The following is a 144,179-nucleotide window of genomic DNA, read 5'->3' on the forward strand; positions in this document are numbered from 1 at the left end:
AAAAGAGCACCGAAAGCTCTGATACCACTTGTTTGATCTCAGTTAGCCCTTACTAACACAGATCTCAGATCTGAGTTGTATATAATTAACTTCTAATATGGATCTAGTTCTTAATTGTCATTAATCTATAGTTAATACGTTATCTGTATATATATGTATTACTTGTATGTATGTGAATAATATTAATATGAAGATTGAGAGAGAGTTGGACAAAGGTTCGTTACGTTAATCTCAAAACTTAACTTAAAAAGTGACAGAGGTCACTATATATAGAAGATAGACCTAGTTTCGTTAACATCCCCTAATAAACTAGGGTCTACTTCGTTACAGACATTTAATGAAATAATCTTAACGAATCACCCCCTGATTCGTTAAACATCCTTAACGAATCAGGAGGGATATAACTTAGATCTAGTTCGCTAAACATCCTTAGCGAACTAGCCATTACATTTAACGAACTACAAGATAAAATAATTGTTTATTACATTAAACAAAACGAAAAATATGTTAACGATAAATACTAAGACTCGAGACGCAAAACCGTGCACTAACAAGGTAAAGTGGGACTCACGAAGAGGCCCCGAATACACTTGGGAACTTGAATCCGAAATAAAGAAGAAATACCCCCACTTGTTCTAAGAGGCAATCTCGAGGACGAGATTTATTTCAAGGTGGGGAGGATGTAACATCATAAAAATTTTGAGTTTAAAATACCAAGTTCCAAAAGATGAAGGACCAAAAATGTCAAAATCTTAACCTTGAGGTTAAAAATGAAATTTATGGTTTCCTGACCCATCGCGATACGCGATGGATCAAAAGAAAAACCCATCGCGTGTCGCGATGGGTTGTCTGACAAACAAGGCACGTGGCGTGCCACGTGTCAACACGTGGCACAACGTCCGCCACGTGTCAACACGTGGCACAACGCCTGCCACGTGGAAGGTCTATATGGTGACTGCGCAAGGCTACGTCGCGATATGCAACGGGCCAGCCAAGGAGACCATCGCGTATCGCGATGCCTCTCCTGACTTTGCCTATAAATAGCAAGTCCGGGTTCAACCCATTCTCACACCAAAATCAGCACTTCTCTCTCTCTCTCTCTAACTTCTATCTAGAACCCAATAATCATACCCTCGAATCACCTCGAAATCCGTATGGACTTCATCACCAAATTGCCAAGGACACCTGGGGGTTACGACACGATCTGGGTTATTGTGGATCGGCTAACTAAGTCAGCGCACTTCCTGCCGATCAAGGAAACCGATAAGATGGAAAAGTTAGCCCGATTGTATATTCGAGAAGTAGTTTCAAAACATGGAGTCCCAGTGTCCATCATTTCTGATAGAGATAGTCAGTTCACATCAAGGTTTTGGAGATCATTACAAGGAGCTCTAGGTACTCGCCTTGATATGAGTACAGCTTATCATCCTCAAACGGATGGGCAAAGCGAGCGAACAATCCAGACATTGGAAGATATGCTACGCGCGTGCGCGATCGATTTCGGAGGTAGCTGGGATACTCATCTCCCATTGGTTGAATTTTCTTACAACAACAGCTATCACACAAGCCTCAAGGCTGTGCCGTTTGAAGTTTTGTATGGGCGCAAGTGTAGATCCCCACTGTGCTGGGCTGAAGTGGGTGACAAGCAAATGACTGGTCCAGAATTGATCCAAGAAACAACAGACAAGATTTTTCAGATACGGGATCGCCTTAAGACAGCGCGCGACAGACAGAAGAGCTACGCAGATGTGCGAAGGAAACCGTTGGAGTTTCAAGTAGGGGATAGAGTACTTTTGAAAGTCTCTCCATGGAAAGGAGTCCCCCGTTTCGGCAAGCGAGGAAAGTTGAATCCGCGCTACATTGGACCATTTGAGATCCTGGAAAGGATCGGTCCGGTTGCTTATAAACTCCGTTTACCCGCCGAACTCAGTGGAGTTCATGATACGTTTCATGTGTCCAACCTCAAAAAGTGCTTATCTGACGAAACGTTGATTTTGCCGTTGGAAGAGATTCACATCGACAAACAGCTGCACTTCGTAGAAGAACCTATAGCAGTAACCGGTTGGAAAGAACAAAAGTTGCGCAGAAGCAAAATCAAGTTAGTAAAGGTTCAATGGAAATCAAGGCGTGGGCCTGAATTCACTTGGGAAAGAGAAGATCAAATACGCAAGAAATACCCACACCTCTTTCAGAGCATGGCTTCTGCCAGCAACATCTCCTAAATTTCGGGACGAAATTTGCTTAACAGGGAGAGAATGTGACACCCGGTAAATTCCCAATCCCTTAAACCAAGTAATCAACCTAAATATTAGGTAATTGTTATATGCGCCCTGCGCGAGAGCGCCATATTAGAATCAGCGCGTGCATTTGTTATGTGCGCCCTGCGCGAGCGCGCCATGTTAATCAGCGCGGGCATATTATGTGCGCCCTGCGCGAGCGCTTTGGCTTTATGTTTTCATGTACCTTAACGTTATGTTGTCTAATGGGTTGACCATCCCGCATGATGCTAAGGCGGGTGCATCCTAAATCGTTTATGCGCGTGCGGAAGGGAACTAACCTCCCCGCATGGCGGGAACATTGAGAGCTAGTTTGTCTGAAGCTCCAAGATGGAATTGACTTCAACATAACTGATCACTATGTTGAAATACCAAGACCACCTGGAGAATCTACAAATGAAACTCAATGTCCTAACTGCGAGAAGGTTACGCACCTACCCGCAGCAAAGAAATGTCCTTCACGCAGAAAGCTATGCGCACAAAGTGATACGCACAGAACACTTAGTCTATTCTCCAGACGTAAGGAGATTACTCCCGCCCAAAAGGAAACAGTAGCGTGTTTCAGAGATTTTCCACTTTTTACTGTACACGGACAAAAGTACCTGAAAAAGCACACTGTAACATGAAAAGTCAACTGTCAGCCACCCTATTCTCACCAACTCCAGACCTGCATGTCCTGACCAAATCAAATCAAAATCTTTTATCCACTACTCCACTTTTAAATAAATAATAATAATTTCCATACCTTATCATCATTACACCTAGATATGAAAAGATTACAATCCCCTAAAGCAAGGGATTGTGTTCCCTTGAGTTTGCCTATAAATATGTAACCTAAACTATCACCCAAAACACACTTCAAACTTCTCTCTTAAGAACTGCAACTTGCACTAATCATCTCCCAAGCATCCGTTGTTTTCGTTTCCGATCCTGTTACCAGGTAAGCCAAGAATATAACCTTGAGATCTGCTTTCCAACCCTTATATTCTCCTAATTCTTGATCTTAATATATATACTTCTTGTTATTTAATCGCATTCTAGACCTTCAATTCCGAGGCCAACACCAAGAAAACCCGAATCTCGATTAATCCCTTAACAAGAACCACAGGTGAGTCTCACAGCCCCTATTCTCGCTGTTTTCACTGTTTTTAAACTGTTTTCGGGGCGAGGGACACGTACTTAAATAATGTTTTATCATGGTATACTTACAAGCTATGCAAGCGATTATGTGTTTAAATTATATTTCATAATGAGCAATGCGAACGGTTATCTAAGGTTTTCGATGTATGTGCGCTAGAACTCGAGTAAGTGATCACTTTACCATTGGAACTCTAAGGGTAGGGACTGCTGGTTTGATCCACCCACTCGTAGGGGTCGCACCTCTTTGCATGGACGAGTGCCTAGTATGGTCATGGGGCAGTACTATGGGTTTGAGCCCGCTCGTAGGGGTCGCGCCTCTTTGCATGGACGAGCGCCTTGTTTTCCGGCACAACGTCTGCGCGTAACCCGCGGGACGGTATTATTCGCTCATAGCGGCAGCGCCACTTACACAGACGAGCACGGTTTTTCAGATGTGTCCGCGCGTAACCCGCGGGACGGTATTACTTGTTTCGCTCGTAGTGGCAGCGCCACTTACACAGACGAGCACAGTTCCCAGAAATGTTCGCGCGTAACCCGCGGGACGATTTTATCAGAATGTGTTGATAGAACTATGTTTTACCAAGCATGTGTTTTAATGATGCTATCAGAATTATGTTTCAGAATGATTTTTATCAAGATTATGATGCAATACGATTTATCAAGTTACTAAAACTTGTGAACTCACTCAGTTTATACTGATTCAATGTTTTTACGTGTCTTTCAGGAGATAACTAGGTAGCGCATGGAGTCACACTTAGAGCACCTCACGCTGAACATCTAAAACTAGCTTTTTGGAAGATTTTAGTTCTATCCCTTCGATGCGCGTGGTTGTTCCCGCCGCGCAAGGGGATACGGCGTGGAAATCTTCAACAGTTTTTATACTTGGATGTTTTTATGTAATTTTTTAAACAATGTAATGTATTTGTATTAAACATTTCATGCGCAATGAAAATCTTACTTTGAATGTTTGCAATGGCCCGTGCTTAATTATCAATCCCCACTCGCGCGCGCCCGGCTGTTTCCGCCGCTCAGGGCCGGGTGTGACAGATTGGTATCAGAGCACTGGTTATAGCGAACTAGGAAAAGAAGTTTTAACCTAGACTATAACCGTTGGGGAATCGCATGAAATATTTTTCAAAGAAAATATTTTCAAAAGAAACTATACACACACTTAGGAACACGGGTCACACAGTGTCTAGTGAATAAAGATAAAGAACATTATGTGCTCAGAGTAAATGCGCTAAGTTTAATATATTTTCACTCTTTTAAAGCGAGAATGCCTCCAACTAAAGCCAAGGGAATTACCATGACACCCGAGGAACTCGCGGAAATAATCGCGCAAGCGATCGCGACACATGAGGCCAGCAAGGCCGAATCAAGTCAGGGTCGTCAGAATGAGACCCCAGAACCCGAATCAGGAGCCTTGGACAAAGGATGCTCCTACAAGACATTCATGGCCTGTAAGCCTTGGCCATTCAAGGGTACCGAAGGGGCCATTGGGCTCTACAACTGGATTGACAAGATGGAGACAGTTCTCTCCATTAGCGGATGTAGTGAGAACCAGAAGATCCTTTACGCGACCTGCATGTTCCAAGAAGCAGCTTCATCTTGGTGGAAGCTTCAAGTGAAGACCTTGGGGCGAGAAGTTGCTCTTCACAAAACCTGGGAGGAGCTGAAGGAGATGATGATGAGAAAGTTCTGCTCTCGCGCAGAAATCCAGAGTCTGCAGCAGGAATTTTGGAACCACACCATGGTAGGAACGGATATCGACGCCTACAACAACCGGTTCAACGAGCTTTGCCAGTTGGTGCCAGACATGGCAAACACGGAGGAAAAGAAGATCGAGAGGTATATCTTTGGGTTACCTCCTGTTGTTAAGGTTCCGCTCAACGCCGCAGCGCCTCCAACCATTGATGAGGCGGTAGCGCGGGCCATCACCCTTACAAGGGATACGGTCCGTGCGGGTATGTTAACTACGCGCGGAATCGAGCAGCGAACCTCTGATCTCAAGAGGAAGTGGAACTCTCACCACCGAGGGTCCGACTCCAAGCAACCACCGTTCAAGAAGCAGGAGAGCGTAAGGGCTTACGCGATCCAAGCCGCGGAGCCATCAAGGAAAGGATACAGCGGGCCTCGCCCATGGTGCAACAAATGCAAGTATCACCACGAGGGTGAATGCGCAAGAATCGAATGTGCCAAATGTGGCAGACCAGGGCACAAGACGATGAATTGCCGTGTCAGAGAAGCTGGAGCGAGCGACAACTGCTACGCATGCGGGAAGCTAGGGCATTTTAGTCGGGATTGCCCGCAAAAGGGAAACCAAGCTCGCGGGAGAGCTTTTGTGATCGGCGCGGGCGAAGCTAAAGAAGAGCCGAATGTGGTAACCGGTACGTTTTTGCTTAACGGCCATTTTGCATCTGTTTTATTTGATACTGGCGCTGACCTAAGTTTTATATCCGCTGAGTTTAAAAACTCCCTAGGCCTAGCAAGCAGTAGGCTAGACACGCCTTATACTATAGAACTAGCCAATGGTAGGCAGTTATGCGCGAACGAAAGAACTGAACAATGTGTAATAGTCATGGGAGGTCACGGGTTCAATATTAATTTGTTGCCAATAGACTTGGGAAGTTTTGACATTGTGGTAGGTATGGATTGGTTAGTCGAGAACCACGCGGAAGTTATTTGCCATGAGAAGCAGGTTCGGGTCCCACTGTTGAACGGAGAAACCTTGGTGATTCAAGGGGAAAGAAGGGGAGTTGCGACGAAACTAATTTCGTGCCTAAAAGCGCGCAAGTGCCTAAGGAAAGGGTGCTACGCCTTCCTGGCGCATGTAGTAGAGAAGAAAGGAGATGAGCGAAGAATTGAAGACTTACCAGTAGTGCGCGAATTTCCCGAAGTTTTCCCTGAAGATTTGCCCGGATTACCGCCGCCGCGACAAGTCGAATTTCGTATTGATTTAGTCCCAGGAGCTGCGCCAGTAGCTCGAGCGCCTTATCGATTAGCTCCATCTGAGATGCAAGAGCTATCCAATCAGTTACAGGAACTATTGGATAAGGGTTTCATACGCCCAAGCTTTTCACCTTGGGGAGCTCCAGTACTGTTTGTTAAGAAGAAGGATGGTTCTTTCCGGATGTGTATTGACTATAGGGAGCTGAACAAGCTGACAGTCAAGAATCGGTACCCCTTACCGAGGATTGACGACTTATTTGACCAGTTGCAGGGATCCAGTTATTATTCGAAGATAGATCTACGGTCAGGATACCACCAACTTAGGGTCCATGAGGAAGATGTGCCGAAAACAGCCTTCCGAACTAGATACGGCCATTATGAGTTCTTAGTGATGCCTTTCGGACTAACTAATGCGCCGGCTGTGTTCATGGATCTGATGAACCGCGTGTGCAAACCATACTTGGACAAGTTTGTGATTGTGTTTATAGATGATATTCTGATTTACTCTCGGACCAAGGCCGAGCATGAGCAACACCTGAGATTGATTTTGGAATTGTTGAGGAAAGAAAAGTTGTATGCGAAGTTTTCCAAGTGCGAGTTTTGGCTTAGAGAAGTTCATTTTCTCGGTCACGTTGTAAACGAGAAAGGAATACACGTTGATCCTTCCAAAGTCAAGGCCATCGAAAACTGGGAAGCGCCAAAAACCCCAACTGAGGTGAGGCAATTCCTAGGACTAGCTGGCTACTATCGACGCTTCATTGAGAACTTCTCCAAGATAGCTCTACCACTGACCGCGCTAACTCAGAAAGACAAGAAGTTTGTTTGGGGCGAAAATCAGGAAGCGGCATTTCAAATGTTAAAACAGAAATTATGTAGTGCGCCAATTTTGTCTTTACCCGAGGGGACGGATGACATCGTCGTTTACTGCGACGCTTCACATCAGGGACTCGGATGTGTCCTTATGCAGCGAGACAAAGTCATAGCGTATGCCTCGCGCCAACTCAAGACCAATGAAAAGAACTACACAACGCATGATCTGGAACTTGGAGCGGTTGTCTTCGCGCTAAAGATTTGGCGCCATTACCTCTATGGTACAAAGTGTATAATCTTTACGGATCACAAGAGCCTTCAACATATATTTGATCAAAAGGATTTAAACATGAGGCAACGAAGATGGGTGGAGTTGTTGAATGATTATGATTGTGAAATTAAGTACCACCCTGGAAAGGCGAATGTGGTAGCAGACGCGCTAAGTAGGAAGGAGCGAATAAAAACGCTACGAGTCAAGGCTCTAAGGTTGACCATTCGCGCAGATCTCTCTACCCGCATCCGAGACGCTCAGCAAGAAGCCTTGAAACCAGAGTTTGTTAAAAACGAATCCCTTAGGGGTATGATTAAGGATTTGGAGCTCAAAGAGAACGACACTCGGTATTTTGCTAACCGCATATGGGTCCCTCTCAAGGGAGGATTGCGCGAGCAAGTATTAAACGAAGCTCACAAGACGCGGTATTCCGTACATCCTGGCGCAGACAAGATGTACCAAGATGTTAAAGCGCTGTATTGGTGGCCCAATCTTAAAGGCGCCATCGCAACGTATGTCAGTAAGTGCCTGACGTGTTCGAAGGTAAAGGCTGAATACCAGAAACCATCAGGGTTGCTTCAACAGCCAGAAATTCCCATGTGGAAGTGGGAACAAATCTCTATGGACTTCATCACCAAATTGCCAAGGACACCTGGGGGTTACGACACGATCTGGGTTATTATGGATCGGCTAACTAAGTCAGCGCACTTCCTGCCGATCAAGGAAACCGATAAGATGGAAAAGTTAGCCCGATTGTATATTCGAGAAGTAGTTTCAAAACATGGAGTCCCAGTGTCCATCATTTCTGATAGAGATAGTCGGTTCACATCAAGGTTTTGGAGATCATTACAAGGAGCTCTAGGTACTCGCCTTGATATGAGTACAGCTTATCATCCTCAAACGGATGGGCAAAGCGAGCGAACAATCCAGACATTGGAAGATATGCTACGCGCGTGCGCGATCGATTTCGGAGGTAGCTGGGATACTCATCTCCCATTGGTTGAATTTTCTTACAACAACAGCTATCACACAAGCCTCAAGGCTGCGCCGTTTGAAGCTTTGTATGGGCGCAAGTGTAGATCCCCACTGTGCTGGGCTGAAGTGGGTGATAAGCAAATGACTGGTCCAGAATTGATCCAAGAAACAACAGACAAGATTTTTCAGATACGGGATCGCCTTAAGACAGCGCGCGACAGACAGAAGAGCTACGCAGATGTGCGAAGGAAACCGTTGGAGTTTCAAGTAGGGGATAGAGTACTTTTGAAAGTCTCTCCATGGAAAGGAGTCCCCCGTTTCGGCAAGCGAGGAAAGTTGAATCCGCGCTACATTGGACCATTTGAGATCCTGGAAAGGATCGGTCCGGTTGCTTATAAACTCCGTTTACCCGCCGAACTCAGTGGAGTTCATGATACGTTTCATGTGTCCAACCTCAAAAAGTGCTTATCTGACGAAACGTTGATTTTGCCGTTGGAAGAGATTCACATCGACAAACAGCTGCACTTCGTAGAAGAACCTATAGCAGTAACCGGTTGGAAAGAACAAAAGTTGCGCAGAAGCAAAATCAAGTTAGTAAAGGTTCAATGGAAATCAAGGCGTGGGCCTGAATTCACTTGGGAAAGAGAAGATCAAATATGCAAGAAATACCCACACCTCTTTCAGAGCATGGCTTCTGCCAGCAACATCTCCTAAATTTCGGGACGAAATTTGCTTAACAGGGAGAGAATGTGACACCCGGTAAATTCCCAATCCCTTAAACCAAGTAATCAACCTAAATATTAGGTAATTGTTATATGCGCCCTGCGCGAGAGCGCCATATTAGAATCAGCGCGTGCATTTGTTATGTGCGCCCTGCGCGAGCGCGCCATGTTAATCAGCGCGGGCATATTATGTGCGCCCTGCGCGAGCGCTTTGGCTTTATGTTTTCATGTACCTTAACGTTATGTTGTCTAATGGGTTGACCATCCCGCATGATGCTAAGGCGGGTGCATCCTAAATCGTTTATGCGCGTGCGGAAGGGAACTAACCTCCCCGCATGGCGGGAACATTGAGAGCTAGTTTGTCTGAAGCTCCAAGATGGAATTGACTTCAACATAACTGATCACTATGTTGAAATACCAAGACCACCTGGAGAATCTACAAATGAAACTCAATGTCCTAACTGCGAGAAGGTTACGCACCTACCCGCAGCAAAGAAATGTCCTTCACGCAGAAAGCTATGCGCACAAAGTGATACGCACAGAACACTTAGTCTATTCTCCAGACGTAAGGAGATTACTCCCGCCCAAAAGGAAACAGTAGCGTGTTTCAGAGATTTTCCACTTTTTACTGTACACGGACAAAAGTACCTGAAAAAGCACACTGTAACATGAAAAGTCAACTGTCCCTATTCTCACCAACTCCAGACCTGCATGTCCTGACCAAATCAAATCAAAATCTTTTATCCACTACTCCACTTTTAAATAAATAATAATAATTTCCATACCTTATCATCATTACACCTAGATATGAAAAGATTACAATCCCCTAAAGCAAGGGATTGTGTTCCCTTGAGTTTGCCTATAAATATGTAACCTAAACTATCACCCAAAACACACTTCAAACTTCTCTCTTAAGAACTGCAACTTGCACTAATCATCTCCCAAGCATCCGTTGTTTTCGTTTCCGATCCTGTTACCAGGTAAGCCAAGAATATAACCTTGAGATCTGCTTTCCAACCCTTATATTCTCCTAATTCTTGATCTTAATATATATACTTCTTGTTATTTAATCGCATTCTAGACCTTCAATTCCGAGGCCAACACCAAGAAAACCCGAATCTCGATTAATCCCTTAACAAGAACCACAGGTGAGTCTCACAGCCCCTATTCTCGCTGTTTTCACTGTTTTTAAACTGTTTTCGGGGCGAGGGACACGTACTTAAATAATGTTTTATCATGGTATACTTACAAGCTATGCAAGCGATTATGTGTTTAAATTATATTTCATAATGAGCAATGCGAACGGTTATCTAAGGTTTTCGATGTATGTGCGCTAGAACTCGAGTAAGTGATCACTTTACCATTGGAACTCTAAGGGTAGGGACTGCTGGTTTGATCCACCCACTCGTAGGGGTCGCACCTCTTTGCATGGACGAGTGCCTAGTATGGTCATGGGGCAGTACTATGGGTTTGAGCCCGCTCGTAGGGGTCGCGCCTCTTTGCATGGACGAGCGCCTTGTTTTCCGGCACAACGTCTGCGCGTAACCCGCGGGACGGTATTATTCGCTCGTAGTGGCAGCGCCACTTACACAGACGAGCACGGTTTTTCAGATGTGTCCGCGCGTAACCCGCGGGACGGTATTACTTGTTTCGCTCGTAGTGGCAGCGCCACTTACACAGACGAGCACAGTTCCCAGAAATGTTCGCGCGTAACCCGCGGGACGATTTTATCAGAATGTGTTGATAGAACTATGTTTTACCAAGCATGTGTTTTAATGATGCTATCAGAATTATGTTTCAGAATGATTTTTATCAAGATTATGATGCAATACGATTTATCAAGTTACTAAAACTTGTGAACTCACTCAGTTTATACTGATTCAATGTTTTTACGTGTCTTTCAGGAGATAACTAGGTAGCGCACGGAGTCACACTTAGAGCACCTCACGCTGAACATCTAAAACTAGCTTTTTGGAAGATTTTAGTTCTATCCCTTCGATGCGCGTGGTTGTTCCCGCCGCGCAAGGGGATACGGCGTGGAAATCTTCAACAGTTTTTATACTTGGATGTTTTTATGTAATTTTTTAAACAATGTAATGTATTTGTATTAAACATTTCATGCGCAATGAAAATCTTACTTTGAATGTTTGCAATGGCCCGTGCTTAATTATCAATCCCCACTCGCGCGCGCCCGGCTGTTTCCGCCGCTCAGGGCCGGGTGTGACACCTGTTTACGGACAAAATAGATCCAAACCAATTTCGATCCAAACTCAATCCGAACTTCAATTCCAGTCAACCACAGCTCACAATTACCTTATCAAATCTATCCAATCCTTCCATAATCAAACCAAATCAGCCTTAATTCGATTCAAAGTCAAACCGAACATAAAATTAACACAAAATAACAATTAAACGTCAATTATAACGAATTAACTATCAAATTCAAGAGCAAAAGAACACCGAAAGCTCTGATACCACTTGTTTGATCTCAGTTAGCCCTTACTAACACAGATCTCAGATCTGAGTTGTATATAATTAACTTCTAATATGGATCTAGTTCTTAATTGTCATTAATCTATAGTTAATACGTTATCTGTATATATATGTATTACTTGTATGTATGTGAATAATATTAATATGAAGATTGAGAGAGAGTTGGACAATGGTTCGTTACGTTAATCTCAAAACTTAACTTAAAAAGTGACAGAGGTCACTATATATAGAAGATAGACCTAGTTTCGTTAACATCCCCTAATAAACTAGGGTCTACTTCGTTACAGACATTTAATGAAATAATCTTAACGAATCACCCCCTGATTCGTTAAACATCCTTAACGAATCAGGAGGGATATAACTTAGATCTAGTTCGCTAAACATCCTTAGCGAACTAGCCATTACATTTAACGAACTACAAGATAAAATAATTGTTTATTACATTAAACAAAACGAAAAATATGTTAACGATAAATACTAAGACTCGAGACGCAAAACCGTGCACTAACAAGGTAAAGTGGGACTCACGAAGAGGCCCCGAATACACTTGGGAACTTGAATCCGAAATAAAGAAGAAATACCCCCACTTGTTCTAAGAGGCAATCTCGAGGACGAGATTTATTTCAAGGTGGGGAGGATGTAACATCATAAAAATTTTGAGTTTAAAATACCAAGTTCCAAAAGATGAAGGACCAAAAATGTCAAAATCTTAACCTTGGGGTTAAAAATGAAATTTATGGTTTCCTGACCCATCGCGATACGCGATGGATCAAAAGAAAAACCCATCGCGTGTCGCGATGGGTTGTCTGACAAACAAGGCACGTGGCGTGCCACGTGTCAACACGTGGCACAACGTCCGCCACGTGTCAACACGTGGCACAACGCCTGCCACGTGGAAGGTCTATATGGTGACTGCGCAAGGCTACGTCGCGATATGCAACGGGCCAGCCAAGGAGACCATCGCGTATCGCGATGCCTCTCCTGACTTTGCCTATAAATAGCAAGTCCGGGTTCAACCCATTCTCACACCAAAATCAGCACTTCTCTCTCTCTCTCTAACTTCTATCTAGAACCCAATAATCATACCCTCGAATCACCTCGAAATCCGTACCCTCGATTCCTCGTAAACTGTGCCAATTTACCAACGTTCCTCGATTTTCATGCCATATTCCAAACGACGTTCCAACAAAGAAGGTGGTACCATTCCGATGTCCCGACGACCCGCCTCGTAAAGCGTGCCGACGTGAGAAGAAGTGTCGGTGCCTCGTTTTGCGTGCCAAAGTGAAGTGTTGATCAAGAAAGAGTTAAAAAAGGGTAAAAGACGTCGAAGTGCTGCCGATCGTCTACAGTTATTATAAGCCGACAAAGGTATGCATAATGGCAAATGAAATAATATTAAAATATTATAAAGGCTTAGATCTTAAGTCGAGGTTACACTCGATACCTCGTTGAATAAAAGAAAATATAACAAAGAAAAGATAAGAATTATGAATATATATATATATATATATATATATATATATATATATATATATATATATATATATATATATATATATATATATATATATATATATATATATATATATCAATGTGATTATATTATATGATGATTCTTTGTTATAGAATATTATTTAAGAGATAATAATTATTCTTAAATAATAAAGAAAAGAAAAGAATACCTTTCTTATAGAAGAAGAAACGTAGGGTTTAAAATAAATAAACTAAAGGTTTATACTATAGATATAAGTTAAATGAAAGAATTTTTATAGAAGAAAAGAAGCCGATCCAAATCAAAAAGGTGAATACGCCCCAAACTTTACAAACTTGTTTTAAAACGAGTCAAACATGTTTAAGTGAAAAGGTTTACATGAGACTACATGTCTCTAAAATATTTATAAACAAGAGTATAAGCCTAGCCCTCAGGATGTAGTATACATTTGTCTGGATCCTTACATATGTGGTGGGCACACCACACCTGGTTATATTGATGCTTGCCTGCGGGTAGTTAATGACCATGTGTATACATACGGGTGCATAACTATGTCAAACGCTGCGGTGTTTGCTGGGGTATTTAGTGTAGATACTCGAGTTTATAATTGTGTTGTTTTAACTTGGTTATTCCTAAGACACAATGGGCCGAGACCTACGTAGTCTCGAGGGGTGATCAAGTAAAAGAAAATATTTTTAGCGTCAACATATTCACCAGCGTACGTTGCTAACGTATTTTCTAACATTTTGCAGGTGATCAAGATTAGGGCTTGGGATGGCGAAGTGCTCAAGATATCTGATAGCTCGGATCTTTTTGTTAATCTTAATATAACATAAAATGGTGGTTTGTAATTAAAACAAGTAATCCTTAAAACATTAAACGGGAACTTTTAAAATCCCGTCTTTTATGAATGTAAATATTATATTTTAAATCCACATGTTTCTAAATACTTCCGTTTTAAAACGAAACTCTGATATATTTACAAATTTGGTACCAACATATGTGTCATACGCCTAGGCCGCGGTTGGGGTGTGACAGCGGCGTTTAGGGGCAACGACGACGATGTTCGTGATGCGGTTTTCGGATAGTTTTTTATATTCGGTTTTATTTGTACGAACTCGTTGTATGGTATGAACTACTTGTTTTGGTGATATATGTATTTATTGTTTTGGATAGTTTTTTAAATTATATTAATAATACAAAAAAAAAATCTTAAAAAAAATTATTATATAAAAAGAAGAAAAATAAGTAAGAAAAATATTAAAAATAAGAGAAAAAAATGAGGGTTTTGATATAAAAAAAATCCTATACGAGACATATTAATCTATACGCTGCGTATAAGGGGTTTGTTTAGCAAACACCCGGTGTTTCTAGAAAACCCTTGTAAATAGTATACAATACTGGTCTCATATACTCTACACGTACCTTAGGCTGCCTGTAGTGGGCGAGAATGGCCGGCGATTTTTGGGCGAAGTGGGATACAACACCCCCCCTGGTGAAATGTGGGGCGATAGGGGGGGCATTCTATTTGTCACCGTTTGTACGTTGAAAATAATAATAAAATAATGTTTTGACCGTTGGGAACAGTCATAATTAAAAAATATATATTTTAAACAATATATATATATACATATACCCTTCTTCTCCAAACCATATACATTTCATACAACTATACATAACCAAATTCTTCAAAAAATACAACCAACATAAATCCTAGAAACAACCCGAACCAACCGAAACACCCATTCCCTTCTTTCAGTCAACTCCACGGTTCGCAAAACCAATAGAACGTGAACATGCAATGGAACCCGAACACCCTATAGGTTCCCAGCCGGATCTACACAGGAGTATCTCGTAACACGAGGGTGCGGAATCCCCTACGTATACGATACGAGTGCTAACACGAGGAACACGTAAATCACACGCAAACACACAAACACAAGGAATACTTTTTATATTGCGATGTCGATAAACAAAGACACCAAAAACACGTAACACTCCGAGTCACAAACTCAGCCGTCAAGTCCCAAAACTGGTAGCCGAAGTTAGGTTATGAAGCACGACAACTTCACCTAACATACTAGGCGAAGTTGTCCTAACTTCGCTACTAAACAAGTTCGCTTAAACAAAACACAAACTAAACAAGTTCAACAAGATAAGAACAATGTAACGATTACAGACACAAATAAACACGAGATAAATGAACTACTGGCATCATGCACCAACAGACTCCCCCTTGGTAGTAGCTTCATATCTCTAACATCTTTCTCGTGTCCCGTAATCCAAAAAGTATGCACCGTCCGTCTTCAAGCATGAACTCCCTGTCTCACACAGACAGAGACCACCCTCTGGTACTTCTTTGCTTCGTCTTTCCACGCCGGTATATAAAAAATATTCTTGTCATTGAGTACCTGCAAGTCAGCTTGAGACAAATTAACCAAATGCATTGGATCACACACTCTCAAGATCTCCTGTTCGACTTCATCTTCCATCACAGCTTCAGCAGTTTGACAATCAACATACCACCACTTGAGATCCTTCAACACATCTTGCGGCATAAGCTTCATAGGAACCTCTTTCAAACACCGAATTGGCTTGTACTTCATCACCATCCAGGGCTTGCCATCAGCCCGCATACCACGTTCCTTATCTTCTATCAGCTTCCCCTTTTGAGGCTTCAGAAGCTCAAACTTTTTTTCTTTCACACTTTCCTTCCACCCGATCTTTCCAACCCATCTTGCAATATCATCATCACTTCTATTTATCAATCTCAACCGAGCCAAATCTTCCACTTCACACTCAGGCAAAGTGTTAAGCGATCTCAATGCCTTAGCAAAATATTGAACCCCATCATATCGCTTTATCACAAACAACTTTAACTGTTCATCATACAACCAGCAAATAATACCTTTCTTCGATTCAGCATAACCCTTGATATTGTAACTTTTCTTGAACATTGTGGGTACCACTGGTTTCTTTGTCTTTACAAACCATTGAGCACAACCTTCTTTCCATCTTGGCTGCTCTTCCCATTCAGAATAACCCGACACATTTTCATCTTGAACCACATTTTCTTGATCAACACTTGGAATATCATGCTCAACACTATCATCAATTATCTCACCTTCCTCTAACCCACTATCAATCTATATCTGTTCACCAATTTTCTCAATCTCACTAACAGTCAGCACATCGTCACCCAACTCATCCTCATCATCAACAACCACTGTCTCATCACCTGCACTGCCCGATGGACCAGCAGACTCCCCCTGAGATATGGAAGCTCCAAGAGTTTGTTCAGTTCTTGGCAGCTCACCATCTGCATCTTTCGATGCATTGGGATCATCATCTATGTCCTGTCTTTTCTTCGTTCTTAACTCATCACCCTTGCAACTCGACTCCCCCTGAGATGCTAAGAACTGTTTTAGCTGATCAAATAACTTACCATGCTCAACAAGAAGTGCAGTCTGAAGTTGATCCTCTGCCACCAATCGATTAATAGCTTGAGTTTGAATAACATTCACTCTTGACTGTGTAACAACCACCCTTTCAAGAGCCGCAATCCTCTCAGAATCAGAAAAATTAGGACTAAAATCAAAGTTCATGTGAGAAGTATCCTGAGCGTACGGTGGTGGAATTTCCAAGCTTACAGGAATATCAGATGTCGGCTGTACAGTAGCTGTGGGTGAAATTGAAACAGACGACCCGACAGTAGCTACCAATGTGGACTCAACAAACCTAGCGACCACTTCTGATGGAGTAATAGTAGGGGGTGGCAAAGAAACAATCTCCGGTGCTGACAATTGGACCGTAGATGGAGCTATACCATATGGTGTGGACACGGCCATCAATGGTACACTCGAGGTCACTGGCAAAGGGTCAGACGACGACGTTGGTAACATAGACATACCCGATAACGACGATGGGGAAAAATGGACCACACTTGAACTTTCACCAAATTTTTCCTTCTTTGATCTTCGTACCAACTGATACATCTCTTCCTCATAATCTGATTCACTATCATCTGAGTCTTTCTTTCATTTACCTTGGATTCTTTCTTGTATGGCAAGAACTCGTTGTGCTTCAACAACGTCATCAGTGGAGGAATCAGATATAGTTCCCTATGAATCCTCCACAGAGCCAACATACGGGCCCACGGATGGACCGACCATAGAAACATGTATACCATAAACATCAACCACTGAGGCTTGAACTTCAGCAGCAGGATCAACCCTTCCCACATCAAAGAAACCTTTCCCTCCAAAGGCAACCTCCAGATCAACTTGTTTTTCGGGAGCTGCAACAGGGTCAACAAGAGGTGCTTGTTGTACCACGGGTGGTGGTTGAACCACAGGAGGTGGTTGAGGGATATCAACATGTTGCGGTGCTGGATCATTAAATTCATCTTCTGGAGGAGCAACATAGCAGGATTCACTAAATACCCTAACAGTGATGTGTGCCTTAGCCTAAGTTCGGGCTTGCTTCGTGCACTGGATGACCTACATTGTGCAAAAAATCCTCTTGCTTATACTTTCGACATAGGAAATAGGACGACGTTGTGGCAGATTGGGAGCAACATGATTGAGAATCATCTGTAAGAATCTTGGGTACATCAAGAACCGTTCCCGTGCCAATGCTCGTCGCTGACGATCGATCTCATAAAATACCATCTGACTGAAACTATAAGGCTTGTTGTAAGTCAGTGCAGCCATTGCAGATTGCATTGTCGCATCCATACCATCTGAACCAGCCTTGCGACCAGACATGCACACAATCATCACGTGCATCAAGAAACGCTAATGGTCCAATAGAAACCCCTTTCTCCTTTGAGAATCGTCCAACGGACCTGAATAACCCATATGAAGAAACGCTCCAGTCATGAAAGAAGCTGAAAGCTCAGTAGGATCCTGAGTGGTTTCAACCCCGAACTGTAAAGCTTCCCTGATCTGATTAGCCGAGAACCATACCACTTGATTGTTCAAAGTAGCACGCATTAATGGAGGTTCAACTCGACAGTCATATTCAACTGTCCTCCAGAAGTCTTCAATGTTCGGTAGAGATATTGGTAGAGTAGTTGTAATGGCATGAAAGATACGTGAGCAAATGAGTAACGAGATGATCTCACGAAAGTCATCAGCTCCACGACTATCCGGATCCAAAGTGTCACACCCCCATCTAGGGCCTAGGAGTGCGACCCATAAGTTGGTATCTTGTTTGTAAATAATTCAGAGTTGCGTAATTTTGCGGAAGACTTATAAAACTTTAAGGATCGAAAATGTAATTTATATATATAATCGATAGATGGGAATTATAAAATACCCGTTTAAAGTTGTTAACAAAAGATTACTTGTTTTATGTTTACAAACCATCATTTTAAACTTATACAAAAGAAATCCAAGCCATCGGATATTAGTACTTTGTCATTTCCAAGCTCTAACTTTGTTCACCTGCAAAATGTAAGAAAATACGTCAACAACTAATGCTGGTTAACACGCTGACGCAAAAATATTTCTTTTTACTTTGTTACCCCTCGAGACTACTCCTGCCTCTGCCCAACGTGGCTTAGGAATAACAAAGTCAAATAACACATTATAAATATGAGCCTCTACTCTAGGTCACCTCAGCAAACACCGCAGCGTTCGACTTAGTTAAGTACCCGTAAATATACACATAAGGTCGTACTCCCTGCAGGAGAGCGTCCACGACCAAGGCTTGTGCGATCATGCCCATTCATCGCATAGTACCACCTATGTAAGGATCCAGACATACGTATACCACAGCCTGAGGGCTAGGTTTATACCCTTATTCATAACGATTTTTAGGAACACATAGTTCCTTGTAAACAATTTCAGATAACAAGTTTGACTCATTTTAAATATGTAAAAGTTTGGGGGCGTATTCACCTTGTCTCTTTAGGATCGGCTTCACTCACTGTCCAAGGGTCTTTCCCTTTCTTTATCTCGCACCTATAGTACGAGTATAAATATTTGTTAGTCGGATACACGATCCGGCTTAAGACCTTTAGTCTTATATCTCAATCCTCGATTGAACCTTTAGTTCAATTCTTATTTACTTGAAAACCTTTAGTTTAAAAGTAAGTTATAAACCTTTAGTTTATATTCAAAACCCGACGTTTCTTCTTCTCCAAGAAACGTAATCATTTTCTTTTATTATTTAAGAATACTCATTATTCATTAAATAATATTTTCATAAAAAGATTATATATACATATATACTTACACACACATATATATATGTAATCACAATATTCAATACACAATCTTTTATTCATTTCTTTGTTATGTTTATATTTCTTTTCTTTTATCGAGGTATCGAGTATAACCTCGACTTAAGGCTCAAGCCTTTAATATAATATTGAATTATATTGAATTTGTTATTACGCCTAACATTAGTGGCGTATAGAAACCCTAGGTGTTGAACTCGGTCTGCCCAAGAGACATATTATAATTGATGTGGCTAGTACGTTATGATCCAAGTCGGGTCATACCCAATAACAAGCTAGACAAACACCGATAATATTCGTTTACATATGATGTGATCATAACAAATGAATATTAACACTTGAGTTATTTGGAAAGAGGTTTCTAAATAAAATGTACTTGTGTAATAAACAAATCATATGGATGATTTATGTTTTATGAGAGAACATTACATAGTGTTATTTAAGTTGGTTGAATAACAATATGTGAATAATAATAACCAAGCATGTATCTTAACATATAATAAGTTTTATAAGTTATAAGTTATAAACTTATAAATATATATATATATATATAAAACTTTATAAAAAAAAGGAAAAGGAATAATACTCTTTCAAATGTAATATTATTATATGTTTGAGTGGAAACATGCAAGGTGAGTGGAGACATGCAATGGTTATTATTGGTGGAGAGAAAGATGCCTTTGAATAAAACCAAGTCTTTCTCTTTCATTCTTTCATAACACACATAATTTCCAAGTAAACTTTTCTCTCTTCCTCTCTTGGGTATTTTCATCCAACATAAGAAAAGAAGAAGAAAATGTGCAAATCCTAGCTAGAAGTGGTGTGTTGTTGAAGCTTGGGGTATGCTAGCTTGAGGAGCTTCCATATTCAAGTTCTTACCTTTTAATCATCATCTCTTTCACCCGGTTTTGTCATATTGAAAGGTAGTAGTAACATGCATGGACTTATAGTGACATGTATGTATTTGATAGTGTGTAATTCGTATTTGGATCCGGATTTGGGTTTTGCATGTTTAAAATTGGTTTTATACATATCATATTAACAAGATTTAAAACTTTTATATCCGCTGCGTTTTTGGTAAAATAGGGATTTTATCACTTTGATAATCTTGTTAAAACCCAACAATGGCATCAAGAGCCGCTTATACGAATGCATGCTTCATGAGACCCAAAATTTTTCGGGTTTATGGTGGGTTTCACCATTTGGCCGAAACTTTTTGGGGTTTTGGTTACTCCATGGTTTTTCAAGGTTATACTTTACATGCTTGTGGTAATCTTGAAAAACCAAGTCATTTGGATGATTGTTTAGTTTGTTTGGACGAAACCCGAAACTTTCGGTTTGCTTAAGCTTTGGCCGAAAGTTTTGAGGCAAAAAGGGGAACCATTTTGGTCTTGTATTATTGCATATTTGGATGTGTAATAGATGTTCATAACCTAGCCATGGCCTTGTGTTTGGTTGAATGATTGTGTTGGTTGTTTATTCATTCGATTTGGTTGTAATATTTATTTGGGTTTGTAATCTATTTATTCATTCATTTGGTTTGTAATAATAAGTAGATTAGATGTATTTCTTTTACTAGAAAAATGTATTAGGATATATTTTATAAAAGAAGATGCATGGATGGAAGCCCAAATAAAATGATGGAGACCACAACACCGGGGTAAACACTTGGAGCATATGGATGCGGAATCAAGTGGGAGTTCACCGGCACAAGTGCATGTTCTTTTGGGTCCCTTAGGGGAGACTTTTTGACACACTTGTCTTCGGTCAACAAGTGTGGTCAACATTAGGAGGCTATGGTTATGAACTTGTGGTTGTGTATATTTTATGCTTGCATGGTTGATTTACTTATGTTTGTATTATTTGCAATATGGTTTGCTTAAAATCAACTAGCATAAAATTGGTTCCTTAGAAATCGTTAGGTAATAAAAAAATTGGTTTTATTAATAACTAATGATTTCATAATAAAATGGGTTTTATTAATAGGAACTTTGAAAATGGGTTTTTCAATTAAGTACCATACATTTGAATGTATGCAAATGAAAGGTACAATAAATAGTTTTCCAATCTAGAATTTAGAAAACTTAAATCCCTTTTAAAACAAGTTAAACACCATCTTTTTATACGACACTTAAGTCACTTGTAGACTTGAAAGTGAGTTAGGATCACCTAAGCACTTTTAAGAAAACTTGTGATCTTAAGGTGATTTTACAAGTACTTTTGGCATTAGGATCACCTAACCACTTGTGTGAGTAAACTCACACGTGTGTATAAGTAGGACGACTTGATTTGAAACCATGACTATAGGATCACCTTAACATGGCGTTCAAAGGTGTTGATGGGATTAAACATACCAACTAAACATATGATGTTTAACCGATCCCATAAAACTAGAAGTTGCAAAGGGTTGCAATCGTCAAACGTTGACTACCTTGTTAATTTGAATAGTAGGATAAAGGTCACCTAACTATTATTTGAATGAAACGTTGGGTTCTAGATTTTAATCAATAATTGTCTTGGAGACATTAAAGGGTATTAAAGATTAAAATTTTATTAATATCGAAAACACTAATTTGAACTTTGTTAAAATTTCTTTTAGATGGCCGCAAACAACGCACCAAACGCTATTATCCCACACGTGCATAACTTATCACTAAGATCCATTTTGGATAAGGATCGTCTAAACTATAACAACTTCATGGATTGGTATCGAAACTTGAGAATTGTTCTCAAGCAAGAAAAGAAGTCTTATATTTTAGATGATCCTATTCCCGATGAACCAAATGTTGACGATTTAGATGCCTACGCGAATTGGTTAAAATACACCGAGGATTCGGTGCAAGTTTCTTGCCTCATGTTGGGAACAATGATTCCCGAGATCCAAAAGGATTTCGAGAATCATGGGGCGTATGACATGATTACCCAGCTTAAGGAAATGTTCCTTACTCAAGCTCGGGTTGAGCGATTCGAAACGGTTCGAGCGCTTCATGCATGTCATATGGAAGAAACCCAATCTGTTTCATCTTATGTACTTAAGATGAAGAGCCACATTGATCGGCTTGAACGGCTTAACTGTCCCGTCTCAAAAGAGTTAGCCACGGATTTTATCCTAAATGGCTTAACTTAAAGGTATGAGACATTCGTCATGAACTACAACATGAACGGATGGGACAAAAGCATTGGTGAGCTTCACGCAATGGTTAAGACAGCCGAAGCCGGCATGGGTAAAAAGGTTTTACCCGTTCTTGCGATCAATGAGGGTGGCTCAAAGAAAAGGCATCACCCGGAACCAAAGGCAAGGGTTGCCGTTGGCAAGGGGAAAGTCAAGAAGGGGTTCAAGGGAAAGGCAAAGGCGGAACCAAAACCAAAGAAGCTAAAGGTTAGCGCTGAGGATCCGTGCTTTGGTTGTGGTGAGATAGGTCATTGGATGAGAAACTGTCCGACCTATCTCAAGGAGTTGAAAGCTAAGAGGGATGCGGGGCAAACCTCAGGTACAACTTTCATGATTCACATTGATCTTAATATTATTTCTTCTAACACATGGGTATTGGATACCGGATGTGGAACTCATATATGCAATTCATTGCAGGGGTTCAAAAGAAGAAATGAAGTGAAGAAAGGAGATATAAGTCTTGTCATGGGCAATGGAGCAAAGGTTGACGTCCAAGCCCGAGGAGATTATGTTTTAAAGCTTCCAAATGGTTTGGAAATTATTTTGAAAAACATTTTATATTCCCCTAGTTTGACTAGGAATATTATCTCTGTTTCTGTATTAAGACAATCTGGTTATGACTTTAAGTTTGTTGATAATGGTATTTATGTTTTCATGGATAATATTTTTTATTTTAAAGCGATGCCGTTTAATGGCATTTATGAATTAATTCATGATGACTCATACATTGATAACTCGTTGTACCAAGCTAACACCAAAAGACTCAAAATGGATTTGAGTAATACTTTTCTTTGGCATTGTCGTCTTGGTCACATAAACAAGAATCGTATTCATACACTTCGAAAGAATGGTCTTTTGAAATCAAATGTTGATTCATTTGATGAATGTGATTCTTTTTTATTGGGAAAGATGACCAAAGAGCCCTTTAATGGAATAAATGAGAGGGCGAAAAACTTATTAGGTATCATACATTCGGATGTATGTGGAACTTTTAGGACAATGACAAGAAATGGTGAAAGATACTTCATTACCTTTACCGATGATTATAGTCGCTATGGGTATGTGTTCTTGTTAAGACACAAAAATGAGGCCTTTGAAATGTTCAAAGTCTTCCAAAATGAAGTACAAAATCAACTCAACAAAACAATCAAAGTACTACGTTCTGATAGAGGAGGTGAATACCTCAATGATGCGTTTCTAGAACATCTTAGGAGTTGTGGGATTGTCTCACAACTTACTCCACCTGGAACACCACAACATAATGGTGTGTCCGAGAGGAGGAATCAAACTTTATTGGACATGGTTCGATCCATGATGGCTAGAAGCTCATTACCTCTATCATTTTGGGGTTTCGCTATGATCTCCGCTGCCCGTATTTTAAATATGGCACCAACCAAGAAAGTGGATAGGACACCTTTTGAAATATGGCATGGAAAGGCTCCAAAATTTTCATATTTAAAGGTATGGGGTTGTGAGGCTTATGTTAAGATCTACACCCCTGACAAACTTGAATGTCGATCCACTAAGTGTATATTTGTAGGATATCCCACGGATTCGATGGGATATTATTTCTACAATCCAAGCGAGCATAAAGTGTTTATAGCTCGAAAGGCTAAGTTCTTGGAAAGAAGGTTCCTTATGGAAGGAACTGATAGAACTGTAGAACTCGAAGAGGATCGAGAACTACAAGCCGATACACGTTTGGTTGACGCTAGCAATCAACAAGAGGTTGTTGAGGATGATCAAATGGTTGATCAAAACACACAAAACATTCGCAAATCTGGTAGAGTTAGCACCCCACCTGAGAGATATGGATTTTTCATGGATGGATGCTACGTGGTAGATTTGGATGAACCCACCACATACCGAGATGCAATGTCGCAATCTGATTGTGAAAAATGGCTAGAAGCCATGAATGTTGAGATGCAATCCATGCATGACAATCAAGTATGGGACTTGGTTGCTCCACCTCTAAATTCCAAACTCGTTGGAAGTAAGTGGGTTTTCAAGAAGAAAACTGATATGCATGGAAACTTGGATACTTATAAAGCTAGACTTGTAGCAAAGGGTTTCACTCAAACTCAAGGGGTTGATTATAATGAAACTTTCTCGCCCGTAGCGATGCTAAAGTCTATTAGGATATTGTTTGCCATAGCCGCATATTATGACTATGAGATATGGCAAATGGATGTCAAAACTGCTTTTCTAAATGGGCATCTTAATGAAGATGTTTATATGGTTCAGCCTGAAGGTTTTGTCGATCCACAACATCCTAACAAAGTATGCAAGTTGAAGAAATCAATCTATGGATTGAAACAAGCATCTAGAAGTTGGAATCACCTTTTTGATGATGAAGTTAAGAAATTTGGATTCATCAAAAACGCTGATGAAGCTTGTGTGTATAAGAAAGCTAGTGGGAGCATCATAACCTTTCTGGTATTATATGTCGATGACATATTACTGTTTGGAAATGACATTCCAACCTTGTAAGGTGTAAAAGCCTGGCTTGGAAGCTGTTTTTCCATTAAGGATCTTGGTGAAGCCGCCTATATTCTGGGAATAAGGATCTATAGGGATAGATCAAGGCGGTTGATAGGTTTGAATCAAAGTGCATACATAGACAAGATCTTGAAAAGGTTCAAGATGGAAAACTCTAAGAAAGGTTTGGTACCTATTCAAAGAGGAACGATGTTGAGTGCTTCTCAATGTCCAAGCTCAAAGGATGAGCAAGACAAAATGAGTGGTATCTCATATGCATCTGCTATAGGATCCATCATGTATGCCATGATTTGCACTAGACCGGATGTGTCATGCGCCTTGAGCATGACAAGTCGATACCAACAAAATCCGGGAACAAGCCATTGGATGGCTGTTAAGAGCATATTGAAATACCTTAGAAGGACTAAGGATATGTTTCTAATATATGGCTCTGGTGAGGAGGAACTCCTTGTAAAGGGTTACACTAATGCGAGTTTCCAAACTGATCGAGATGATTCTCGATCACAATCGGGATGTGTTTTCGTTCTCAATGGTGGTGCTATCTCATGGAAGAGTGCAAAACAAGATGTGGTAGCCTTATCCACCACTGAATCTGAATACATCGCCGCCTCCCTGGCAGCTCAAGAAGCTGCATGGATTAGAAAGTTCATTGCCGATCTAGGAGTGGTTCGTACCATTTAGGACCCTCTAGAGATCTTTTGTGACAACGAGGGTGCGATTGCTCAAATCAAAGAACCTCGTGCTCATCAAAAGACGAGGCACATTGAGCGGAGATTCAACTACATAAGGGATGAAGTTGAAAAAGGAAATATATGTATTCGCAAAGTTCACACTGATCAAAACATTGCGGACCCACTCACGAAACTCCTTAAAAGGCCGAAGCATGAGAGTCATACTTGCGCCTTAGGACTTCGATATTCTAGTGATTGGATTTGATCAAAATTTGTATTTGGATATTGGAACAATTTTATTTTAACTCAATCATGTGGTCATGTTCTTAAGTTATGTTCCATTTTAGTATGTTTAAATCCGTGAATAATTTGTATTATTCTAAACGTCCGTAGTCGTTCATAGTTGTGGGAACAAATGTGAAAGTAAGACTATTATGAACTTGGATTGGTAGATATTCATGAGGTATGAATATAGCAAAGGGTTGCTGCCAAGGTTCATAGATATTTATGGGATAAATATTGGACTGACCCGCCCTCAATTTTACTGCATGGAATCCTTGGGATTTGTGATCATAAGTAAATTGAGTAAAGGCGAACTTCATAGTATCCTCCGACCTGAGATACATATTGGGTCTTGATATTCATCGACTATTATGCTTTGACTTAGTTCTTCGCTGCTCTGAAATATGTCAGTACATAAGGCTAAGCTCAAGTATAGTACAAGGTGATAGTGAGAGACGTATGTAGTCAATATGGGATTTGTCCCTCTTATTCGTGAGAGTTAAATGTCTAAGGCCTGACAAGTTAAATCAACAGAGAATGATCACTCTGTGTCTCTGGATTTAACATGACATTTGTGGCAAAAGGATAAATGATAGTTTCACCTAAATCATTTTCAAGTATGGGACTTGAAAGGGATGATGTTATTGAATGGCACTTCGTCATGCGTATTAGGGGTAATAAACCGTAGTTAGGCGGTATTTGCTACTTGCATCAATCTTCTATGTATCTTGTGCAAGTGGGAGATTGTTGACCTCGGTCTGCCCAAGAGACATATTATAATTGATGTGACTAGTACGTTATGATCCAAACAAAACTTCTTTTTATCAAACATTAATTTATAAAATTACAATTCAAGGAGAATTTGTGCATCATGAGAGGTACATTATGCAGTTAAAGTTGTAACCCACTAACCGCTTCTCCTTCCAAATGCTTTCTTCCACACATCTGTCTAGCCTTCCACGTATGCTCTGTTCCAGATTGGGTTTTCTTTATTGTTTTCTATTATGGTTTTCACATTCAGCCACCGTCATAAAACATCAATGGAGATATCATCTTCATCTATAATCTTCTCCCCTTTGTCAATCGCTCAAAGGATGGTCATTATACCCAAGATATCGACTCCGTATAACGATATTATGACTTCATCAACGTCGACCACGATACGCCGCACCTATATTCTGCCACCACGGAGACCATAGAAGCTGAAAATAGGTATCATGTGCTCATTATGTAAGGTTCGTACACTCAGTTGTATCAAGTTTGTATTTAATGGATTTGATTTTTTTTGTTTATTTGAATTATTGTTTCGTAATTGAATTGCTATTAATGTAAGTGATATGATGGAATTTGTAAATATTTCTCCTTTTCTGGTCAGAGTTAGCATGGGATTATTTATGGAGTGGAGGTGTTTCTATCATAACCAGATAACACCTTCATCCAGTCTCCGAATTCACAAAGCTCCAATAAGTGCAACCACCTGTCAATGTCTAAGTTTGAAATTAGGGCTATTTTTTAGGTTTCTGTTTGCCACATGTTTAGTGTAATGTAATGTTAACCGGTCCACGCCATAAGATTACTTCTTGATAATTGCATTGGTTATTTAATGTAAGTGGTTTTCCCTTTTCTCATTCTGACTCAAGTATGGACAATTATGGATTTGAGTACTCTGAGAAGGAATCTAAAGAAGAATATGTTGACATTGAAACAATTCGAAAGGTACATACTAATAAAATTTGTGATTTTCAACTTTGTTCCGTGCTTTGCAATAGCCTTTTGCTGATATGAATGGGGCTCTCTTTGATGCGTACTCCCAAACTGAAAAACAGTTATATTTAATAAGATCTGCATACTCTAACGAATTTTAAAATCCCCAAATTGAAATTATAAATCATGTAGCCTTCAATAAAATACTTGACTTTTCACTCAATTTGCATCCAAAGAAAACACTTAAACAAACAAGATTTTTTACTTTACAATAGAAGTATGATCTGTTACATTAGACTACATTACTTCTTGGAAGCATAACAGCAGTTCAAAATAGCTTTCTTATGAAAACATACAACTAGATAGACATTATTCTTCATTTTTTTGCTGCACATTTTTATCTGCATTTTTTTGCTGCACATTTTTATCTGATTCGTTAATTTGACTGTTTATATTTGTCTTCTTTGTTTTGGCTAAGACCTGATGTTGAGGTTAGATACCTTCTGTTCTTTATTTCTTTATTTGGTCTATAGCATTCTAGATTTGTTCTTATGTTAACATTTGTTTTAGCTATGGGCTATGAACTTTACATACTTGAATAGCTATCAGGTCGATATGGGTGTGGTTGGTTTAAGAGTAAAACTGAACCGAATCAATTTGTTTGCATATTAAGAACTGGTTGATGCAATTTGACCCGTATGTTATCTCATAATTGATCAAAGCGTTTTTTTGTCGGGTCATAAATTTAATCGAATGTGACGTGTTCTGTTTTTGTAATGGGTGAAAATGGTTTTGGTTTTGGTTTAGATGAACAACTTGGTGTTTTTATGAGATAAAAACGGATGTAGTCGGTTCACGAATAAAACTGAACCTGAATCAACCCATTTGCATTTTCGGAACGAATCAACGTTTTTGTTTTAACGTATACGAATTTTTTGTTCTCTACCGGGTCGAAAGGGGCTTTGTTGGCCCAGATATAAAACTAAATCAAAATACCCAAACGACCCATTTGCTGTTTTACATGGAGTTACAAAGTTTTTAAATTTATTGTTGCGAATAACCTTTTATTACTTCCATAAAAGACAATAATAAAATTGGACCATTTGCATTTTTATGACTAATATACCCAAAATGTGTTTATTATGACCGATGTACCCAAAACGTGTTGGACTTATTATGACCGATATACCCAAAACATGAACCAACTACACACGGTATTCATAATAATGCAAAAATCTCTATTACATGACATGTAGAGTGAAGAGTGATTGAAAAATAACTTATTGGTACTACGTTCTCTATTATTCATGACCTTTTTCCTATAAATGAACTGGACTAACATGAACAACGGCATGTTCCTTTCATTCATTTAACTTTTAAAGAACAAGAACACGAACATGAACACGTACAATAGGTTTAAACATGTTTGTAATTAATATATATGAATTAATATTTTATTGGTGCATCCATCGCATGGCCTTGTTCATTCATCTTGGTATGTATTTGTTAAACTTGTGATGCGAATAATTTTAATAACAATGAACTTAATGCTTATACATGGATGGTTTATTTGTAGGTAGTCCGTGAGGATTGAGGACGTACGCATGATGACTCGGGATTTTATGGTGCTAGTTTTCTTTTATTGATTTTAAAATTTTTTTTGTTGAATGTTACAAGAGTTTATGTTGGATAATGCTATAACTTATTTATGTTTTGTTTTTTTCTTATAATGAAGTTTTATTTCTTTCAATATTTAGATGTCCATAACCGTATAGTAAAATTATGTGTGTGGACGTTTAAAAAATGGATGTATAATATTATTTGTTAGGACTTCTAATTTTTGTCCTATACGTTAGAACATTGTAAAAGTATCATAATATGGTTTTTAGGACGTTTAAGTTGTTTATAGATATATTATGCGACCATAAAATTTAGTTTCATAATCTTGTTTGGGATATTAGGACCCTTTTCTTGGTACTATAATGTTCCATCATCAGGGTCCTATAAATTAATTTTAAGGACGCTTGTATGTCTATCAAAAGTTTACAATTAGGTAAGCACATATCAACACATAGTAAAAGTGTCCTAATATGTTCGTATTGGGACGCTTTTTGAGTTGTTAATGGATATATTATGCGACCATAAAATTGGTTTCATAATCTTATTTGGGATATCAGGACGCTTTTTGAGTTCCGAGACTTATTACGACCCCCTTACATGAAACGCTTTTCTCGTTGGTCCTATTAAATGAAATTTCCTATAAAATAGCATTTTAGAACGCTTTTGTGCGTACTAAAAAGCACTTTTTGTTGTAGTGCATGTAAGGTGATTGAGAGCATTCTCAACCCATTCTCTAAAATTGTTAAACCTATATAATTTATGGTAAATATTAATAAAACCATCAAAATCACCTCTCCAATCCATTCCCTATTATATGGATGAGTTATATGACAACTAAAGTAAAACCCTAAATATAGGGACTCAATTTTGATACATACCATATAATATATCACATATCCTCCAATCACCATTCACTATATAACAAGACAAAAGAGAAAAAAGTAATAAAGAATTAATTTATGGATATGAATGGGGAATAGAATGTGAAAGAATTTTAAAAAATGATAGATAAATTTGTGAAATTGTGTTTTTTTAGCTAAATTATAGGGAAAAATATATGGAATGGACTGTGGATGCTCTGAGTGTCACTTAGACTACTCCTATTGACAATCTTATAATAAGATTGGTGGAGCCAAAGTTTTAAAAAAAAAATAAGAAAATAAAACAATCTAGATTGGCAATTTGGGTCGGTGGAGCAAACCCAAATTGCAATCCAAACTAACCCCCAATAACTTAATTATTCAATTAACTTTTAATATTCGAACTAAAAATAATAATTAAATACACGATATTTCTAAAAAAATATTATGAACATTTCGACATATTTTTTTTTTTAAACGGACTCCTTAAAAAAATACTTATTTTAAGTTGGGATGGGTTATGTGTGTTAAAAAATGAGTATGGTTGGGTGTGTAGATGAAAAAAAAAAGATATTATTATTTTAATAAAGATTGGGTTGTGAGAGATTGTGAATGAGTATAGTGTTAATGGGGTGGGTTATTATATAATAATTAATTATCGTACATTAGGTACGCGAGCTTTATAAACGTCGTTTTAATTTTTACGCGGTGGCATAATCGTAAATAACCTAAATCTAATTTTACGATCTAATTCATCAATCGATTCATTGAACGTCCATCCTTATCAATATAATTCAATAGTTGATCCATATCAAACTAATCTACAGATTGACATCAAACTAAATTGAGTTATCTAAACCTAAAATGTTCTTTACCTGCAAATAAACTTCAAACACATTCGGTCAATTTTTTTACAATTAAACAAACGATTGTTGTTTGTTCTTCAATTTATCGCCTAATCATACAAATTTGAGCCTTCAATTTTACAGTTGCAACTTATTTTGGATGTTAAACAAAACTGAAGACACTGTACATTTAAAAGTTCTGACAAAAAACGAACACCTTTAAAAGTTCAAGTTTAGAAGTTCAATACCAAAACTTTAGAAGTTTTAACAAAAGGTTTAGAAGTTCAAGCTAAATTCCCACCCTTAAAACGTTCAGGCAAAAAAACTTTAAACGTTCAAGCCAAATTCCCATCCTTAAACGTTCAGCCTTAAACCTTTAAACATTCAGGCTTAAAACTTTAAACGTTCAGTTAAAACCCATCACTCAAAACTCAAAATTTATCAATTGAAACTTCAAATTGATGATTAATTGGAACAATTTCAAGTTTAATTGATCAATTAGTTTAGCAATTTCAATTTCAATTTCAATTTGTCAATTTTATCAACTGACCTGTGAACAAGTCATGACGAAGGAAGACGGTGTACGGTGGACAAAATCGTTGGATGGTGACAGATTGCTGAACGGTCATTAATGTGAAGGTGGACGGAATCGATGAGAGCAGCGGTGGATGAAGACCGGCCCCTGATCGGAGAACCCTAGATCTCTAATTGTAATCAAACGTTCCATAGCCTCGCATACGTAGTGTACGATAAAGTATTATTGTATTAGATTCTTTATCTTGTGTTAATACTATACACAGATCAAACCCATGAAAAGTTCTATAATTAATCCGATGCCTGGTCAGATTCTCAAATACTTACGTATTGGACTCAAATGTTTCTAAGTTTCGTTATTTCTCTACATGGATTACTTTTTTGATTTTTCAACATCTCTGACTGCAATCTTATCAACGAATTAATTTGAAAAAAAAAATCAATCAGTATAATGTTTGAAGTAGACTTCTTGAATATCAAAAGTGTTAATTGATGATGCATTTTGATATTAGCCGAGATCCCTACTTTATTAAGGAGCTGGCGAGGCGGAGAGCATCTCATGCGGTTGAAATATCATAGATAATATCACACATCACCACTGTAGCTGACCACCCATCAAACATCACCACTGTAGCCGACCACCTCGATCACCACCCATCACCACCGTCGCTATCCTTTCACCACTGTAGCCGACCACCTCGAACCACCCATCACCACCAACCATCACCCTCGCCCATCATCACCATTTCCCGACCCACACCACCACCGACCACCATTACCTCCCGTGCCCCATAACCACTGTCACTAACTACTAGTTTTTTTTTTATTTTATTCCATCCTTTTATTACCACTGTATTGGATTTCTAGTTTTGGTTTCTATTAAAATTATCTATTTTGGTGGTTAATACGTGGTGCACGCCAGGTGTTTGACGAAATTACGACTTACGTTCGGATAAGTTAATGGTTGTTTACTTGCATTTGGGTGCTTAAGGGGGTATTTTGAGTTGGAGTTCTACCCAATTTGCTTTTTTTTGGAGTTATACATTCCTCCTCTTATGCCTTAACGGTTGTTGTGGGGTGCTATATGGGGGGTGAGCAACTCGTAGTTGCTCCCCTCCTTCGAGTGTGAGGGTTTTGGACTTTGATTCTTGCTCTAACTCATCTCGAGTCGGGATCTTTAGGGGTCCGTTGTCTTTTGTGATTTGTTTATTTTCTGTTCACGGGTGTACATGGCTACCATAAAAAGAATTCGAAATGTAAATACAGGAGGGCTTGGTCCTATCTCCACTTACGGTTTAAGGCCATGCCCGTTTAAGCATTTCCAAGAGTGTAAGGATGGTAGACCTGGGTCCTCGGGGTTTTTCCGCCTACTTGAGCACATGCAAAGTACCCATTTCAAAACGGATACTCGGAAGAACCTTTTAAAAGATGCTATCTCCAAGTATTTGGACCTTTTTATAGATGTTGGGGAAGCCCTTCGGGCGAGGGATAAATGGTTATGTGGGAGGTGCATGACGTTGCATGCCCTTAGCAGGGGGTGCAAGCATGCTGATGGTGTCTATTCTTTTTCTGTGGATTCCGGAGATGCTGGAGAATTCATCGTTGGGATCCAGAAACCTAATCGTGTGTCTGTGGATAGGGACCCAGGTCCATCTGCAGGAGTGGTTGGGGATGTATCCCTTTTGGAACGGGTTTTCTCCCTTCCCATTCAAACGGTTAAGAGCATCCCCCAAGTTGTCGTTTGGCCTTTTCTCAGACTTTGGCATGCTATTTATGCAAGGTAGTGGATTCACCAGGCTCGATTGAGAATTAGGTCAAATTACTATTGTTTCCGCGTGGTACTTTAAGGGTGGTGAAACCTTCCACTAGGCAGGAACACAGGTCAGGGAATCGAAAGTCTTTGCAATGTAGTAGCATTCAGCAAGCACTTGCGGTGTGAAAAGATGGATCTGGTTTTGCTTACTCGGTTCTTTCTCTCTTTGATAACGTGGGGGGGAGCACTTTTTCTAAAAGAGAGGTGGGAGGGGAGGAGGGTTCTGAAAACAACCTCAATATTAAACAATGTCGGAAAGTCAGGGATGGTCATTTCACAGCTGCAGTCAAGGTATTATGCTCAAGTGGGGTTGCCCCTCTCGGAGATTCAACCATGAAAGCCCTCGTTGATAAACACCCAGTGGTGCCGCATCCGTCCTTGCCTTCTAGCTCTGTCGCCCTGCCTACTCTCTCTGTGGATGGGGACTGTGTGCTTAGATGTATCCGATCATTTCCTAAAGGGACCTCATGCGGAAGAGACGGGATGCGGGCGCAACACTTGTTGGACGCTCTTAGTGGTGAGGGATCAGTGACCTCCATGGGTCTGCTCTCAGCCATCACTGAAGTCGTCAACTTATGGCTAGGAGGTTTTGTGCCCTAAGGTGCTCGTTGAGTTTATTGCTTCGGCCCCCCTTACCCCTTTATTAAAGCCGGATAATGGAATTCGGCCCATTGTTGTGGGGGCTATCTGGCGTAGGTTGGTTTCTAAAGTGGCTATGAAGATGGTTGGGAAGGAAATGACTCAGTATTTAGGGGACTTTCAGTTTGGGGTAGGGACCCCTAATGGGGCAGAGGCGGTGCTTCACAGTGCTGAACCGGTTTCTTAACTCCTTTCACGCGGACGGTTATTTAGCTATGCTTACCGTGGCCTTCTCCAACGCCTTCAATATGGTCGACTGCACAGCCCTTCTCCGGGAGGTTCATCATCATTGCCCGTCTATCTATCTATGGGTCCAGTTCTTTTATGCCCAGCCGGCTAGGTTGTACGTTGGTGATGACTGTATAGGGGCTACTACTGGGGTTCAGCAGGGAGACCCCCTTGGGCCCCTCCTCTTTGCCTTAGCATTACACCCTCTTGTTCTCCGGGTACAAAATGACTGTTACCTCCCATTTCATGCTTGGTACTTGGATGATGGGACTATTATTGGTGGTGCCAACGAAGTTGCTAAAGCCCTAGACATTATTAGCTCGGAAGGGCCATCATTGGGGCTGCAACTTAATATTAAGAAAACCGAGGTTTTTTGGCCAGCGTGTAATGGGGTGAAAGTCAAAGATGGGCTTTCCCCTAGTGGGATTGGTAGACCAGAGAGAGAGGTAAAGCTCCTTGGAGGGGCTGTTAGTCGAGATCCCTACTTTATTAAGGAGTTGGCGAGGCGGAGAGCATCTCGTGCGGTTGATCTTATGAAACTCTTACATTGCCTTAGGGATCCCCAGATCGAACTCCTCCTTCTTAGGTCTTGCATGGGGGTTGCTAAGTTCCTTTTTGGGTTACGAACATGCCACCCCCATATGATGGATGATGTGGTATCCTGTTTTGATAAGGGGCTTCGAGAAGCCATCAAAGACATAGTTGTATGTGGAGGCCCGTTCTTTGGTGATCTTCAGTGGTGACTTGCATCTTTACCGATGCGCTTGGGGGGTTTAGGCCTTCTTTCGGCTCATGATGTTGGGGTTTACGCTTTTGTAGCGTCGAGGGCTCAGTCTTGGAAGCTACAGAATCACACCTTAAGGAATAGTGGAGTTTTCGACCTGGACTCAGACTACGTGCAGGCCCTGGAACGCCTAAATGGCGCTCTCCCAGACTTTGACATTGGCGGTTTCTCTAATAAGGACACCGCCCCAAAAGCCTCAAAAAACTTTGGCGAATGCCCTTTTTGGCAAAATTGCTCAAAGCCTAGGATAAGTTTTTGGATTGTCCCCCCCCCCTCCCCGACAGAAGGTGGTTATTGAATGCTTACAAGGTCCTCATGCCCAAGATTTTTTTGACCGTTATCCCGATTGATGGCTTGGGCCAAAGCATGTATGCGGTTGAGTATAGGGCCATTCTTAAGTACCGTTTGATGGTCCCAATATACCCAGAAGACGAAACATGTCCGATCTGCCGTAAGGCTTGCCTGGATAAATTCGGAGAGCATGCGGTTAAATGCAAGGAGATGCCTGGGTTCAAATACCGACATGATTGGGCGCGGGACGTTCTTTGGGACATCTTAAGGCGATATGGGATATCAGCTAAAAAGGAAGCCCCCGTAAACTTCCTTACAATCCCCACGGAAGAGAGATCCACTCTACGACCGGCAGATTTGCTCGTCTTTGGTTGGGCCGGGGGAAAACACGCTTGTGTTGACCTCACAGGGGGTATCTCCCTTAGCTAGTTTGAGGGATAATGGGTTTGTAGCTGGGCAAGCAATGAAAAGGGCTGAAACGAAGAATGTGGAGAAACATGCTAAAGCATGCGAAGAGAACCAACATGTTTTTGTCCCTCTGGCTTTTGATACCTTTGGCTCCTTGGCACCGGAAGCTATCCGTTTCCTAACCAGGGTCCAACGGGTTGTGCATAGCAATGTGTGGACTCCAAAGGGGCAGGAGTATGTCTCTTTAGCAGATTAGGGTTTGCAATTCTCTAATAAGGACACCGCCCCACAAAAGCCTCAAAAAACTTTGGCGAATGCCCTTTTTGGCAAAATCGCTCAAAGCCTAGGATAAGTTTTTGGATTGTCCCCCCCCCCCCCCCCCCTCCCCGACAGAAGGTGGTTATTGAATGCTTACAAGGTCCTCATGCCCAAGATTTTCTGACCGTTATCCCGATTGATGGCTTGGGCCAAAGCATGTCTGCGGTTGAGTATAGGGCCATTCTTATGTACCGTTTGATGGTCCCAATATACCCAGAAGACGAAACATGTCCGATCTGCCGTAAGGCTTGCCTGGATAAATTCGGAGAGCATGCGGTTAAATGCAAGGAGATGCCTGGGTTCAAATACCGACATGATTGGGCGCGGGACGTTCTTTGGGACATCTTAAGGCGATATGGGATATCAGCTAAAAAGGAAGCCCCCGTAAACTTCCTTACAATCCCCACGGAAGAGAGATCCACTCTACGACCGGCAGATTTGCTCGTCTTTGGTTGGGCCGGGGGAAAACACGCTTGTGTTGACCTCACAGGGGGTATCTCCCTTAGCTAGTTTGAGGGATAATGGGTTTGTAGCTGGGCAAGCAATGAAAAGGGCTGAAACGAAGAATGTGGAGAAATATGCTAAAGCCTGCGAAGAGAACCAACATGTTTTTGTCCCTCTGGCTTTTGATACCTTTGGCTCCTTGGCACCGGAAGCTATCCGTTTCCTAACCAGGGTCCAACGGGTTGTGTATAGCAATGTGTGGACTCCAAAGGGGCAGGTGTATGTCTCTTTAGCAGGTTAGGGTTTGCAATTCAGAAAGGGGTGGCGGCGCAGTTTGTTGCCCGCCTACCTGCTATGTTGATGTAATATCTATGTTTCTATGGTTGAAATTTAAAAAAAAAAAAAATAATTTTGATATTCATCTAAATAAAGTACTTTAGTATGTTTACTTGTTAAATCATTTACATCACATATATACTTTTTCAAGTGTATATCAATATAGATATTACTTTAACTTACATGTATGAGCCGTGTTATGATCAATAAAACGACATGTAAAAACGATAGACCCCTCACGAGTATTGTTGATAAACACATTCACGTAGTTACATTAATGGAACAGTCATAGTGAGGGATGAGAAAACTATCACAAGAGTCAGTCTATTGATTATATAGAACGAACTAAGTGCAAGGGGTTGTAGTAAATGTGAAGTAGTTTGTGAGAGTTGAATGCTCTCACCTATACTTGGAGAGAATATTTATAGTGAAAGAGTACTTTTGGCTTATTCTACCATAAATGCTATGTAAGATGTATTTTATGTGTCACCCGACGCGACGATCTTGGGTACCAAACATATGAAGTATTACCCAACGGTTATGACATTGACCACATCTCCATGTGTCGATGGTTACTATTCACTAGCATGAGACCATCCTTTATGGTGGGAGGCATCGAAGCCCCAACTAATAATGTCCCACAGTGGTTTAATGCCCATTGACGCATATATATATATATATATATATATATATATATATATATATATATATGATTAAGTTCATGAGAGAAATGAGATTATTAGGAGAAGTTAGAAAAGTTATCTCAACCAATTAAAATTTTCCTTTTACTTTTTTCTTTTAATTAATTACAAGGGTACAATGGTAAATATTCATATTTCTATATTTGGAAAAGAATTAACTCATATTAATTAAAACCTAATAAACTACACTAATCATAATAATGACCTACACATTATTATTATTATTATTATTATTATTATTATTAATATATACAGATCATACTATTAACCTATATCGATCATAATAATAACCTACAGATTATTCATATTAACCTACACAGACCATACTATTAACCTACACTGATCAAATTATTAACCTACACATTATCATATTAACCTGCATATTATTCACATATTAGTCAAACGTGATTTTATAGGTAACAAAACTCTATTTACAACACATATACATACACAACTAAAAATTTTCCTACACGGATTGATTGTAAAATACTTGAAATAATAATCCTTGTAAAAAGATGAAATTTGTAACTACGCAATCTTATATTCCACCTACACACAGTTAGTCATACATAGGATTGTATATTTTTTATACATAAAATATGAACTTTTATTATTATTTATGTAATTAAGCTAAATTTGGGAAAATGTTATATTAATAAATTAATCTAGTTAAGTTTGTTTAATTAAATTTTGGTAAGTTAGGTAACAAATATTGACCACTATGTCCTTCATCATTAAAACTTTCCATATCAGTTCCCAATTTATTACATAATTGCCATTATAAATCTTGACCATTGATTTGACCAAATCAATGGTTCAAGATCACTTCTCGCACTTCTCACAATAATCTCATTTCTCTTCTGAACCATCTCCTATATATAGACACTCGCGCACACACACACACATATATATGTGTGTGAGAGGTTGAGAGAGCAAAGGCACCCAACGTTGTGAAGATCCTACCCACCACGCCAGACCTTCTGCGCCCCCTCCCGGCGGTGTTTGGCGCCACCGCGCCCCTCCATCGCGCCCATAGCGGAGGGTCTGATTGGTCATGATGTCTAATGCCAAACAACTGTTCATTGCGGAATTAGGTTTGGGTTTAATCTAAATGAGTTTTGATTAATTTGTGGTCAAATTTGTTAAGAAGCTAAGCTAAATAGGTTATGTTAAGGTGAAACATGGCAGGTTCATAGGCTCACCATTTTAAGCTAGTTGTTTGTAACATTTTTGCATTTTAACGCAGACTGTTATTTTTTCTTTATCTTTTTCCAACTATCAACATGTAATTGATGGTTTTAATGTCTTAAAATAAATGAATTGCTAGTTGTAGAATGTTATTTTCGTCATATTTAAACCTAAAAAAGAAATAAAAACAAATAAGAACAAGGGTTCTACCCATTTTGTTCCCTTTTGGCGAAGTAATTAATCTAAGGTTAAGATAAATAATGGTTTGATCCAGATTTTTCTTTCAGTTAAGTGCCATGGACTGAGAGGGATATTTTATTCATTGTCTACTTTTTTCTTTAAGGTTTATTGGATTTTAATAATATCCGCTAAATGCTATTGGTCGTTAATATTATCAACTGAGTTTATCACCACCGAGGGTCCATTTTCTTTAAGGTTTTTCGGAAAAAAGTTAACACCATTAAGTTTTTTTTAATGAGGGGGCACTGGTAGCCATTTTTTTTAAATTTGGGACCATCGGTGGTGATAAACTCAGCTGAGATTATTATTGGCCAATAACCTTTAGTTGAGATTATTAAAATCTAATAAGTCTTTCTTTAATAATATTTTTCGTAACACAACCATAAGGAATAGAGAATATATGAGAAATCTATATCAAAGAAAGGCCTAAATGTGTGGAATAGTTGTATCCATTGCTATTTGATCTATTTTGGTTAGTAAGATCGGTAAATTAGGTGAAAGTACACAAAGAAAGAGAGGGATTCAAACATTTTATAAATATCATGTTTTGTTAAATATTATTATTAATACAAGCTATTTAATATAAACTAGCATGACGCGAGGGTCACTGTATAGTATATTCGATACTGTATAGTATATTAGACAGAGTAAGGCGAGTCAATTAGACAAACAATATACTCTAGGATTGGATTCCAACCGTAGGTTCCCAATTTTTAAAGAATTCCCGCCAAGATGATGGATCCTGCTGTAGGTGCCTTTACATGAGCTTCGGGTAACCAAATATGAACTGGTACCATAGGCACTTTGACGACGAAAGAGGCGAAAAGAGCAATCCATAGAAAGATTTGGCACTGCTCACTAAATTCCGTGGTTAATAAAATATGAAAATCGGTGGTTCTTGTTTGGAAAAGAATCAATAGAATAGCTAATAGCATAAAAACAGATCCAAGTAAAGTATAAAGGAAAAGCTGATATGCTACCTTGATATTTCTTTGTCCCGAACCCCATACCCCTATAATAATGGTAGAGTAAGGGGTGGCCCCAAAGCGGAAATGACCGGTGGTGATTGGTCGAAGCTCCGGTAGGTAGCCACTCCCTTATCAGGGTACCGTACGTGAGATTTCCGCATACAACACACCATGCCCACAACATAACCATTATCACAACCATAAATGAATATCTTGACGCATTAAAGATAAAAAAACAAAGAATAAATTATCAAATAAAAAATGAAAAAAATACTTTGCACACATGTATATAAAAAGTTCCAACTTCCATACATGTGAATGATAAATTAATATACTATCCTAATTAATTAATTCAAGCTTTGTAAGCTGAATGAGCAATAGTGTAGCCGTGCAGGTGGTACTCACAAAAGCTACCTCCAATCACATAGATGATGAGCTTCTTCATGAAGGAAATTATAGCAACCGAAACACCTGCACAATTTAAAAATTAAAAGAAAGCAAACAATGAACTGATGCAGAGCTAACAAATTAAACAACCCCTAATGATCCGTACGACAACCATATTTAAATTAAAAGACTAATGATATTTTTGGCTATTATATTAAAACTAAAACTAACATGTTAAAGATAAATACCTCACATTTACATAAGTCACATCCAATTGCAACAAACGAAGTTATAGCAAAGCAAACACCTGCACAGTTTGACCAGTTTGACAGACAAATAAAACAAACAATGCAGAGCCAACAAATTCGTAAACTGTAATAGCAATTTACATTAAAAGTAGGCCCTCATTATATGTTGTACTATCATAAACAGAATAGAACCACATTCAGTACAAACCACATCGAAAGTCGTGGCCAGCCACAAACCCATTTGAAAACAAAAAAACATATATCAAAACGTCTTTTTTTAAGTCCAATGATTCTAAATTAGAAAGAAAAAAAGTAACCCAAAACTATCAATGTGAATACAATAAAATTGTCAAATAAGTAGATGAAAGATTCAAACAAAAACTGATAAAAGAAACATCAGTCATCACCAAATGATCTAGAACGTAAAGTACTTACTAAATTAAAATGAAATAAAAGACGAAAAGAAAATCAAACCAACTGATGCAGATGAAACAAAGAGGCTCAGATACACGGTTCGTCACTGCCATTGTCAACAAACTACAGCTCAGCGAACCTATGGCTGGAACCGAGTTTGCCATGCCAAGTTGCTGGCCACCATCATCACCAAATAAAAGAGACAAATAAACATAATCTGTTATCACCACAAATAGTAAGTTATAAGGCATCATTTATATGTACCAATGCCCATTAGTTGCTAAGCAAGTTCCTGCTGTTTGGCTGCCATAATGACCCAATAATCTGATTTTGAAAACAATCATAACAATTAAGATAAGAAATGGAACCCTTATAACTAACAGAGCTGAAGATAGAGTTGAAATATAGTACAGAAACCTTTTCATGATAGTTGTTTTATGTTTCTTTTAAGATTATGATCATATTGCTACTGAAGCTTATACGCAAATACATGCATTGAGTGACCTGACGGGTGTTCCACGGGACAACCCTTAAGTGGTTTAAGTCCGTTAATATTCATGTGTTTAATTGGTTTATTTTGTTGAATTGGATAACTACGTTTACTCGTGTAATGGCAGGTATGAAAAGCTAGATGATGGAATTACGAGAACTTGGGCGAAAACGGTGATGAAAACGGACTTAGAACGAGAAAGTTATGACGAAAACAAGAAATTGGTGGTGAAGACCACCGTAGCTTACGGTACCCACCGTAAGCTACGGTGGAGCTGAAGAATATTAGCTGCCGTAAGGCAGTTTGTTGACACCGTAGGCTTTTTAAAGCCACCGTAAGCTACGGTGGCCACCGTAGCTTACGGTGGACGCGTGGTGCAAATTGTAACTACCATTTTTAATTGTTTCTTATGGACGGCTTTTGGATCTTTATGAGGAACTTATCATCTAGAGACAAAGGGGAGGCGATTTTGGGAGATAATCCATCAATTGTGAGTGTGGTAATCATTAGATACTTGACTTTAATTCTTATGCAAACTATAATCGAAGGGATGACAAACCGAATCATGCTCGGCTAAACTCTTTCGTGTTTTCCTTCGGATTGTAAGGTTTGCTATGTTTGTTTGGTTGATTGTTTATGAAATTTCTGAGATTTTAGTTTGATCATATTGATTAAATTATTATGGTGTTGACGTATTGATTGATAGCTTATTAGTTTATCGATTTTTTTGTTCTGAACCGTCAGTTCTTGGTTCTTTAAGTAATCGAGATTTATTGGGAGGGATTTAGGGTTGGATAAACTAATTGGTTTTTGAGTGATTACCTTGCGTTTTATAATCCAAGTACTTGATCTTCAATTACCGCAATCGTTTACATAAATACGAACTTTATCTATTGTTCATCTCAGTTAAACATTAACCGTAACATTCATGGAAACCTGAAACCGAGGGAGGACATATTTTCTCATATTAATTTAAAACTTGTTAAATTGCTTTCAGTTCTTTTCGTTAATCAAAACAACCAAATATTTGAATTTACTTTTGCATTTAGCTTAATTTAGATAAATTACATAACTACTTGGTAACACAATTTTCACAAACTCCCTGTGTTCGATACTCGCTTACCGCTATATAATAGTTGTATTCAGTTTATTTTTGACTGAGTCATCGACATCACGTCATGACCGATAATTTTTTTTCCATGGGGTCGGAAGTTTTTGAATGTTGGTAGTTTATCGCAAACATCCACCATTTCTTTGTTCAATCTCGATCACCAAGATGGAGCTTCGCCTATAGTTTAACAACTCCCTGCAACCACCCACCCACCCACTGGTTCTTTGTTCAATCTCGATCACCAAGATCGAGCTTCACATATGGTTTCACAACCCCCCGCAAGTCAAAAGGTGTAACCATAAAAGGCTCAGAACCATATCATGGCTGCAACAAAAGACGTCGCACCAGTAATCGAATCATGACTACAACACATGTACAAATTCAACTAATGTGAATTAGTTGGTGGTATCCTAAGCAAATAACAATGGTTATCCTAAAATGTAACTTAAATGTTGTGGCTTAGTTGGTAAGTAATATCAACAATAGTACTTTATTCAATCTCATCAACCAAACATTGAAAAATAATTAAAACAAAGTATCAGATCTCATTTGAGTTGAACTTACTTTAAATTTAAACAACTAAATCATGCCTATTTTGACCATAAAACCCTAAACCCCAAATCATCCCTACAACATTAACAAATTAAACATGAAATAGTACCTGGATTCGGGAAGAAAGACAAGTATGATGGTGGTGGCGCAGAAAGATGAAATCACCAAGTTGTCTAAGACGACACAACCCATAAATCACCATCTTGATTCACCATTTCACAAATCCTAAAATTAGAAGACAAAAAAATAACTTCAGATATCCATCTCCGGCATGGCTGCAACCCTGGCTGCCACGCCAAATAGCGAACAATCATCAAAGCCTATACCAAAGGTTTACAAAAATCAGTTACTAAAATCTCGTTGTTACACAACATATTTTTAAGAACTCGGACTTTTCAAATTAAATGTTTTTACTAAATATCCGACCCATTTCGATGCTCGGGAGATTTTATCGCATATCGAGTAAATTTGTTATTTTAATGTTATTTTAAATTACTTATGCATTATTTATTTTTAAACTTTATTAGTTTGGCAAAAACTACCCAAAACCAAACTTTAACCTATTTATGTTTCCACCTTTAATCTCTAGGGGCTTATATAAAATTATTATATGTTTATTTATTATTATTATCTGATCCAATTACCCGTATCCATTTAACAATCCGCAACCCGTTTATCAAGCTTGCACCTCAATTATCGGCCTTAACTTGGAAATTTATTTGTGTGATGTGATACTCTTACCTCATTCGGCTTCACCGACTCGTTTGATTAGGAAATTAGATCACCTATTATACGTATTACAATTATGAACGATTAGACTTGACTTTTTAATCAATACCCATTATATCGATAAATCTAAATCAATTAAACCCTCCTGCTAAACCCTCTGGACGTCGCGAACAAATCCCCCAAGTCTAATCTGATTATTAAGTTCTGCAAGGTATCTGCTCTTCATCGTGTTGCCGCATCTGCGTGGTCTTTAATCACCATCAATCTATAGAGGGGTAAGTTACTTGATGTGTCGTTTTTAGTCGCCTGTGATCCAAGTTCCAAAAAACCTATGAATGATTGATCAATCAACAACTGGTTTGATCAATTAAGCAATCTAGGGTTCATGGTTTTCTGGTTCGCGTCTGGTATTGTATATAGATTTTCAGTTATGTTCTTTAACCACTTAACACCTAGCTCGGTTGGCTAGGCTGGTGGTGTTATTGGTTCAGACCGCTAGGGGGGGGGGGGGGCGCAGGTTCGAACCCCCAGTCCGCGTTCTTTGTTATATTTTTTATATTTATTCATTTAGAACCTATGTATTAATATAAATAGCCAAATAGATTAATATTATAAATACAATAAAATCATAATCAATTTATGTTTTGTTAAAAGCTGACACTTTAACTTGTCACGTTTTCAAACTTGGTTAAAACTATATATATGTATAAATTTATATGATACCACGTAAATTAATACTCTGGATTTAATATATATTTGAAAGACAAATTTTTGTACTTATATATCTTACCAAATTAAGTAATTTTAAAAGATGTGTTTTACTCATATACGAAATATTTTCATAGTAAAATATTATATTAAATATTATAATATACTTTATATATAATTTAATAAACTAATAATTTTACATATAATATTTTTTAATATAATTATATTAATTATAATTAAAAAGGGGTATAATATTAACTTAAGTGTCGAGCTTTCTTAATCAATCTAGTTCAATAACTTAGCGTATTCGTATTCTATCTTCCTTTATAAGCTTTATCGTCAACGCGTGATTTCCGCGAATCGACATTCTTATTGTTATCTATTTCCCTTGTTCGTCTATTGAGGTGAATACCACATTCCTCTATTTTAAACTCATTTTATACCGTTTTGGGGACATATGCGTTTTAATATTTATTTCCCTACTATTTAATACACAAACTGCAACTGTTGTCACTTGTGCTTAACGATTTGTACCTTACTTGTTATGTGCTTATTTGCTTTACTTGAACCGCATTCGGAGAGGTCCAACATAATCTCAGAATAGTATGATCGTACGACAGTCGTTTTAGCTTTGTGCTTTTCGACAGCTCATTCTTTACTCATTGGTTGAATTGCTTAACTCATTTGACTTTGTTGCGCATTTATTATCTATTATATTTATACACCAAAACTGGTGTGTTGCTCACTCAAACTTCTGTTGACAAATCTACTTTATTTTTAACGCATATGCAGGTTATCGTGTGATGTGAAGTTAGTTCCAGTTTTGGAAGATCACTTAGGAATAAAGATAGAGAATATAAACAAGACTTTTGTTACTTTTATGACTTATGATTGTTGGTGAATTATTTGATTATTTATGTTTGTATTGAATACTTTGTTTTATTTGAATATAATAGATATTGAAATTTCCAATATTGCATGATAGTACCTTAAGAGCTGTGGGCAATCAGTTCACGCCCTGACATTTCCACCGTAGGTTGGGGTGTGACAGATTGGTATCAGAGCCGAAGGTTTAAGATAGGTCGTTAGTGGTGCCATAGTACATGCTTAGGATCCTTATACGTGCTTATCTGTTTGCCTTATGTGTTCATTAATTGTTTATAGCTTTCTTAGATAGTTAATTACTTATTATTTATTATTGTATTGTTTGCGCACACACACACACTACTCTGAGGCTATACCTCAACATTCAAATAAAACTTTTCGAAATTAGATTGCCTTTTTATTTTTGGGAAATTCCTTAAGAATTCCTTACTTTTGTTTTTACTCCTTCATCTTAAGGCTAGGTAGCATGACAAGTTCCTCTCGGCCAAAGAGGAACACAACTGTCATACGACCGACACCTTAGGTTGATTTTAAATCGAATTCACGGTGATTCGTGGCTAAACTCGGTTTTTCCGATTATTTTGTTTCGTTATTTAATTAGTTGGGTGAAAAATCCATGGTATCCATGGGCACTCCTACTATCCATTCCTTATCATGTTTTGAATGTTACTTTGTTGGAGTTCATTATACGTGGTGATTCACGGGATGCTCCAACCACTCATATTTTTCTGTCTTTTGTCCGTTATTTAGTTTGGTCGGTTAAAACGCCATGTAACGCTCTCGGGATGACATACTATACTGTATTGTTAATTCGTTAATTAGTTGAGACAATCAAAATGCCACGTAACGCTCGTGGGCTGTCTAACTCAGTTGTTTTTATTCGTTAGTTTTGTTGGGCCATACAAATTGACATGGAAAGCTCATGGGAGGCTAACATCCACATATATATTTCGTTAGTTTATTGTAAAGTTAACTTAATACAAATCTAAAATTTAAACTAACTTATCTCCTTGTTTAGTCATCACACATTAATCATATTGACTACATCATCTAATAATTATTTACGCAATGTACCTCCCATCTTATAATCTTTTACTTTTAATCCTTATGACGCAAATCCCCTTAATTCTTAAAGCAACGTTGTTATAAGTTATCTAAATAATTAAACATTTTATTATTGTAATGTTTTCCTCAACTTATCCTTCATCTTATAAATCTTTATTTTTGGTACTCGTAGAATGTCTCATCTAAGAAACCACCGTCTTCCGCGACATCAATTGTCTGAATCTCATAACCACCGTATGGATGCCTGCATCGCCAAAGAGATAGATGATGCGATCCCTAGGATAGTGACGCAAATTTAAAGCATCAAAGCTACCGATTCACCTTTTCCTAATAATTCCCTTGATGGTGACTACGAATCATCTACCTCAACTCATCCCCACAACAAGAAATGTAAGAACCTTGCTGTAACAAAACATACCCACCCGCAAGTCTCCTCAAACAAGAAACCACACCTCGGACCTTTTCCGTCATGCTCCATTTGTAACCATCATCACCCGGTTAAATCCCTATATCATTGTTCCACCCAATGTAACCGTTATAACCATTTTGCTAACACATGTCGTGTCCCGCATAATGCACAAGCCATCCCGTAACAACCAACCCCTCATGCTCAACCTGATGTTCCTAATACCTGTGCTTGCTACCATTGTAAGGACCCAAATCATCCCCGTAATGCGTGCCCTTAACTTAACCAAGCTCATCAAGCCCAATCTACGACTATACCGTACTACTTGACCCATGCTCACCAGGCTCAAACCCATCAACCTCATGTCCCTCAAGCTCCTCCCATCAATCAAGGTCAACCTTACTTAACCCAACACTACCAAACCCCGCAACCACAAGCTCAAGTTTACCAGACATATTTCCACCAAACAACCTTCTTGCAGACTGTTCAAGCTCACGTTATTCAAGCTACCCCAGATCAATCTACCTCGACAGCTCCAACTCACACGAATGCAACTCCTCATGGTGCTCCAGGTCACGTCAATTAAGCTACGCTGAGACCCCGAAGACTTTTGCCGTTTTATTTATCTATCTTACCTTATTTTCTCTTTTTCTTAATTACATTTTGTAACGCCTCTTTATGGCTTTGATTCTTTCCCATTCGAACTATTTACCTTCTATCTAATAAATAAAGTCCATTTTGTTTAAATAGATTTTTCATTAAAGCCTACTCCTATCTTATTTCCTTACCTTAATTAACCTTAACCTTTAATAAGTGATTTGTTTTTCTTTTCCAACTTTAAATACTTATATTTATACATTTAAAAGTTGTTTTAGAAATTTCCTTGCTTTAGCCACTACAACTTATGAAGTTATTTTATACATTGGTAATTTTCTAGTGTTGTAATTTAAAATCCTTAAAAACCGTGTTTCTTAAAAATCAAGTTTTGTAACCCACACAATGGGACAAGTTATGTGGACCATCCGACGATCAAATTAATTATGGATGCATACGTAATTACCAAAGTCCTCGCATGGAAATCATGAAATGTACAATTGTGTGCTATAATATAGAATCGAAAGTGGTTGGGACAATGGTACACGTGTAAATATGATAAGGACATGGTGGATACGCCGCTGGTACATTCTATATATAAGTTGTAGCATACCAAAATTTCAAGAAATGTTATTTACGTCGGAAGGATTAATTGAGTTAGTAGAATAATAATAATAAGATAATAATGATAAAAGATGATAGGCCTTTATAGATGGAATTAATTATGGACTAAAAAGGAAAGATGGGGTTAATGTCTATGGGCTTAAGGGAGTATAAATACCCCTAATTCGGCAGCGATCATCTCTACACCATAGCCTCCCTACACACTCTAAAACACATACATACACCTCTCCTAGTTCAGCAGCGATCAAGAAGAGAAGATCCAAGATCAAAACCAAGCTAGATGTTGATAAATCTTGACTATACGAGCAAGATACAAGATCCTTGTTGAATATCAAAGCTAACCATAGCCTAAAAACGCATAAAGGTATGTTCTTTACATATAAAGGTTATGTTTTTATGAACGGTTTGCCCTAAAACTTAGCCCTAGAGTAGATCGGGTCTAGAGGAACCATAAAGTTGCAAACTTGATGTTTAAAATGGACTTAACGAACTCATGGCTATATACGGTTCATAAAAGAAACCTTAGAACTAACGCAAGAATGTTTAGATGATAAAGGTTCAAGCTTTACGTATGGACGGGCTTGGTCTTAGCCGAAAACGGTTATGGAAACGTTTATGGGATAATATAATACGAAAATAGGGGTATAAAGGTTAAAATATAATGAAATAATGATAAAAAGGAACACATGTCAGCAGGTCATTCGAATACATTCCATATATTCGAATACATTGGTCATGTTTGAATACAATGGGCATGTTAGAATACATTGAGAAATTCGAATACAATGGACATGTTAGAATACATTGCGAAATTCGAATACAATGGACATGATTCGAATACAATGGACAAATTCAACTAATGTGAATTAGTTGGTGGTATCCTAAGCAAATAACAATGGTTATCCTAAAATGTAACTTAAATGTTGTGGCTTAGTTGGTAAGTAATATCAACAATAGTACTTTATTCTATCTCATCAACCAAACATTGAAAAATAATTAAAACAAAGTATCAGATCTCATTTGAGTTGAACTTACTTTAAATTTAAACAACTAAATCATGCCTATTTTGACCATAAAACCCTAAACCCCAAATCATCCCTACAACATTAACAAATTAAACATGAAATAGTACCTGGATTCGGGAAGAAAGACAAGTATGATGGTGGTGGCGCAGAAAGATGAAATCACCAAGTTGTCTAAGACGACACAACCCATAAATCACCATCTTGATTCACCATTTCACAAATCCTAAAATTAGAAGACAAAAAAATAACTTCAGATATCCATCTCTGGCATGGCTGCAACCCTGGCTGCCACGCCAAATAGCGAACAATCATCAAAGCCTATACCAAAGGTTTACAAAAATCAGTTACTAAAATCTCGTTGTTACACAACATATTTTTAAGAACTCGGACTTTTCAAATTAAATGTTTTTACTAAATATCCGACCCATTTCGATGCTCGGGAGATTTTATCGCGTATCGAGTAAATTTGTTATTTTAATGTTATTTTAAATTACTTATGCATTATTTATTTTTAAACTTTATTAGTTTGGCAAAAACTACCCAAAACCAAACTTTAACCTATTTATGTTTCCACCTTTAATCTCTAGGGGCTTATATAAAATTATTATATGTTTATTTATTATTATTATCTGATCCAATTACCCGTATCCATTTAACAATCCGCAACCCGTTTATCAAGCTTGCACCTCAATTATCGGCCTTAACTTGGAAATTTATTTGTGTGATGTGATACTCTTACCTCATTCGGCTTCACCGACTCGTTTGATTAGGAAATTAGATCACCTATTATACGTATTACAATTATGAACGATTAGACTTGACTTTTTAATCAATACCCATTATATCGATAAATCTAAATCAATTAAACCCTCCTGCTAAACCCTCTGGACGTCGCGAACAAATCCCCCAAGTCTAATCTGATTATTAAGTTCTGCAAGGTATCTGCTCTTCATCGTGTTGCCGCATCTGCGTGGTCTTTAATCACCATCAATCTATAGAGGGGTAAGTTACTTGATGTGTCGTTTTTAGTCGCCTGTGATCCAAGTTCCAAAAAACCTATGAATGATTGATCAATCAACAACTGGTTTGATCAATTAAGCAATCTAGGGTTCATGGTTTTCTGGTTCGCGTCTGGTATTGTATATAGATTTTCAGTTATGTTCTTTAACCACTTAACACCTAGCTCGGTTGGCTAGGCTGGTGGTGTTATTGGTTCAGACCGCTAGGGGGGGGGGGGGGGGGCGCAGGTTCGAACCCCCAGTCCGCGTTCTTTGTTATATTTTTTATATTTATTCATTTAGAACCTATGTATTAATATAAATAGCCAAATAGATTAATATTATAAATACAATAAAATCATAATCAATTTATGTTTTGTTAAAAGCTGACACTTTAACTTGTCACGTTTTCAAACTTGGTTAAAACTATATATATGTATAAATTTATATGATACCACGTAAATTAATACTCTGGATTTAATATATATTTGAAAGACAAATTTTTGTACTTATATATCTTACCAAATTAAGTAATTTTAAAAGATGTGTTTTACTCATATACGAAATATTTTCATAGTAAAATATTATATTAAATATTATAATATACTTTATATATAATTTAATAAACTAATAATTTTACATATAATATTTTTTAATATAATTATATTAATTATAATTAAAAAGGGGTATAATATTAACTTAAGTGTCGAGCTTTCTTAATCAATCTAGTTCAATAACTTAGCGTATTCGTATTCTATCTTCCTTTATAAGCTTTATCGTCAACGCGTGATTTCCGCGAATCGACATTCTTATTGTTATCTATTTCCCTTGTTCGTCTATTGAGGTGAATACCACATTCCTCTATTTTAAACTCATTTTATACCGTTTTGGGGACATATGCGTTTTAATATTTATTTCCCTACTATTTAATACACAAACTGCAACTGTTGTCACTTGTGCTTAACGATTTGTACCTTACTTGTTATGTGCTTATTTGCTTTACTTGAACCGCATTCGGAGAGGTCCAACATAATCTCAGAATAGTATGATCGTACGACAGTCGTTTTAGCTTTGTGCTTTTCGACAGCTCATTCTTTACTCATTGGTTGAATTGCTTAACTCATTTGACTTTGTTGCGCATTTATTATCTATTATATTTATACACCAAAACTGGTGTGTTGCTCACTCAAACTTCTGTTGACAAATCTACTTTATTTTTAACGCATATGCAGGTTATCGTGTGATGTGAAGTTAGTTCCAGTTTTGGAAGATCACTTAGGAATAAAGATAGAGAATATAAACAAGACTTTTGTTACTTTTATGACTTATGATTGTTGGTGAATTATTTGATTATTTATGTTTGTATTGAATACTTTGTTTTATTTGAATATAATAGATATTGAAATTTCCAATATTGCATGATAGTACCTTAAGAGCTGTGGGCAATCAGTTCACGCCCTGACATTTCCACCGTAGGTTGGGGTGTGACAGATTGGTATCAGAGCCGAAGGTTTAAGATAGGTCGTTAGTGGTGCCATAGTACATGCTTAGGATCCTTATACGTGCTTATCTGTTTGCCTTATGTGTTCATTAATTGTTTATAGCTTTCTTAGATAGTTAATTACTTATTATTTATTATTGTATTGTTTGCGCACACACACACACTACTCTGAGGCTATACCTCAACATTCAAATAAAACTTTTCGAAATTAGATTGCCTTTTTATTTTTGGGAAATTCCTTAAGAATTCCTTACTTTTGTTTTTACTCCTTCATCTTAAGGCTAGGTAGCATGACAAGTTCCTCTCGGCCAAAGAGGAACACAACTGTCATACGACCGACACCTTAGGTTGATTTTAAATCGAATTCACGGTGATTCGTGGCTAAACTCGGTTTTTCCGATTATTTTGTTTCGTTATTTAATTAGTTGGGTGAAAAATCCATGGTATCCATGGGCACTCCTACTATCCATTCCTTATCATGTTTTGAATGTTACTTTGTTGGAGTTCATTATACGTGGTGATTCACGGGATGCTCCAACCACTCATATTTTTCTGTCTTTTGTCCGTTATTTAGTTTGGTCGGTTAAAACGCCATGTAACGCTCTCGGGATGACATACTATACTGTATTGTTAATTCGTTAATTAGTTGAGACAATCAAAATTCCACGTAACGCTCGTGGGCTGTCTAACTCAGTTGTTTTTATTCGTTAGTTTTGTTGGGCCATACAAATTGACATGGAAAGCTCATGGGAGGCTAACATCCACATATATATTTCGTTAGTTTATTGTAAAGTTAACTTAATACAAATCTAAAATTTAAACTAACTTATCTCCTTGTTTAGTCATCACACATTAATCATATTGACTACATCATCTAATAATTATTTACGCAATGTACCTCCCATCTTATAATCTTTTACTTTTAATCCTTATGACGCAAATCCCCTTAATTCTTAAAGCAACGTTGTTATAAGTTATCTAAATAATTAAACATTTTATTATTGTAATGTTTTCCTCAACTTATCCTTCATCTTATAAATCTTTATTTTTGGTACTCGTAGAATGTCTCATCTAAGAAACCACCGTCTTCCGCGACATCAATTGTCTGAATCTCATAACCACCGTATGGATGCCTGCATCGCCAAAGAGATAGATGATGCGATCCCTAGGATAGTGACGCAAATTTAAAGCATCAAAGCTACCGATTCACCTTTTCCTAATAATTCCCTTGATGGTGACTACGAATCATCTACCTCAACTCATCCCCACAACAAGAAATGTAAGAACCTTGCTGTAACAAAACATACCCACCCGCAAGTCTCCTCAAACAAGAAACCACACCTCGGACCTTTTCCGTCATGCTCCATTTGTAACCATCATCACCCGGTTAAATCCCTATATCATTGTTCCACCCAATGTAACCGTTATAACCATTTTGCTAACACATGTCGTGTCCCGCATAATGCACAAGCCATCCCGTAACAACCAACCCCTCATGCTCAACCTGATGTTCCTAATACCTGTGCTTGCTACCATTGTAAGGACCCAAATCATCCCCGTAATGCGTGCCCTTAACTTAACCAAGCTCATCAAGCCCAATCTACGACTATACCGTACTACTTGACCCATGCTCACCAGGCTCAAACCCATCAACCTCATGTCCCTCAAGCTCCTCCCATCAATCAAGGTCAACCTTACTTAACCCAACACTACCAAACCCCGCAACCACAAGCTCAAGTTTACCAGACATATTTCCACCAAACAACCTTCTTGCAGACTGTTCAAGCTCACGTTATTCAAGCTACCCCAGATCAATCTACCTCGACAGCTCCAACTCACACGAATGCAACTCCTCATGGTGCTCCAGGTCACGTCAATTAAGCTACGCTGAGACCCCGAAGACTTTTGCCGTTTTATTTATCTATCTTACCTTATTTTCTCTTTTTCTTAATTACATTTTGTAACGCCTCTTTATGGCTTTGATTCTTTCCCATTCGAACTATTTACCTTCTATCTAATAAATAAAGTCCATTTTGTTTAAATAGATTTTTCATTAAAGCCTACTCCTATCTTATTTCCTTACCTTAATTAACCTTAACCTTTAATAAGTGATTTGTTTTTCTTTTCCAACTTTAAATACTTATATTTATACATTTAAAAGTTGTTTTAGAAATTTCCTTGCTTTAGCCACTACAACTTATGAAGTTATTTTATACATTGGTAATTTTCTAGTGTTGTAATTTAAAATCCTTAAAAACCGTGTTTCTTAAAAATCAAGTTTTGTAACCCACACAATGGGACAAGTTATGTGGACCATCCGACGATCAAATTAATTATGGATGCATACGTAATTACCAAAGTCCTCGCATGGAAATCATGAAATGTACAATTGTGTGCTATAATATAGAATCGAAAGTGGTTGGGACAACGGTACACGTGTAAATATGATAAGGACATGGTGGATACGCCGCTGGTACATTCTATATATAAGTTGTAGCATACCAAAATTTCAAGAAATGTTATTTACGTCGGAAGGATTAATTGAGTTAGTAGAATAATAATAATAAGATAATAATGATAAAAGATGATAGGCCTTTATAGATGGAATTAATTATGGACTAAAAAGGAAAGATGGGGCTAATGTCTATGGGCTTAAGGGAGTATAAATACCCCAAATTCGGCAGAGATCATCTCTACACCATAGCCTCCCTACACACTCTAAAACACATACATACACCTCTCCTAGTTCAGCAGCGATCAAGAAGAGAAGATCCAAGATCAAAACCAAGCTAGATGTTGATAAATCTTGACTATACGAGCAAGATACAAGATCCTTGTTGAATATCAAAGCTAACCATAGCCTAAAAACGCATAAAGGTATGTTCTTTACATATAAAGGTTATGTTTTTATGAACGGTTTGCCCTAAAACTTAGCCCTAGAGTAGATCGGGTCTAGAGGAACCATAAAGTTGCAAACTTGATGTTTAAAATGGACTTAACGAACTCATGGCTATATACGGTTCATAAAAGAAACCTTAGAACTAACGCAAGAATGTTTAGATGATAAAGGTTCAAGCTTTACGTATGGACGGGCTTGGTCTTAGCCGAAAACGGTTATGGAAACGTTTATGGGATAATATAATACGAAAATAGGGGTATAAAGGTTAAAATATAATGAAATAATGATAAAAAGGAACACATGTCAGCAGGTCATTCGAATACATTCCATATATTCGAATACATTGGTCATGTTTGAATACAATGGGCATGTTAGAATACATTGAGAAATTCGAATACAATGGACATGTTAGAATACATTGCGAAATTCTAATACAATGGACATGTTAGAATACATTGAGAAATTCGAATACAATAGACATGTTAGAATACTTTGAGAAATTCGAATACAATGGACATGTTAGAACACATTGGGAAATTCGAATACAATATGCCCATTAGAATACAATATGATCATTAGAATACAATGTGATAATTCGAACACAATATGATCATTAGAATACAATATGATCATTAGAATACAATATGATCATTAGAATACAATATGTTCATTAGAATACAATATGATCATTCGAATACAATATGATAATTCAAATACAATATAATCATTAGAATACAATATGGTCATTAGAATACAAATGTATTCTAATCATATACCATTCGAATACTAAGGTATTCTAATACAAGTTGAATGCTAACACAAATGTATTCTAATCATATGCCATTAGAATACAAATATTTTCTAATCACATGCCATTAGAATACAAATGTATGCTAACACAAATGTATTCTAATAACATGCCATTGGAATACAAATGTAATCTAATCACATGCCATTAGAATACAAATGTATGCTAACACAAATGTATTCTAATACCATTCGAATACAAGATATTCAAATACAATGCTATTAAAATAGACCAGATTTAACCAATTCTAGTGCAACCTAAAGAAAGAGTATAGGATTAGGAAATTGATACGTGTAATTGATATACAGTTAGCCATGCTCAATTGAAGAAATGAATCACTATTAACTCATGAAGAAACCGGAGACAGGTGAGTTTCTAGCCCCACTTCCTTGTTATGTTTTCGGGGTTGTGTACATACTCAATGTGAATGTTAATACACTTACCTTAAGTGGTAAGAGTATGTCATAATGATTGATGTGATAGTTATATTATAATGAAAGTATGAAATGGAATGTGCGTAGAAAGAAGAGACCAGAGTAGGTGTATGAACGGTAAATAGTAAGTTAGGATGGCAAATCCCTCTAAACTAATATTGGACCTAGTCTCGATATGCGATAGCGTAAATAAGGACTGTGAACCTTATTAGTGTTCCTTATACGGATATTATATCATTAAGTACACGTTCCTTCTATGGAGTACCTTCTATGGACAATATATATTGTTCCTTATATGGATCAGGTATAGGTCTCCTTCTATGGATAATATGTAGTGGCTCTTCTATGGAAAGTATATAGGGTCCCTTTTATGGGTGATGTTTAAGGATCCTTCTATGGATAATATTTAGAGATCCTTCTATGGATAGTTTATATAAATCCTTCTATGGATGACACAAGTCGTTACCTCTATCGATAATAGTAATTGTTCTTCTAATAGGTATTATGCTATGGTCCTATTACGGATAATTATAAAGTGTCAAGAATGAAGTTCAGTTAAGTATGAATATGTATCTTCGGATACGTATATGTGAATGTATGAGAATGTATTGTAAGTTGCCTGATAACTAGAACTCACTCAGCGTAGCTGACTTTTAGTATACACGCAGGTAAATATGTTTGGAATTTTTACATATATCCCCTTACTAAAGCCATCAATTACATATTTCCCCAACTATAAAAACCAAATTACATATTTCCCCTTTTCACGTTAATTTACCTATTTACCCTTCTTCAATTTTCAATGCCTACGTGATAACCAATTGAAAAAAGTCAAAAAGTCAGATGCCTGCTTCTTTTCTCCATCGTTCCGGCTTCTTTCTTCACACCTATCAACGATTGACGCCGCCTCTTCTGTTTTCACATTAATGGCTGCCTCTTCGACGCGGACGGGATCGACGCTGGCTTCTCTTCTCAAAGCCTGGTATGTTTTGTTATTTGGGGTTTTGTATGCTCTTTGTGGTTCGATTCTGGCATGAGTTTGGAATTAATTCTTTCATGATATGCTATTATGTAACAGTTAGTGTTAGCATACAATGTTATTGAGCAAAAAAACAAGAGACCAAATCTAAATTTTAATATGTTTCAGAATTGTAAATAACATTAAACTCTTGAAGAAATGAATTTTGAAAATGTTCGAGAAGCTATTCTATTAAAGAATCTGTAATATATTCAATTTGGGTGTAGGTATGGAATGAAGAACAGAGAACAAAGAGTGAAAGAATAAGCCCCTTTGAAAGAGGTTTCATCCCCATTCGCTTAACCAGTAGCTCTGTTCCCTTTAACAAAAGGGTGGCCGTTTTTAAGTTTCATTTCATAGATTTATTTTCAGTTGTTTATAAAAATAATGAATACGGGTAAAATTGTTATTTAATAAATCAATTTTAATGAAATGGGTAAATATGTAATATGTATGTGTTAAAGAGGGGAAATATGCAATTCTGTTTTTTAAGTTGGGGAAATATGTAATAAATGATGTTAGAGAGGGGAAATATGTAAATGCCCCAATATGTTTAATGAGCTTGCAAGAGGATGACACATGACATGGATTAAACGGCTGACATCTGAAGATGGAGGAAATGATGTTTTAAATATGATGTTTATTTTATGTTTTAAAGAAAAGTCTGAATGTTTGTAACGAATGATTAAGTTAACGTTTCCGCGAAATGTTTTAATTAACTATGATTTGTAGAACTGCATTTATGAGTAAATCCGACATTAAAGTAGGGCTACCGGGGCCTTACATAAGTGTCCCTATCGGATTATCATTTGGAGCGTTGTTTTGACTATTCAAGGTTCTATGCTATGATAAATTTCTAAAAGTTATATTTAAGATTTTATTTTTCCTCAAAAATTTATTGGTGTTTTTATAGTTTCTTTAATTTCGGGACGAAATTCCCTAAAGTAGGGGAGACTGTAACAACTCGGACTTTTCAAATTAAATGTTTTTACTATATATCCGACCCATTTCGATGCTCGGGAGATTTTATCATTTATTATCTTAATGTTATTTTAAATTACTTATGCATTATTTATTTTTAAACTTTCTTAATTTGGCAAAAACTACCCTAAAACAAACTTTAACCTATTTATGTTTCCACCTTCAATCTCCAGAGGCTTAAATGAAATCATTATATATTTATTTATTATTATTAAATCCAATTATCCGTATCCATTTGACAATCGCAACCCGTTTATCAAGCTTTCACCTCAATTATCGATCTTAACTTGGGAATTGATTTGTGTGTTGTGATACTCTTACCTTATTCGGCTTCAACGACTTGTTTGATTAGTAAATTAGATCACCAATTATACGTATTACTATTATGAACGATCGGACTTGACTTGTTAATCAATACCCATTATATCGATAAATCTAATTCAATTAAACCCCTATGAATGATTGAGCAATCAACAACTGGTTTGATCGATTAAGCAATCTAGGATTCATAGTTTTCTGGTTCGCGTTTGGTATTGTATATAGATTTTCAGTTCAGTTCTTTAACCACTTAACACCCTAGCTCGGTTGGCTAGGGTGGTGGTGTTGTTGCTTTAGACCGCTGGGGGCGCAGGTTCGAACCCCCCAGACCGCGTTCTTTGTTATATTTTTGATATTTATTCATTTAGAACCTATGTATTAATATAAATAGCCAAATAAATTAATATTATAAATACTATAAAATCATAATCAATTTATATTTTGTTAAAAGCCGACACTTTACCTTGTCACGTTTTCATACTTTGGTTAAAAATATATATATATATATATATATATATATATATATATATATATATATGTATAAGTTTATATGATATCACGTAAATTAATACTCTGGATTTAATATATATTTGAAAGACAAAATTTTGTACTTATATATCTTACCAAATTAAGTAATTTTAAAAGATATGTTTTACTCATATATGAAATATTTTCATAGTAAAATATTATATTAAATATTATAATATACTTTATATATAATTTAATAAACTAATAATTTTATATATAATATTTTTTAATATAATTATATTAATTATAATTAAAAAGGGGTATAATATTAACTTAAGTGTCGAGCTTTCTTAATCAATCTAGTTCATTAATTTAGTGTATCCGAATTTGATCTTCCTTTATAGGTATTAACGTCAACGCGTGATTTCCGCGAATCGACATTCTTATTGTTATCTATTTCCCTTGTTCTTCTATTGAGGTGAATACCACATTCCTCTATTGTAAACTCATTTTATACCGTTTTGGGGACATATGCGTTTTAATATTTATTTCCCTACTATTTAATACACAAACTGCAATTATTGTCACTTGTGCTTAACGATTTGTACCTTACTTGTTATGTGCTTATTTGCTTTACGTGAACCGCATTCGGAGAGGTCCAACATAATCTCAGAATAGCATGATCATACGACAGTCGTTTTAGCTTTGTGCTTTTCGACAGCTCATTATTTACTTATTGGTTGAATTGCTTAACTTATTTGACTTTGTTGCGCATTTATTATCTATTATATTTATACACCAAAACTGGTGTGTTGCTCACTCAACCTTGTGTTGACAAATCTACTTTATTTTTAATGCATATGTAGGTTATCGTGTGATGTGAAATTAGTTCAAGTTTTGGAAGATCACTTAGGAATAAAGATAGAGAATATAAACAAGACTTTTGTTTCTTTTATGACTTACGATTGTTGGTGAATTATTTGATTATGTATGTTTGTATTGAATACTTTGTTTTATTTGAATTAAATGTAATAGATATTGAAATTTCCAATATTGCATGATATTACCTTAAGAGCTGTGGGCAATCAGTTCACGCCCCGACATTTCCGTCGTAGGTTGGGGTGTAACAATATTTAGTAATAATCAAGTGTATTTACTCAACACTCAGTTCTCCGCCATGGCTGCAACATAGGTTGTCGTGCCTAATAGCGAGGTGTCATCAAAGTGTAAATTGGATGTTTAAGCGGAACGACATATGGAAGGGGCCACATCCGGCCACCGAATCCCGCCGTTAAATCGGATCACCACTGGCAAGTCCCTGTAATTGACACCGACAAACACTAAAGGGCCACTGCCGCAACCTAGGGTTTTTAAAAGGAAGCTGGCAACAGAAGCTCAGCCACTACCCCAGTACCAAGAAATATGATAATAAGATCATACGAACATCAAAGCAGAAGGTACAACAATCCAAAGCACAAAAATAATGAACAATGTTTATGTGTGCGTTAAGCATCACTGTCACACCACGAATCCACCACCGGCCACAGTGCTCAGCGCTGTCATGGCTGCAACTGAGGTTGTGAAGAGGTAGGTCCCAGCAGAGCCCAGTTGGACCCGCAAGACTCACCTTGAAGAGGGACGTCTGCGCAAAGACCAACTGGTTCCGCAGGACCCACCATGCTCAGAGAGATGAAGACCTTACGCGCATACGCCAGCTGTTCACGCAGGAAAAGCCTCCCAATGGTGAAGTACCCCGCATGTTCCCGCAGCTGCGGATACAAGCCATCAGCGGAGGCTACCCGCACTAATAGTAAGGCTACACGCACAAGGCACTAACTCTCAATAATTCAGTAATGTCACCTGAAGAAGGAATGAGCAAGCCGGGAATACTCCCGCCCAAATGAGCCAGTCCGTACGCTTCTGGAGGATCTTTTGTACTATACCTGCCAAGGTATGGACAAAATAGACAAGATCTGACCAAAGCAGCCCATCACAGGGTGACAGCTCACTGACAACAGTACGACGAGGAGCACGCTCTAGTACTTAATGTCACTATCAGCCGCTGCCTACTCACCAACCCTTGTCGTGGCACGTACATAGCCTGCAGTTGGTGGAAAAGGAATAGTACACAGCCGGCCATGTCACTATCAGCCGCTGCCTACCCACCAACCACCAGCACGGCACGTGCGTAGCCTACAGTTGGTAGAAAAGGAATATTATACAGCTGGCTGTACCTGCTTGGAAACCTACCTTCGGCTATAAATACTCCAACACCTTGGAACGGTATTATATCTTATCTTATACCATCACATATCTTATCTGCTCTAGCTATTTCTCTTAATATACACTTATATTCAGAGCAATCTAGTCTGATTCTCACGCCGGAGGGTGGTCACAAGGAGGTACCCCCCCTTCTCAGTGACGAGCTCACGGTGTCTGTTTTGCAGGTCATCAGAAGAATAACCATCTTTGCCGGACCTAACCCTCGTGGGAAACATCTACTTAACCCCCAGATTACCCGTAGTCTGCCGGGGTCACTTAGTGTTTCTTCATTGGCGCCATCCGTGCATAAAAGCTAGAACTAATTCTTTTTCAGTTTTTTCAAAACTTCTGGAAAGATGGTTAAGGTTACTCCGGTGCCAAGGCCAGCGAGTGACCAAGAAACCCCGGTAACCACAACCCCAGCTACTGGGGGGAACACCGGCGAGTACACATTTTTTACGAACACTACCCCGGTTACCCAAGCCGGGGCAAGTGCAGTAAACAATCCGGGACAAGCCGGTTACACAAATTTTACGAACACTACCCCGGTTACCCAAGAAGGGGCAAGTGCAGTAAACAATCTTTCACTGGGATTCACCGATGCCTAGTTGGTGAAACAACAGACGAGGCTCCCCCGCCAAACACTCGATCAAGTTAAAGCGTGGGCAGAAGCACGTCAGAAAGAATTCCAAGCGGAGTTGGATGAACGTTTACGTTCACTCCAACAGGCTAATGACGAGTTCAGAAACACTCGACAACAGCTCAACATGAGTAATGAGTGCGAGTATGATGAAGATTGGGAAGAATCTGACAGTGACGCAAACCCGCGCCATAGGGCGAAAGGGAAGCGTAAACAAGCAGATTTCCACAGAAATTTTGGAGAAACCTTAAAATCAAAAAACGCGGGTGGAAACCCACGTGACTTCTCTAAAACCTTCAGACCAACTGTTGCAAATGCGGGAACGTCCAAGTTTGCAAGGGACATTGCGGAAGCAATTGCCCCGAAAAGTGCCAAACAAATGTCCAACATAGGCACATGATGGTATATCTGACCCAGACGATCATTTGAACAGATTCATAGCGGGGGCAACCGTCAGCAATTGGACGGAACCCACGTGGTGTTACATGTTCCAAATGACGCTTGTTGGGGCAGCCAGGGCATGGTTTGACCGTCTACCGGTCCACCACATCTACGATTGGGCAGACTTCCAGCAGAAGTTCAGCCAACACTTCAGTCAACAAAGAGTATACCGAAGAGCAATGGACGATCCTCAACTGCATCCGAGAGGAAGATGAGTCTTTACTAGACTTCATCACGCGCTTCAATTCAAAGAAGCTAAGTCTAGGCACTATTAGCGAAGATCTTGTTCGCGCTGCTTTCATCCAGGGCGCGGAAGACCCAGAGCTCATCCGCACCTTGACGGGTAAAGATGGCATGCCATCCACGTGGGATGCCATCATGACAGCAGCTAAACGCTTCGCGGAAACGGAAAAGCAACTGGGTAGAGATCTTTCCCAGAGCACAATCCTCTACACCCAGAGGACGAGAGAAAATAACGTCCATACCGCCCGACAAAACAAAAAGAGGAAGCTTGGTATTTGGCAGTCAAGGGTAAACTTTGACACCTCATCCAGCTCTCGCCCTCTCTTAGGCGGAAAGGACAACATGCAGTCGAACCGGAATCCCAGATGGACGCCACTCACCAAAAGCGTCACCGAAATATTTGCCACCGAGAGGCTCCCATGGCCAGAGGCTCCAATAATCCGACAGCGTCCAAACGCTGATCAAAGCAAATCCTGTGACTTCCACAGGACAAAAGGCCACACCACGGAGGAATGCGTAGCCTTGAAGGACGTCGTCGAAGCATTCGTCAGAAATGGGAAACTCACTCACCTCGTGGCGTAATGGACGCTAAGCAGGCTAATGCGTGTAGAACCCCAGTTGGGGAAAACACGGATGAAACTGCAGCTTCAATGTTGGAGACTACATACTGCGTAAACAACGAGATTCCGAACCAGGTGCATATCGGCTCGAAAGGCTCGATGACACCCCCATCCCAAGAACATGGAAGGGAGCTCAATTACACAGGTTGCATGTAGATCAATTCCAAACTTGTAAAGAAAAGACCCAGGGCCACTTCTAATGGAAATGATTCTCCTTATCACATTGACGCTGAGGGTCTTACATTTATACTTATGAACTTTCCAGACGGATATGCCGGTATTCACCGCATAAATATGGAAAAAAATAAGTCGTTGCGTGTGGAAGGCGGCAAAACCCGCATAAACACAAAAAACGGCAAATATTTCTAAGGAAAAGATGAGGAAAACCTTCACGCAGGTCAGTTATAGGTAAAGTTTGGTCATCCCACTAAATGAAAGTGACGGTCCTACCCGCACAATCATGATAGAGGAAACTGAACATTAACCTATTGACAACCGCGCGTCGAAAGGTTAACTTATTCAAAACACTGATATGCCGGTATTCACCGCATAAATAAGTGGGGAAGTCGTTGCGTGTGGAAGGCGGCAAAACCCGCATAAACACAAAAAACGGTGAAAATTTCTAAAATGATGAGGAACACCTTCACGCAGGTCAGTTATGGGTGAAGTTTGGTCATCCTAAGTGAAAGTGACGGTCCTACCCGCACAATAATGATGGAGGAAACTGAACATTAACCTATTGACAACCGCGCGTCGAAATGTTAACTTATTCAAAACACTTAGAAAATTTCTAAGGAAAAGATGAGGAAAACCTTCACGCAGGTCAGATATAGGTAAAGTTTAGCCATCCTACTAAGTGAAAGTGACGGTCTTACCCGCACAATCACGAAAGAGGAAGCAAAACTTTAACCTATCATCTACCACGATGAAAGGTTAACTTATCCAAACACTTGGAAAATTGCTAAGTTAAACTAAAGTATGCATGAGCGAATCATATATTGTTTATGAGGCAAAACAAGTGCCAAATAAAACAATAATATGCATGAGCAAGTCATATAACGTTTATAAAGCAAGTCAAAAAGATTCAAAGATTCAAAAATAAGAGGGAATATACCCCCTTACCTTGGTAACCAAGAAACCGTAAGACAAGTGCGGGTACAGTGTCAAGGCGAAACCCTTCACATACTTAGCACCTGCAGGGAATTGAAGCCAAGAATACCTTGGTAACCAAGAAACCGTAAGACAAGTGCGGGTACAGTGTCAAGGCGAAACCCTTCACATACTTAGCACCTGCAGGGAATTGAAGCCAAGAATACCTTGGGAGTCAAGTAACTATAAGACGAGTGCGGGTACAGTGTCAAGGCGAAACCCTTCACAAACTTAGCACTCGCAGAGAATTAAAACCAAGAAGGATCTTCTGGGCCATGCTTGTGGAAAGGGAAACAACATCCCCGCATAGCGGGAACGTTGAGAACTAGATTGTTTGAAGCTCCAAGATGGAATTGGTTGTTTAACATAATTGATCACTATGTCTAAAACTACCAAAACCTCGTGGAGAATCTACACAAGTGAAACTCAACGCTCCTGACTTGCGAGGAGGTTACATACCTACCCGTATCATACCCAAAGATCAAGCAGAAAAGTCGGGAATTTCTGCACGTGACATTAGGGAAACCGCGGGAAGAATCCCCACGGACAATCTTAAAACTAAAAACCCTTTTCAAAACCCCTTGCTTAAGTCCAAAAGTTCACCTCACTTATTAACAATTCATGAGAAGAACATTGGACTGGGGGGACTTGAAGAGGTAGGTCCCAGCAGAGCCCAGTTGGACCCGCAAGACTCACCTTGAAGAGGGACGTCTGCGCAAAGACCAACTGGTTCCGCAGGACCCACCATGCTCAGAGAGATGAAGACCTTACGCGCATACGCCAGCTGTTCACGCAGGAAAAGCCTCCCAATGGTGAAGTACCCCGCATGTTCCCGCAGCTGCGGATACAAGCCATCAGCGGAGGCTACCCGCACTAATAGTAAGGCTACACGCACAAGGCACTAACTCTCAATAATTCAGTAATGTCACCTGAAGAAGGAATGAGCAAGCCGGGAATACTCCCGCCCAAATGAGCCAGTCCGTACGCTTCTGGAGGATCTTTTGTACTATACCTGCCAAGGTATGGACAAAATAGACAAGATCTGACCAAAGCAGCCCATCACAGGGTGACAGCTCACTGACAACAGTACGACGAGGAGCACGCTCTAGTACTTAATGTCACTATCAGCCGCTGCCTACTCACCAACCCTTGTCGTGGCACGTACATAGCCTGCAGTTGGTGGAAAAGGAATAGTACACAGCCGGCCATGTCACTATCAGCCGCTGCCTACCCACCAACCACCAGCACGGCACGTGCGTAGCCCACAGTTGGTAGAAAAGGAATATTATACAGCTGGCTGTACTTGCTTGGAAACCTACCTTCGGCTATAAATACTCCAACACCTTGGAACGGTATTATATCTTATCTTATACCATCACATATCTTATCTGCTCTAGCTATTTCTCTTAATATACACTTATATTCAGAGCAATCTAGTCTGATTCTCACGCCGGAGGGTGGTCACAAGGAGGTACCCCCCCTTCTCAGTGACGAGCTCACGGTGTCTGTTTTGCAGGTCATCAGAAGAATAACCATCTTTGCCGGACCTAACCCTCGTGGGAAACATCTACTTAACCCCCAGATTACCCGTAGTCTGCCGGGGTCACTTAGTGTTTCTTCAAGTTGCCAAGCCAAATAGCAGGCAACCATCATCATTTTCACTGTCATGTAACCCAAAGAAACATTCAAATCGTTTTTAACTTCTTCCAGACTTTCTGAGTGAAAGTCAGTTACCCCAAATACCCTTTTGAAACTACTATGTAAATGCTTATAGAACACTAATTTTAGCTGTTGTGTTTCCGGAGAAACAAAGAAAACGGAAAGAGAGAGAGACACAAAGTACGATGAAGCATGCAGCTCCCAAATCAAGTAAGGGTAAAGAATATGAAAGTAGATGAGACCACTTGTAAAGTAGTGAACAGGTGCAAAATATAAAGAGACAACCCACTAAGAAATATAATAATCTGATCATACCAACATCAAAGCGGAAGGTACAACAATCCAAAACACAAAAAGCAATAAACATTTATTATGTGTCTGTTATGGAACTTGAAAATTATAATATATGATAATTTTGTTAAATATTATGTTTTTTTCTAATGGTTTCAACGAGTTATAAATATTCTCTCTAAATGATGCATGATGAGGGGCCAAATCTTGTTATAAGAAAAAAATCACAATTTTAGAAGTTGGAGTTGAGAAATCTGTGTTTACCATTTAAAAATAAAAATAAAAAATGAAATACTCAAAAGTGAGAACCCAAACACATGCACATACTAACACTCATAGACTATATGATATCAGATTTAGGTTGTTAATAATCTCGTGTAGGGGGGGGGGGGGGAGTCTCGGGTTTAACACCTAGACCTTAGATACATCAGGATGGTATATTGATTGTTCATAGCTTGAAGATACTATTGCAGTAATAGTAATATTTATTTTATTTCATCGAATTATAAATACACATTTTGTCTAAAATTCAAATACAATACTTCGAATAAACTAACATATTTAATTAAATAATATCATAAAGGTTTCACTAAGTTTTCTTCTAATCTTCAATGATCCTAAACCTTCAGCACATTAAAAAAAATTCTTTGCCAACAATAATATTGGTGAGAGTTCATAAGGTTTGTATATGTATATAATATGAAAAATCAGAATTCACGTGTCAAGATGTAGCGTCTCAGTCATAAAGTAAAAATAAATTAAAAACATGATATTCTCGTTTGTTGGACATAAACCAAATCCACCATGGAACCCCTATTTGCTAAACTACTAGGAGTAATAGATGAGAACGAATGCGCGTTCCAACATAAGTTGAAGAATTAGGCGGCGCATGTACGTCTCGTTAGACCCTCCCACTTTAAGTTTGTGTTTGCCTTTGTTTACCAATCACCATAAAAAATAAACACCTACACATATATCATGCAATTCACAAAGCAATATGATATGAAATAAATACACACTAGACACATATGTGAATTTGTTTTTCAATCATGAAAGATTAAATAACAATGAAAATTTGTAGTGTGCTACACCCCAAAATGTTAAACTTATGAAATAACGGATATGAAAACTCATATGATAAGATTAATCGAGTAAAATATGGATTAAGCACTTAAGCGAGCTGAACCGGGTGAGTTCGGTTCGAGGCCGGATCCTAGTAAATAATTCTATGTTCAATACAATGTTCACAAAGAAAGGGAAAGTGAGTAAAAGAGATGAGTTTGGTTCATAGTTTGGAGTTTGAAAGACTTAAAAGAAAATTATATATTTTACTATATTAGTTATTATTTTTTCTTCGTAAAAAGTTTGGTAAATATTAGTTTTTATATAAGAATTGGGGTTCACTAATAATTAGTCATGTTTATAAGTTTGACTCATTTCAAGAAAAACCAAAATAAGCCTAAAAAGTTAGAAAACGAGTTGTGACCGGATATATTAGTCAAGGCTATAGTCAAAAGACATATGGCTAGCAAAAAAAATAAAATACATGCAATTGAATGATATTTGACCCAATTGATCAAAGATGAGGATAATATAATTTTAGGATAGGGCCTAGGTACATTGAGGGTCTTTGAACTTGGATTAAATATAATGAAGACGCAAAAACACATTAAATAGAGTTTGCGAGAAAGTTTATACATCGTAAATCTTGATCATAACAAATAAATTATAAACATGTATCATAAATGACATAAAAATCAAATATTTTCCTTAGTAAAAGTGGATCCGAGATAAATCAAAATTTCAAGACGAGTTAAGTTTCGGGTTTGAAATTTGACGAATGTCACATCGGGTTGACGAGTTAAACTGTTCAACAAAGATACAACCCACATTTTTTTATCGGTGGAAAGAATACCAACATTCTCCGCACACTTAAAATTACGTATCTCAAACACAACCTCAGTACATTTATCTGAAAATATAAAAAATGGGTTGATGGGTAGTAGTTAAGTTGTAAGCGCGTTAATTTGGTTACAAAAATAGGACAAATAGGTTGGCATGTTTAATTAATTAGAGTTAAACTGTAAGGCCCGATCCCGGTGCCCTACTTTAGCGTTGGATTTACTCATAAACACAGTTCTAAATATCAGAGTTATTTTAAACTTTTGCGGAATAATATAAAAGTCAACCATTCATTACAAACATCCATAAGTTGTCTTTTAAAAACATAACATAAAACATAGTATTCAAAACGTCACGAAAAATCTTCAGATGCCAGCCTCTTCGGATCCTGCCATGCTCCCTCAAGCCAGCTGTCTCAGTCGATTAACCTGCGTGCATACTAAAAGTCAGCTACGTTAAGTGAGTTCAAGTTAATCAGACGACATACGATGCATTCACATACTTATTCATATTTACTTACATACTTACATACATACGTACTTTCATTCATACATATACGTTTATTAGAGAATTTCGTCCTATTACCTTCGCCGATATTATTAGGGTCAATCCCCTGCATTCGCCGATATTATTAGGGTCGGTTCCCTACATTCGCCGATATTATTAGGGTTGGTTCCCTACATTCGCCGATATTATTAGGGTTGGTTCCCTTTCTAACCATTCCTTCCATACCTTTCTATACGTTCATAATTATAACTTCCATACGTACATACATCATCTATATAACATATATATATATATATATATATATATATATATATATCAATCATATCTCTAAATTATCCCTTGACAGTACATGTAATATCCGAAGATCGTTCATGCATCGTCAAGCATTCATTCATACTTAAATCATATAAGACATTCACTTACCATTTACGGTAAGTGTATTAACTAATTACATCGAGTATACACACAACCCCGGAAACATAACAAGGAATGGGGCTAGAAACTCACCTAAATGCGGTTACGTTCACCGTTTACAGTTATTCTTTTCTTTAGTTGCGCACGGCTGACTGTATAACAACTACACGTATCAATTAACTATCACTATCCATATCGTATATCTAGTTTAATTATAACCCTTAACGAACGGGGGTCCTGGGCAGCGAAGTCCAGGGGCGGAAGCCCCTAGCAGGGTCCAAGGGGCAGAGCCCCTAGCTGGGGTTGAGCTGTATTAACACATTTTTCATTAGAATTCTAATTTATATTTTATTTGCTAAATCATAAGGTTCGAGGGCTTCTTTGTAATTATTCCATTTTATCCTAAGTCCAGGAACCTATCTATCATTTTTTCAAAGTTTAATTCATTATACAGTTCCTTAACGAATGAGGCTCATTCGTTACTTCTTGACGAATGGACTTTACAACGGATTGAACCTTTATAACGAACTGAACCTTTATACCGAGCTGGTCTGTATAATGGATTGAACCTTTATAATGAATTGTCCCTTATAACGAACTAGGGGTTCATTCATCAATTCTCCGTTAACGAATTACTTAACGAATGGCTTAACGAACTGCTTCTAATCCACTATCTCTTCTTAATGAATGGGCATAACGAATTGCTTGTTAATTCGTTATGTCTCCGCTAGTGAACTAGGGTTAGGTCAGAGAATATCAGAAACATTCTCTGACATCCTTAAAATCCGTGCCGCCAATCTGGCATCGTCTTTCTTGTGCCGCCGTACCAGAAAACCGGGCGGTGGCCGGAAAAACGTGTTTTGCACCGTTTTCCATCATTTTTCGTCTCGTTCGATCCAAATCCAAGCTAGGGTGATCCCTTAGCTCGTCTTTTGACCGGTTTATACCATATTCCATCCGGATCTCGTGACTTTAACGGTTGAGGATGTCGGCTCGTCGTTTTGCGACTAGATCTAGCGGGTTTGGATCCATAAGATATCATAACATTATTACCTCGGATCGATGCTCGGTTTTATTGGTTATTTCGACTAGAGAGAAGAGAAAGATGAGAGAGAGCTTAAGTGTGTGTTTTGGATGGTGTATGGAATGGGTGAAATGGATGGATTAATGAGTAATTTATGTTTATATATTATGGGTGATGGGCTTAAGCCTATGGTCTTTTCTTCCTTCCTTTTTAATCCAAGTCCATAACCCATATCTATTTAACCCAACACTAGCCCGAATCATAAAAGCTCATATTTTGTTTTATTAACCGAAACGAGAAAACAGGATGTTATAAGTCTTCCCTCCTTAAAGAGGTTTCGTCCCCGAAACCTAACTATTACTGAAACAAATTTGGATAAAACTTGCGCATCTCTTCTTAAACTTCACAAGTGGCATCTGATTCTTTACGATGCTTCCATATCACCTTTACCAATGGAATGACCTTGCGATGGAGTTGCTTTTCCATGTGGTCAACGATCTCTACAGGCTGCTCGATATAGTTTAACTGTTCATCAACCTCAATGTCTTCTAACGGCACATGTGACGTGTCATCAGCAAGACATTTCCTCAGATGAGAAACATGAAAGGCAGGATGAATTCCTTCTAGCTCCTCAGGTACATCTAGCTTCTAAGCTACTTCACCCACACACTCAACAATCTTTAAACGGTCCAATGTACCTTGGACTCAGCTTTCCTCTCTTCCTAAAACGAATAATTCCTTTCCAAGGCGAGACCTTGAGCATCACATTGTCACCAACGTTAAACTCGATTGGTCGTTGCCGCTTATTAGCATAAGACTTCTAACGATCTTGGGCAACTTTCATCCTTGCTTTGACTTGTTCGAACCTTGACGAGGTTTCGTGCACAACTTCTAAACTTCCAATCTCTTTCTGACCAATCTCTCCCCAACATATAGGAGTTCTACAACGCCTTCCATACAACATCTCAAACGATGGCATACCAATACTTGAATGGTAGCTGCTGTTATAAGAGAATTCTGCCAAGTGGAGATGATCATCCCAACTTCCTCTGAAGTCTAACACACAAGCACGTAGCATATCCTCAAGGGTTTGAATAGTTGTTTCAGACTATCCATCTGTTTGAGGATGATACGCCGTACATGTTCAATCTCGTTCCCAAAGCTTCGTGGAACTTCTTCCAAAATCTTGATGTAGAGGAAGTATCTCTATCTGACATAATTGATAACGGCACTCTGTGCTTAGTCACAACTTCCTTTATGAACAGACTTGTTAATGTTTCTGACGAGATGGCCTCTCGTATGGGCAGAAAGTGAGCACTCTTAATCAAACGGTCCACAATCACCCAAATGGTATCATGATGCTAAGCTGTACGGGGTAGCTTAGTTATGACATCCATGGTGATATGTTTCCATTTCCATTCAGTTATCTCTAAAGGTTGCATCTTCCCATAAGGCTTCTGGTGTTCAGCTTTGAATTGTAAACAAGTTAAGCACTTACTAATGTGGTCTACCACGTCATTCTTCATCCTTGGCCACCAATAATCCCCCTTCAGGTCTTGATACATCTTGGTGGATCCTGGATGAATTGAGTATCTCGACTTGTGAGCTTCATCTAAGATTTGACCTCTGAGATTTCCATGGTGTGGAATCCACATACGGTCAAACCTAATCTTAACACCATGAGTGTTTTCCGTCATCTCGTCTTGTTGTCCGAAAATTCTTTCCTTCTTCATTAATCCTTAATCTACAAGCACCTCAGACTGAATCTCGATGATTTCTCCAAAGAGATCTGAGTTTATTATCAACTTATAAGACTTCACTGTTGCAATGACTTCTTCATTCTTACCGCTTAGCGCGTCGGTGACCACAATAGCTTTACCAGGGTAGTACTTGATATCGCAATCATAGTCCTTTATCAACTCCAACCATTTTCTCTGTCTCATATTCAGCTCCTTCTGTTCAAAGAAATACTTCAAGCTCTTATGATCGGTGTAATCCGTACACTTTGTACCATACAGATAATGTCTACATATCTTAAGAGCATGCACTACTGCTGCTAGCTCTAAGTCATGCGTCGGATAAGTACTTTCGTGAACTTTCAACTGTCTGGATGCATAACCTATCACTTTTCCTCGTTGCATCAACACGCAACTAGTCCACGATGCGAGGCATCTGTACAAACAACCAAATCCTCACCACCTTCGGGTAGAGCAAAGATTGGAGCTTGTGTGAGTCTCTTCTTCAATTCTTAAAAAGCTTCTTCTTTAACTTACCCCAACGGAATAATACAGACTTTCGGGTCATACCGGTCAATGGTGCAGCTATGTTGGAGAAGCCTTAGATGAATCTCCTGTAGTAGCCAGCCAACTCTAAGAAGCTTCGTATATCAGTCGGGTTTTGCGGAGTCTTCCAGTTCGTTATCGCCTCAATATTACCGGTGTCCATGGTAATCCCTTCAGGATTGATCACGTGACCTAGAAACCACACCTCACGCAACCAGAATGCGCATTTTGAAAACATAGCATACAGTTTCTCTTCCCTCAAAACCTCCAATACTTCTCTTAAATGTTTATCGTGATCATACTCTCTCTTTGAATAAATCAATATATCATCAATAAGGACAATGTCTGACTTGTCTAACATTGGACGACATACCCTATTCATCATGTCCATAAATGCTGCAGGAGCATTCGTGAGACCGAACGACATCACGAGGAACTCGTAGTATCCATACTGTGTTCGAAACGCTATTTTATGGATGTCTGCCTCCTTCACTTTCAGCTGATGATAACTTTATCAAAGGTCTATTCGTGAGAACCAACTCGACCCTTGTAGTTGATCAAACAAATCATCAATCCGTGGCAACGGATATCTGTTCTTCACTGTAAGCATGTTCAACTTACGATAGTCTATACACATTCTCATACTTCCATCCTTCTTCTTAACGAACAACACCGGTGCGCCCCACGGGGAAACATTCGGTCTTATAAATCCTTGATTGAGGAGTTCTTGTTGTTGGGACATCAATTCTTTCATCTCGGACGGCGCCAGGCGGTAAGGTGCTTTCGCGATGGGCTGGGCTCTTGGTACTAAGTCTATCTGAAATTCTATTTCACGCTCTGGTGGTAACCCCGGAAGGTTCTCAGGGAACACTTCAGGATAGTCGCACCCAACGGGAACATCTTTCACTTCTCTCATCTCGGCCGTAGCCTTGACAACATATGCCAGGTAGGCACCACACCCTCGTCTTAAAAATCCTTCAACTTTTATCATCGAAATGACATTAATTCCTGAACTTTCTTTATCACCATAAACCGTCACCGTACCACCATCCAAGGATTATAACCTTATTAACCTACTCTTACACACTATCTGGGCCTCAAACTCAGATGGCCAATCCATTCCCAAAACCACATCGAACCCTCCTAAGTTCATAACATACAAGGTAACATGGAACTCATTTCCCTCTAATTCTATCTTACAATCCTTAACCATTCTCAATATTTTAACTGAGGTCTCAATCGCGGTTTCTACTTTAAAAGTTTCAGGCACACGACAAAATTTCATTTTTGCTAACTTACTAAAGTCGTAGCTACAAAGCTTCTATTCGCACCCGAATCAAACAGTACTGAAGCAGAAATACCGTTCACTAGAAACATAGCTGTCACGACATCAAGAATCTGTCTGGACTATTCTTGAGTTAGCATATAGGCCCTAGTCCTTGGCCTCCCTTGTTCAGCGTCTTTCTTCTCACTTCCTCCAGCTTCACCACTAGTACAAGTCCTCGCCAAGTAACCTGTCTGTCCGCACTTATAACACGTGGGCTTTGCATGGCAATCCTGAACAAAGTGTCCCATCTTACCACATTTGTAACAAGCATTTGACCCTGATCTGCATTCCCCACCATGGGACTTCCCACACTTATGGCACACATCAGACCCAGTGCCCCACTTGCACTCTACAACGTGCATCTTCCCGCACGTTCTACATGACCTCTTCTCCAACACTTTCTGTCACTTATTTCTAGGGTTCCAAGCGTGATTACCGGGTCGCTTGGCAGGAACAACCCATTTTTTCTTCTTCTCTTCTAACACCACATCATCCATAGCCAGGTCATCGTAAACCATCTCTGCGAGTTCGACAGCAGAGTCGAAGGTACCTGGTTTACTTGCCCTGACTAAGGTGCGGACGTTCTGTGGAAGCCCTCTAAGGTAGCATTTGATTCTTTTGGCTTCAGTATTCACCATGTCAGGAACCAACCTAGACATGCGGTTGACTTCAGTAGTGTACTTGCGGTGTGTCATCTTACCCGCCTTCAAGTTTAGAAACTTCATCTCAGCCCTCTCCACCTCAGCATTAGCACAGAAACGTTTCATGACCATCTCCTTCAGGTCATCCCATTTCAAGGTCTTAATCTCTTCTCGACTCTTCCTCTACTCCATACTTTTCCACAAGTATATAACTTCATCCCCAAACGACTGAGTAGCATAACCTACCGCTTGGTCGGGACGACACTCGCTAATTCGGATAACCTTGTACATTTCGGTTATCCATTGGAGAGTAGCGATTGCGTCTCCCAAGCCAGTTAGCTTCGGTGGGTCACAACCTTTGAACGACTTGTAGTTACACCCACCTCAGCCTCGCTTCCTACCATCAACCTTCGTAGATCGAATTTCACTCGAGTCACCCTTCTCTCCCTCACCATCTTTCTTACCATTCTCTCCTGATCCCTTAGCAGTTTTCACATGACTTGCATCAGACTTTTCAGGATTCAAGTTCTTCACAGCAGCTGCTACCGCTTGAGCAAAAGCAACTTGAAAAGCAGGGTCAAGTTGATACCCATCGTTGTTACTCGGATTTCGACCGGCTGCACTTCCTTCTCCCTCAGTGTTAGTAGCTGATTCTACCGACAGTTCTCGGACAATGTGTGGCCTACCACGACGTCCCATACCTCCTCCCTTTCCAGCAACTTTCCTAGCTCCAGCCATTCGTATTCTATAAGGAAACACAAACGTCATCACTTAAGGAACCATTTAGTACAAGTATAGTAAGGCTAACAGTTAATACCAGTGGCCAACTATGATTAGCTGATCATGTTACTCTCTGTGTTCTACTTCTAACAGTTAGACAATCAAACAGTTCATATCATCATATACTCCAATACCTAGCAATTAAGCTAGCATTCATACATTCTTTATTTAGCAATTAAGCTAACAGCATACCTCATTCTCTAGAAACTAAGCTAGAATTAATTCATCATTCTACTTTACATGTGAAATTAATCACATAGTTTACCTTTACTTAGCTTGCTTGAGTGATATATGGCTTTCTTAAACTAGCATCTTCTTTCTTTTCTTACTTAAGTACCATTCTCTGTTCTAGTCTAAGCATGTAGAATGCTTAATTCTCTCGAATTTATGCTCTGATACCACTTGTAAGGCCCCGATCCCGGTGCCCTACTTTAGCGTTGGATTTACTCATAAACACAGTTCTAAATATCAGAGTTATTTTAAACTTTCGCGGAATAATATAAAAGTCAACCATTCATTACAAACATCCATAACTTGTCTTTTAAAAATATAACATAAAACATAGTATTCAAAACACCACGACAAATCTTCAGATGCCAGCCTCTTCGGATCCTACCATGTGTCTCCCTCAAGCCAACTGTCTCAGTCTATTAAGCTGTGTGCATACTAAAAGTCAGCTACGCTGAGTGAGTTCTAGTTAATCAGACGACATACGATGCATTAACATACTAACATATGCACCCGAAGGTACATACCTTCATATTTACTTACATACTTACATATATACGTACTTTCATTCATACATATACGTTTTAAAGAGCATTCCACCCTATAACCTTCACCGATATTATTAGGGTCGGTCCCCTACATTCGCCGATATTATTAGGGTCGGTTCTTGATGTAGATGACATGCTCTAATAAAAAACAAGTATTTATAAGACTTAAATACCTATAACTAGTACCGGTAAGTAAAGTCGTCTCTACAGGGAATCAGTGGAATGTGCAAGTAAAGTTCATAATTATTAATTAATTAACTAGGTGGACGAACGATGTCAAGCGGTTTATAAAAGATGATTTAGTAAAACAGGATTACTTTAAGTGAACTGTAAACAATGATGAGAAAATGATTCACTTCAGGTTCAAGTAATGTGATGACCGATTAATCACATATTCATAAGATTAATTGCGCAGTAATTACTAAACCTAACAGTTGGGTTGTGATGACAAACGATACCCTAACCGAATTGTTGACACAACTGAACTTCGGTTTACCCAATTACTAGTTTAAAATATTAAAATCAGTTATAAGCAATGACTAACGATTACTGGTTCAATGACATAAGAGCTAAAGCCTACATGTGATGAACACAACCAGAAAAGTGATGCAAAGTTTGATAATCAAAATCATAAACTGTCTAAACAATCAATTCTTATGTAAAAAAAGATTAAAGACATTCAATCAAGTTTATATTAATTCAAAACATAGAATATGATCAAAGTTAGATTACACAAAACCCTAGCCTAAAGTGGATACAATGGTTTAGGCTGACATCGGCATCACGAATGATTCTCTTATCTGATGAGAGAACGAAAGCATGTGATGAACGGACGAACCGAAGCTTCAGAATGATGCAAAATCATCCTAGGGCTTGTACTTGGTTGAAGGAATGAAGGATATCTCGAATGGGGGCTGAAAACTCAATGTATTAAAGTTAGGTTTAATTTTCCCGTCAGGAGGATGTTAGCGTGACGCTAATATCCAGTGGGTGAGACTTTAGCGCCGAACTAAAGACTCAGTTTTTTGATGATCTTAGAGTAACTCTGACATCACCATCAGGACCCCTTAGCCCCGCGCTAAGGGTTTCTGACAGAATTTTCTTTATTTTCTTAATTTATTTTGCTTAGAAAAGTGTGCCAATCATCATGAGTCTTCTACATCTTCGTTCCAAGCCCGTAATTCCTCCCACTAAGTTTCCTTAACGTCAAGTATCCTGAAACATATAAACATGCTTGAAGTACCAAAGTTCACATAATATTTAAGCTAAAAGTAAACAAATTATATAATAATATACACGACTTTTACCCGACCATCACATCCCCACACTTATCTTTTGCTTGCCCTCAAGCAAACTCTCATGAAACACATACACCTCGACCGATGATTCATCAATTAGCACGATTAATATTATTAAGCTATAAGGTCATACCCAATTCTCAAGAACTGACACTGTCAAGGTTGATAACCCACCAAATAATTTAATGTTGCAATTTAAAACTGTGGAACCGCCCAAACGAGTGTACTTTGTTTCCGGTTAAGGCACATGGTCACACCCCTCATAATATAACATCTCTCCTCTCGGTTTAATATCTAGACTAGCATAAAATGTGCTAGTATCTCTCTGCCCTCAATACGAAGTATAAACACAATGTAATAAGCTTGGGAGCAAGTCATATCTCCACCCATATAAATTCTATGACACAAATGCAAATCAAGAGGGCTTAAAACGGGTTATAACGGGGCTAAGTGTAAGGGTATGGAAGGGAATTTTTAAAGTAGCTCAAACGATCCGATCCGGCTTATTACAAGACAACTAAATAAACAACTGACATAAACAATGACCAATTTATTCCAACGACTAAACAACTGAACAAACTCACTAACTTTCATTTACAACCAATACTGACTAGAACATTGACTCTTTTTGAGTTTTTCTTTGACTTTTCATTTTTTTTTCATAATACTTGCACATTGCAACTTTAACCTTTTTTTCCTTTTTTTTTGAAGCATAATAAACATAACTCTTAATACATTCTATTGATAAATTCTAAAACAATTACAAATAAACCTATTAAGCCGAATCTTGTCGCAATATAACACTGGGGTTGATTGAATGAAAGAATATGTCCAAAAATGTTTTCTAAGGGAACCACCCCTTGCCCTCTAATTATCCACGCTCATATATATAACGTATGAGGCCCAACCCCCAATACCCACACTCGCACTCATCCAGACGAGGCTTAACTTAATTGCTTCCACCACTTTTGCATTCATGCCAAGCTAAGATCTCGAAATGCATGAGACAACCAAGTTCTAGATATCATGGGAATAATGGTTACTCTCTATAATTTCACTCAAATGACATGTGCATATACTATATATTATATGTGTATTATATATAAGGCAAATCTTACACACGTACCAGAGGAATTAGGTTGCTGACATGAAACATTTGTACATGTCCCCATGACTCGTTATCCCCATCTAAACGGTCCATTAAAATTTTTCTTTTTGAAAAACATTTGCATGGGAAGACTTTTGAGAAGCATAAAAACTGACCATGACCAAAGACCTCTACTTGGCATTAATAATAGCAATTAATTATTTACAATTCCGGCTTTTGCGCACAATCAAGGCACTCTAAGGCAAAAACTTTAATTTTTCCCCATCCCCACACTTGAGGTTAACACTGTCCTCAATGTTTAAATTTAGCATTAAAAATATATTATTGAGGACGGGGTTAAAATTGACTTATTATAAATTTTAAAACCGGGCTTAATGTGATGGTCCTAACAATTATACAACTATACAATTACGCTTTTAACAATTAAACTAATAAAACAAAAAGAATTATGAAAACAAAATCACCTGATAAGAAAAATAAGCCACTCAAATAAAACCATGCTTGCGCTCAACGAACCCGGCTCCTCAATTCACTCAACAGAATCTGCAAACTCTCACGCGTGTAGAAGCACGCTTCTCACAACTGTTAGGATATGTCTTTTAAACCGTTTGTAAAATCGTTAATTTTAATTACCAAGGCAAGTTAAATAAATTTCATAATAAAATTTGTTAAACTAGTAAAACTGTTAAAAGACCTAACTTACTTTCGTAGGAATCACAATTGCATTTAGCATATGCAACAAGCGCTTTAAACCCCCAGTAGCCCGGGTGGACGAGTAAGGTCTCGTGAGGGTTTATAGTGAACTACACCCACAAAGTTCAAATACAACAAAAATATACACGTACCTGAATCAACCGTAGCAAAGTATGAACGCACCTTGGGTAGCTACAACTCATGTCAAGATGATCCTTTTCCAAAACGTTGCAAACTCTGACTTTTCAATGTGTGGCATCCCCACACTTGACTCTTGCTATAATGGCACGCTTGAAAAATAACAGTTAAGCAAACTATAAAAAAATAAAATAAAATACAAATTGAAAATAAAATCCGGGTTGCCTTCCGTTTAGCGCTAAGTTTTTGTTAAGGTCTTTAGCCGGACCATTACCTGGTATGACGTTTATGGTGGTCTAAGCGGACACTTCCCAACCGAATTCCCTATAAAGCTCGGTAATTGACACACCTTGGCTCCGCTTCTTCCTTCATGTTCAAGATGTCTGACAAACAATTACGGGTCAGTGTGAATGGACATTTACCTTCAGAATTTCCAACATATGCTCGGTAACGAACACGCCGAGCCCACACACTCTTTCTTATCATTGAAACATCAAATATTGATCGGGGCCGAACCGAGAATTTTCCCACCGATTTTCCTGTGTAAGCTCGGTAAGTGACATGTTGGACCCATACCTTAAGGTAAGTGTATTAACTAATCACATCGAGTATGCACACATCCCCGAAAACATAAAAAGGAATGGGGCTAGAAACTCACCTGAATGTGGTTACGTTCACCATTTACGGTTATTCCTTTCTTTAGCTGCGCACGACCGACTGTATCACAATTACACTTATCAATTAACTATCACTACCCATATCGTATTTTTAGTTTAATTATAACCCTCAACGAAATGGGGTCCGGGGGCAGCTCCCTTGGCAGCGCGGTCTTGGGGCGGCAACCCCTAGCACGGTCCAAGGGGCAGTGCCCCAGGCTGGGGTCGAGCTGTCAGGTCAGCTTGGAAAAATTTTATTTTCATTAACTGTCTTAACACATTTTTCATTAGAATTCTAATTTATATTTTATTTGCTAAATCATAAGGTTCGAGGGCTTCTTTGTAATTATTCCATTTTATCCTAAGTCCAGGGACCTACCTGTCATTTTTTCAAATTTAATTCGTTATCCAGTTCCTTAACGAATGGGCCTCATTCATTACCTCTTGACGAATGGACTTTATAACGAACTGAACCTTTATAACGAACTGTCCCTTATAACGAACTAGGGGTTCATTCGTCAGTTCTCTGTTAACGAATTACTTAACGAATGGCTAAACGAACTGCTTAATTCGTTATCTCTTCTTAACAAATGGGCATAACGAATTGCTTGTTAATTCGTTATGACTCCGCTAGCGAACTAGGGTTAAGTCAGAGAATGGCAGAAACATTCTCTGACATCCTTAAAATCCGCGCCACCGTGCCGGAAAAACGTGTTTTGCACCATTTTCCACCATTTTTTGTCTCGTTCGATCCAGATCCAAGCTAGGGTGACCCTAAGCTCGTCTTTTGACCTCTTTATACCCGATTCTATCCGGATCTCGTGACTTTAACGGTTGAGGGTGTCGGCTCGTTGTCTCGCGAATAGATCTAGCGGGTTTGGATCCATAAGATGTCATAACATTATTACCTCGGATCGATGCTCGGTTTTCTTGGTTATTTCGGCTAGAGAGAAGAAAAAGATGAGAGAGAGCTTAAGTGTATGTTTTGGATGGTGCATGGAATGAGTGAGATGGATGGATTAATGAGTAATTTATGTTTATATATTATGGGTCATGGGCTTAAGCCCATGGTATTTTCTTCCTTCCTTTTTAATCCAAGTCCATAACTCATATTTATTTAACCCAACACTAGCCCGACTCATAATAGCTCATATTTTGTTTTATTAACTGAAACGAGAAAACATGATGTTAATTGACTAATATTAATATGTTTCATTTAACGTGTTAAGCCAAACATGATCATTTATTAAACATGTTGCTATACCAACCCACAATCTAACTATTTTTATGTCGTGTTCGCGGTGAGAAATTGTCGTCCCTAGTCGTATTCCACAGCTCACATCATTTGGAGAACTAGAAACACTTAGGGAGTTGGGGTCTTCAAGAAGGTGATATCCCCATTCACAAATGTCATGGATGATATTATCACAAATCTAACTAGGTGGATTAAACACATGCTTCTTTAATTTGGGGGGGGGGGGGGGAAGTTTGTTCTAGATCATGATTTTAAGGGTTCCTTCTTTTTATGGTGATTTTACGCGTTAAATGGTTCTTATAGTTGGCAAAATTAATATACCACTTTAAAAGGTTAGGTACCTGTGTGAAATACAAGTTGGAATGAATATATTTACTTTATCAATTACATAATGCAAAATATAATAAATATGTTCATGATTTTATATAAAAATGCATTCTAATTAAAATAAATTAGACATTACACAATATAAAAAATAAGGATTTTTACATATATCCCCTTCTTAAACATTTAAATTACATATTTCTTCAATAATAAAAGACAGAATTAAGAGATTGTCCTTTATGTTTGTGTTAAATTTCACTAATTGTTCTTTAACTTTAAAATTGATATTTTTTGTCCTTTAGTTTCTAAATCCGACAGTGTTTGTCCTTTGATCATAACCCAGTTACTTTTGACTGTTAAATGAGATCATATGCTATGCACATGAAGGCAATTTGGTCCTTTACTCATTTATTAAAAAAGAATAATAAATTAATATATAAATGTTAAAATTAAAATTAAAATCAAAATAAAAATATTATTAGGAGCATGTTAGGGATTGCTTCTTAAAAGTGCTTATGGCTTTTTGGAGAGACAAAATATCCAAAATGCCCCTCCAAAAGCACCTAAAAGCCCCGTTAACGCCATCACACCTTCATCGTCGTTCACCACCACACCCACCAACCTTCTCATCGGTAGATCTAAACCAAGAGTTTTAAATCTGTTACCGTGCGTCCTTACTACAGAAATCACGGAAGTATAAACTGTTCCGCTAAGAGCTCCACCGTATCGAGCTCTACAGTATCCAAATAGTATTCAATTTCTTGTTCAAATACCTCCATTTAAGGGTTGAAAACCTCAATTCGGAAATTAGTGTTGGGCAAGTGGGGGGTTTTTGAATGGGAAGATGGAATTGGGGAAATTAAGGCGGAGCCGTTGAGAATTACGCCGGTGGAGATGATTTACACATGAGTGAATCTTCCCATGGAGAAGTGGCCCTTGTCGGTGGAAATTAAGGCATCACTTCCGGCAAGCATCATGTGGCCATCGTGAATCTGCCTATTTTGCAGTAGCACCACCATGATGTACTGTTTCCATTTGGTTTGGTGTTGATAAACAAAAGAGATGGAGCCTAAGTGCCAGAGGTTGAATGGTGGGTGGTTTGGTGTGGTGGTTGAGAGAGAGAGAGAGTTTATATATAATAATATTCTAAATTTAATTTTAACATTTATTTATTAATCTATTATTCTTTTTTAATAAATGAGTAAAAGGACCAAATTGCCCTCATGTGTATAGCACATGACCTCATTTAACGGTCAAAACTAACTGGGTTAGGGCCAAAGGAAAAACGCTGTCGGATCTAGAAACGTAAAGGACAAAGTATAAAAATAAAGGACAATCAGTGAATTTTAGTACAAACATAAATGACCATCTTTGTAATTATGTCATAATAAAACCTTTCATTACATATTTCCTCATATAAGATTAATTTACCTAACTACTCCTTACCCGTTTGCAATACCCACGTATCTATTGGAAAAACCCAAAACTCTGGCCTCAACGAGAAAGAGAGAACGACGATTCCGGCTGGCATCCTCTTTGTCGTTCCATTTCGGCATCCATTCATGCAAACGAGATAGCAACCAACTTAGACATCTTTGTCGTTCGATTCATCGCAAACGCAACCCTTTTGTCGTTCATGTCTGGTATGTTGAGTTTTTTAGAGTTGTTGCACAATTTTAATCAATCCTAATGTAAACCCTAATTATGTTTTTGAAAAGTAAGAAAAGAAAGAACACTAAAAGAATCTGTTCCGGCAGCCTCTTGTCGTTTACAGCATGCTAGTTGTATAGTACATATAATATATATGGTCGATTGATTAAAATTCACCTAAATTTTTATTGAAATGGATTCAAAATTCACCTATAATATTCGTTTGGGAATTGCAAAGAAGAAGATGATCTCAGGTTAGGGATGAGCGAATGGCACCGGGTACCGAGATCAAACCTATACCCTATCGGTACCCGTACCAAGTGTGTAATAAAATGGGGATCGGTACTGCATCCTTGAATAGGTTGAAACACAGACAGGGTGTTGTTAAGCTACTGATCACATGGCTTCCAAATTATTAATTCTAGATAATGAAATTTGATTTATAATGTTTATTTAGGGATTGCAAAGATGTTGTACATGACGTGTTTCCTTTTACGTAGAATTCAAGAAAGACGTGCCATTGCTTCAAGATATTGTGGTTATGGAAGGCGTCAGTCACTTTCTTAACCATGAAAAGCCTCAAGAATCGACCACTCTCATTCATGATTTCATCAACAAGTTTTAAGTTTTTAACAATCACCAACCACAAATTACTACTGATTTATGTAAATATGTTAACGGTTGGGAATGAATTGAAGCACATGGCTCAAGTGTTAACATTGTTAAGTTTGCATACTATTGTATTAGCATTTTCATACATCATAATATTACTCCCCGATATGGGCAACAATCGTGAGGGTATTTCTGTTATTTGACTGCCTTCTTGTTCTTTAATCTGGCAAAGATGAAAGTATGTTTCCATATGTTTGTGTTACTAGAAAATTAAGTTTACATACTCTTGTACAACGTGAATAAGTTAAATGTCCATCTGAAAATAATTAGCTATAATATTTTACTTTTGTATTTCATAATGTTTTAAAAGTACATTTTTAATTATTAAAAAGTTCGACTCTAAGGGCACGTTCGTTTTACAGAATTCGTGGGAATTGAAAGGAATTTGAATTAAAATCCCTTGACACGGTGTGTTCGCTTCGTTGTAATTGGAATCTTAATTTCATTTTAGTGTTCAGTTTAAAGAATCGGAATTGGAATTGAAATTCAATTCCTTTAAATTCCTTTAAATTATGGAAATCCAAATCCTTCCAAATATGGAGGAATTCAAGGTAATTCATTGGAATCTTTTCTCGAGTTTTTTTTTCTTTTCTGTTTTTATGTTTTTTAACGAGGACAACGAATAAAATATTTTTAGATTTTTGAAACTTTTTGTTTTTTTATTAATATTTTGAGTTATGAAATTTTATTATTATTTTTGAATATTTTATTGATGGGTTTTTTTATCTTAATAAAAAACCCATGATAAAAAAATTCAAAGTAAATAATAATAATATCTTAAAATATAAATAAAAAACAAAAAAACTGAAATAACTAAAATGTTTTTTCCGTTATCCTTATTAAAAAAATAATAAAAAAAAACGATTCCTATACATTGTCAAACGAACACATTAAGGAATGTAATTGGAATTCAATTCCCTTCAATTCCAATTTCTATTGGAATGTTCAGATTCCAAATCCAATTCATTCAAATTCAAAATCCGATGCGAACTCCAATTCAAATTCCAATTTCATTCCATTCCGTGAATCGAACACGCCCTAATTGGATTAATAAGCGTTCGATATGTTCGTCATAATGTTGACTCATTTTGGGTTGAAATTGGGGAGATGTGTAATTGATATGGTTTAAGAAGGGATTATATGTGAATAGTCATTTAATTAGTTCATTAAGGGTAAAACCGTCATTTCATTAGTCATTTTTAATAAATGGGGAGATATGGTAATATGTGTGGTTTAGGGACGAGAAATATGTAATTGTTTTTTAAGAGCCGGATTAATATGCAATAAAAAGAACTTAGGAATAAGATATATGTAAATGCCTCAAATAAAATATAAAAGTTACATGTTGGAAGTTTCATAACTCTTTAAATATTTCTTTGTTTACAACGCTTTTAGTTTATTTGTAAGTTTATCCCCTCTATCGGAAATTAGTTGTTTCGCTATGTTTTTGCTTTTAACTCTTTTACCGACTATTTTTTCTTTACTAGAAGGGTACATGAATAAAAGCATACATACATACAAACGTATGCACGCACGCACGCACGCACGTACACACATACATAGTGACATTTGTCATTTTTTTGTATTCGTATTTGTGTTGTATAACCCAACCCGTCTTTGTTTTCAGATTTATCCTTATTTATAAAATAGTGTATGTTATGTTGTATTCATGTTTCATACTAGTCCTTTTGTACTAAGATCCTTAACGGTGGTTAAATCGCTTAATTTATGCTCGAAATGACCTTTAACTAACTACATGGACTAAATTTGACAAAAAACAAAGTCTAGCCAAAACCCCCTCCTCGTGCCATGCTAGGGGAGCCCCCCACCGGCCACACGACGTGGGTAACTGCCCAGTTCAGCAAGCTTGTTTTTTAACGTTTTTGGTTTGTTTATAACGTTCAAGCATCCGAGCTCGTGTTTCTTCTATACAAATCGATAAAGGCCTGACCCATAATTATATTATTTATCACTAAACTGATCTTCATTTATGGATATATTAATTTAAATATAAAACTTCATTTAAATTCAAAAGCAACCAATAAACAATTTTGCATGAGATTCAATTAGTGGAGCCTTATCAGTTTCTCAAGGTTGTCCCTGCATGTTTGGACTATAAAAGAAACTCCATTACAACCATTTTTAGTTTCTCTTTCCCTATAATCTCTCTTAAATCCAAATTTGTAAGACTTAATCCCTTGTTCTTGACAGTTTGACTTTTAAAGTAAAACATAAGCCATTACTTGCTTTTAATCCAATTTGGATAATTAAAATTCATGCTTTTCTATTTATTTATGTTATATTACTTTGTTTCCCTTCTTCAACCTTAGTTGGCTAAGGTGTTTATGTCATCCTAAGGCAAACCTTTGCATATTAACGTTATTTTGGTCCATAATAGGATTTTACTCGTGTATAACTTTGTGGTTCAGTTTCGAATTGAACTTTTTTGTATTTTGTACTTATCATTATATATATAACATGGACGTGTTGGAACCAAAATTGGTCTCATACCAAGTCTTGGCCCAACCAAACCAAAGTAAACCGAATTAACTCAATTAAACACACTAGTTTTTGTGTTTCGAGCCACTGAATCTCATATTTTTCTTTATGTTTCGGTTTAATATTTATTTAGAAACGTTTTCTCAAATATTCGGCATGTCATATCCAACTTGGTTTTATATAAAGCTTGGATTGATATAACCGAACATCGTTTAACGTTAACATTTTTTAGTTTTTCTTAATAAAACTTCAAACTTGGTTAAGCTTCTGACTTAAATGAGTTATCTCATAGTTATAAATCACTTGGTGTAAGGCCCCGTTACCGGTACCTCACATTTGGACGTTGGATTTACTCATAAACGCAGTTCTAAATATCAGAGTTAATAAAAACTTTAGCGGAATAATAAAACTTCAACCATAACATTTTACATAACCCTATAATCATGTCTTATAAAACATTCGTAGACAATTAAAACAAAACATAGTCTTTAAAACATCACAACATTTCCTCGAGATGCCAGTATCTTCGATTCCATTCCATGTGTCTTCAGTCACGCAAACTGCCTCAACCTATTTGCCTGCGTGCATACTAAAAGTCAGCTACGCTGAGTGAGTTCTAGTTAATCACATAACTTACTTTTCATACACATATACGTGCCCGAAGGTACGCATTACATACATATCATGACCAGCAATCGTCCATACACATTCATATCTAACCATACATTATAAATGGCGTTTCACCCTACATACCTCAGATATTATTAGGGTCCGGTCACCCTTCATCCTTGGATATTATTAGGGTCCGGTAGCCCTTCATCCTAGGATATTATTAGGGTCCGGTAGCCCTTCATCCTCGGATATTATTAGGGTCCGGTACCCTTCATCCTCGGATATTATTAGGGTCCGGTACCCTTCATCCATAGCTTCATACTATACCTGTTCTTAAATGCTTTTCCTGACAATACGTGCAATCTCCGAAGAGCGTTCACGTACCATTAACATATCATACGTACATTATGCACACATCATATATATTCATACATGCATCTTATCTAACATCATACATAGCAATCACATCTTTAGCTACCACTTGACGGTACATGCAATATCCGAAGATCGTTCACGCACCGTCAAGCAATCATCATACATAAAACATACAAGGCATATACTTACCACTTAAGGTAAGTGTATTAACTATCACATCGAGTATGCACACAGCCCCAAAAACATAACAAGGAAGTGGGGCTAGAAACTCACCTCAATGCGGTTGCGTTCACCGTTATGGTTATTCCCTTCTTGAGCTGTGCACGACTAACTGTATAATAATTATACGTTTCAGCAAACTATCACTACACATATCGTCTTTATAGTTTAATTATTAACCTCAACCAACGGGGGTCCGGGGGTAGCGCCCCTGGCAGCGGGGTTCTAGGGGCGGCAGCCCCTAGTGGGGTTCAAGGGGCAGAGCCCCTGGCTGGGGTTAAGCTGCCAGTTCAGCTTGGAAAACTTTTATTTGCTACATAATTTGTAATTAAATTATCCAAGGGCTTCTTTGCAATTAAATCATTCTTTTTTAAGTCCAGGACCATTCTATCATTCTTTCAAAGTTCTGATTCGTCACTCAGTCCTTAACGAATGGGAATTCATAACGAATTACCCATTATAGCGAATCTGCCTTTGTAACGAATCAGGCATCCTAACGAACTGGTCCCTTTAGCGAATAGAACCTTAACGAACTGATCTGGTCAATGAATGAACCCTATAACGAATGGGGTTCATTCGTCCCTCCGTTAACGAATGGCCTAGTTTGCCCTTATTTCCTTAACGAATTACATGCCAGTTCGCTTATCTTTCCTTAGCGAATCGGCTGGCGAATCACATCTACTTCGCTATTTACCCTTAGCGAAATAGGGTTAGGTCAGAGAATGTTGGAAACATTCTCTGACACGCTAAACTCGTACCAGCCGCCTTTCCGGCGCCGCAGCCGGAAAAACGCTGTTTCACCGGAAAAACGAGATCTAGCTCGTTTTCCACCGTTTTTCGTCTCGTTTGAATCAGATCTGAGCTAGGGTGACCCCTAAGCTTATCATAGGTTCGGTTTATACCCGATTCCACCCGGATCTCGTGACTTAAACGGTTAACGGTGTCGGCTTGTCGTTTCGTGTTTATATCTCATGGATTTAAGCTCATACAACAAAATACCATCATACCTTGGGTCGGGATTCGTTTCTTCTTCTATATTTCGGCTAGAGAGAGAGAGAGCTTAAGTGTGTGTTTTGAGAGGTGTATGGAATATGTGTGAATGAATGAAAATGGGTATTAAGTGTTTATATATATGGATCATGGGCTTAAGCCCATGGTCCTTTCCTCTTTCTTTCATAACCAAGTCCATAACCCATGTCCATTTTACCCAACACTAGCCCAACTCCTAATAACCCATACTTTCATTTATTAACCGAAACCTGAAAAACGGGATGTTACAAGTCTTCCCTCCTTAAAGAGGTTTCGGGGATTACATAAACAAATTTGGATAAAATTTGCGCATCTCTTCTTCAACTTCCCATGTAGCTTCCGATCCCTTGCGATGCTTCCATATCACTTTCACTAGTGGAATAACTTTACGACGAAGCTGCTTCTCCTTGCTATCAACTATCTCGATTGGTTGCTCAATGTAGTTCAGCCGTTCATCAATTTCAATGTCCATTAATGGCACGTGCGACGCGTCATCAGCCAGAAATTTTCTTAGATGAGAAACATGGAATGTTGAGTGAATTCCTTCTAACTCTTTTGGCAAATCTATCTTGTAAGCCACTTCATATACTCGATCTAAAATCTTGAACGATCCAATGTACCTCGGACTCAACTTTCCCCTCTTCCTAAAATGAATAATTCCTTCCAAGGCGAGACCTTGAGCATCACATTGTCACCAACTTTAAACTCAATCGGTTGTCGCCGTTTATCAGCATAAGACTTTTGTCTGTCTTGAGCAGCTTTCATTCTTGCTTTGATCTGATCGAACCTTGAAGAGGTTTCTTGCACAACCTCTAGACTTCCCATCTCCTTCTGACCAATCTCTCCTCAACATACTGGAGTTCTACAACGTCTCCCATACAACATCTCGAACGGTGGCATACCAATACTTGAATGGTAGCTGTTGTTGTAGGAGAATTATGCTAGATGTAGATGATCATCCCAACTTCCACCAAAGTCTACAGCACAAGCACGTAGCATATCCTCAAGGATTTGGATCGTCCTTTCAGACTGTCCATCCGTTTGAGGATGATATGCCGTACTGATGTTCAATCTCATTCTCATGGCTTCATGGAACTTCTTCCAAAACTTTGAAGTAAAACGAGTATCTCTATCAGACACGATCGATAACGGTACTCCATGCTTAGACACAACCTCTTTGATGAACAAGCTTGCTAACGTTTCTGACGAGATGGCGTCTCGTATAGGCAGAAAGTAAGCACTCTTGGTCAAACGGTCCACAATCACCCAAATGGTATCATGATGCTTAGCTGTGCGAGGTAGCTTAGTTATGAAATCCATGGTGATGTGTTCCCATTTCCATTCTGATATCTCTAAAGGTTGCATCTTCCCATAAGGCTTCTGATGCTCTGCCTTGACTTGTAAACAAGTTAAGCACCTACTGACATAATCTACCATTCTTCATCCCTGGCCACCAATAGTCTCTTTTCAAATCTTGGTACATCTTCGTAGATCCTGGATGAATCGAATATCTTGACTTATGAGCATTATCTAAGATTCGACCTCTGAGATCTCCATGGCGTGGAATCCACATGCGGTCAAACCTAGTCCTAACACCATGTGTGTTTTCCATCAACTCGTCTTGCTGACCGAAAATCCTTTCTTTCTTTACTAGCCCTTCATCTATCAGCACTTCAGACTGCACCTTGATGATTTCTTCAAATAAGCTTGAGTTCATAATTAGCTGATATGACTTTACTGTTGCAATGACTTCCTCATTCTTACGTCTTAGCGCATCAGTGACCATGTTAGCTTTACCAGGGTAGTACTTAATATCGCAGTCATAATCCTTTATCAATTCTAACCATCTTCTCTGCCTCATGTTCAATTCCTTCTGCTCGAAGAAGTACTTTAAACTTTTATGATCCGTGTAAATGGTACACTTAGTACCATACAGATAGTGTCTCCAAATCTTGAGAGCATACACTACTACTGCTAGCTCCAAATAATGTGTCGGATAAGTACTCTCATGGACTTTCAACTGTCTAGACGCGTAAGCTATCACCTTTCCTCGATGCATCAACACGGAACCTAACCCACGATGTGAAGCGTCAGTACAAACAACCAAATCCTCATCACCATCGGGTAAAGCAAGGATTGGAGCTTGTGTGAGTCTCTTCTTTAACTCCTGGAAAGCCTCTTCCTTAAACTTACCCCAACTGAATACTATCGACTTTCGGGTCATACCGGTCAACGGTGAGGCTATCTTGGAGAAACCTTCGATGAACTCCTATAGTAGCCAACTAACCCTAAGAAGCTTCGTATATCAGTCGGATTTTGTGGAGTCTTCCAATTGGTTATCGCCTCAATCTTAGCTGGGTCCACGGTAATCCCTTCAGGATTGATCACGTGACCTAGAAATTGCACATATCGCAACCAGAACGCGCATTTCGAAAACTTAGCATACAACTTCTCTTTCTTCAGAGTCTCCAATACTTCTCGCAGATGCTCAGCATGATCAGACTCGCTTTTGGAATAAATCAATATATTGTCGATGAAAGACAATACCCGACCTATCCAACATTGGCCGACACACCCTATTCATCATATCCATAAATGCTGCGGGAGCATTCGTTAGACCGAATGACAATACGAGGAACTCGTAGTGTCCATACCGCGTCCGAAACGTTGTTTTAGGGACGTCTGCCTCCTTCACTTTCAACTGATGATAGCCTGATCTGAGATCTATTCGTGAGAACCAACTTGAACCTTGCAGTTGGTCAAATAGATCATCAATCCTTGGCAAAGGATATCTATTCTTTACCTTAAGCTTGTTCAACTCGCGATAGTCTATGCACATTCTCATACTTCCATCCTTCTTCTTCACGAACAACACTGGCGCGCCCCACGGGGAAACACTTGGCCTTATGAAACCTTTATCGAGGAGTTCCTGTAGTTGGGACATCAATTCTTTCATCTCGGACGGCGCTAGACGGTAAGGCACTTTCGCGATGGGCTGGGCTCGTGGTACTAAGTCTATCTGGAATTCTATCTCTCGCACCGGTGGCAACCCCGGAAGATCCTCAGGGAATACTTCTGGGTAATCGCGCACTATAGGAACATCTTTCGTTTCTTTCGTCTCGGCCGTAGCGTTGACAACATACGCCAGGTAGGCACCACACCCTCGCCTTAACAAACCTTTGGCTTTTATCATTGAAATGACGTTAAATCCTGAACTTTCCTTATCGCCATAAACCGTCACGGCACTACCATCCAAAGACTTTAGCTTTATTATCCTACACTTACATACTATCTGAGCTTCATACTCGGACAACCAATCCATTCCCAAAACTACATCGAACCCTCCTAAGGTCATGACATACAAAGTAACACGGAACTCATGTCCTTCTAATTCTATCTTACCGTCCTTAACCATTTTCGTTACTTTCCCCGAGGTCTCACTAGCGGTTTCTACTATGAAGGTTTCAAACACTCGGCAACTTTTCATTTTAGCTAGTTTACTAAACGCCGTAGCTACAAAACTTCTATTCGCACCCGAATCAAATAATACTGAAGTAGAAATACCATTTACTAGGAACGTACCAGTCACAACATCAGGAATCTGCCTAGCCTGTTCATGGGTCAGCATGTAGGCCCTAGTCCTCGGCCTTGCTTGGTCAGCATCTTTCTTCCCACTACCTCCAGCCTCCCCTTCCGTGTATTCCCTTGCAAAATGACCCGTCTTACCGCATTTATAGCATGCGGGTTTTGCATGACATTCATTAGCATAATGCCCCATCTTCCCACACTTATAGCAGGCATTTGTCCCCATCCTGCACTCTCCACCATGAGACTTTCCACATTTGTGGCACATGTCCTAACCAGTACCCCACTTGCACTCGCCACCATGTACTTTTCCACATGTCTTGCAGGTCCTTCTTTCCCACACCTTCTGTTTCTTGTCCTTAGGGTTCCATAACTGAGTACCAGGTTGTTTGACAGGCGCGACCCACTTCTTTTCCTTCTTCTCTTCCACAACCATCTCATCTGCCAAGTCTTCATAAACCGTTTCCGCGAGCCCTACAGCAGAATCAAAAGTACCTGGTCTACCAGCCTTGACCAAGACACGAACATTCTGTGGCAGTCCTCTAAGGTAGCATTTGATCCGCTTGGCCTCGATGTTCACCATGTCTGGCACCAACCTTGACAGACGGCTGAATTCAGTGAGGTATTCTCGGTGCGTCATCTTACCCGCCTTCAGACCTAAGAACTTCATCTCAACCTTCTCTATCTCTGCATCAGCACAGAATCGTTTCATCACTAACTCCTTCAGATCGTCCCACCTCAAGGCCTTGATCTCATCTCGACTCTTCATCTGCTCAACTGTCTCCCACCAGTACATCGCCTCCTCACCGAATGATTGGGTAGCATACCCCACAGCTTGGTTGGGACGACATTCGCTAATTCGGATAATTTTGTCCATCGCGGTTATCCACTGGAGAGTAGCGATTGCGTCTCCCAAGCCGGTTAGCTCCGGTGGACCACAGCCTTTGAAATACTTATAGTTGCACCCACCTCGGCCCCTTTTCTTGTCATCAACCTTCACTGACTTCACCACGCTTGATTCTTCCCCTTCCACGTCATCATTTTTCTTACCATCTCCTTCCCCCCTTTCAGCGGTTCTTTCACGGCCTCCAGTAGACCATTCAGCATTCCAGTTCTTCGCAGCAGCTGCTACTGCTTGAGCAATGGCAGCTTGAACAGCAGGGTCAAGTTGAATCATTAAATAATTTGCTACATAAAATCCAAGGGCTTCTTTGTAATTAAATCAATATTTTTTAAGTCCAGGACCATTTTGTCATTCTTTCAAAGTTCTGATTCATCACTCAGTCCTTAACGAATGGGAATTCATAACGAATTACCCATTATAGCGAATCTACCTTTGTAACGAATCAGGCATCTTAACGAACTGGTCCCTTTAGCGAATAGAACCTTAACGAACTGATCTGGTCAACGAATGAACCCTATAACGAATGGGGTTCATTCGTCCCTCCCTTAACGAATGGCCTAGTTCGCTCTTATTTCCTTAACGAATTACATGCCAGTTCGCTAATCTTTCCTTAGCGAATCGGCTGGCGAATCACATCTACTTCGCTAGTTACCCTTAGCGAAATAGGGTTAGGTCAGAGAATGTCGGAAACATTCTCTGACACGCTAACCTCGTACCAGCCGCCTTTCCGGCGCCGCCGCCGGAAAAATGTTGTTTCACCGGAAAAACGAGATCTAGCTTGTTTTCCACCGTTTTTCGTCTCATTTGATCCAGATCTGAGCTAGGGTGACCCCTAAGCTTATCATAGGTTCGGTTTATACTCGATTCCACCCGGATCTCGTGACTTAAACGGTTTAACGGTGTCGGCTCGTCGTTTCGTGTTTATATCTCACGGATTTAAGCTCATACAACAAAATACTATCATACCTTGGGTCGGGATCCGTTTCTTCTTCTATATTTCGGCTAGAGAGAGAGAGAGAGTGCTTAAGTGTGTGTTTTGAGAGGTGTATGGAATATGTGTGAATGAATGAAAATGGGAATTAAGTGTTTATATATATATGGATCATGGGCTTAAGCCCATAGTCCTTTCCTCTTTCTTTCATAACCCAAGTCCTTAACCCATGTCCATTTGACCCAACACTAGCCCAACTCCTAATAACCCACACTTTCATTTATTAACCGAAACCCGAAAAACGGGATGATACACTTGGAAGTGTCGGGTCGTATTTGATAACATATCAATACCCGAGCCAACTAAAATGTGCACACACACTTAAGACTGAGTTATGGGGTTTAAATTAATAAACTTTCAAACTTATCTAAGCTACTAATTATATAAGTTATTTTATATTATTCATCATTTGGTGTTAGAATTCTAGATATCAATCTAAGCTAATAAACACAATTACATTAATAAAATAGACAACAACTAATATAATCCTTTGGATGGGTTATTATCATATTAACTGAATCCATATTGAATTATGAACTAATTAGTATTGTTAAAGCAAATAAGAAACGAAAATCATAAAGCTAATTGAGCTTTCATATGGAAGAACAACTTTGCATTAATTATAATCTAAGGAATATAGATAATTCTATTGCTCCCCCTCAACCTTAGTTCGTCATTAATTCCCTGATTTTCTGGTACAAGAGTACACTGATTAGGTGAACGTTGTGATGTGTAAAAGTGTAATGAAGAAGAGACTCTCTTCTTCATTATTTACATGTGTAAAAACATTGACGAGCTAACGGTGAAAGCAACATATAACAATTCGGTTTCAAACTACTAATGAAAAAAATACAAACAACTGTCTATTAAATAATCCTATACTAAGTATTGATCTTTGATGAAACAACTGATGTTTGTGTCATCATTTGTTAGTCTTCAGTTATTTGGATCTTCAATAGTTTGCTTGAATAGTTGTTGCGTCTTCAACCCTTTCATATAAGAAGTTTGAGTTGTCAGATGTTTGGACACTAGTACAAAATCGGGCTTTGGTGACACACAAAACTCGTCACTGTAGGTAGTTAGTGACGATTATTTTTCGCTAAATATGTCACAAAAGGTCACGCCATTGTAGATGTTGTTTGGTGACACACAAAAAATCGTCACTGTAGCATATAAAAATCAGTCACCGTAGAGTAGAGGTGTCACTATAGACCAGTGATTTTTGTTCCAATTTTATCAAATTATGTCAATATAAACCATTTTCAGTGACACATGTTTTTTTGGTTAGTGGCAATATATCAACAATTGGTCACATGAATTTTTTTTTCAATGTGACGTTTTGCTTAAAATTGGTCACATTACACTATTTTCAGTGTGACTATTGGTTGGTATTTGATCACATATAGAAACCAAGTTGTGACTATTCCATACCTTCTAGTGACATAACACAAATGAAAATGTGATTTAAAACGTTTAATATAAACTAGTCTTATTTTAAGTATCACTGTTGTATCCTTTAGTCACACTAACTTTGAAAATTTCTTGTTACATTTCCATTTAGTGACATATATTACGTAGTTACATGGCCCTAATACACTTGTTGTCACACTATTATTAAATAAATGTGTGTTTTTATGTATTTTAGTGACAAATAATTTTGATCAGTGTGACTATATGTAGTTAGTTATCACATAATTGTTAATCTAAGTTGTGACTATTACATACCTTCTAGTGACATTTCTTATTTTAAGTGTCACTATTGTGTATCCTTCAGTGACGCTATCTTTGAATATTTGTTGTTACATTTCCCTTTAGTGACATATATTACGTAGTTACGTGACCCTATAACATACTTGTAGTCACAGTCTTTTCTAAAGACTGTGGCTGTTTATGGGATGTAGACACAAATATATATGTAGGCAGTGATTATATGTAGTTAGATATCACACAATTGTTAACACAAAATTACCAATATATATCTTTTAGTGACACTTGTAGTGACACTATCTTAAATGAATGTGACCATATATATATGTTAGACACAAATTATTTAGTAAAATGTGACAATATATAGTTTATAATCACCCAAATGTAACCTTTTAGTGACATATGATAATTTAAAATGTGACCAAAAATAAATTATAATCACATGAATTTGATTGCAATTCACATTTAGTGACATTTGCGTAATAAGTTTAATAATGAAGAATATGTAAATGAAACGATACAAAAGTATCATTAAAATAAATAAAATTCTTCTACATATATATAAATTTTTAAACGGGAGTAATTACAAATATACATCCTAATCTACTGATCTCAAACTTTCTCATAAACTCGTCAAATTGTTTTTGCCTCATTTCTTCATTTTCCTTAAGTTCTTTTTCCATTTGTTCCATTCGTTGCACTCGTTCTTCCAACTTGTTTCTTGACTTCATTTCATTTTCTAGTTCTTTTTCCATATCAACTCTAACTTTTTGAACCTAAAATTTTTAAAATATTAGTTATCATAACTAGGAAAAGGTTAATGTGAGGCGAAACCTCAAAGCCAAGTAGGGGTGTTCACGGTCCAGTTTTCGTGGTTTTTCGTCAAACCATAAACCAGACCGTTGGTAACGGTTTTTGATTTATGTAAACCAAAACCAAACTGTATAACTTTTAAACCAAACCAAAACAAACCAAACCAAACCAAGCAGATATAAAATAATTAACTAATATATTACCAGAAAACGAGCAAACATAATAACGATCACATTCTTTGGCACCATTTTGAATGTAGCCCAAGGTTCATCATAGTGCTCGATTAGTATTTTTATGATATTCCTATTAGTCTCATGACTCGCAAACCTATAATATTGAAATAACCAAGTAATTATATTTGTAACACAAATAATGAAAACGTTAAAACTAAAAACATACTTCCCAGAGGTATTTTGAGGCACGCTAGATGATGTGTCTCCCATAAGTATACATTTGTAGACCATCGACATCGCCACTACCAAGACCATCCTCATGTGATCCAGAAAGTGATGCCCCACCACGATGGTTTTCAACCTTCCTAGGTACCGTTGTACGTCCACGTATAGCACGACGAATATCACATACAATCGCATTAGACATAATGTATACACAAACATAAACTTGAATCGAAGACTCGTTGGTGATAATAAACATTTTCAACTATACTAAAAAGTCCTAACATGTATCCACACATCGTATCATGGCAAATCAACCAAACATTCATCATACAACTTAACTTATGATCACTTAGTTTACGAGACAGATTATAGCATGTACAAACTAATTTTATTAACTAAGAAAATATTAAGTATAAATTCTACAAAATTTAACATAGTAGAATATATGAATTAAGTTTCTCAAAAAAGTTTTATTATATTTTTCTCATGCAATCAAAACTCACAATAATTCAACCATTATAGATATGTACCAACAGTTCAACAGATTGCACAACAAACACTTGTTTAATGGTTCTATCAACTCATTAATTCAAATTTTGCAAGATCAATTGGGTTTTCTTCAAAACTCATAATACTAATTTACAAAACTGGAACCAACCCGTTTGGTTTTGTCATTAGGGAGTTCTGGTGTCGGTAAGACAGACCATAATATAACTCCCCGAATCAGCTTTGACCAGTGTCTTTGTAAAATCATAAAAACTATTTAAAACTCGTCCAACAATTACAAACTTTACCTTTATGGAAACTAGACTCATAGTACTATATACTAGAATCAACAATAGTTCAATAATCATAGTTTAACATCAAGTTACATACCAATAAATAAACGAAAACTAATCTGTCAGCAAACTGTTGTCATCAAAACTCAAACCCTAACATATTTATGACATCTCTAGGGTTCTAATTCATGAATTAACCTTTTAGCGATGAAAGAAGATGTATTAAGATTCAATTATAAGTGAAATACATACCTTTTTAGCGATGAAAGAAGATGTACTAAGCTTCAATTACAAGAGATAACATTTAAAATTTAAAATCTTCAAACTTGGTTCTTAGGGTTCTTCACACTCAACACGAATCCGGCAAAAATTGAGATAGAATTGATAGAAACCAACACCACACGTGAATTCCTCTCGTGAAAATAATAAGATTAGAGCCCAGAATCAAAGCATTTGGTGAAGAATTGAGTGAGTTAGATAATTAAGAATGAAGGATTATGGTGGGTGTAAAGAGATGAAGAAGAAGAATAAAAGGAATGAATAGAAAGAAAAAAAAAGATAAGTTAAATATGTGGTCAAATTAGATTTAAGAATAAGAGGGTAATTCAAATTTTTTTTGAAGAAAAGAGGGGGGTGTATTTAATTTGAAATTTTGAGGGAAGTGAAATTAATAGGAACTAAATATAATTATTTTTTTTATTTTTAATAAGTAAAATAAAGAGTTGTTAGTGTAAATACACACACACACACACACACACACACATATATATATATATATATATATATATATATAACAACTAATAAACCTTAAATAATATAAGAAATTGTATTTTAAATATAAAAACATATATAATAAATACAAGTGATATTTAGGGCGTGTTTGGGATTCCTTATTTAAGTGAAAAAGGACTATTAGTTAAAAGACCTTATTAACTTATGAATTTTTTAAAAGACGTTTTAAAAAAGATGTTTGGATTAGCTTATGCGTTGGAGAAAACCAAAATGACTAAAATGGACACAATTTTTTAAAAGAAGTATAATGAGTTTTGAGGGTTAGAAGGGTGTAATAGGTTAATCAAACCCATCAAGTTAATAAGTTAGAGATTCCTAACTTTTCAAAACCCCTTTATTTTTCCTTGCCCATAAGTTAAAAACCATATGGCCTTATGGTTTACCAAACACCTTATTAACTTTTCAAAAAGTTTATAAGTTATAAGTTGATGAAAATAAGGAATCCAAACACCCCCTTATAGTTTCTCTAAAAGAGTTGTATAATTGTGTAGTAATCAGTGTTAACGCCCAATAAACCATACGTTCATTAGTGGGTCGTACTAGTTCTTGATCGGTGTTAGTGTCCCATTATAGCATCTATCATGCCACAGTTGCTCTAAAAGAGTTGTATAGGAGAGTCATTAGTCATGGTTAGGTGTTAACGCCTGAAACACACTATACTTTCGTCAATAGGCCTTATTTGGTTATCATTAGTCATAGGTAGATGTTAGTGTCCCTTGGTTACGTCATAGTTACTTTAAGAAGTTCGTATATGACTATCATTAGTCATAGTTAGACGTTAACTCCCTAACATGTCATACATTCATCAATGGGCCTTGATTGGTATTAGTGGCCATTATAGCATCTATCATGTCCCCGTTGCTACAAGAGGGTTGTATATGAGTGTAGTGAGCCATAGGCATGTGTCAACGCCAAATAACATGTCATACTTTTATTAATGGGCCATATTGGGCCTTGATTGTTGTTAACGGCCAATATGGTCTCTATCATGTCATAGTTACGTTAACAGGTTGTATAGGAGTGTAGTGAGTCATAGTTGGTCGTCATACTCTGCATTAATGGGCCGTCTTGGGCCTTGATTGTTGTTAGTGACCCATTGTAGTCTCTATCATATCATAGTTGCTCTAAAAGGGTTGAATATGAGTTTAGTCAGTCATAGTTTGGTTAACACCCTATAATATGTCATACTTTCATCAATGGGCCTTATTAGACCTTAACTGGTGTTTGTGGCCCATTATAGCCTTTATCACATCATAGTTGCTCTAAGAAGGTTGTATATGAATGTCATTAGTCATAGTTAGATGTTAATGGCCGATAATATGTGATACTTTCATCAATAGGTCTTATTGGGCCTTGTTAGTGTTAGTGGCCTATTATAGCCTTTTTCATGTTATAGTCGCTCTAATGGGCCATATTAAGGCTTGAAATCTCTTAGTGGCCTATTATGGCATGTGATATGTAACATTAGATATTTAAGGGTTATATCGTGTTACAGGGAGTCATATTAGACCATAATAGACAAAAACAAGTCATAGATGTCCTAATGGACCATATTGGGCCTTGAAATCTCTAATGGCTCATTATGCATATAATTTTAAATTGTGTCTCAAGAGGTACAACTCGCATAACCCCTCGATGTACATTAAACATTGGGGTGGCAAATGGTTTGGGTCGAAATGGGTTGGGGTTGGAACGAGCCAATTAAAAAAAAGGGTTGTTATGGTTCGGGTCGGAACGGGTTAGGGTCAAAATGTTCAGGTCATAACGGGTCCGCGTCAAAATAGGCCAAGGTCGAAACGGGTAAAAACGGGTTTCGGGTCGTTTTTTTTAACAAGGATAAGAGAGGAAATGTTTAAGTTTTTTTTTTTTTTTACTTTTTTCGTTTTTCATTTATATTTTAACTTATGATTTTATTATTATTATTTTTGAATATTTTTTTAAATTGTGTAAGAGGTACAACTCGTCTAACCCGTCAATATACATTAAACATAGGGGTGGCAAATGGGTTGGGTTGGGTCAAAGCGGGTTTTGGGTTGGAACGGGTTAGGGTCGAAACGAGTCAGAGTCGGAACAGGTCAAATAAAAAAAAGGATTGTAATGGTTCGGGTCGGAACGGGTCAGGGTCAAAAGGTTCTGGTCATAATCGGTCCGGGTTAAAATGGGTCAAGGTCGGAACGTGTCAAAACGGGTTTCGGGTCATTTTTTTAAAAAAGGACAACGGAGAAAATGTTTTAGTTTTTTATACTTTTTCCGTTTTTTATTTATATTTTGACTTATGATTTTTTTATTATTACCTTTGAATATTTTTTTTGAGGGTTTTTAATCTTAACTAAAAACATCTTACAAAAAATTCAAAAAAATTAATAAAAAAAATGATAAGTTAAAAACAAAAAAAGGAAAAAAAAAACTAAAACATTTTCGTGTTGGCTCGTTTCAGCAATTTTAGCAACAAAAAATAGCAAAAAAAAAAAAAAAAAACTGAGAAATGAGCCTAAACTGAAACCAACTCATCGAGTGTGAACACTCGTGTTGGCTCGTTTCAGCAATTTTTCAGACCGTTTCAACACTTAACAACTCGTTTTAACTGCAAACAACATGTTAAACAGCTCGTTTCAGCGAGTTTTCAATTCGTTTCAGCACTTAACAGCTCGTTTTTACAGCAAACAACATGTTAAACAACTCGTTTTAGCGAGTTTTCAGTTTGTTTCAGCACTTAATAGCTCGTTTTTACAGTAAACAACATGTTAAACAGCTCGTTTTAGCGATTTTTGAGTCTGTTTCAGCACTTAACTGCTCGTTTCAGCACTTAACATGTCGTTTTCAACGCGTTTTGACCAGTTTTGCAGCAATTCAGCAATAAAAAATCAGCAGTTCAGCTCGTTTTGGCCCGTTTTAGCAGGTTACATAACCAGTTTTTCAAAAGTTTCTGTGTTTTCAATCCAGAAAACAAGTATAGGCAAACGTTTAGTGTTTTCAAAACCAGTATGAAAGTATGTCCGTGTTTTCAATCCAAAACCTGGTATTGCGTGTAATAGAGTTTCTCAAAACCAAATGAATGCATTTTCCTCGCTAACTGTTACCTAGTACAAGTGTTTTGAGTTACGAGAGTATGTTCAACAACACATGACTCTAACGCCTTGTTCTTAAGTTTTTTAACCAAGGAAAGAAAAGGAAAGGAGAGGGAAGGATAAGAAAGGGAAGGGAAGGAATTTTTTTTTAATTAGGTGTGTTCTTGAGTTGGAAGGAAATTAGAGGAAAGGAAAGGATAACTATGTTAAAAAATAGTTATCCTTAGTAATCATCCCATTTTTGGGAGGATAACTTATTGGGAAAATACATTAATTTAATCCCTCCTAACTCCTCATACTCCTTTCCTTTCTCTCCCTTAAAAAAACTCAAGAACAGGGCATAAGACTCACATATGAACTCACACACTAACACAAACTTGACCCGGCGAATCGTTGGTGATAATAAGTAATTTCAACAGTACCAAAAATCCTAATATTCATCATACAACTTAACTTATGATCATTCAGTTCACGAGACAGATTCTGGCATGTACACACTGATTTTATTCACAAAGAAAATAACCTTTAGTAGGATATATGAATCAGGTTTCTTAAAAATTTTTATTATATTTTTCTCATTCATAGAAAACTCACAATAATTCAACCATTACAGATAGGTACTAACAGTTCAGCAGATTGTGCAACAAAAACTTGCTTAATGGTTCTATCAACTCATTAAACTAAATTGTGGAAGACCAACTGGGTTATCTTTTAAACTCATAATACTAAGTTCCAGAAGTGGAACCAACCCATTTGGGTTTGTCATTAGGGATTTATGGTGTCCAAAAAATGGACCAGAATATAACTCCCCAAATCAGCTTTGACATATGTTTTTGTAAAATCATAAAAGGTATTCAACCTTCATCCAAAAATTACAAAATTTACCTTTCTGGAAACTAGACTCAGAATACTATATCCTAAAATCAATAATCGATCAATAATCATTGTTTAACATCGAGTTACAGACCAATCAATAAACAAGAACGAATCTGTCAGCCAACTGTTCTCAACAAAACTCAAACCCTAACATGTTTATGACATCTCTAGGGTTCTAATTAATCATGTTAAAAAACCCCCATTAAATTTTATCGCAGGATGGTTAATGAAGTTTGGAGCAAGAAGAAAAGTGATGAAGAAGAGTAACGAGCTTCAATCGATGTTTATGGATTAGGTTTGTAAATGGGAGGAGGTGAAGGTGACGGTCACCAAATTGTAATTCTAGTCACATGTTTTTTTCCATTAACCATGACCATAATATATAATTTGTCACACATCCATATTCGAGTTGTGACCATAAAATTCTTATACATCAATAACTATTTCTTTAGTTTAAATTTGTAGTCACACATAATAAAATGGAAGCCGACCATTTGTTACTTCTAGTCACATGTTTTTTTTACATTTTTCATGACTATTAGTTATCGTTAGTGACACACTGTAGCTTTCACCGTCACCATAAACTTTAACATATGGTAACACAATTAATTTGTGTGACTAATAAACATAAACTTAACGTCACACAAACAAATGTTTACTGTCATTGTAAATCACATTTACTCACAGTTACATTATGTCACCGAATGTGCGCCATTATATAGTGACACAAACAATTGCCATATGTGACCATATGTTTATCTATGGTATCACAAAAAAATTTACATTTGTGACACACGAAAAACGTGACCAAATAGTGACATTTGGTCACATTCCGATTAAATGTCACTAATATTTGTAACATACGTTATGTTTAGTGTGACTAAAGTGGTGATTCTCTATGCAATAGTCACACAAGCCCGCTGAAATCGTCACCAAAACATTCCAGGAATTTTCAAGCATACATACGATGACACATTTCTTCGAAAGTGTCACATAGACCTGACGGAGTGTATGTCACTAAAAGTTGATTTTGTACTAGTGGGAGCAGTAGTTTGTCAAAACACCATAATGGAGAATAACTGATGTTTGTATCATTAGTTGTTTGGTTTTTGGCCATCAGTTCATTGCTAGATTCAACAATCTCTCCTGAACTAATGATGCAAAAACCATTTATTCTTTTACTCCATTGTATTATCTTGATAGTATTTTCTTGGCTGATTCCTTGATGAACATTACAAATTCAGCTCCTAGATGATAATTGTCTTCCATCTGCAAAGGAAGGTTTATTAACGTTCTCAAAACATTCTCTTCCAACATGGGTACATCTTACAGATATACTCTTTTTGATATTCCAATATCAAATTTCAAAGTCACACAGTAGCTATTTTTGAGTTTGCTCCATTTGATGACTTTAGAATCTGTCTTGCTTTGACCTTCAGTTGGAGGTGCAGTAAGTGTTGAGAATGATGACGAAATAGGCATCTACTGGACATCAAAATCAAATCCCATCTTGGCATCTCTGTGGAGATCCTTTATGACTTGAAAACCTTCTTTTTCAATAAGCATTTTTCTTTTGGATTGTAAAGCCAAGTTTCTTGCCTTGATCCCTTCAGCAGTTGTTGAAGCGGCTAGAGCAGTGGTTTCACTTTTTCTTTGCCTTTTAGGGAGCTTGATTTCTCATAAGACTTATGGTTCAAGAATCTGATTCGATAATTCTTTCTTTGCTTTACCAAATCCCTACAAGAAATCCTTAGCTTATCAAACCTCCATCTGGCAGTTTCTCTTCTTGAATGGAAGTTAGCCTAAGCTAATTCCATTTTCATGTTGAGGATTTTTCTTTCATTTGCCTAATTTATTCTCTCTTTCACAACTTCCCAATCAGATTTAGGATGATCCTGATCTAGGTCTTGTTCAATGAGTATCTCCATTCTTTCACATTCAGCTTGAAGTTCTTCATAGGTCAAACCTCTGAACTTGTAGATAGAAACTTTGTATTTTGCATGCTCTTGAAGCCATATAAAAGAATATTTCTTTGCTTCCATCAATATATCTTTATTAGCTATTGGTCTTTTAGAAAATTTCATAAGCTTGTTGTTCTAGGTCTCTTGTCTTCAGAAATTCTTGTTGATAAACTCTTGCAGTTGCCTTATCGGACATAATCCTTGCTGCCTATGCCAAAGCTCTTACAGCCTCTTACTCTTGAAGAGTAATTAAATCTTCTACATTACTTGGCTTTAAATTTTTGGCAGGAGTGATGTAAGGATGAAATAACATGATTTAAGTGTTTTATATTGTGAGTTTTGCTTGTTTATATGTATTGAACACAAGTACTTTGATTGGTTTTATGTTTACAAGTAATCGAAGCTTAAATGAGCTTAAAGGAGATAATTTTGAGCATTTATGATGGAGTGGAAATGAAATTAATGATATATGATATGATAGAGAATTGGAATACGAAGACGTGGCTGCAAACGGGGAGGAAAACGGAGTTGAAATGAAGATTTTATGAAGAAAACGGTGTTTTGGTGCTGTAGCCGCCGTAAGGCAGTGGCAAGAGGTCGTAGGCTACGCCCATGCCATAGGTTATTCTTACCTTAACATATTTGGGTGATTTTGGGGCCATTCTCCACCATCCAAACACCTACCACTCACCACAATCATCCATGTTCTCATCATCTCAACCAAGAATCAAGATTTCCAAGATGCTTATGCTAGGCTAAAGCTTCTGTGACCATCTCCGGGTGTAGGGGTGTGTTTGTGGTTGGACGTTTTGGTAGTTTGAACCTTAATATTGGATTTGGATTTGGTTAATCATTCGGTTAGTTGAATCTTTACGTTTGTTTGTATGCTTAAACAGTTTTTTGTAATTGAATGCTTAAGATTGTATCAGTTAATTTGTTTGAGGTCATCAACATTTAGGATTGAGTTCTTATTGTCATTGACCCGTTTATCATTAACCATAGCATTGATTTCATTCATCAATACCTAAACTGGTAATCAATTAGATTATTATTCAGCTGTGCCAATTGTTTAGATTAAGTTTTGATAATCAGCAGAGCCACATATTTAATCTTTTGCTTGTTAATTCAAACAAAGAGATTTCCAAATAGGTTTAATTACTTGTACAACTTGCTTCATAACCTGAAACCTAGAAATTGGTTATTTCCTCATAACTGTTTACAAATCAAAGTAACATTGTTTTTGCTTAACAAATCTTTCAAACCGCTTGACATCGTCTATCCACTTAGTTTAATATTTTATAAATTATGAATTTGATTAGAACTTTCCATAGATTCACTGTAGATTCGACACCTTACTTGCCCTTGCTAGTAAAGGTATTTTATAAATGTTTTTGATTGACCTTTCGACATCGATCAAAATGGCGACGTTGCCGGGTCAAGGTTTTACGGGGTTACCTGCTTTTCATGGAAAAACTACTGAAGAACCATACTTGCATTTGAATGATTTTAACTCGATATGTGCGCTTATCTCGAGCCAAGGTTTAACTTTAGAAGAAGCGAAGATGGTAGTGTTCCAATTCAATTTGAAAGATGCAGTAAAACAATGGTTCTTATCTCTGCCATTGGCTAGCATCTACACTTGGGGAGATTTGGCACAACAATTCTTAGACGAAAAATATATGCCACAGAGAACCACCGAGGCTTGAAACACCATTTGAAACTTTCAGCAAATCACAGGTGAAACCTCTTATGAGACATTTCAAAGATTTAAACAATTGCTGAGGACTTGTCCGCATCATGGAATCGCTTTATGGGAGTTGATAAAGGCATTCCATGACAGTCTCTCAAATGATGATTCTCGTGATCTCCAAGCCACCACTAATGGATCCTTTCTTTCAAATGATGAAAATGTGGATTAGGGGCATTTGGAGAGACATGCAAATAATTCAAAGAGGCAAGCACAGTCGAACAGGATGGCAAAAAGAGCAGTAGTAAAAACTGTTGAAAGTCATGGTTTAGATGATAGAATGGATAGGCTGGAAAATAAGATGGTTAGGTTGTTGGTTGCAGGTGTACAATAAGCGAGGAAATCGGGAAAAAAACATATCCGGTTGTGAAGGTTGTGGGGAGTTAGGGCATGAGGAACCGTTTAGATGGGGATAACAATTCATGGAGACAGGTACACATGTTTCATGTCAACAGCCTAATTCTCCGGTATGTGTGTGAGATTTGCCTTATATATAATACACATATAATATATAGTATATACACATGTCATATGAGTGCCATTATAGAGAGTAACCAGTATGTCCATGATATCTAGAACTTGGTTGTCTCATGCATTTCGAGATCTTAATACCACCACCTATATGAAGAAATATGACTGTAGAAAACCCACTTTATATTAGCCTTACATAATAAAAAATAATACTCCCTACCCTACATTATCCTTTAGGAGCCAAGTTTGTGCCTTTTGCCTTTCTTTTTTTTTAACCCACATTACAAGCTGTGTTTGCATTGACCTTTATTATTTTTAATCATGTGGATGAAATTCGGTATGTCAAGAGCTGTATATAAGTTGTTTGTTGATCATAGTACACCATGTACGTATGTCTTGGGTCAATTGTTTGTATATATTGATGTTAGTAGTTGTAAAAAAAAAAGAAAAAGAAAGAAAGAAAAAAAATGAAAAATCGAAGAAAAACTCACAAAGTGTTCGTGTTTAAAATCGGTATTGGTCGTAAATAACAGTTAGTGAGTTTGTTTGTCTGTTTGTTTGGTGGTGTTAACTAATTGGGTTTCATCCACCATAAGTCACTAAATAAATCCGCTTCCACACCCTAACCTAAGCCACAACAAAACCCTTAGTTCTATTCTCTATGCAATCGGTGGGTAATGGGTGGAGATATGACTTGCTTCCAAGCTTATTACATTGTGTTAATACTTGGTATAGAGGGTAGAGAGATACTAGCACATGTTTTGCTGGTCTAGATATTAAACCGAGAGGAGAGATGTTATATTATGAGGGGTATGAACATGTGGGCCTTAACTAGAAACAAAGTACACTCGTTTGGGCGGTTCCATAGTTTTTAAAATGTATCATTAAATTTTTTGGTGGGTAATCAACTTTGATAGTGTCAGTTCTTGGGAATTGGGTATGACCTTATACCTCATTAGTATTAATAATGATAATTGGGTAATCAACTTTGATAGTGTCTTTCTTTCCTTATCATCTCCTTTAACTAAGCAGCCTCTTCAACAACTTTATTTGCAGATTCATGTTGTGTGCTGCTTTTTGAGAGGCTTCCAGAATACTTTACCCTTTTTTGGCATCAATGCAACATCAAATTTCTCTTTAAACCACGGAGAAGGATGGCCTATTCCGTTAAGCTCTGCAAGTTGGTTCCTCTGGCTAACAATTTGTTTCCTTAAATCGTTTACAAGAGTTTTTAAGGAATTTCTAAGCATGGTGGTATACGTGTTGACTTTGGTTTGTAAGACTTTGGAATTGATAAGTAAGGAAAGATTTTAGCTCAACATACTCTATGGAAGAGGTACCCTATGGTATGCTAGAGAGGCTGGTGGCTATTTGGTGCATGCAAGATTAAAATTCACTCCAGATGGAGGCCAACAATTGGTTGTGATCATGGGGTTATCGGAATTGAGTTTGAGTCTAGTTGGTGATGAGCTTTTTCAGCTGCAAGACTTCAGGACTCAAATTTTTGATTTGATCCGTCAATTCTTCAATAATTTTTGCATTCGCCATAAGGAACAACAATCACATCGATGGGAGTTGATGCAGTATTGTCAGATTCACCAGCAGCATGATCTTCAGTGGCAGAAGCAGCTTGAACGATTTCTTCTTGAGAGGGAAGTGTGGCGATAGATTCTACCACACTTGGATCTGGTTGAATGTCTACCACAGGTTCAGCCTGGTGATGTTCCACATTGTCAGCCGACTGAAAGGAATCATCTGAATCGGTATCATATACATCTTCAACTTCAACCATCTCATTTGAATCAGCAGTTTGAGGAGTAGGATTGTCAACAACTTGGTTATTTTCTTATAGGGGATCAACTGGTGGTGCAATAGGTGGTAGTATTCTGTTGGAAGGCTCAGTACACAAACTCATTTCGGATAGACTGTTGATAAGGGATAGAATTAACAAAGGCTCAAGTAAAGAAAATGGGACATGAGTAGTTGCAGGTGGTGGAGTATACATGCCACGAAACTGTTTGAACAAGTAATCATAATCAAACAACAAATCTGGTCCCGTGCGTGCATCAGTGGTGTTAAGCTCTTGCCAGTCAACATTGAATGATTCCACTATCAGCTTGGTTTTCTTATTATAGACACGGTAAACAGTCTTGTTAGAAGCATAACCAACAAAATAACACTCATATGCCTTTTCAACAAATTTTGGATCAGAAGCAGGGTGCAGGGACATCCAAATGTCTTAAAGTAGTTGACTTGCGACTTTGTCTTGTAGTAGAACTGTTGGTGCATTTTGTGACCGTCGCTATGCAATTCTGATCAGCGGAAACGAAGTACGAAGTTAGAACAACTTCGCCATAGGCGAAGTTATAACAACTTCGCCGTAGGCAAAGTTGTAACAACTTCTGCCATAGGCGAAGTTAGAATAACTTCGCCATAGGTGAAGTTATAACAACTTCGCCTACTGAAGCCCTGGCCCGAGAATGTTTTATATATATATACGTGTGTCTTGTTTAGGTTTAGGAATCCAGAAATTAGTGTGTGTTTTGAGCAGTTTGTTTAGAGAGAGTAAGAGACAAGGAGAGTCGTGTGAGACGACCCGAGGTAGAGCTCACCTCGGGTCAGTCGTGTTTTCTGTTTGGTTACGGTATGTAACTTGTTTTGATTATTATATAAGAATCTGCAGATGTGTTTATCCCGTTCGTGTGTTTGTTCGTGTATTTGTTCGTGTATTTGTTCGTGTACGTGTTTGTGTTCTTCATCTTTACACCAATAAACGAGTCTAGGAGGATTCCGCATTCCTAGACCTCGTGCGGATCTCGTATCGATCGGCGACGCCCCGGGGGGACTTACATGTGGTATCAGAGCCTTAGGCTCTTATGCTATGGTTCGAGATCTGCGTTTTGGTGTTTCTGGCACGTTTCTGATGAGTTTCTGGCCGATCAGCGCCGCAGGCGAAGTTATTGGGTTCAGGCGAAGTTGTCGCTTAAATTTTAGGGTTTAGGCGAAGATATAAGGTTAAGCGAAGTTGTAACAACTTCGCCTACCTCACAAGTTCGCTTATCAGTCAGGCGATGTTATGGACAGGCGAAGTTATAGCCAGGCGAAGTTATGGACAGGCGAAGTTGACTTTAGGCGAAGTTAACGAGAAAAAAAAAATGTTTTGGAGTTTTCGTCTGTATGGCCAGGTGTACACGATTATTGTGAGACCAGAGATGTTGTTCCGTCAACGAGTGAAACTTGTTATCTCTGGGTCTTATGTGTGAACAAATACGTGTCAACTCTGGATATGGAGTTGAGTTTGTGAATGGGATATTGATTGAAACTGGATATTGACACATATTTGGGTGTTTGTGGGCAATGAAATTGTTGTTGTTCGAGGTTGACCAACTGAAGAAAGTCAAATTGAACTGAAGGTTTTTGTCATTACTGGATTGCGGTCAGAGCATATTATTTATGTTATTTTCAAGGCGTTCGAGAATTGGATCCTGAAACATGATGCTTATTTATTAGAGTGAAAATTCTGGAACAAGTTGGATTTAATCGGGAACTAAAGTGTTTATGTTCTTGATCGTTATCCCTGGTGATTGAAGATGCTTCGGATTAATTAATGGTCATGTGTTAGATTCTGTCAAGGTGGTTTTGTGATGAAATTGATCACTTGATGTTGAGTAGTTGAAGATTAAACCTTATCGTATGCCGACGAGTTGGTGAAGTTGTGGAGGAAGCCCAACTTCACGTGTTGGTGAAGTCAGATGGACTCACGTGATTGGTTGAGATGATCTATTGGCACGAGGATGCATGCATTTCAAAGACCTCAATCGTTATAGTCGGAGAAGCTTACACTGAAGGGAAGATCTGATATGGAAGACGCTGGGTGATGGGTAGATTTGTGAAGCTACATGAAAGATTCAGACACGGCTGGTTGACTGCAAACAGAAGATCATCAGTTAAGAGGGGGACTGTTGGTGCATGTCGTGTAACAGATGATCTTTTGTGTTTGTTAGAATTGAGAGCAACGGTCAAAGGGGAGACTGTTGGTGCATTTTGTGACCGTCGCTATGCAATTCTGATCAGCGGAAACGAAGTACGAAGTTTGAACAACTTCGCCATAGGCGAAGTTATAACAACTTCGCCGTAGGCGAAGTTGTAACAACTTCTGCCATAGGCGAAGTTAGAATAACTTCGCCATAGGCGAAGTTAGCACAACTTCGCCTACTGAAGCCCAGGCCCGAGAATGTTTTATATATATATACGTGTGTCTTGTTTAGGTTTAGTTAATCCAGAAATTAGTGTGTGTTTTGAGCAGTTTGTTTGTTTAGAGAGAGTAAGAGAAAAGGAGAGTCGTGTGAGACGACCCGAGGTAGAGCTCACCTCGGGTCAGTCGTGTTTTCTGTTTGGTTACGGTATGTAACGTGTTTTGATTATTATATAAGAATCTGCAGATTTGATTATCCCGTTCTTGTATTTGTTCGTGTATTTGTTCGTGTACGTGTTTGTGTTCTTCATCTTTACACCAATAAACGAGTCTAGGAGGATTCTGCACTCCTAGACCTCGTGCGGATCTCGTATCGATCGGCGACGCCCCGGGGGGACTTACATCTTTTATTTTGGGGTGACATTTCATACTTATTCAACTAAATGTTATATACTTGAATCTTAACCCACAAACGTTATTGAATACTTTACTTAAATATTTGCTCAATTTGGTGTTCTATGATTATATGTCTATGTTTTTATCGCTTTTGGTTGGTGGAAATATAAAATCCTAGACTATTTGACGTCCCCTTATAGCAAGGTGTCGTTAACGTAATGCAATTAACGATAACTATAAAATCCTAGACTATTTGGTATCCCCTTATAGCTAGGTGTCGCTAACGTAATTCTATTAGCGATATCTATTTATCCAAGTTATTGCTTTTATTTATTGTTTCATATACAAGTTTTATGGCTTTTTTTATTACTATATACTTATATGCTCAAACTTATGAATTGCTCACCAACCTTTGTGTTGACAAACTTTATTTTATGAAATGTTACAGGTTTGACTTTTGTTGACTCGAGGACTTGACGAAAAATGTTACCAAGACTATTAGGATATTAGTAAAATGAACAATATAATTGTTTACTTGTATTCAATTTGTTTGTATGAACGAGATGTGTTGTTTATTGATTTTATAAATAAAATGAGTTGATTAAATATTGTCACTTTAAATAGTGTCTTGTGTATTTGTCCAATCACGTTGCACCCCGGCATGTTCCGCCGCCTTTGGTCGGGGTGTGACATACACAATGTATTCCATGTCTCTAATCTGCGAATATGTCTAGCCGAAGAATCATTGTCAATGCCCTTAATAGATATTGAAATAAATGAAAATCTTAAATTTGTAGAACGACCCCTACAAATTGAAGATTTTGAAATAAAGAAACTTAAGAGGCATAATCTAAAGTTGGTCAAAGTAAATGGGACTCTCGAAGAGGCCTCGAGTATACTTGAGAGTTAGAATCTGAAATGAAGAAGAAGTACCCCATTTATTCTAGAAAGCGAATCTCGTGAACAAGATTCATTCCAAGGTGGGGAGGATGTAACATCATTAAAATTTCGATCCAAAATCACAAAGTATTCAAATTTAAAGGACCAAAAATAAAAATCTGTTTTCCTGACCCATTGCGATACGCGATGGATCAGAAGACCACCCATCGTGTATCGCGATGTGTTTATCACAAAAACCCAAAACGGGCGGTGTCGCGATACGCGATCCCCCAAACCCACTCGTCATCGCTTATCGTGATGAAGAGGCCTGACAAGCAATGGCACGTGCCCTGCCACATGTCCCCACGTGTCCAGCAACGTGGCAAAGCTAGTGATTACGCGACGAGGCTAGTCGCGAAACGCGATGGCCTCCCAAGGACCCATCGCGTATCGTGATGGAATATAATATTTAAAATGCTGCTGCCAGATCCATCGCGTATCGCAATAGATCATTCTCAAGACCAATCGCATATCGCGATGGGTAGCCGGATCAGCTCTATAAATAGGGCTTCGAGCCCATTTACTCCATCACACTCACTTCTCTCTCTCTCTAGAACTTTTTCTCTCTACCTCATAAAGCGTGCCCCGACCCGAAAATTGTTACATCGTAATCCGTGCTGAAACCCAACGTTTTCTCGATGTACGTGCCATCATGAGGTGAACCGAAGTCCCGCCTCGAAGTGTGTGCCGACGTGTAACATTACGGAAATTTTTGAGCCAAAAATGACAAGTTTTCAAAGTCTAGGGATCAACTCTGCCAAATTCCAAACTCCAAGGTTGAAAATGAAAAATCTGATTTCCTGACCCATCGCGCTACGCGATGGATCAGAAAAGACACCCATCGCAGTACGCGATGGGGTGTCTGACACACTGTGACACGTGTGCCACGTGGCACTGTTTGCGGCCACGTGTCACCACGTGGCAACACTACCGCCACGTGTCGCCACGTGGCACAACGTCTGCCACGTGTCGCCACGTGGCAGACTTACTATATGACTAGGCAGGGCTACGTCGAAGCCCTATTTATAGAGCTGATCCGGCTACCCATCGCGATACGCGATTGGTCTTGAGAATGATCTATTGCGATACGCGATGGATCTGGCAGCAGCATTTTAGATATTATATTCCATCACGATACGCGATGGGTCCTTGGGAGGCCATCGCGTTTCGCGACTAGCCTCGTCGCGTAATCACTAGCTTTGCCACGTTGCTGGACACGTGGGGACATGTGGCAGGGCACGTGCCATTGCTTGTCAGGCCTCTTCATCACGATACGCGATGACGAGTGGGTTTGGGGGATCGCGTATCGCGACACCGCCCGTTTTGGGTTTTTGTGATATACACATCACGATACGCGATGGGTGGTCTTCTGATCCATCGCGTATCGCAATGGGTCAGGAAAACAGATTTTTATTTTTGGTCCTTTAAATTTGAATACTTTGTGATTTTGGATCGAAATTTTAATGATGTTACATCCTCCCCACCTTGGAATGAATCTTGTTCATGAGATTCGCTTTCTAGAATAAATGGGGTACTTCTTCTTCATTTCTGATTCTAACTCTCAAGTATACTCGAGGCCTCTTCGAGAGTCCCATTTACTTTGACCAACTTTAGATTATGCCTCTTAAGTTTCTTTATTTCAAAATCTTCAATTTGTAGGGGTCGTTCTACAAATTTAAGATTTTCATTTATTTCAATATCTATTAAGGGCATTGAAAATGATTCTTCGGCTAGACATATTCGCAGATTAGAAACATGGAATACATTGTGTATGTCACACCCCGACCAAAGGCGGCGGAACATGCCGGGGTGCAACGTGATTGGACAAATACACAAGACACTATTTAAAGTGACAATATTTAATCAACTCATTTTATTTATAAAATCAATAAACAACACATCTCGTTCATACAAACAAATTGAATACAAGTAAACAATTATATTGTTCATTTTACTAATATCCTAATAGTCTTGGTAACATTTTTCGTCAAGTCCTCGAGTCAACAAAAGTCAAACCTGTAATATTTCATAAAATAAAGTTTGTCAACACAAAGGTTGGTGAGCAATTCATAAGTTTGAGCATATAAGTATATAGTAATAAAAAAAGCCATAAAACTTGTATACGAAACAATAAATAAAAAAAATAACTTGGATAAATAGATATCGCTAATAGAATTACGTTTGCGACATCTAGCTATAAGGGGATACCAAATAGTCTAGGATTTTATAGTTATCGTTAATTGCATTACGTTAACGACATCTTGCTATAAGGGGACGTCAAATAGTCTAGGATTTTATATTTCCACCAACCAAAAGCGATAAAAACATAGACATATAATCATAGAACACCAAATTGAGCAAATATTTAAGTAAAGTATACAATAACGTTTGTGGGTTAAGATTCAAGTATATAACATTTAGTTGAATAAGTATGAAATGTCACCCCAAAATAAAAGATGTAAGTCCCCCCGGGGCGTCGCCGATCGATACGAGATCCGCACGAGGTCTAGGAGTGCGGAATCCTCCTAGACTCGTTTATTGGTGTAAAGATGAAGAACACAAACACGTACACGAACAAATACACGAACAAATACAAGAACGGGATAATCAAATCTGCAGATTCTTATATAATAATCAAAACACGTTACATACCGTAACCAAACAGAAAACACGACTGACCCGAGGTGAGCTCTACCTCGGGTCGTCTCACACGACTCTCCTTTTCTCTTACTCTCTCTAAACAAACAAACTGCTCAAAACACGCACTAATTTCTGGATTAACTAAACCTAAACAAGACACACGTATATATATATAAAACATTCTCGGGCCTGGGCTTCAGTAGGCGAAGTTGTGCTAATTTCGCCTATGGCGAAGTTATTCTAACTTCGCCTATGGCAGAAGTTGTTACAACTTCGCCTACGGTGAAGTTGTTATAACTTCGCCTATGGCGAAGTTGTTCTAACTTCGTACTTCGTTTCCGCTGATCAGAATTGCATAGCGACGGTCACAAAATGCACCAACAGTCTCCCCTTTGACCGTTGCTCTCAATTCTAACAAACACAAAAGATCATCTGTTACACGACATGCACCAACAGTCCCCCTCTTAACTGATGATCTTCTGTTTGCAGTCAACCAGCCGTGTCTGAATCTTTCATGTAGCTTCACAAATCTACCAATCACCCAGCGTCTTCCATATCAGATCTTCCCTTCAGTGTAAGCTTCTCCGACTATAACGATTGAGGTCTTTGAAATGCATGCATCCTCGTGCCAATAGATCATCTCAACCAATCACGTGAGTCCATCTGACTTCACCAACACGTGAAGTTGTGCTTCCTCCACAACTTCACCAACTCATCGGCATACGATAAGGTTTAATCTTCAACTACTCAACATCAAGTGATCAATTTCATCACAAAACCACCTTGACAGAATCTAACACATGACCATTAATTAATCCGAAGCATCTTCAATCACCAGGGATAACGATCAAGAACATAAACACTTTAGTTCCCGATTAAATCCAACTTGTTCCAGAATTTTCACTCTAATAAATAAGCATCACGTTTCAGGATCCAATTCTCGAACGCCTTGAAAATAACATAAATAATATGCTCTGACCGCAATCCAGTAATGACAAAAACCTTGAGTTCAATTTGACTTTCTTCAGTTGGTCAACCTCGAACAACAACAATTTCATTGCCCACAAACACCCAAATATGTGTCAATATCTAGTTTCAATCAATATCCCATTCACAAACTCAACTCCATATCCAGAGTCCATAACATCGCCTGACTGATAAGCGAACTTGTGAGGTAGGCGAAGTTGTTACAACTTCGCTTAACCTTATATCTTCGCCTAAACCCTAAAATTTAAGCGACAACTTCGCCTGAAACCAATAACTTCGCCTGCGGCGCTGATCGGCTAGAAACGCATCAGAAACGTGCCAGAAACACCAAAACGCAGATCTCGAACCATAGCATAAGAGCCTAAGGCTCTGATACCAATTGTAGGTTCCCTGGATGGATCTGCACGGGATATCTCGATCTACACAGGTGCGGAATCCCTGCGTAGGTTGTTACAAGCGTAGAACACGAATCAAACAAACACACGATACGAATAAACGAACACACGTTATATTATAACCGAAACACGTGATATAATCACTGAATACAGACTCAATACTCTCTGGTTCTCACGTCTCTCGACTCACACACGTCTGTATACGATTACCTTCAACTCACTCTAAACAAGCCGTGACCTAGCGTATAAATACACGACAACTTCGCTTGATATGTTCAGGCGAAGTTGTTGCTAACTTCGCTTGACTAACAAGTTCGCCTGATAAGCGAACTTGTCAGTAACTTCGCTTAAACATAAACAAAACACAATTAACATTACAGACTGGATTACAGACACTAGACTATGAACTACTGACATTATGCACCAACAGACTCCCCCTTGGCAGTAGCTTCATATCTTTATCTTTAAGCACTTGTCTTGTAATCTTCATGCATGCACTTCCTCTCTTACACAGACCGTGACTACTCGCTGATATTTCCTCGTTTCGCCTTTCCAAGCAGGAATATAGAATATCTTCTTCTCGTTTAACACCTGCAGATCAGCTTTAGATAAATTAACAAGATGCATCGGATCATACACTCTTAGCACTTCTTGTTCGTCTTCGTCTTCCATCACGGCTTCAGCAGTCTGGCAATCCACATACCACCATTTCAGATCTTTCAGCACATCTTGAGGCATAGTCTTCATTGGAACCTCTTTCAAACACCGAATCGGCTTATATTTCATCACCATCCAAGGTTTGCCATCTGCTCTCATTCCTCTTTCAGTATCTTCAACTAATTTCCCTTTCTGTGGTTTTAACAACTCAAAATTTTTCTCTTTAATACTTTCTTTCCATACTATCTTCCCAATAACTCTGGCCATATTATCATCACTTCTATTAATCAACCCCAGTCTGTCCAAATCCTTTACCTCACACTCAGGTAAGGTATTTAGAGATCTCAACGTCCTCTTAAAGTATTGGATCCCATCATATCTTTTCACCACGAACACTTTTAGCTGTTCATCATATAACCAACAGATAATGCCTTTCTTTGACTCAGCATACCCTTTAATATTATAACTTTTCTTGAACATTGTAGGTACCACTGGCTTCTTCGTTTTGATAAACCAATGAGCATAGCCTTCCTTCCATCTAGGCTGCTCCTCCCATTCTGTATCATCAACTACTGTATCTTCACATACATTCGACTTCTCAACGGTTGGAAGCTCGTGTTCAACATTCTCCTCTACAATTTCACCTTCTTCAACATCATCTTCTATCACTATCTGTGCACCAATCTTCTCAATTTCTTCTAATGGCAGCACATCATCATCACACACATCATCAACATCTAACATATCACCATCCAACTCCTTCAAGGCATCGATCACATCATCTCCCATCTCCTCGTCATCTACCATCACCACCTCATCACCACCAGAACCGCCAGCTGCACCTGCAGACTCCCCCTGAGCTGTGGTTGTCCCAAGAGCTTGAGTAGTTCTTGGCAACTCACCACCTGCACCTTTCGATGCATTGGGATCATCATCTCTGTCATTCTTCTTCTTTGTCCTGAGCTCGTCGCCTTTACAGCTCGTCTCCCCCTGAGATGCCAAGAACTCCTTCATAGCATCTATAATTTTTCCATGTTCAACCAGGAGGGACGACTGTAGTTGATTTTCTGCTACTAGGCGCTGAATAGCCTGGGTCTGGATAAGATATATCCTAGATTGCTCTGCCACGACCCGCTCTAGTGCAGCTATTCTTTCCGAGTCTGATAGGGTTGCATCGAAATCGAACCTCATGTGAGATATGGCTTGAGTATACTGAGGAGGGATTTCGAATGAAACCGGGACATCAGAAGTACCTGTGGACGTAACCGCAGGTGGTATCGTGACCGACAACCCTGCAGTGTGAACCACTGTCGACTCAATAACCTGTGCAACAACCTCCGACGGAGTAAGCGTTGGAGGCGGCAACGATACAATATCTGGAGTCGTCAGCTGGAGTGTGATGGATGGGAGGCCAACAGATGATGATGTAGCCACCATGGGAACGTCCGTGGCGCTTGGCCTTGTGACCTGTAATGGTGTAGGGACAATTGACATACCGGACAGTGCGGGCGGAGCGAAACGTATGACTCTAGAGCTCTCACCAGCTCCCCTACCTGCACCTGTCCTGTCCCTTCTTGAACGTCTGATCAACTTATGAATGTCTTCTTCTTCTTCTGACTCACTGTCGTCATCTGTCCTCTTTCTCTTCCCATACGTCCTCTCTTGAGTCACCATCATACGTCTTGCCTCATCCATTACATCATCAAAATCTGAGTCATCCACCGTCGTAGCTGCTCTAGTAACATTTACTCCCGTACTCTGTGGAACCGAGACCTGTATATTTTCTTGAAGATCAACTCGGTCCATGTCAAAAAATCCTTGGCCGCCAAAAGCAGCGTCAAGGTCTACCTCTTCTTCAGCTGACACAACAGGCGCAGCAGGTACAGCTTGAGGTGCTCCCGCCTGTTGTGTTTGAGGATCTCTAAACTCGTCCCCATTAGCAGGAACATACTCCGGGTTGATTAAATACCCAAACAGTGGAGTATGCCTAGGACGCAGTTCAGGCTTGCTTCTAGCACTCGAAGTTCTACATTGAGCAAAGATACGCTTGTTCACACTCTCCACGTATCTGATAGGGCGACGTTGAGGCAACGTGGGAGCAACATGATTCAAGATCATTTGGAGAAATCTTTGATACATGATGAATCTCTCACGCCCCATCGCCCTTCGCTGTCGATCAATCTCATAGAAGACCATCTGACTCAAGCTGTAACGCTTGTTATAAGTCAGAGCAGTCATCGCCGACTGCAAGGTCGCGCCCATCCCGTCAGTGCCCGCCTTCCTCCCTGACATGCAGACAATCATTACGTGCATGAGGAAGCGCCACTGATCGAGCAGGAAACCTTTCCTTCTTTGTGTATCCCCCAAGGGACCAGAATATCCCATTCGTAGAAATGCTCCATCACGGAACGGAGCAACAAACTCTGTCGGGTCGTCCCTCGTCTCCTCTCCGAATTGCAAAGCCACCCGGATTTGTTCAGACGAGAACTGAACATCCTGACCATTTACCGTTGCACGCATCACCGGGGGGTCGACGCGGCAGTCATATTCCACCGTCTGCCAGAAATCCTCAATGTTGGGCAAGGAAATCGGCAGAGTTGTCGTAATGGCGTGGAATATCCGCGAGCGTAGCAGGAATGTGATGATTTCGCGGAAATCATCTACTCCACTGGCGTCTGGGTCAAGTGTGATATACATGTTATGACCCGGAAATAAATGTCTCTCATTATCTCCTCCATCATCTCCTCCAGCACCTCCAGCACCTGCTACTGCAGCCATATCTGCAACAAACAGATCAAGTTAGATGACCGTCAAGGCAAACCACAAGTTCGCATGTTACCATGAGCGAAGTTGTGATTATTCTGTATAGGAGAAGTTAAAGGTGGGGCGAAGTTGGTAACAACTTCGCTTCATCTTTAAGTTCGTCTAATAACTAATAAGTAAAAAGGTCCAGGCGAAGTTAATGATAACTTCGCCTCACCACAACATCGCCTCAGGCGAAGTTAAACCTCAGGCGAAGTTACGGATAACTTCGCCCAAACTGTAAGTTCGCCTGAATCTGAATCGGCGACAGTAAGGCGATTCGAACGACGTGCAGTTGGCGATTTTGGAGATCGAGGACTCAAAAACGCAAGATTTTAAGAACCTCTGGACGATTAGTTTGTTCATGACCACATAAAAACAATGTTTGAAATCGGTTTTAAGGTCCGACCGACCGAGGTCACGACAGAGATCGAAACGACCGACGATAAACAAGAATGAACAGATAACACGAAGTACCGACACCACATACCGTGAATCGATAATCGAAACTGAGAAAGAAAAAAGAAGAAGGATTCGAAAATTTTATCGATAAGTTCGCCGAGGTTAATCGTGAGGATAAGTTCGTTGAAACCAGAAAATAATAAACTGTTTGACCTTAAAAATTCCTTTATATAGGAGCGGAGTTATACAGGCGAAGTTGTGGATAACTTCGCCTAGGGGGAAGTTATTCACAAGTTCGCCGATAAATCAAATTTTACAAAATCAACCCCTATAATTTGAACAATTTGCAATTAAGTTTTAAAACTTCCTTAAAGAGTTACATGACACGATCAATACTAAGTAACCAAGTATAAAATCAACAACTACATAAATAGGAAAAACTTTTAAAAATTAAAGTACAAGGGATCAAATTTCAGTCTAGACAGGGACTACCATGTTTTAGAAAAGATCCGAACAGGAATCATACTAACTACGTGACTGTCACATAGATCCGTGTTTAGCTGTATTATGACATAAAGAAACAGGTTGTAGGCAGGTAAATAACTTAAGATGGTTTTCATCATTTCTGTGATACGAGTTAAGTTCAATTAAGCTCAAAAATTAAGTGGGCAACAACTCAGAGATTATGATGCCTCCTATCTATTCTCAAAGCGTATTTGGCTTTCCCCAAGTCACCCCGAATTGACTTCGACCCGTAGTGTCTGATTAAGTTGTAAGTATTCTTCGATCTTTAGACTCTGCTTCCCGTTCTCTTTCTTACATCATGATTGACATTTCAAGTTAAAGAATGTCTTAATGACTTATAATTTTTTTTTTTTGTTTTTTTTTTTTTGTTTTTTTTTTTTGTTTTTTTTTTATCAAACACATAGAGAACAACTGCAAGTCCCGAATCTGGATCACTGCAGTCTCTTGACACGCTTTTTTCACTGGAATCAGAACACTAACAGGCTCGTGTATGACTGGGTAATCGCTTTTCTGCCTATCATTCGGAAAGATATATATGAAGACATGCAGAACTCTTAAGAAGTTTCCACATAAAATCGAGTAGATTTAGTTAGTATCACTTCTACTTTTACGCACCATAAAAAGCTACCATGACATACAATGACTGTTCTAAAGCCTTTTAAGCCTAATAACTTCACTAGTTAAGCACACAGAATCAGTAAATCTATCATTTTCCAAGGTTGGATCAATTTTCTGTTAAAACATAGTAACAGAACTTCTTACGAAGTAGTAGACTTGAAAAATAATTTCATTTCCCTAAAAAAAATTTTTTGACTTCAATCGCCCCAATCAGTTCAAAGTCTTCAGGTAAACGGTTATCCTGAGGATCCAATGGATCCGCTGGACCGACCACATACAAGTATGTGTCCTTCTAACTAAGTATGAACGATTAATTTTCAGCGAAAGAATAAAAACACATCATAAACCGCCCCGGTCACATTCAGTCATCTGGTTAATGGCAACCCTCAAACTCTACAAGTAGAATATGAGGACCAAACATATCCGAGGATATGTCCTTCAAACTGAGGTAACCGACATAATTTTAAGCGATAGTGACATATTTTTTTTTTTTTTTTTTTATATATATGCACAAAAAGCATGGTTACTCGGGATTGATCATCCCATTCAACTCAACAAGGTTTTGAAATCTTGTTTTGTCAAACGCTTTAGTATATAAATCAGCGAAATTATCAAGCGTATCCACCTTTTCAAGCACAATCAGTTTCTTCTCAGCACAATCCCGTATAAAATGATGACGTATGTCAATATGTTTAGTTTTACTGTGCTTTACGGGATTATTAGTTACTGAGATCGCAGCAGTGTTATCAATACAAATTGGAGTAAGTGAGAAATTCAGACCATAGTCGCGTAACTGTTGTTGAATCCACAGAACCTGGGAGCAGCAGTTGGATGCTGCCATGTATTCTGCCTCACATGTTGAAATGGCGACTGATGTCTGCTTCTTGCATTGCCAGGACACTAATCTGCCTCCTAGAAACTGACATCCTCCAGTAGTTGACTTCCGACTCTGATTGCACCCTCCATAATCAGAATCTGTGTAAGCTACCAACTCCAAGTCTCCTCCCTTCGCGTACCACAACCCCAGCTTAGGTTTGCCTTTGAGATATCGCAAGATCCTCTTCACACCCTTCATGTGAGATTCCTTTGGGTTTGCCTGAAAACGAGCACAAAGACAAACTGCAAAAATAATATCAGGCCTAGAAGCAGTTAAGTACATTAAAGAACCTATAATAGCCCGATACTGAGTTGGGTCCACATCTGCGTCATTGTCTGTCTCAGCACCCAATTTATGGTTGACGCAGATTGGAGTATCGAATGGAGTGCTGTCCTCCATCTTGAAGCGTTTGAGCACATCATGGACATACTTGGTCTGATGAATGAACATCCCATCCTTCTTCTGATCAACCTGCAATCCTAAAAAGAAAGTTAGTTCACCCATAGCACTCATTTCAAACCTTTTCTTCATGACGGCCCCAAACTCCTGACACATGGAGACTTTTGATGCAGCAAAGATAATGTCATCCACGTAGACTTGCACCAGCAGGAAGTCGCTTCCTTCTCTCTTGAAGAACAACGTGCTATCTATCTTCCCTCTTTCAAACCCATTTTCAAGCAAGTAATCTGATAAGGTTGAGTACCAGGCACGAGGTGCCTGATGTAGTCCATACAACGCCTTGCTTAACTTGTACACGTGGTCTGGAAAGTCTGGGTCAGGAAAACCCGGAGGTTGCTCAACGTACACAACCTCATCAACTTTCCCATTTAGGAACGCACTTTTCACGTCTAACTGAAATACCTTCATCTTCTTATAAGCAGCAAATGCCAAAAACAATCTAATGGCTTCCAATCTTGCCACAGGAGCGAACACTTCATTATAATCAATCCCCTCTTGTTGATTAAAACCTTTAACGACTAGCCTCGCCTTGTTTCTTATAATAATCCCTTTCTCATCTCTCTTGCACTTAAAAACCCATTTTGTGCCTATCGCATGCACATTCTTTGGTTTTTCAACCAAAGTCCAAACTTCCATTTTCTTGAATTGAGCCAGCTCTTCTTGCATGGCTTCGACCCACGAGCTGTCCTTTAGAGCAATTTGATAATTCTTTGGTTCAATCTGGCTGATAAAGCAGGTGTACAAGCATTCGTTGATTATGCCTGTCTCTTTAATGCTTGTGTAAACACAGGTGTGCTCATTCAAGCTACGTCTTGTTTGTACACCGGAGGACACATCACCAATCACATTCTCCAAAGGGTGATCTTTATGAATTCTCGTGGTCGGAACCGAACCGACATGCAAATTGTCTTCCAAGTTAGAAGAGAGCTCGTCAATGGTTGTTCCTTGCTGAGAGTGAAACGGATTGAAAAATTCTTCTTCAGGAGAGGCAGCAGGGGTATCGATAGCATTTGATGAGAAAGGTTGACATTTATCAAACAGCTGTCTTTGCACTAGATTTTCTTCCTCATCAAGGATCATCTTCGTAGCAACTCTTTCTTCTAGTTCTGCACTATCCAAATAAGGTATGTTAAAAGACTTAAAAAGTCTATCATAGTCGAAAAACTCAGCAGGTCCGTTGCTTGGTTTTGGCGGTTTGTAACTTGTGATATCGGTGTTACACACCACCTCAACCTTGCCGGTCGATGTATTAAAGACACGTCTGTTGGGAGTCCCAACAACATAACCGACTAAGATTCCTTCATCGGCTACTTCACCAAATTTAGAATTTGTCTTTAAAATCGAACAAGGGGACCCGAATGGTTCAAGACCACTCAAGTTGGGCTTCCTCCCATGCATAAGCTCATAACACGTTTTATTAAGTCTTTTAACAGTCAAGACTCTATTCAGGATATAACAGGCTGTAGCAACAGCTTCAGCCCAGAACACCACAGGAAGCTTCGAATCAGCCAGCATAGTTCTGGCTCCTTCAATTAACGTTATATTCTTCCTCTCAGCCACTCCATTCTGTTGCGGAGTATACGGAGCGCTGTACTGGTGCTCAATCCCTTTCTGAAGGCAGAAGATCTCCATTTCATAATTCTTGAACTCCGTTCCATTGTCACTCCTGATGAACTTAACCCTTTTATCCATAACGTTCTCAACTTTGGTAATCAAATTCTTCACCATCTGAGCCGTTTCATCTTTTGATTTCAGGAAATATACCCACGAATATCGTGAGTAATCATCAGTGATCACCAAGCAATAAGAAGTACCTCCTAGACTTTTTGCATTCACGGGACCGAAGAGATCCATGTGAAGCAATTCTAGAGTACTGACAATAGAATTGACCTTCTTGGTGTGATGGGATTTCTTGTGCTGCTTTCCCTTCTTCCACGCTAGACATTTGTCTTCAAAGTTGAAACTTTTCAAGGGAACGCCCAACACAAGTCCATTCTTGACAATGTGGTTCATCTTCCGAAGATGAATGTGCCCCATTCTCCTATGCCACAATTCGGACTCCGATTCGCTCGCTTTTGTAATAAGGCATGATTCTTCCGTGGCCATTTCAGTCGACCTCATATCCATAATATACGTATTCCTCTCACGTGGAGCCTTCATCACAATCCACTCCTCTGGTATCTGAAAACCAGGATGCAACACAATCGCCTCATTCTTTGTAAAATGTACGGTGTACTTCTTATCACAGATCTGCGACACACTCAGCAGATTGTGCTTCAATTCTTCGACAAAGTTTACTTTCTCTAGAGTCATCTTTCCATTAGACACCGTTCCCATTCCTGTAATCTTGCCTCCACTTTCTCCAGCAAAGCTCACTCTCCCTCCTTGAACAGGTTTCAAATCGTGTAACAAGATTTTGTTACCCGTCATGTGCCGGGAACAGCCGCTATCCACAACCCAAAGATTATTGGCAGCCCTGTTCAACTGTTCCTGCACGATTAAAGCAAAAGATTAGAATCTAGGGACCCAAGACCAATTGGTCTTGGATCTATACATCCCGAACTTTGGCTTTCCAAAGTTAGTCTCTGTATAATTCCTGTAAGTCCTATTAGTATACCTCCTTGTAGATTGATTGTGAGGCCTTCCAAACCTTTGTGAATTGAAAGAATTATAACTTACTGTTTGGTTATCAGCAGTGTGAAACTGAGATTGGTTTCTTTGAAAACCTGAATTAGTCTGATTTCTGAATTTTGAATGGTTTTCACTTTTACCAGTATTATAATTACCATTTGGCTTAGTCTCAGTTTTGGTATGCCTCACACCTCTGAATCGCTGCTTCAGAGGGCAATCTGCAACTAGGTGCCCTAATTGATTACACCTAAAACAACCCCTATGCTCAACTTTCTTTTCAACAGTTGTTTTGGATGTCGAGGCTGTACTACCGCCCGTTCGTCTCACATATGGTGGGACATAAGGGTTTAGCGGAGAACTCTTTTTAGTTGTTTTATCTTTCTCTCCACTATTTGGTAATACAACCTCCTCCTTTGTCTTACCCGACTCGAATGACTTATCCGAATCTGATGAGACCGGACTCGGAACAGAAATTTTAACACTTGACACAGGCGGACTTGTTTCGCCTCTACTAACATCTGGTTCTTTACTAGTTACCTTAATTGGAACTGTCTGAACAACCTCAAAGTCAACAGATTTCTGATTACTAGGATTAAAAGTGTAATTGTGATTATAAGGTGGTGGAACCTCATGATAACCAATTCCTCCCCTCTTAACTGAGGAACCTTGATCACTAACAAGGTGATCAAGAATAGCAGAGGAATTTCTGAACTGCTCAAGTTTTCTATTCAGTTCCACCACTTTCACCTGGTGATCAGCAATCTGTTTTTCTCTTTCAGCTATTAGTTTGGTTTTTTCTTCCAAAACTTCATAGCTTAGATCAATCACTTGAATTTTTTCAGCAAGTTTTGCTTTTAGACTTTTAATATCTTTTTCACAAGCTTTTATTTTAACTTTATAGCTATTTTCTCTTGCTTTTGTAAAATGATGATCTTCTTTTAGAGTTTTAAACTCAGCATCCAAACTAACATACTGATCAGTTATAGTTGCTAATTGCTCAGACAAGTTTTCACATTTAGAACAAGTAGGTTTAGAACATACCTCGGAGAGCTGGTCTTTAGCATAAGCCATGAAAGCTTTTTCTTCTCCAGTAGCTTTCTCACTTTCTTCATTTTCCACATTCGCCAAATTTGCCTGTTCAAAGATTTCTTCAGAATGCAGGTTCCAGTTATATTCACCATCTTCTCTGGAAATCATGGCACTATAATCTTTACTACCCCCATTATGCTGTGTAGACTTGCCTTGACCACGTTCTACACGCTCATTTCTGCACTCCTTAGCAAAGTGGCCGTTTTGCTGACAGTTGTAGCATCTTACCTTCGTCTTGTCAAACTCTGGCCTTCCACCGGCAAACTTTCTTCCGGTTCTTTTCATAAACCGTTTCACTCTTCTCACGATCATAGCCATCTGCCATTGTAGATCCATTTCTTCCAGATCATCAGCATCAATCTGGTCATAGTCTTCATCCAACATAGCTGGATCAACAATCTTCCCCTGAATGTAGTTCTCATAGGAAGCAATAAAAGAAGCATAGAGAGCAAACTGCTCTTCAGTAGATTTGACACTCATAGGCATCTTAGAGTAGTTGTTGCTAGGAATACTTGGAGAGCAACTACTCTTGCTTGCTTGCGGTTTAGATGCACTAGATCCACCTGCTACAAAGCAAACATCACCATTCGTGTTGACTGACACATGCCCCTCATGTGATGAGTTGGCGCCCGACTCTCCCTTCGAGTAGTAGGCAGCTGATTCAGTCTTCGAACCTGAACTAGAGTTGACTTTAGTACCATACATACCTGGATCTTGAACCTGATCCGTAGGTGTCTCCTTTCTAACCATGTTAAGCTCAAAGGTTCGGAGCTTGTTAACTGCTGTCTCAAGGTCATAGTCAGCAAAGTCTTTATCTTCTGTCATCAACACAGTATACATCTCCCATTTTGGTGGGAGAGCATCAAGAAGCTTCTCAACAATCTCATCTTCTTTGTATGCAATTGAATAGTTGCTGAGTTCAGTCATCATATGATAATATCTGGTGATGATATCATCAAGTGATTCGTTTTTCAGATACTTGAAGACCGAGAATTGAGTTTTGAGCAATTTGATCTTCGAAGCACGGATTCCCACATTTCCTTCAAACCGGTTCTCAAGAGCTTCCCAAAGCTCTCTTGCTGTCTTGTACTTTCTAAAAGTATGAAGGATCTCTTGTGGAAGAGCCATAGTGATAGCAGCATGAGCCTTGCTCTCGGCCTCATACATCTTTTTCTCTTCTTCTTCTATTTTGCTGTACTTTTTAATCTGATCACGACCTTCGTACTCCATAGTTGGTGGAATATAACCATCCTGGATGCATACCCACATTTTCGCATCCTGGTACTTGACATATTGTTCGAACCGATCCTTCCAAGCAACGAAGTCGGTTCCTTTAAGCAACTTTGGGGCCTTAGTAGCTGACCCTGCTTCTACTTCCATCTTAACTAACTCTGAGATGTTAATTGACGACATCTTTCTCAAAAACTAAGAAACCCGTAAAACAAAAAAAAAATTCTTCTGAAAAGTACTGTAGGCGAAGTTACGGATAACTTCGCTTAAGTCTTAACTTCCCTGAAGAACTTCGCTGATTCTTAACTTCGCTTGAGGTAAGCGAACTTAGGAGGTAGGCGGAGTTGTAGAGAACTTCGCTTGAGTTAGGCGAACTTGAGAAGGTAGGCGAAGTTGTGGATAACTTCGCTTAACCTTATATCTTCGCCGAAACGCTTGATGAACACGAAGTTTCTACAGATCTGATTTCTGGGTTTTTCGAGGTTTTTGACGGTGTAAAGGGTTGAATACGATGGTAGGAGGTAAGAATGACACAAAAACACAGAAAACACGTCCCGCGAATAGTCGAAACGGGACGATTTCTACACCCGCGTGAATATCCCGAACCACACAATTGAGCAATTGCTCTGATACCAATTGTAGGTTCCCTGGATGGATCTGCACGGGATATCTCGATCTACACAGGTGCGGAATCCCTGCGTAGGTCGTTACGAGCGTAGAACACGAATCAAACAAACACACGATACGAATAAACGAACACACGTTATATTATAACCGAAACACGTGATATAATCACTGAATACAGACTCAATACTCTCTGGTTCTCACGTCTCTCGACTCACACACGTCTGTATACGATTACCTTAAAACTCTAAACAAGCCGTGACCTAGCGTATAAATACACGACAACTTCGCCTGATATGTTCAGGCGAAGTTGTTGCTAACTTCGCTTGACTAACAAGTTCGCCTGATAAGCGAACCTGTCAGTAACTTCGCTTAAACATAAACAAAACACAATTAACATTACAGACTGGATTACAGACACTAGACTATGAACTACTGACATTATGCACCAACAAGAACTCATACGGAGTATTCTTCAAGAGCTTATTGATGACCACACAGTTTGAATGAAACATGCATAATTGATTGCTTCACCCCAGAAAAACAAAGGAAGCTTGGAGTCTGACAACATTGTTCTAGCAGCTTCAATCAAAGTTCGGTTTCAAAGTTCAGCTACACCATTTTGTTGTGGAGTGTAAGGTGCACTGAAGTGGCGTTCAATTCCATTTGAACTGCAAAAGTCATTTACAATCCTGTTGCAAAACTCAGTTGCGTTATCGGTTCTCATACATTTCACCTTCATGTATGTTTTCCTATCCACTAATGTAATGAACTTGATCAGAAATTGATCGGTTTCATCCTTGTGTCTTAAAAGGAATGTCCAGCTGAAACGAGAAAAGTCATCCGTAATTACAAGACAATGGGCTTTTCGGCCGATTTCCAAGGGATGGATAGGACCAAACAAATCCATATGTAACAGCTGAAGAATGGAATCTATGGAGTTAATTGTCTTGGGCCTGTAAGGGAGCTTGTGTTGCCTGCATTTAGAACACAAAATACATTTTTCAATGCAAGAGAATGATTTAACAGGAAATCCCCTCACATGCTCACCTTTGACCAATTTTTTTAAGTTTTTGAAATTTACGTGGCCAAGACGTTTATGTGTTACTGCACGGTTTTGGTGTCCGTAGTAATCAAATAAGTTATAGTTTGTGTAGTCTGTGTATTTAATTAATATTTATTGTAAAATGGCCATTCGCTATGGTTTGCATAGCGAATGGGTCCATTCGTTAGTTATCTAGGCTATTCGTTAAGTTATTACCATTCGTTATGAAGGCATAACGAATGGTGTCTCATTCATTATGAAGATATAACGAATGAGGCTAACTTAACGAATGGGGCTTTGGCCTAAAAATAGGTAGATTATATTCATAAGAGAATGAGAGAGAGATGTAGATCTAAGTTATTCTCTCCATAACTTATTATTACACAATAATGTATTCATCCTAATTATCAATAAATTATGTATTTAACATTTCGATCGATCTCGTGTTTCTCATAAATGATGCTTCGGGTTAGCGGCTAGATCTTGGATGGTTCTCTCAATTGGTATCAGAGCAGATGGCTGCTCTCGGTGCATCGATTAAGATATTAAAATATGAGTTTATTCATGTTCTTCGTGTTCATCGTATTTTGGTCAGATCTGGATTAATTTAATGTGTTATTGGTGAAATAGATGGTGAGTTCGTGTTTATTGATGGAAGACGAAGCTTCCTGTATAATTTGGTGATAAGTTATGGTGTATTGAAGGATCTGCCATGGAAGAGTGTGGTTATTGTTTGATCAGATTTGGATCAAATCAGTGGTTATTATGTTAATTGGACGATGGAATCGTGTTTAGGATGAAAATCCGAGTCTTCATGTGTAATTATGTTGGTAAATTATGATGATTTGATGAATCTGCCATGGATGATACTTGGATCTGCAGATTCCGGCCAGATCTGCGTTTTCCGGTGAGATAACTGATTTTTCTGGCGAAATACGCTTTTCCGGTGACAGTTCAGATCTAACAACCTAATTCATTATGTTACTGTAGCAATTCGTCATGGAAACTTAACGAATGGAAAATTTAACGAATTAAGGTAATTCGTTAAGTTTATTCCTCAAGGTAACTCGTTAAGTTAAAGGTAACGAATTAAGGTAATTCGTTAAGCTAAAGGTTACGAATTAAGGTAATTCGTTAAGTTAATTCGTTAAGTTAAAGATAACGAATTAAGGTAATTTGTTAAGTTAAATTGTTAAGTTAACAGTAACGAATTAATGTAATTCGTTATGTGTATGACGAAGTGGATATCTTAACAAATGGAGAGCCATTCGTGTGATTGTTATAATGAATTAAGATGGTAATTTATAACGAATTGAGTACATTCGTTAAGTGTGTAACAATGAGTGACATGTTGACGAATGGTGGATATTTATAACAAATTAGAGTTGTTAATTTATAACGAATGGAGATGTCATTCGTTAAAAAAATGTAATTCATGCTTGCAAAGCTACATTTGACTAAGTTCAAGACTGCAACTGTTCTTCGATTGGTGATTTGTTTGTTCGAGATTGAAACCTGACTATGTGGGATACGAGTGTCTGTCTGTTTACTTCTTTTTGAGGGACTTTGATCCTGACTATGTTGGCTACGAGTATACGGCGTATTACTTCTATTGAGGGGGACGATTAGCGAATGGGTTGATCTTATTGAAGAATATACGAGTCTTGTCATTGGATTGAAGAATTTGATCATTCAGGGTTTTTTAATAGAGGTTGGAACGCTAAATCATATGCCCAACATTAGTGCATCTTTGCGAATGGGATGTGGAAGAGCTTCAAAGAGTATATTTGGGATACACGTTATCAAGAGAGGGAAAACTGAAGTGAAAGATGTTGAATGATCGGGTTGTTCATGAAGATTTGTTAAGAGGTTAAATGTAAAGATATGTTATTCTTTACCGGTTCTTATGGATAGCTGATAACTTGCTGCTGATTATTGAAAGATTGAACCATATCATACGCCAATGGATGATCGGGATGATCTCCAAGAGTTGCTCACTTTAAGGGGGATATCTGATATGAGAGGCTACAAGTTATTGGTTTGCTGAAAAGACTTAAAGATTTTTCCTCATGCACAAGCCCGAGAATCATCAGTCAAGTGGGAGTATGTTAGTGCATGGTTTGTGACTGGTGATTTGCAGTTAAAGTATTCGAGAGCTACGGAAAAGGGGGAGTTTGTTAATGCACGATTTTGGTGTCCGTAGCAATCGAATAAGTTATAGTTTGTCTAGTCTGTGTATTTAATGTATATTTATTGTAAAATGGCCATTCGCTATGGTTTGAATAGCGAATGGGCCCATTCGTTAGTTATCTAGGTTATTCGCTAAGTTATTACCATTCGTTATGAAGGTATAACGAATGGTGTCTCATTTGTTATGAAGATATAACAAATGAGGCTAACTTAACGAATGAGGCTTTGGCCTATAAATAGGTAGATTATGTTCATAAGAGTGAGAGAGAGAGAGAGAGAGATGTAGATCTAAGTTATTCTCTCCATAACTTATTATTACACAATAATATATTCATCCTAATTATCAATAAATTATGTATTTAACGTATCAATCGATCTCGTGTTTCTCGTAATTGATGCTTCGGGTTAGCGGTTAGATCATGGAAGGTTCTCTCATTATGCCATAGAGATGAGTCGTTCTCTGAGGCCTTAGATATTAAACACGAAGTGGTCCTACGTAAGTAAGAGCTACTTATATCCAATATGTAAGCATCATTGTGCCTCGGAGTACGCATCAATATCCATTCTTCCAGGACTTTGAAACGTGGTTTGAGAATCAAGTATTCATTCTCAGTGAATAGTGTGGAGTACTGTCGATCACAAATTTGTGAGACACTTAGCAAATTGTGGTTTAGTTGCTCCACCAAATTGACATCATCAAACGTCAGGATCCCATTGGACACTCTTCCAAGTTTCATGATATTACCACCCACGTCTCCGGCTAAAGAAACATGCCCACCATTAAACGGTTTAACGTCGAACAGTAAGGACTCGTCTCTCGTCTTGTGTCGGGTACAGCCACTGATATGGGCTAAATTATATATAAATATTATAAATATTTCCTACACTTTTGTGTAGCTTTACGGTTGGTTTTATTAAATAATTCGCATAATTGATTCATATTTAAGGTTTAAAGGTTTTTAAAGACAACCAGCTAAAACAAGTATATCGATTTGCCAATAATAACTTTATAAGAAAAGATAAATAAGGGTAATTAAAAATGAGTTGTTTTTAGTTTGAGTTAATAAATTGTAAGAATAACTAATGATGTTATCTTATTTGGTGATTGATTATCGTACAGGTTGATCAACAGGGAGATTGGTATGGGCTACACATTCAATGTTATGGGTTACAAGAAAATAAAAACGTTAATGTGGACTGAACTTTCAAGTATTGGATCGGACCCATCAAATGATGAAGAAGGAAGGAAACTAACCTACTAATTGTTATCGGAATAAATAAATAAATAGGAACATTTAGCAACTAAATGAGAGGCACGACAGCCTTGGCTGTCTTGGAGAGAGGGCACACCACAAAGTCAAACGAGTGGCGGCTGGAGCTTGGAACAAAGCAGGGAAGTAAATAAAAAGAATTAAAGTTAAGCTACCTGGCAGGGACCTCAAAAAAAGTCACGGCCAAAATAAGATATAAACAATCAAACAGGCTAGCACACTATTGAATTAATTTAAGCTACCAGGCATACATGTTAATTAATTTAACCTCGCAGGCTAGTAGCTCACCATATTTTATTTTTTTGATGAACCGCAATATATATTGTATCTTTGTTTCATCAAATATTATTAGTAGCTAAACTGTTATACTGTCTGGGTTTGGATGAATACTTTTTAGACTTGTTTTATTTTCGGGTTTCGATTATTATTGATTGGTTCATGCTTTGGTAAAATTTTTATTGTATTTGGTTGTGATGCATATGCATATTTGATATTAATTTATTATCAAGTTATTATTCCATATGCGTCTTTGTAAACGTCTTTCATGTATGGATGCATATTAGGTTATTTACTGTGTGTTTACAACTTGTTTATGGTATATTGTTAACGTATTCCATAGGAGAGGTAATTGAGAGTTTAGAAATACCTTATATTCTGCCACTTGAGACACCGGGAGGTAATTAAGTGTCGTTTGTTTTGTTCTTTTGCGGGTTTGGGTAGTGATTGCACGGGAGTGAGTTACCCTAGATTCCTTTAGTTATTACAAACCCGAGTTATAACTTAATTCAATAAGAATACCCCTTTACGTCTTAGAGTGTTTTGTGATTAGAGTGACCGGGAGGTAATTTAGTCTTTGGGTACCTTAGCATAGGTTGGTTAGGTGAGACCGGGAGGTGATCCAAACCATTAAACCGTTGAGCTTTACATGATATTTAGGGTTCATAGGTATTGTTGGTGAGACCGGGAGGTGATCTAGCATACTTTAGTTATTCCTTAAGTTTCATATTTTTAGAATCCGGTTACCGACCATAAATCCAATTCCGAGAGTTTACGAGTTGACTAGTAGAATTCCTTACCTAGGTAGTTTTCTCCTATATAAGTTCCAGTCCGATTTGTCCGTGTCTTGTTTCCGTGTCAGTTTTAGTTTAAGTATTCTTTAGTTTATAGTTAATTAAAAAAACACAAAAATCAATTTTAATCTATTTATTTAAGTTATTAGTCAGAGTCTAGTTTAGTCGTCTCTAGTGTCCTGTGGGTGGGTTCAATATCCGGACTACATTATGCTTTACTACAGTTGATAGGTACACTTGCCTGTCTAGTGGTCTAGCATTAGGATAGTCTAGGTTTTTCATTAGGCTTTACTATAGACCTTCTTGACTGACCCTACACACATTAGCAAACTAATTAGACATGGGTTCCCGAGACTTAGATGTCTCCGGAAGGTTTACCACACTATTATCATCTTTTATTGTCGTGTCATCAATTATGAAGTTTTGGGACATGCCAAAATCGAAAGAACAGTCCTTAGAAATCCATGCATGTGCAGGTTTCCTGGTTTTCGAAGATTTTCTTGACTGTCTTCTTCTTGGTTTTAAAACAAAATGCTCAGATTTTTCAATCGTTGGATTCCTTTTCTGATTTCTTTTTGATGAATTCCTAGACTTTTCAGTCTTAGAATTCCTTTTTGCTCTCTCCTTTTTGGTTATCCATAAAGGAGGTTTACTATTCTTTTTATTTCTGGATCTCACATCCATTTTACTAGTAGAACTATCAGATTGATCATTTCTTGTTCTTAATCTTGGAGTAGCTCTGGAACGAAATAGATTAAACTGACTGTTCATTTCTCGTTGTCTTCTGTAACACCCTTGGCAAACACAACATCGTCCCACTCTTATGCAAATCCCACATCGGCCGTGGACAAGAGAGATCCTTGGTTCATAAGTAAATGTCTTGCCTCTTCAATCACCAACGCGTTTTGGGCTTAGCTGGCTGTGGAGCACATGAAAACTCCACGGTTAAGCGTGCTTAGGTGGAAGTAGTACAAGGATGGGTGACCTCCTGGGAAGTCTCCATCTGGGCAACCAAAAACAAATCCGTGAGCTCTTCGTGGGCAGAGCGGACAATATTGGTGGTGTGAGGGGCGTGACGTTACAGGTGGTATCAGAGCCACTCTTGTGTCGTTTGGGATGATGGGACACGCCTCATCGAGGACGATGCGTCCAAAGGGGGGTTGTTTGTAACACCCATGGTAAACACAACATCGTCCACTCTTAGGCAAATCTCACATCGGCCGTGGACAAGAGAGATCCTTGGTTCATAAGTAAATGTTTTGCCTCTTCAATCACCAACGTGTTTTGGGCTTAGTTGGCTGTGGAGCACATGAAAACTCCACGATTAAGCGTGCTTCGGTGGAAGTAGTACTTGGATGGGTGACCTCCTGGGAAGTCTCCATCTGGGCAACCAAAAACAAACCCGTGAGCTCTTCGTGAGCAGAGCGGACAATATTGGTGGTGCGAGGGGCCTGATGTTACAGGTAAAGTAGAGGAGACTGTAACAAGTCGGGTCTTTAACTTACATATTACCCGACCCGTTTTCATTTTTCGGGTAATTTAAGTCAATAAAAATATTTAAACTATTTCATTTTATTATTTTTCTTTTTCTTTATTATTAAACTTTGATCTAACTACATTTTACTCCCCTAAACATTACTTTTAACTCACTTTGCATCCACACCCAAAGTTAAGGGACTAAATAATTATTCTGCCTAATTATAGTTATATTATGAACCAAACCCAAAACCATACCCTGATCCAAACCCACACCCAAGACCCGGTTAATAAACCCGTTTATCCAAATCTTTAGCTTGGACCACAATTCACGTTGTATACATGGAAACAAAATCAGAAGTTGTTAATCTTGCCCAATACGGGATGTCGACACTTTCAATTTGGAAATTAGAATAAGTCATAAAGCTTATTGCTTATATTACCTAGCGGCGGCAACCCGTTCATCATAATACACGAAAACGACCACCATAATTCAATTATCCTAGCATATAGTACCTCCTAGACAGCGCCTATTGACCCCCCTTATCTAATTATATCATCTTTGACGTCTGCATGATGTTTTAACACCCTCCATGTCCGTCGGGTTCTGCTAGCCGTTTACCATCAAAGCGCAACCATATCTGGTAACTAATTCATGTATCCTGCTCGTTATAACCCGTACAACAATAACCCTAAACTGAATTGGATAATTATAACGCGAATAGATCTATTGCATAAATTAGGGTTCATAGGTTTTGGGGGTTTGTCTGGGCTACTGCACTTAAGTTATTATTATGAACTTTAAACAATAAGAAGTTCCAGCGCAGTTGGTTAATGATGTTCGTGTTTAATTCATTGAATCGGCCAGGGGCGCGGGTTCGAGCCCCCTGGACGCGGTTTTTGGTTCTTTTTACTTTTACAAGTTGTTTTGATTATTTTAATGGTTATTAATTAATTTTGAATAATATTAATATTAAATAAACCTTGTTTAGTTAAATTGGCATCTCTAAGTTTGCGGTTCTTGTTTAATAATCTCGTTATGGATTTTTATGCTGTGTATATCTATATTGTATATAAAGAATGAGTTAGGGACCTCTTAAATATTAAGAGGTACCAAACTCTTTGCTTTATTTACAACACATAATGCATCAAAATTTAAAAAATTAAGGGTAATTAAGTCTTTACTCACAAATCTTAAGTAGCTTTCATTCTTTCAAAATATACTTACAACTTTAGTCCCTCAACTACACTACCTTTTTTGTAAAGTTTAATAATAGTTACAGATATGCCCCCTAATTCAAAACCAACTACCCCACGACTTTTTAACGGTCATAACTTTTTCACACGTTAATATTTTTTCAAAAACATCATAAAAACGAGCATTTTATTCTCTTTAATTTGGTTATAAAATTGCTATAGTTTTTAGTTTCAAAAATTTAGCATGTTACGCGCTTACCATTTAGAACCTGGAAACAAGTCGAGTCGGGAGAGTTCGGGTCATTTGTAAAAGTACAATAGGGTCGGAATGAGTCGATACAAAAAAATAGTTATGGTTCGGTTTTGAGTAGAAATGGGACAGGTCAGAACGTTGTCGAGTCGGAATGGGTTTGGGGCCATAACGGGTTGGTTTGTTAAATGATTTATTTTAAATTATTGTATATTCGTTAAGCATGTATTAATGTCAGTAATGTGCATTCCCCTTCGGTTACGCGTGTTCAATCTTCAATTACATGCAATTGGCTTTGCACGAGTTACGCGCCAAATTTTAGGCTTCGTGCTCACTGTCATCAGGTGACGTATGTACCGACACGGACTATGCGTTCAATATTGAGTTGTGCATGCGCCCCGCTACATTGCGCGGGCACCATGCTAGTATATAATAATTCATAAGTATAGTATGCATGTATTGTTTTTCTTTAAGTAAAATGGTAATTTATTAATAAACAAGTTAGGTATATCATTATCACTTGTTTATATAAATAATTTTCGTTAAAGATTTTAAATACATATTCATCTAAATATTATTATAAGTATTACATTTATTTAGGCATTTTTATTATATATTATAAATTTTATATTAAGTACGTATATTTATTGTGTTGTATTTATTCGAATATTGTAAATATATCTCATAATATATTTAAATTAAAATATTTCCTTTATATTTAGTTATTTATATTTATCATGGACAATTAGTGGGATTTTGTGAATAATAAAACTAATATCATTAAAATCAGATGACGATAATAATATTGGTTTGCATTAATAACAACAGAAAGCAATCGTTCAAACAATAACATTTTAATCCCAAACATAACTCAAATCTCACCGAAATCTAAATTTATTAAAATCGTGTTATACCTTTTATACTTAATTCATGTTATATTATTTAATTAGAAATCCTTGACGGTAAATCCCGAAGGGTTCATCATTCTCACATCATCATTTATATTCCGTTCATCCGATCAGGTGAGTACCACATTCCCCTATTTTTACTTGTTTTCCCATGTTTTGGGGACATATGCGTAAATTGTATTTCTCTTATATACTTATACACAAAACTGCAACTTTGTCTTATGTGTTTACAGCTTATACCTTACTTGTTTATGTGCTTATTTGCTTTATATGCTTCCGTATCGGAGAGGTCCAACATAATCTCAGTCTAGTATGATCATACGCCAGCCATTATAGCTTTGTGCTTCTCAACATCTCAGTTATACTTGCTCATTTGGTTAATTTGTTATACTCATATGACTTTTTGCAAATACTTATTTTCTATATGAACATTTAAACTGGTGTCTTTCTCACTCAAACTTGTGTTGACAAAACCATTCTATTTTCAACGCATATGCGGGTTATCATTTGATGTGAAGTAATTGAAGAACAAGATCACTTAAGGATTTATGCTAAAAGAAAATATTGACAAGACAATATTATTTATGATTTATATTTGTTTGAAACATTATTGTTTTGTTTGAATATTATATGGATTTTGTTTTATATGAAATTAAATTAATAGGTATTGAAACTTATATTATTACTTTATAGTAACCTTTGAAAAGCTGTGAGAAATCAGTTATGCCCTGGCATTTCCGCCGTAGGTTGGGTTGTGAAAGATTGGTATCTGAGCCGAAAGTTTAAGATAGGTTGTTAGTGGTGTCTTAGTAACATGCTTAGGAGCCTCAGACGTGCTTATTTGTTTACCTAATATGTTCTATTTGATTTTTTACAGCTTGCGTAATTACCTGTTAGATTAGTTACTTATTTAACTATTAGTTAAATATTTATTTTATTGTCATACGCACACAACTCTGAAACTATGCTTCACTCTCAAAATATTTTATTACTCCGAGACTATTTCTCATTCTCAAATTATTTTTATAACTCTGAGCCTACGCCTCAACCCAAAAATATTCTTATTTAATTTGTTATATTGTCTTTTATTGTCGGGAAGTTCCTTGAGATTTTCTTAGCCATGTTTTTGCTCTTTTTCACTTAAAACTAGGGAGTGTGACAAGATTCCTCGCCATAGTGGAAATTTTCATGCGACCGACACTTTAAGCGTTTAACTAATCGGCTAAACAGTTACACCCTTTATCATGTTTTATTGTTTTTAAAATGTCTAGTCGGGTGTAAAACCCATGGGATACCATGGACACGCCAACTGTACATTTGCACAATTTGTTATATTTGCGATATTTTGTTGGAACATTATCATCTATGGTGATACACGAGATGTTTCAACTACTTATGCTTGAGTTCGTTCATTCGTTATTCAGTTTGGTCGGTCAAATAGCCATGTAACGCTCATGGGACGACAAGCTCAATTGATTCGTTGATTCGTTAATTAAGTTGGACCATTCAAATTGCCATGTAATGCTCATGGGAGGCCAACTCACACATTTGTTTTGGTTTTGGTATGCTAATAATTTGGGGAAACAAAATGCCATGGAAAGCACACAGGAAACCCAACACCTCGAAGAACATTCGTTAATTATTTTATTTGTTTGATTTTATACGAACCAATTTATGATTTGATTTAACTATTCAATTATTCTATTATTCTATTATTAAACTATTCAATTCCTTATTTACTAAATCATTCTTGAATCAAGATCTATTGATTCGATCTACTCATACACTCAAAACATTTTTATCCTCCTGATCGGATACAAATCATTCATTTATCAAGACTCGGTTATCACGAGCCAACCAAAACAATTTACACTATATTATTGAAATTGGTTTTCAACTATTCATCTTATCACGCTATTATAATATCAATACCTCAAGTAATTTAAATGATATAGCACAATCTAATACTCATGATATCATATACATAAACCATTAAACATATTTCAAGTATTCAACCTCAAATTTTAATGTGTTAAAAGCATATCAAATTTTGATAAAATTCATTCACTCATCAAATTAACTCTTTGATTTTCAAATTTGGATTCTAACTTATCCTTAAGTTATGAATAAGCATCAACATAACATATTTAAGGTTCGTTTTACGCAATAACTCATATGAAATCTACCCAACTATCCAACCTTCTCATTAAATCACATCTTTACTAGTCATAGAATGTTTTCTCAACATCAAACGACATCAATCATTAATTTTCTATAACCACCTCATGGCCACATGTTAGTCTAGGAGATGGCTCATGCGATCTCTAATATATCAACTTAATTTCCAAAACATAAATACAATCAATTTAATCGAGTTCATTAACTTCTTCGCTAATAAATTCAATTCATTTACCCCTACTAATTCTCATAACAAACGTAACTATATGTTGTTAATCGAATTAACAATCAATCTCAACAAAATCATAACGTCTCAAACAAGAAACTTTACGTCAAAACTCACTCGTTATGCTTCATTTTACACCATCACCATCACTATTCAATTCAATTCTCATATAAATCTATACCCAATGTAATCGTTCGGGTATCTTGTTAATACCTGCCTCGTACCACAAGACGTTCCGCAACGGTCTATGTCGTCTAATTCTAAAACCCATGCTACGACGTTTGCTCAAATTTTATGCCCTGCTACCTGCAATTGCTACTACTATGGAAATCCTAATCACCTACGCCATGCCGTTCCCGATTCAATCGTATACATCAAGCTCAAGTTTCCAAACTCCACTTTATTAAACCCTACTTTACGACCTAATCAAAATATTTCAGTTCAATCAACTTTAATTATTCAAATTTTTATAGCACTAATTAATCAAGTTATTCATAACTAAGTTTATTAAAGAAGGTGTTCCATCTAAACATAATTTCCCTTTCTCAATCATATATTATGAAAAATCTTTACTAGATTTTTGGATTTAAACAATTCTAATAATTTATTAATCTTAAGTGATTATGCTCATGCAATAAAATCTATCTTTTCAAAGACAACTTGATGTATGTATAATGATGTTCTAACAACTAAGCTTTAAATTTATTAAACGAAAATCCTAAAGTAGCCACACAAAACCGGCAAGTGTACCGATCACTAATAGTATAGCACCAAGGAAGTCCGAGTGTCGAACACAAGGACACGTGAAAACGTATTTAATACTTAACCCTAATAAGACTCACCTAAGAATAATATATTTTAAAAGATTATTAACTACTTAACCTAACTTAAATTAACTTAAAAGACTTAAATTAAGAAAACTAGACGAAACTTTGAAAATAAGATTGATTAATGGGAAAAACGTCTACCTAGGCAAGAATCCTATTGAAGGAATAAAAAGCTAATTGATTGTAGAATCTCACGACACCAGTTCCTAAGGATGACACAACTAAGGCTCACTCAAGAAAGCTAGATCACCTCTCGGTCTCACTAACAAACCCTAACCTACACTTAGTTGATTTTAAGAACTAACCGGGTGACGAATTAAAGTGCTCTAATGCCAACTCTCCTCTCTGTCTCACCGACACACTACCCTAATGGAGACAAATACTACGCAACCAAGGATAGAGGAACAATTCATTTCAACTTAAACTAGGTCAACTAATCGCTCACAAGCCCAAACCCGACAAGAACCGAACCCGCTCTCGCGCGATCCTAATCCTAACAAGTAAAAGCTTTGAGACGAGTTTACTTCCTATCACCTCTCAGTCTCTAAGAAGGTGCCTACCCGCTGATAATATTCAATTAATACACTCACTTAAACCCTACGGTTGTACTTCCCGCAAACAAACCCTAAACACCAAGTAAAGAGTTCTAACAAGCAACAATCAATCAAAACTCATTCAATTAATCAAAGCAAGAGGTAAAAGAGTGTAATTAACAAATTCACAGCCACTAAACACAACCTAATTCAATGTTAAAACAAACTTTACATTAACAATTCAAGCCCTGATCATCAACAATCCAAACTACTTACTAAAACCTAACAATAATCATCTAACCTAGGTAGAACTAACAAGTTTAGCTACACATTAATTTTGGACAGCAGCATATAGTTAAGATAAACATCATAAACATCAACATAAACATAAGTAAACTCATTCAATGATCAAGAACAATCAAACACAAGTCAAACTTCAAATTACTTGCAAAACAATCCAACAAAAAACTTAAACTTAACAAGTTAGGGTTCTTGAACAAACGACAAAGTTTATGAATGAATTACTTATGGTTATAGGTTGAGATTATGAATGTAGATGATGCCTAGCTGCTGTATACAACTCTCCTTGGTGTTCTTCTTCCTCTCCAGCCATCACAACAGCCACCAACTCAGCCGCCACTTCTTTCTCCTCCTTGCTGTTTCCGATCGGAACTTTGTGTAGGGGTTGGGGTTTTATTTTTTTAATTAATATAATAAGCCAGAAAGGCTTCTAATTTATGGGCTTGGGTCGGGCCTTGACTTGTAGATTTAAAACTTGACCAAATAAGCCCCTAAAGTCTTCAAATTTCACTCTTTTTTCCACCAAATCTCATAACCTACAAGTAAAAAATCATCTTTGTAAAATTAAGCATAAACAAGCTATAAAACTTAATAATTAAACTAATAAAGTACTTAAATCATGATAAAACGATAAGGAAAGTAAGCGTGTTTTACAACACATCACAACTGTATACAATACTATTCTTTCAAAAGATGTTTTGAAATTTTAATATGTTAACAACTCTAAAGTTCGATTCATTATAACAAATATTCAATACAATGAGGACTATCTTTTGTTTATAATCAAAATGTATTAATATTTTGTTTTCAAAAAAAAAAAACAAAAACAACAAAATCATATCTTTCAAATGTTTTGTAACCCACACGATGGGACGAGTTATGTGGACCATCCAGCGATTAAAATAATTATGGTCCGGAACATAATTATTGAAGTCCTCGCATAGAAATCATAATGCGTGCAATTGTGTGTCATAATATAGAACCAAAAGTAGTGTTGGAGTAACGGTGCAAATGTAGAGATGATAAGGACATGGTGGATACACCGCTGGTACATCCAATATATAAGTGCCCTTATCGGATTTTCATTTGGAGCGTTTTTTCGACTACTCAAAGTTCCAAGATTACGATTAAAATTTTAAATGTCATTTTAAAATTACTTTTCTCTAATTTCGGGACGAAACCCCTTAAAGTAGGGGAGACTGTAACAACTCGGGTCTTTCACTTACATATTACCCGACCCGTTTTCATTTTTCGGGTAATTTTAATCAATAAAAATATTTAAACTATTTCATTTTATTATTTTTCTCTTTCTTTATTATTAAACTTTGAGATAACTACATTTTACTCCCCTAAACATAAGTTTTAACTCACTTTGCGTCCACACCTAAAGTTAAGGGACTAAATAACAATTCTACCTAATTATAATTATATTATGAACCAAACCCAAAACCATACCCTGATCCAAACCCACACCCAAGACCCGGTTAATAAAGCCGTTTACCCAAATCTTTAGCTTGGAACACAATTCACGTTGTATACATGGAAATCAAATCAAAAGGTTGTTAATCTTGCCTAATACGGGATGCCGACACTTTCAATTTGGAAATTAGAATCAGTCATAAAGCGTATTGCTTATATTAACTAGAGGAGGAAACCCGTTCATCATAATACATGAAAACGACCACCATAATTCAATTAACCTCGCATATAGTACCTCCTAGACAGCGCCTATTGATCCCCCTTATCAAATTATATCATCTTCGACGTCTGCGTGATGTTAAGACCCTCTATGGCCGTCGGGTTCTGCTAGCCGTTCACCATCAATGCGCGACCATATCTGGTAACTAATTCATGTATCCTGCTCGTTATAACCCGTACAACAATAACCTTAAACTTAATTGGATGATTATAACGCAAATAGATCTATTGCATAAATTAGGGATCATAGGTTTTGGGGGTTTGTCTAGGCTACTGCACTTAAATTATTATTATAACCTTAAACTTAGTTGGTTAATGATGTGCGTGTTTAATTCACTGAACCTGCCAGGGGCGCGGGTTCGAGCCCCACTGGACGCGGTTTTTGGTTCTTTTTATTTTTACAAGTTGTTTTGATTATTTAATGGTTATTAATTAATTATGAATAATATTAATATTAAATAAAACTTATTTTTTTTATCCGGCATCTCTAAGTTTGCGGTTCTTGTTTAATAATCTTGTTATGGATTTTTATGGTGTGTGTATATATAATAATCATAAGTATAGTATGCATGTATTGTTTTTCTTTAAGTAAAATGGTAATTTATTAATAAACAAGTTAGGTATATCCTTATCACTCGTTCAGATAAACAATTTTCGCTAAAGATTTGAAATACATATTCATCTAAATATTATTTATATAAGTATTACATTTATTTAGGCATTTTTATTATATATTATAAATTTTATATTAAGTACGTATATTTATTGTGTTATATTTATTCAAATATTGTAAATATATCTCATAATATATTTAAATTAAAATTTTTCCTTTATATTTAGTTATTTATATTTATCATGGACAGTTAGTGGGATTTTGTGACTAATAAAACTAATAACATTAAAATCAAGTGACGATAATAAAATTGGTTTGCATTAATAACAATAGAAAGCAATCGTTCAATCAATAACATTTTAGTCCCAAACATAACTCAAATCTCACCGAAATCTAAATTTATTAAAATCATGTTATACCTTTTATAATTAATTCATGTTATATTATTTAATTAGGAATCATTGACGGTAAATCCCGAAAGGTTCATCATTCTCACATCATCATTTATATTCCGTTCATCCGATCAGGTGAGTACCACATTCCCATATTTTTACTTGTTTTCTCAAGTTTTGGGGACATATACGTAAATTGTATTTCTCTTATATACTTATACACAAAACTGCAACTTTGTCTTATGTGTTTACAGCTTATACCTTACTTGTTTATGTGCTTATTTGCTTTATATGCTTCCGTATTGGAGAGGTCCAACATAATCTCAGTCTAGTATGATCATACGCCAGCCGTTATAGCTTTGTGCTTCTCAAAATCTCAGT

This window comes from Bidens hawaiensis, unplaced genomic scaffold (genome assembly GCF_021521415.1).
Source record: "Bidens hawaiensis isolate Kalapana, Puna unplaced genomic scaffold, B.hawaiensis_p1.1 tig00028525_1, whole genome shotgun sequence".
Lineage (NCBI taxonomy): Eukaryota > Viridiplantae > Streptophyta > Magnoliopsida > Asterales > Asteraceae > Bidens > Bidens hawaiensis.